The sequence below is a fragment of the Hemiscyllium ocellatum genome, chromosome 6 (genome assembly GCF_020745735.1).
Source record: "Hemiscyllium ocellatum isolate sHemOce1 chromosome 6, sHemOce1.pat.X.cur, whole genome shotgun sequence".
Taxonomy (NCBI): domain Eukaryota; kingdom Metazoa; phylum Chordata; class Chondrichthyes; order Orectolobiformes; family Hemiscylliidae; genus Hemiscyllium; species Hemiscyllium ocellatum.
In genome coordinates, this window is record NC_083406.1 from 69,712,675 (window position 1) to 69,856,853 (window position 144,179).

General features: G+C 40.6%; 2 protein-coding genes across 6 annotated transcripts; one reads left to right on the forward strand and one right to left on the reverse strand.

The window, feature by feature from the left end:
• Nucleotides 1-4,123: 4,123 nt before the first annotated feature.
• Nucleotides 4,124-92,379, forward strand: slc9a2 (solute carrier family 9 member 2). 2 transcript variants are annotated; one of them, XM_060826017.1, is made up of 12 exons: nucleotides 4,124-4,200; nucleotides 25,457-25,920; nucleotides 37,193-37,443; nucleotides 63,023-63,240; nucleotides 64,775-64,977; nucleotides 70,984-71,073; nucleotides 75,561-75,631; nucleotides 78,912-79,073; nucleotides 80,134-80,230; nucleotides 86,922-87,044; nucleotides 88,487-88,574; nucleotides 91,622-92,379. In XM_060826017.1, exons 2-12 carry the CDS (start codon nucleotides 25,573-25,575, stop codon nucleotides 91,993-91,995), a joined length of 2,025 nt encoding a protein of 674 aa, XP_060682000.1. In that variant the 5' UTR covers nucleotides 4,124-4,200; nucleotides 25,457-25,572; the 3' UTR covers nucleotides 91,996-92,379. The 2 variants fall into 2 exon arrangements, with proteins under 2 accessions (XP_060682000.1, XP_060681999.1); XM_060826016.1 differs by lacking the exon at nucleotides 4,124-4,200 and adding an exon at nucleotides 4,323-4,871.
• A 10,878-nt stretch (nucleotides 92,380-103,257) lies between these two features.
• On the reverse strand, nucleotides 103,258-136,295 carry mfsd9 (major facilitator superfamily domain containing 9). Of its 4 annotated transcripts, none has more exons than XM_060826645.1 (8): nucleotides 136,169-136,255; nucleotides 133,415-133,518; nucleotides 131,326-131,387; nucleotides 126,979-127,066; nucleotides 122,503-122,546; nucleotides 109,733-109,862; nucleotides 107,791-108,000; nucleotides 103,258-105,928 (listed from the first exon to the last, which is right to left on the reverse strand). In XM_060826645.1, the coding sequence occupies exons 2-8, from the start codon at nucleotides 133,440-133,442 to the stop codon at nucleotides 105,114-105,116; spliced, it is 1,377 nt and encodes a 458-aa protein (XP_060682628.1). In that variant the 5' UTR covers nucleotides 133,443-133,518; nucleotides 136,169-136,255; the 3' UTR covers nucleotides 103,258-105,113. The 4 variants fall into 4 exon arrangements, with proteins under 4 accessions (XP_060682628.1, XP_060682627.1, XP_060682630.1 ...); XM_060826644.1 differs by having other exon boundaries at nucleotides 131,326-131,390; XM_060826647.1 differs by lacking the exons at nucleotides 131,326-131,387; nucleotides 133,415-133,518 and having other exon boundaries at nucleotides 136,169-136,295.
• Between the last annotated feature and the right edge of the window lie 7,884 nt (nucleotides 136,296-144,179).

A 144,179-nucleotide genomic window follows, 5' to 3' on the forward strand; every position in this document is an offset into this window, starting at 1 on the left:
GTAGGTTAGGTTTATTTTTGTTAGAAAAAAGGAGTTTGAGGAGAGACCTGATTGAGGTTTACAAAATCATGAAGGGTATAGACAAAGTGGATAGAGACAAGCTTTATCCCAGGGTGAAGGTTCAATCACTAGAGGTCACACTTTAAAGGTGAAAGGTGGAAAGTTTAAGGGGGATACACACGGCAAGTACTTCACACAGAGGGTGGTGGGCATTTGGAATGCGTTGCCAGCAGAGGTGGTAGAGGCAGGCACGGTAGATTAATTTAAGATGTGTCTGGATAAATGCATGAGTGGATGGGGAGTAGAGGGATACAGATGCTTAGGAATTGACTGACAGGTTTAGACTGTAAATTTGGATCTGTTCTGGCTTGGAGGGCTGAAGGGCCTATTCCTGGGCTGTAAATTTTCCTTGTTTTTCTGTAGATAGAGTAACAGTGAGAGCCTTTTCCTCGGATGGTGAAGGCTAACACAAGGGGACATAGCTTTAAATTGAGGGGTGATACACATAGGACAGATGTCAGAGGTAGATTCTTTACTCAGAGAGTAGAAGGGGCATGGAATGGCCTGGCTGCAATAGTAATAGACTCGTCGATATTAAGGGCATTTAAATGGGCATTCATATGGATTATAACGGAATGGTGTCGGTTAAATGGGCATCAGATTAATTTCACAGGTCGGCGCAACATTGAGGGCCGAAGGGCCTGTACTGCACTGTGAAGTCTATGTTCTAATGGTTTATGTCACTGTCTCTGCGTATTATATAGCAAGATGGCACAACTAAAACAATTCAATAGTGGCAAGTGAAATAATCTACAGAGACCGGTATCCCATTGTCAAGCCAACCTTTATTTGTACACTGATACATCTCCCTCAGAGTCAACTCTCGGAGTGAATAGAACATCTGATACTCCTGTTTATATCTATCAGCTGGGGCTCCCTGATTGGACCAGATTAACAATCCCAATCAGGGAGCCCTGGCTGACAGATATAAATAGGAGTATCAGAGGTTCTGAGGGACCAGTGTCATGGTCATCCAGGTGAGGCGTCACCAGGATGACCACGTTTCAATCACTACATCTCTCCCCCTCTAAGCCCGCAATGTAGGCCTGTTCTTTTCTCTTGTAGCTTCTGCTGGAGTGTTTTCACATGGGGTCCACTTCCAACGAATCAGCCTCAGATACGGGCAGCAGTACTGGACTGTAGCTTGCCTCTTGTGCCCTGAGAATCGAGGAAGGAGTTCATTCTCTTCTTCAGGTGGTAAAGATGTCGAGGCTGTTGTGTCCATCTCAGACTCCAAGGTTTCTTTGACGCTAGACAGAGGGAGACCCCATAGCCTTTCTGGTTGCTCTGAGGGCCTGAGTATGCTTTGCTCCTGTCGCGTTTGTGAGTTTGCAGCTTTCACGTGGTCCATGTGCTTGTTCAAGAATGTTGCAGCTATCTGCACTTTGCACGTCATGCGACCTGACTTCACGTTGACCATGCCTCTTACCGCGTGGGGCCATTTCTGTGGTTTGGCCCCATACTTCATCATCTAAAGTGGGCGGCAAGGTGGCTCAGTGGCTAGTCGGTCGGTTTGTAGTAGATGTCTGTGTTGATAGGTCACTCGAGATAGAAACAGAAAGGGATTCGGTCGCCTGAGATAGAAATGGAAAGGGATTCAGTCGCCTGAGATAGAAATGAAAAGACCCCCTGTAAAAATGCCATCCCATCTGCCCCCTGTAAAAACGCCATCCCATCCTCCCACCCTGCCCCCTTTAAAAACGCCATCCCATCCTCCCATTCTGCCCCCTGTAAAAACGCCATCCCATCCTCCCACCCTGCTCCCTGTAAAAACGTCATCCCATGACATCTACTACAAACTGACTGACTCCCACAGCTACCTGGACTACACCTCCTTCCACCCTGCACCCTGTAAAAATGCCATCCCATACTCCCAATTCCTTCGTCTCCGCCGCATCTGCTCCCAGGAGGACCAGTTCCAATACCGTACAACCCAAATGGCCTCCTTCTTCAAAGACTGCAATTTCCCCCCAGATGTGATCGACGATGCCCTCCACTGCATCTCCTCCACTTCCTGCTCCTCTGCCCTTGAGCCCTGTCCCTCTAATCACCCCCAGGACAGAACCCCACTGGTCCTCACCTACCACCCCACCAACCTCCATATACATCGTGTCATCCGTCGTCATTTCCGCCACCTCCAAACGGACCCCACCACCAGAGATATATTTCCCTCCCCTCCCCTATCAGCGTTCTGAAAAGACCACTCCCTCTGTGACTCCCTCGTCAGGTCCACACCCCCCACCAACCCAACCTCCACTCCCGGCACCTTCCCCTGCAACCGCAAGAAATGCAAAACTTGCGTCCACACCTTCCCCTTACTTCCCTCCAAGTCCCCAAGGGATCCTTCCATATCCGCCACAAATTCACCTGCACCTCCACACACATCATTTACTGCATCTGCTGCACCCGATGTAGCCTCCTCTATATTGGGGAGACAGGCCGCCTACTTGCGGAACGTTTCAGGGAACACGTCTGGGATACCCGGACCAACCAACCCAACCACCCCGTGGCTCAACACTTCAACTCTCCCTCCCACTCCACCAAGGACATGCAGGTCCTTGGACTCCTCCATCGCCAGACCATAGCAACACGATGGCTGGAGGAAGAGCGCCTCATCTTCTGCCTAGGAACCCTCCAACCACAAGGGATGAACTCAGATTTCTCCAGTTTCCTCATTTCCCCTCCCCCCCACCTTGTCTCAGTCCCAACCCTCGAACTCAACACAGCCTTCCTAACCTGCAATCTTCTTCCTGACCTCTCCGCCCCCACCCCTACTCTGGTCTATCACCCTCACCTTGACCTCCTTACACCTATCGCATTTCCAACGCCCCACCCCCAAGTCCCTCCTCCCTACCCTTTATCTTAGCCTGCTGGACACACTTTCCTCATTCCTGAAGAAGGGCTCATGCCCGAAACGTCAATTCTCCTGCTCTTTGGATGCTGCCTGACCTGCTGCACTTTTCCAGCAACACATTTTCAGCTCTGATCTCCAGCATCTGCAGTCCTCACTTACTCCTTGCAGATTTCATGGCAGAAACACAATTTTCACACCTAAAATCCTTCTCAAAAGAATGAGACCTCTTCAGTTTTTATTGAAGTCCGGGCTTCTCTATAAAAACAAAAATTGGACATAAAATAGAAAATGCTGGAGTAACTGAGCACATCTGACAGCATCTATGGAGAGAGAAGAAAGATCTTTGGAATCCAAACATTAACTCACAGATAGTACTGAAGAAGTTCTACAAGGCTGGTACCATCTGTTTTTGTTTTAATTTCAGACTTTTACATTCTTTATATTAAAACAAGAACTAACTCTGGTCTCCCTGCTATAGGAAGGATGTTGTGAAACCTGAAAGGGTTCAGAAAAGATTTACAAGGATGTTGCCAGAATTGAAGGCTTTCAGCTTATAGGGAGAGGCTGAATAGGCTCGGGCTGTTTTCCCAGGAGCGTTGGAGGCTCAGGGGTGACTTAATAGAGCTTTATAAAACCATGGGGAGCATGGATAGAGTGAATAGCCAAGGTATTTTCCTGGAGCAGAAGAATCCAAAACTAGAGGGCTTAGGTTTAAGGTGGGGGGGGGGGGAAGATTTAAAGGCACCTAAGGGCAACACTTTCATGCAGAGGATGATGTGTGAATGGAATGAGGTGCCGGAGGAAGTGGTGGAGGCTGGTACAATTACAACATATAAAAGGCAACATTGGTAAGCCTGCGACATCAGAACCTCACGCCACAGTAGGAAGGTATTAATTACCATGTTACTTAAATTACTACATTACCGATGGGTACATGAATAGGAAGGGTTTGGAGGGATAGGGATCAAATGCTGGCAAATGGGACTAGATTCATTTAGGATATCTGGTTGACATGGACGAGTTGGACCAAAGCGCCTGCTTCCGTGCTGTATAGTTCCAGGATTCTAATCACATTCTCGAAGTTGCATTGTTGAAACTGGAGTACTAGCAATACCAAAACAGATAAATATCAGAATTATGAATGGGCACAGTAAACTAGTTCTTTATCAAGATTTCTGCATACTCTTACGAGCATTTACTTTCCCAGGAGCAGTTTCTGCCGCCACAAGCTGTTTGAGGAATACCTGAGGGCGAAACTGAGTCATCCAAGTTGAAACTTATTCAAGGTAATTAAGGGAGTGGTATGCAAGATCTTCCCCGGTAGAGATGCAATAACAAAGATTGTTAATTGGTTCTGCATCGCCCAGATTGAGGTTGCTGTATGTTCCAGGCAGAACTTGATTTCGCTGGTACATACAGTCTGGGACGATCAGGTATCATTGGAGCTGGGAAGTCACCGGTGAACACGTTCATTGGTCGGTGCAAGTTGTTCCACCTGTTGAACCAGTTCAGCGGATCAAAACAGCTTGTGTGAGGCCTAGAAGGTTTGATCAGACAGTGTACTGACTCTAAAGCTCAGAACCCTTGGTAAAATAATGTGCAGTAACTGGCCTGATACGATGTGATAAAGCAGTGTTTTTTTAAACAGTTACTATGGCTCTGGCCGGTGGTGGCTCCCGGGATGTCCGGGGGCTTTGCCGTTTGTCTCTACCTGGATATTTTATTTTGCTTGTTACCCTTTTAAACAATGCTGAGGCCACTTTTACAAACGAATCGACTCTCCATGGTCAGGAGGTAAAAGGTGATTATCGGCATCCAGATTCTTCCAAAAGTCACCTTTCCAGAAGTTTTACAAATCAGGAAGAACGACTCAGTGTGTTTTCTCTGGATTACTACCACGTGCAGATTCCCTTTGAGATCACCCTCTGGATCTTATTGGCGTCCTTAGCTAAAATTGGTAAGTCTGCAATATCAGAACCTGACATCAGGCGTATATTTACCGTGTGATTTAATTCAGTACATTACCTCCCTGTTACATTGTTGATTCCTTTTAATGTTAACTGAGGATCCCAATGTAAGCAGGTTAAATTGCATACTCAGTTTCCATTAGCTATCCATAAATCTACCTGTTTTGTTTTAGTTTAAATATAACTTCTCCTCAGATAAGCCAAAGTGAATTCTATTCCAGGAAATTTGCAAAGGGAAAAGTTGCATGCAAATGGAGTGAATATATTTGAAACCTTAGCATCCCAAAATTCTATAAGAAATGCTACAGCACTGTTGTATTTTCAAAAGGAGGCTTTGGATTGTTTTACCATAAAAATGCTTAATTTTGTTTTTTTAATATAACACCATGATTGCCATGGAGTCAGCTATTACGAGGGGGCATAGCTTTAAATTAAGGGGAGGTAGGTATAGGACTGATGTTAGGGGTAGATTCTTTACTCAGCGAGTCGTGAGTTCATGGAATGCCCCGCCAGTAGCAGTGGTGGACTCTCTCTCTTTATGGGCATTTAAACGGACGTTGGATAGGCATATGGAGGATAGTGGGCTAGTGTAGGTTAGGTGGGCTTGGGTCGGCACAACATCGAGGGCCAAAGGGCCTGTACTGCGCTGTGTTTTTCTGTGTTCTATGTAGAATGGATCTTTTGAAGTTCTAGATTATGGATTCAGGGAGAACACTTGTTTAACTACAAAAAATAATATATGTATGTTGGAAATCTGAAGTGATAATGTTAGCATCACCCTACAGTACAGGTGGCAACTGTTAATTTCTCAGTATAACAAAATATGAGGTTTGGAGTGTCAGTCTTAGGAATGGAAGATGTTACAGCACTTTTAGAATGCGCAGTGTATGAGGGAGGAGAGCAATCCAAAAAAAAGAGCTGGAAAATAAATATTGCAAGTGCTGAAGTGGAAAGCCAATGGTGGCTAAATGACAGAAGGACTATTCCCATGACACAAAAGATTGAGGGAAATTAAAGAAATAAATGACATTAGTTACAGGAAGGTAAATAGATGGACAGGGAATCTTAGAAAATGCAACAGGATCTGTCACGGTAATCCAGACATCGAGAGAAATCAGGAAGGCATCAGCAGTGAGGACACCAACCTGGATGCTGCCTGAACTGCTGTGCTCTTCCAGCACCATTGATCCAGAATCTGGTTTCCAGCATCTGCAGTCATTGTTTTTACCCCGCACCAACTATACTGCCAGCTCTTCCATTAACTTAGAAATTCTTCTGAAAATCAAGAGTGCGATATTGAATAGGATAAGTTTAAAAAATCACAAAACACCAGGTTATAGTCCAACAGGTTTATTTGGAAGCACTAGTTTTTGGAGGGGCACTGAGTCAGGAGTGCCCCACTACCTACCAGACGATGGAGCAGTGCTCGAAAAACTTGTACTTCCAAATAAACCTGTTGGCTTATAACCTGGTCTTGTGTGATTTTTAAAAAATTTTGTTTTAATTTTGGGCCACCGCCCGTCCAACACTGGCACCTCCACATATTGGATGGGGTGAAGTGAAGAGCCCGGATATTATTGTACTCTGATATGGATATGTAGAGGGATTGTAAACATTTATGTCAAAAAGTGATGGTTGCAGCTAGCAAACTCTGATAAACAGAGCATAAAAGATCTCTCTGTCTTCTTCACAAATCAAGACATTTTCTTTTACCAATTCCAATGTGGCGATTAGTACATTTTGTGAATGTTTATTCCATGAAATATTAACCAATATAATGGACTGATTTTAATATAAAAAATCCAAGTAAACCAAATTGAACTTTTGAATAATTTGTACAATCCTGGGCTTCCATACTTTAGAAGCTTAATTACAGGTCTTCTTGTGACAAAATCATTTAGCATCAGTTTGGACAATAAACTGAATGGTAGGTCAGCTTAAGCCAAAAAATAAAACAAATATTGCTGCAAGCACTTGGCAGGTCTGGCAGCATTTGTGGAGAAAAATCAGTTCATGTTTTGGGTCGAGAGCTCTGTTCTGAGGAAGGGTCACTGGACCTGAAAGGTTAACTCTGATTTCTGTCCACAGATACAACCAGACCTGCTGAGCTTTTCCAGCCATTTATGGTTTTGGTTCGGATTTACAGCATCTGTAGTTTTTTTCGGTTTTTATTTGGTCAGCTGAAGTCGCCCATTCAAGGCGTGATCTTGTAAGCCACACTGGGTTCACCATTCTGCTAAAGCCTGGATATTGTTCAGGATTTGCTGCATATGAATACAGACTGCTTCAGCATCCGAGAAGTTTCAAGTTGATACTGAACTCTGCAACTGCCAGCAGTTTGTGGTTCACCATAACCATAAATAGAACAGCATGGTGGGCAAAGTTGAACAGAATATTTATTGTGAATCCTCTCAGCTAATTTCATGTTAGATTCTTCCCTACCCCTGCTTCCAGGTCACCTGACCCACTTTCTTAAAGGGGCAACACAAACCCAACTGCATTCTATAAAAAAACCCCTCACTTCTGACTTAATCAATGACTTGCACTCCATCATAAGTAGCTGAAGTTGGTTGAGCCTCAGACACTATCATGAGGAACTCCTGCAATACTGCCCTGAATTAAAATCATAGACCTTGAACCATTAATCTAACATGAATTTAGCTGAGAGGATCCACAATAAATACTCCCTGTTCAACTTTACCCACCGTGGATTTCTATGCACCCCCCTTCTCCTCCTTCCCAGGGTGATGCTAGTGTTTCCCTTGTCCTCACTTTCCACCACAACTGTCTTCAGTTTCAAAGGATCAACCTCTGAAGATGCTATCACCAAACAGATCCTCCCTGCCCCAGTCAGCATTCCACAGGAGTTCTTCCTTCTGTGACCCACTGGTCCACTCCTCCATCACTCCTAATACTTCCTCACTCCCCCATTAGCACCTCCTCATGCATTCATTGAAGACTTGACACTTCCAAGGCAACTTGTTCCAAACTGTACACCACTGGGTGCCATCTCTGATGGGTGTGACCTGTCAGTGGGACAGGACATAACTGGTGACATTGTAAGGTATGATTTTTGCCAGTCTGTCACATGATTAATCTGTGGGACCCACCTTCCAAATTTTTGCATGAGCACCCAATTAGGAAGATTATACAGGGTTGACTGAATGCAATTGGTCCTTTTTGTTGCCCATCAATGTGAGGTGATCCATCTAATTTTACTTATTGTATTTATTTGTTAATTTATTTTCAACTTTTCTGTCGCACTTTGTATCATACTGAGAAGACCATTTTAGAGAGCACACTTAGCCACACTGTGCATTTCGAGTCAGATGTAGGCTAAATTGGCTCAGGATAGCTGAGTTCCTAAACAATATTCTGCTTTTCATAGATCCCTGGATTCTGTCTGCTTTGTTCAACCATGTTCTAAGTCTGCCCTGCTACCTTCAATCCATCTTCCTCTGCTCCTCCATGCCTGTTATAGTTGTACTGTTTGGTTTACATTGGCTCCTCTCATTCCTCCAGAAAAATGTAGCTGTTCACACTTTAATGTCTATAATGTCATCTTCCACATGTCCACCTGCCTGTTTGACCTTTGCACTTTCTTAATATCCTTACCAAAGTTCATAATTGTTCCAAGTTTGGTGTCATCAGCAAATTTTTTGAAATTGTGTTTTGCACATCCAAATCTAGGTCATTTCATTTAGACGAAGATGTGAAAGTGGTGAATGCACCTGGTTTGTCATTTTAAAATATAAATGCTTAAGGGCTTATGCCCAAAACGTCGAATTTCCTGTTCCTTGGATGCTGCCTGACCTGCTGTGCTTTTCCAGCAACACATTTTCAGCTCCTATCTCTCAAAATAACCCAAGCACACTGAGCAAAGGAAGGAATCATATAGGGGCCTGTACTATGGTGAGCAATAGGGCAGAATCATGTGAAAAGTTCATTGTTGGGAACAACGTGCTACATTTTTAAAACTAAATTCTGGGAATTGAGGCGAGATTCCTGCTGGATGGGAAATTGCTTATTAAGAGGGATTATTGCTTGTTTTATTGCTGCATATATGCAGTGTGGATGTGCCCTGAGCAAGTGTGGGGTATGGGACAAATATTGGAAAGTGGGACTAGATTAATTTAGGATATCTGGTTGGCAAGACAAGTTGGACCTTGGGGCCTGTTTGCGTGCTGTACATATCTCATGATTCTAAAGTGAGTACGTAGTGTTCAGGCCATGCAGAGATAATGGTGTTAAGCGTTAAGATGTGCATGTGAGGGAAGATTTGTCAGGTGATGGTGAGTATGGTAGAGTTTGGACCTCAGGAGATTGGTACAGGAGCAGAGGGGAGTGTGAGATATTGGAGAGAAGATAGTAACTTTTGCTAGCTAAATGGAGAACGTATAGTAATTCCTGCAACTAAATGGTTCTAATGTCTCCTAGTTCTGATTTTTGTAATTGGATTTATTCCAGGTTTTCCAGCCTTTCTCAGGAGGACTCGTGATGGAAAGTTTGAGCAGCAGCCTATCCCAAAGCTTTCCCAGTTTAGGAAAAAAAATCAGTTGATCTATCAATAACTGCAAATGTGTTGCTGGTCAAAGCACAGCAGGCCAGGCAGCATCTCAGGAATAGAGAATTCAACGTTTCGAGCATAAGCCCTTCATCAGGAAAACCTAATGAATTGTTCCTAGTGTTATGATTGTTCAAGAATGCACAAGATTTTTACATTTTAAGACTTTTAAACTAACATAAACTTATAATGCAAAAAGTACTTTTCACTAAATAAGTAACTAAAAATGCTTGGTATCAATATTTGTGATTAGGCCACTCTTGGCAGATACGTAGCCTTGTATATTAAATCTCAAACTCCCTCTGTCTTTTTAGAATGTTCTACTGTCCCTGCCATACTAAGGTGGGTCTTCCAAAATCATTTGAAAATCCCTTCTGTGAATTTTCGGAGTATCCCTAAAATGGCTTCCAGCATTAAGGCAGTCTCTGGTGATTTCTTGACCTTAAATGTTTACAAGTCCTATCTCTTCAAACAGAGAAGGCATTCTCATCAGCATTTTGCATGGTGGCTAATAGAGAAGATTATTTTCCTGTGATTTTTCACAGCATCAATTATTTGGGCTTTGTCCCCAAATCCGAATCCGTGCTCTATAAGAACAAATGTCCTTCTTTTGCATCAAATAATGGAAACTTGCATTTGATTTGCGCGTCAGTCTCAGTGACTACTAAATCTAATGTGCCTGTAAGTTTGCTATGTTTTAACCATCTTTTCAACTCTCTGCTACCCAGTTCTTGGCCATACTTTTTAATGCAAGGCAAAATAGAAACTCTTTAATGCATAAGTACCTCATAAATTCTGCTGTTCTCAACTCTGTGTTGGGGGCTGGCAACATGCCATTCCTGGTTAACATAATTGTTTGAAGGTAATGTGCGGTTCTTTTTACCAAGATGTCTTGAACTTAGTTATTTTAAATTAAGGTCTCATGAGTGAAGAATTTGTTAATTTGTAGTCACCTACGGAGATGTCCTCTCCAGGGTGCGAACTGCTCAAATATTACGAGATCCTGGACTTCCCAAATATATCCTGGTCCTCTTCCATGCCTGTCTGGCTGGCTTCACAGAGAGGCAGTCGTGTAGTGATAATGTCACTGGGCTAGTAATCCTGAATCCCATGCTATTGCTCTGAGGATATAGGTTCAAATCCCATCATAGGAAATGGTGAAGTTTAAATTGAATAAAAATCTGGAAAAAGATAGTAGCCAGTGGCAACCATGTAAGCCACTGTTAATTGCTGTAAAAGCCCATCTGATTCACTAAAATCCTTTAGGGAAAGAAATCTGCAATCCTTATCTGTCTGACTGACATGTGACTTGAGACCCACAGTAATATGGTTGACTCTTAACTGTGATTATGTTCTCATCCTGTGAATTGATTCAAAAGCAAGTGCCAGGTCTGGCGTTGGCTTGGTTACAGTGGTTGCTGCATGGATGATGTACTTAAACCAAGCTACCACTGGGCTCCATTCCAACTTTTTTGTTGTTCCATTAGTCTGTACCACTTAGCCTCTGGCATTCAAAGTAAGAATTTTGTCAATGGATTGGAGTTTGATTCTCAAATGCCACGCTGAAAATGTGTTGCTGGTTAAAGCACAGCAGGTCAGGCAGCATCCAAGGAACAGGAAATTCGACGTTTCGGGCTAGAGCACTTCTCAAATGCCATGACATGTCCACACACCAGTGTGCCTGCATGCTACATTCTTAGAAGCTTAACCTCTTGAAGTGCTCACAAGCTTTAAATTGGGACTATGAGGCTCTCCTTTTCATGTTGCTGTTAGGCTAAAAGTGCAAAACACATTAACTCTCCATTCACGCACTGGCTGTATCATTTTGACTTGTGGCTGGAAATACTGTTCTGAAGAGACATTTTGTACAGTATGTCTACAAAATGAGTTCTGCATTTTTATTCCCCTTTAAACTATCCTTCAATTTAATATAGTTTACACGCAGAAAACTATGAGAAATACCTCTTGGGAACATAATGATCTACTATTCAATCACAGGAGATCATTTACCTCCAGCAGACCCTGGGGTATGATGTGAACAGAGAGGGAGAATCTTAAGTTCATATGTTTTGACTTGTGACAGTGTCACATTTCATGCTTGAAATAACATTATATTTTATGTACTGTGTTAACCATTTAAGCTGTAGGGCAACATGGTGGCTCAGTGGTTAGCACTGCTGCCCCACAATGCCAGGGACCTATGTTGAAGTCCAGCCTCTAGTGACTGTCCATCTGGAATTTGCACATTCTTCTTGTGCCTGCACCGGTTTACTCCCACAGCCCAAAGATGTGCAAGTTAGATGGATTGGCCATGGGAAATTGACTGTAGTGTCCAGGGACATGCAGGCTAGGTGGGTTGCCATGGAAAATGCAGGGTTACACGGATAGGTTTGTGGGGGAAGGAGTATAGGTGGGATGGTCTTTTGGAGGCTTGGTGTGAGCTTGATGGGCTGAATAGTCTGCTTCACACTGTAGGGAATCTATGAAGTTTGCCTAGTGCTCGGAAAAAATTGAAGCCTATGGGATACAGGAGAATGTGATGAATTGTATTCTAAATTGATTCTGTGTTGACAGAGGTTTGTGTGAATGGAAAATGGTTTCCAGTGGTGTACCATAGAACTCCGTGTTGAGACTCTTGTTGTTTGTGCAATATATTAATGACTTAGACTTAAATGTCGGAGCCATGATTGGAAATTTGTAGACAATATTAAAATTGACAAAATAGTTGGTGTTGAAGAGGATGGCTCTCAAATACAGGATGGTCTGGCAGAGTGCGCAGAAAAATGACAAATAGAAATCAATCCAGAGAAGTGCGAGGTTCTGCATTTGGTGGGGAGCACATAAAGCAGGGAGGGTATTTTGAGGGGTAGAGGAAGTAAAAGATCATTGAGTTCATGTCCATGGTTCTCTGAGGCATATGGGATCAGTAATTAAATTGGTAACTAAGGCCTATGCGATACCATCCTTCAGTAGGTGCAACAACTTAGTGCTGGAACAATAAAAAACTGCTACATCTGAAGTTTTGTGTCTAGTTTTGGTAGTCAAATCAAAGGAGGGCATAATTATTCGAGAGTCAGTACAGAGAAAATTTACAAGGAGGTTACTAGGGCTTGAAACCTGCAACTATGTGGAATGATTGGATAAGCTATGTTTCCTTAAGGACATAGGCGATGGAGAGGTGACTTAATCAAAGTGTACAAAATAGTAAGAAACTTGGATAGAGTGAGCAGGGAAGACCCATTTCCCTGATCAGAGACGTCAACCACGAGAGGGTGCTGATTTTAAAATAATTGGTAGAATGGTTAGAGAGAACAAGGGGGCACCTCTTTTTTGTTCACCCATTGGATGGTGAATGTATGGAATTTACTGCCTTGTTGGTGGTAAGGTGAAAACTGTCAACTCATTTAAAAGGAATCTGAATATTCACCTGAAACTCTGTAACCTACAGGATGATATACTTGTGCTGGGAAGTGGGTTAAGAATAGATGACTAATTTGTTCAGCTGGTATAGACGCAATGGACCAAATGGCCTCTTTTATTTGTTGTGTAGTTTTTCTACAATCGTGAATCACTACATAGAAAAGACCATTTTATTTTGGAGAATTAAAGTTACAACAGAAATTGCTCAGTCACCTATTTTATTACCTTATTCTTATCAGATTTGTGTACTATGCCCTTGATCATGTTTTAACAGTGGTTTCACTTGGCATCAGTCCGTTTCACAAACCATAAGCAATTGCCATTGTTCGAATTTATATTTAGGCAAGCAACAGGAAGGAGGTTCTTTATCACTACTACTTTTGTTCTACACAATTGTCAACATTTGGTTTGGGTGTGATAGTTTTGTGCAGTTTAACTATGCAATTTAGCTCACTCCAATCATTCCAAAGGCTTGCAGCTTTGGCTCAGCTACACTTACTCTAATTAATCCCTCTTTTGTCTTTAGTCCTCTTTTTTTCACCCCCTCCTGTTTTGTATACCCCAAATCCCAGATGGTACCAGCTGTCTACTCAGTTACACCATGGCTCAGGTTGAATGTTTAGCAAAACAATGGATCTCGGCCCCCAAATCTATATCAATGACATGGATAAGGAGACTGAATGAACTGTGCAAATTGATGATACAAAGCTAGATGGTAAAGTTACTCCATTGTAGCAAAACAAAAGTTATTGAAAAATCAGCAAGTCTGGCAGCATCTGTGGAGAGAAAGCAGAGTTAATGTTTTGGTTCCAGTGACCGTTCAGAAACAAATTAAGAGGTACAGCAAGCAGATCAAAATGTAATGTCATGTTATCTTTGATAACAATGGATTTGAGATGAAACAGCAAAGAAATTTGGAGGGGTATGAGCCGGGTGTTGGCAGGTGGGACTAGATTGTGCTGGGATATCTGATCCTAGATTAGAGTGGTGCTGGAAAAGCACAGCAGTTCAGGCAGCATCTGAGGAGCAGGAAAAATCGGTGTTTCAGGCAAAAGCCCAGGTTAGGGTTTGATTCCAGCCTTGGGCAACTGTCTGTGTGGATTTGCACGTTCTCCCAGTGTCTGCGTGGGTTTCCTCCATGTGCTCCAGTTTCCTCCCACAGTCCAAAGATGTACAGGTTAGGTGGATTGGCCATGCTAAATTGCCAGTAGTGTTCAGGGATGTGTAGGCTGGGTGGATTATGGGAAATGCAGGGTTACAGGAAGAGGGTAGAGGGATGAGTCTAGGTAGAGAGTCGAGTCTGGGTGCGATGCTTTGCAGGGGGTTGGTGTGAACTTGATGGGCCAAATGGCCTGCTTCCACATAGTAGAGAGTCTATGATTCTTTTTCTTTTTCAGTGAATGTGGGTGTCCCTAGCTGGGCCAGCATTTATTGCTCATTGTCCTTGCAAAGTGCTGGTGGTGAGCTGCCTTCTTGAGCTAATGCAGTCTGTGCATGTGCACCTATAATGTTAGATAGGGAGCTCCAGGACCTTGATCCAGTGACCATGAAGGAAGGCTGATAAGTTCCAAGTCAAGACTATGTATAGCTTTGAGTGGAACTTGCAGATGGTGGTGATCCTGTGTATTTTCTGCTGTTGTGCTTCTAGACTGTAGAGTTTGTGAGTTTGAAAGATGATATTGAAGCAACCTTTGCCAATTACAGCTGTCCATGTTGTAAATGGGGCACATAGCCACCACTGTACATTGGTGATGGAGGAAGTGAATGTTCAAGGTGTGGCTGCGGTGTCAAACAAGATGGCTGCATCATCCGAGATGTCATTTTGAGTGTTGTTGGTAATTGCAGTCATCCAAGCAAACGAGGGAAATTCCATCTCATTTGACTTGTGCTTGTAGATCATGGACAGGCTTTGGATTTAGGAATGGAGTTGCTCACCACAAAATTCTAGCCTCCGATCTGCTCTGGTAGCCATGGCTTTTTATGCGAATTCAGTTCAGTTCCAGTGGTAGCTCCTGGGCTGTTGATAATGGGGGCGCCAATGATAGTAATATTGTGGTAAGATAACTTCATCAGATTGTACTCGGGCATTGTAGGGGAGAATATTTGCTGCAGGAACTTACCCCTTTAAAGGTTTAAATACCATTTACAGCATGGGAATGGGTTATTCAGTCTCTGCTGGTGGCTGTGTCTTTCCACATTTCATTCATCTTGCCCACTCAAACAAATACTTCTTTCTTTCACCTTCACTTGGCGATCTGTCCTTGAATTGCACCTATGCCCTTTGACAATTCCATGTCAGCTAGGTCCACCATCTCTGAGAAAGGCTTCTTGCCAGATTTATTTTGTTTGGATTTATTAGTGATAATCTCATTTTAAATCCTGGTTAATTTTTACATGTTTTTCTAGATTTTTGAATCGGGAGTTGACACAGGGCATGCTGACATGGGGCACACACAAACTAGATGGCCACTGAGCCATTGCATGGAAAAGTACAGCAAAGTACTGCCTAAGGTCAACAGGGTACCAGCACAATAGACACAGAACATAGATAATTAGTTTAAGGCAAGTGGGGGAGAGAATACACATCAGTAACATCTACTGCCACCACCTTCAATAGAAATGTTAACTACCTGAGACTACTTGTATATAAGTGTTAATACCTTAGATTTGCAGTTATGGTAAACAATCTTTCTTCTCAGAATGATAGCGACCAATTACTGCAGCAATGGATTTCTGCATAGCTGCTGAAACTGACATTGACTGTGTAACATTCCTCTGAAACTGAAACTGACAATGACTCTAGTGTTTTCTGTAACAAACCATGCTGCACAAACAAAGACAGTATCTGGACTATTACACCATGAAATATATGTATAAAATATTGCAACATGCTCCCAGGGTGAGAGAAGCCTTGCAGCTGCCAGATGTGCTGCCAGACGTCTAATTCGCTCTCCCCGGTGCTCCGGTTTCTTTGTACAATAAATTCTGTCATTGAATCTCGATTCTGACTCTGAGACTGGTGATTTCTCCCACAACAATCTCAGCCTTTCTTTCCTAGAGAAAAGTGTCCAGTCTTTTAGGAGTGTTGTCTCCTCTCAGTTCTGGGCTATAGTATCATAGAATTCCTTTTGTGCAGTCCATCTGGTATGTGCTGACTCTTCAAAGAGTATCCCACCCAGACCCACTCCCATAACCCTGCATTTCGCGTGGCTAATCCCTGTAACCTACACATTCCTGGACACTATGGGGAACTTTAGCATGGCCAGTCCACCTAACCTGCATGGTTTTGGACTGTGGGAGGAAGCCAGAGCATCCAGAGGAAACCTACACAGACACTGGGGCAATGTGCAAACTCCACACAAACGCCAAAGATTAGAATCAAACCTGGCTTCCTGGCACTGTGTGGCAGAAGTCCTAAATATTGAGCCATCATGCAGCCCATAAATCTGGGTGGGGAAAAATCAACAGCAGTAAAAATTGGGCTCAACTGCTGTTGAGTAAGTTTGGTTTGATGAGACCGGTATCTCTTTGTCACCTACTATCTTTCAAGTATAATGGAATCTTGATTTATTAATCTGAATGGAAATTGGCAGGAATCCAGTTTCTTCATGCTCCATTTGCATTGCAGGTTTCACATCCATACAAAGTTCTACTTTTGTATTGATATGGTATACATAGTTTAAAATGTTCGAGTTGCAAGGAGAACCTTATTCCTTGTGCTATTTCTCAGTATTAGAGGCTCTCTTTGTTCAGAGTGTGTTTATATTGGAAGTGTATAGAGTTATACAGCAGCGAAGCAGACCCTTTGGTTCAACCAATCTATGCTGACCATAATCCAAATTTAATAGTCCTATCTACCTGCACTTGGCCCAGATCCCTCCAAGCATCTCTTATTCCTGTACCTATCGAAACATCTTTCAAACATTGTAACTGTACCCTCAGCCACCACTTTCTGTGGAAGGTCATTCCACACAAGAACCACATTCATTTTATTTTTAAAAGTTGCCCCTCATGGTTTTTTAAAACAATCTTTCTCCCCTCACTTTAAAAATATGTCCCCTATCCTTGAAATTCCCCACCTGAGGGAAAAGATGCATGCCTTATCCCAAGCTTATCTCTACCCTTTGTGATTTTAAAACTTCTTTAAGGTCACTCTCAACCTTGTGCATTCCAGTGAAAAAAGTCTATATGTTCAAAATTTGCTAATAGTTGTTAGCTGCTGTCTTACTGCTAATTTGACCGGGGACAAGGCTAAATGTAAATTACTCTGCTCCGAATTTCTCTGGAAACAGTATGACACTATGATCTTTTGCTACAAATTGTGTCCTAATGTCCTGACCCACTAGCTACGTGACAAAGGAGCAGCGCTTTGAAAGCTTGTACTTCCAAGTAAACCTGTTGAACTGTAACCTGAAGTTGTGTGATTTTTCAAAAACTTTTTCCACCCCAATCCAACACCGGCACCTCCGCATCATATACAGATCATTACCATCTTCCAGGGTGAACCACGGATGTCCAATGTATATCAGGCTTGCCCATAACTGCAGCATCTCATGAATGCAATTTTAAAAACCTGGACTATATGGTGTACAGTTTTATCTAGACCAGACGTATATTGCTGGCAATTTCTTTCAGTGCCTTTTGAAATGTGTACAATATAACCTTTACAAACACACAGCACCATGCTTCAGGCAACAAATAAATTTGATGCTAGAAATCTGGGAAGAAAAGCAACACATAGAGTCATAGAGATATACAGCACTGAAACAGACCCTTCTGTCCAACCCGTCCATGCTGACCAGATATCCCAACCCAATCTAGTCCCACCTGCCAGCACCTGGTCCATATCTCTCCAAACCCTTCCTATTCATATACCCATCCAAATGCCTCTTAAATGCTGCAATTGTACCAGCCTCCACCAAATCTTCTGGCAGTTTATTCTATACATGTACCACCCTCTGCGTGAAAATGTTGCCCCTTAGGTCTCTTTTATATCTTTCCCCTCTCGCCCTAAATCTATGCCCTCTAGTTCTGGACTCCCTGACCCCAGGGAAAAGACTTTGTCTATTTATCCTATCCATGCCCCTCATAATTTTGTAAATCTCTATAAAGTCACCCCTTAGCCTCCGATGCTCCAGGAAAAACAGCCCCAACCTGTTCAGCCTCTCCCTGTAGCTCAGATCCTCCAACCCTGGCAACATCCTTGTAAATCTTTTCTGAATCCTTTCAAGTTTCACAACATCAAGGAGACCAGAGTTATGCACAATATTCCAAAAGTGGCCTAACCAATATCCTGTACAGCCGCAACATGACTCCCAACTCCTGGACTCAATACTCTGACCAATAAAGGAAAGTATACCAAACGCCGCCTTCGCTATCCTATCTACCTGCAACTCCACTTTCAAGGAGCTACAAACCTGCACTCCAAGGTCTCTTTGTTCAACAACACTCCCCAGGGCCTTACCATTAAGTGTATAAGTCCTGCTAAGATTTGCTTTCCCAAAATGCAGCACCTAGCATTTATCTGAATTAAACTCCATCTGCCACTTCTCAGCCCATTGGCCCATCTGGTCCAGATTCTGTTGTAATTTGAGGTAACCCTCTTCGCTCTCCACTACAACTCCAATTTTGGTGTCATCTGCAAACTTACTAACTGTACTTCTTATGCTTGCATCCAAATCATTTATGTAAATGACAAAAAGTAGAGGGCCCAGCATCAATACTTGTGGCACTCCACTGGTCACAGGCCTCCAGTCTGAAAAACAATCCTCCACCATCACCCTCTGTCTTCTACCTTTGGGCCAGTTCTATATCCAAATGGCTAGTTCTCCCTGTATTCAATGAGATCTAACCTTACTAATCATGGGGAAACCATGTCAAATGCCTTATTGTAGTCCATACAGATCACATCTACTGCTCTGCCCTCATCAATCTTCTTTGTTACTTCTTCAAGAAACTCAATCAAGTCTGTGAGACATGATTTCCCATGCACAAAGCCATGTTGACTATACCGAATCAGTCCTTGCCTTTCCAAATACATGTACACCCTGTCCCTCAGGATTCCCTCCAACAACTTGCCCACCACCACGGTCAGGCATTTGTTGTAATGTGTTTGACAAATTGGGGATACTGTTTGTTTCTAAAATGGAAACTTTTAAAATATGTGTTGGCTGTAACGTGATTATTCACAAATAGTGTATCTAAAGAGACAGAATACTACAAAATTAATCATATAACTTTTGTTTATTGAAGAAGATATATGATTTTCTATGAAACATCCTACAGTAGATAGAATAAAGCAAAAACTGTCAGCAACATATAGAGTGCATTGTTTCAGGGGAGAGCACTGTTTCTAAATCTAGATTTTTCTATAATGCGGGGTTGCACAAGAATTGCATTATAGAAGAACTGACTTTGTATTTGCCAATTAGAGTAGAAACTTAATCAATAAAATGCGAGCAATTAGATTTAAAAGCTTTTGGTGGGCAAGGTTAGGGGGAAATTCAGCACAAATGTAGAGTTAATGGCAAAAAGTAGGGAAAGCTCAAAGAATCAGGCAAATTGTGAAGAAGACAGAGATGGAACATGAGAAATAATAAATATTTCTTGTAAACATAGGGCTAGACAGAAATAAGATAGGAGTATCTAGAGGTTGAATAAACTGATTACCCTACCTCCATCCTCACAAATAAATGATTGTGATAAAAAGAATGTTGTATATGCTAGTTTTAATGACGGTACATTACAAAATATTTACGTACTTGGTAAATATTACACTGTTTGCTGGTAGTATTTCTGAGATTCAATTTAAAAGTTGCTTACATCTAAAGATGATCAGATAACAATAATAAAACTGATTTTCAGAACCACCACCTTTGTACAAATAATACTGTCGTATAATGTTCTCATGAGGCTTTATTTCATCAGTGGTTTCGGTTGGCCTCAGTCCATTTGCAAAACTGGGAAATCATTCTGAAGTTCTCAAGAAACTAGAAATGACTTCTGGAAATGTTGCAAAACTATATCCAAGAGTTTATTCTGAGGGTGGGTGGCAGGTTTGTGATGGTTTTTATAGGATACCTAAGGGGAGAAGAGAAACCTGATCCTCCATAAGACAGCTTTTACTGCCTCTGTGAGGTTTGCAATAGTGGCCTTGCAAATATTATAGATTTTGTTTTAGCCATCCCCCATCCTCCAAATTCCTGGCCCCTCTTAGTGCCTGCAGAACTGAGACTGAGTTTCAAAATGATACTTGCAACCCATTCTACAAAATTCGCCTATCTCCCCCGAAACCATGTGGTCATATGTTGCTGACAGTTTTTGTTTTATTCTATCTACTGTAGAATGTTTTATAGTAAATTGTATATCTACTTCAATAAACAAAAAATTATACATAATTTTGTAATATTCTGTTTCTTCAAGTACATTATTTGTGAGTGTACCAAAACTATGGCCTAAGCAAAAAAGACTCTGCTCTTTGAATATTCAAAGGGACCTTGTTACATCTACTTGTGAAAACAAGCATGATATAAGTAGGGTTTTGAGATTTTTGAAGACACTATCCTTTGTTTTCCATTAGTAGTTGGCTGGGCCCAAGCTTTGGAACAAATGTAATTGAAGCTGACTCAGGAATTAGGAGCATAAAGTGTCACTTGACATTGTTACCGTTGCTGTACTGTAAGATTTTAATGCTCATAAACATTGAATTCGTAAGATTGATTATATTTTACTAGACTTCCACAGCAACACTGAATCATCTGTATTTATTCTCATAGATAATTTCTGGTTTGCTGTGGACCACATTTACTACTAGAGCTACGCAAATCTATCTTTTAAGTAGTGGAATAATGATTTGGGGCTAAAAGTCAAACAGGACAAATCATCCCACTTGATTTCCGCTCCACCCCATCCACCAACTTAAACATTCATGTCTTCACCAAAGTACACAGTTGTAACTCTGTGTACCATCTACAAGATGCACAACAGTAATTCACCAAGGCTCCTCATTTGGCACCTTCCAAAACGGCATGGTGGTACAGTGGTTAGCACTGCTGCCTCACAGCGCCAGAGACCTGGGTTCAATTCCTGCCTCTGGAAACTGTCTGTGTAGAGTTTGCACATTCTCCCTGTGTCTGCGTGGGTTTCCTCTGGGTGCTCCGGTTTCCTCCCATAGTCCAAAGATGTGCACGTTAGGTGAATTGGCCATGGTAATTGCCTGTAGTGTTAGGTGAAGGGGTAAATGTAGGGGAAAGGGTCTCGGTGGGTTGGTGTGGACTTGTTGGGCTAAAGGGCGTGTTTCCACACTGTAAGTAATCTAATCTAAAATAAACCGGAAACTCTACCATCTATTTGGACAAGGGCAGCAGATGTAAGTGAACACCACCACCTTCACGTTCCCTTCCAAATTTCTCACCATCCTGACTTGGAACGATATTACTGATTCTTCATGGTTGTTGGAATATAATCCTGGAGCTGCCTTCCTAACAGCATTGTTGGTGTCCTAACATCCCGAGGATTGCAGTGGTTTCAGAAGGCAGCTCACCACCACCTTCTCCAGAACAATAACAACTGGGCAGTAAATACTGTCTAACCTACAATGTCTACATCACATTGAGAAATTAAAAATGAATTTAAGTATTTCTTTGCAAAATTTTGATGTCAATTGCAAAGGTTGTTGCATTTAAATGTAAATATTGTGTATCACTTTTTTGGTAATGACTCTTAGGAAATTAATGAGATTAGATTAGATTCCCTACAGTGTGGAAACAGGCCCTTTGGCCCAAGAAGTCCACACTGACCCTCCAAAGAGTAACCCACCCCTCTCTGACCAGTGCACCTAACAACTATGGACAATTCAGCATGGCGAATTCACCTGATCTGCACATCTTTGGAATATGGGAGGAAACCGGAGTACCCGGTGGAAACCCACGCAGACACTGGGGGAATGTGCAAATTCCACACAGACAATCGCCCACAGCTGGAATTGACGCTGAGACCCTGGCACTGTGAGCCACTGCGCATTAAAAATTACGCCATACTGTATCAGTTCCTGAGATGGTAAAAACAATGACTGCAGATGCTGGAAACCAGATTTTGGATTAGTGGTGCTGGAAGAGCACAGCAGTTCAGGCAGCATCCAAGGAGCAGCGAAATCGACATTTCGGGCAAAGGCTCTTCATCAGAAATAAAGACAGAGAGCCTGAAAGGTGGAGAGATAAGCTAGAGGAGGGTGGGGGTAGGGAGAAAGTAGCATAGAGTACAATGGGTGAGTGGAGGAGGGGATGAAGGCGATAGGTCAGGGAGGAGAGTGGGGTGGATAGGTGGAAAAGAAGATAGGCAGGTAGGACAAGTCATGGGGACAGTGCTGAATTGGAAGTTTGGAACTAGGGTGAGGTGGGGGAACGGGAAATGAGTAAACTGTTGAAGTCCACATTGATGCCCTGGGGTTAAAGTGTTCCGAGGCGGAAGGTGAGGTGTTCTTCCTCCAGGCGTCTGGTGAGGGAAAGGCAGTGAAGGAGGCCCAGGACCTCCATGTCCTCGGCAGAGTGGGAGGGGAAGTTGAAATGTTGGGCCACAGGGCGGTGTGGTTGATTGGTGCGGGTGTCCCGGAGATGTTCCCTAAAGCGCTCTGCGAGGAGGCGTCCAGTCTCCCCAATGTAGAGGAGACTGCATCGGGAGCAATGGATGCAATAAATGATATTAGTGGATGTGCAGGTAAAACTTTGGATGTGGAAGGTTCCTTTAGGGCCTTGGATGGAGGTGAGGGAGGAGGTGTGTGCACAGGTTTAGCAGTTCCTGTGGTAGCAGGAGAAGGTGCCAGGATGGGAGGGTGGGTTGTAGGGGGTGTGGACCTGACCAGGTAGTCATGGAGGGAATGGTCTTTGCGGAAGGCGGAAAGGGGTGGGGAGGGAAATATATTCCTGGTAGTGGGGTCTTTTTGGAGGTGGCGGAAATGTCAGCGGATGATTTGTTTTATGCGAAGGTTGGTAGGATGGAAGGTGAGTACCAGGGGTGTTCTATCCTTGTTATGGTTGGAGGGGTGGGGTTTGAGGGTGAAGGTGCGGGATGTGGATGAGATACGTTAAAGGGCATCTTTAACCACGTGGGAAGGGAAATTGCGGTCTCTAAAGAAGGAGGCCATCTGGTATGTTCTGTGGTGGAACTGGTCCTCCTGGGAGCAGATACGCCGGAGGCAGAGGAATTGGGAATATGGGATGGCTTTTTTGTAGGAGGTAGGGTGGGAAGAGGTGTAATCCAGGTAGCTGTGGGAGTCGGTGGGTTTGTAAAAAATGTCAGTGTCAAGTCGGTCATCATTAATGGAGATGGAGAGGACCAGGAAGGGGAGCGAGGTTAGATTAGATTACTTACAGTGTGGAAACAGGCCCTTCGGCCCAACAAGTCCACACCGACCCGCCGAAGCGCAACCCACCCATACCCCTACATAAACCCCTTACCTAACACTACGGGCAATTTTAGCATGGCCAATTCACCTGACCCGCACATCTTTGGACTGTGGGAGGAAACCGGAGCACCCGGAGGAAACCCACACAGACACGGGGAGAACGTGCAAACTCCACACAGTCAGTCACCTGAGGCGGGAATTGAACCCAGGTCCCTGGCGCTGTGAGGCAGCAGTGCTAACCACTGTGCCACCATGAGATAGTCCAGGTAAATTTAAGGGCAGGGTGGAATGTGTTGGTGAAGTTGATGAATTGCTCAACCTCCTCGCGGGAGCTCGAGGTGGCGCCAATGCAGTCATCAATGTAGCGGAGGAAGAGGTGGGGAGTGGTGCCGGTGTAATTACGGAAGATTGACTGTTCTATGTAGCCAACAAAGAGACAGGCTTGGCTGGGGCCCATACATGTGCCCATGGCTTCCCCTTTGGTCTGGAGGAAGTGGGAGGATTCGAAGGAGAAATTGTTAAGGGTGAGGACCAGTTCGGCCAAACAAATGAGAGTGTCGGTGGAAGGGTACTGTTGGGGACGTCGGGAGAGGAAAAAACGGAAGGCTTGGAGGCCCTGGTCATGGCGGATGGAGGTGTAGAGGGATTGGATATCCATGGTGAAGATGAGGCGTTGGATGCTGGGGAAACAGAAGTCTTGGACGAGGTGGAGGGGTGGGTGGTGTCTTGAATGTATGTGGGGAGTTCCTGGACTAGGGGGAATAGGACAGTGTCGAGGTGGGTAGAGATGATTCAGTGGGGCAGGAGCATGCTGAGACAATGGGTTGCCAGGGTGGTCAGGCTTGTGGATCTTGAAGGAGGTAGAACCGGGCAGTGTGGGGTTCCAGGACTATGAGGTTGGAAGCTGTGGGTGGGAGATCTCCTGAGGTGATGAGGTTCTGTATGGTCTGGGAGATGATGGGTTTGGTGATGGGAAGGTGGGGACATGGTCGAGGGGGCGGTAGGAACAGATGTCCTCGAGTTGGCGTTTGGCTTCAGTGGTGTAGAGGTCAGTGTGCCAGACTACTACTGCGCCACCTTCATCTGCTGGCTTGATGGTGAGGTTGGGATTGGAACAGAGGGATTGGAGGGCTGCGTGTTGTGAGGGTGAGAGGTTGGAGTGGGGGAGGGGAGTAGACAGGTTGAGGCGGTTAATGTCCAGGCGGCAGTTGGAAATGAAGAGGTCGAGGGCAGGTACTAGGCCAGTGCGGGGTGTCCAGGTGGATGCAGTGTGTTGGAGGTGGGCGAAGGGGTCCTGGGAAGGTGGGCGGGAGTCCTGATTGTGAAATTAAGCTTGGAGGCGGCGGAAGAAGTGTTCGACGTCACGGCGTGGAATAAATTCATTGATGCGTTGGCGGAGGGGGATGAAGGTGAGTCCTTTGCTGAGGACCGATTGTTCGTCCTCAGTGAGGGGAAGGTCTGGAGGGATGGTGAAAACTCGGCAGGACTGGGAGCTGGGATTTGGTGTGGGTGTGGAGCTGGGAGTGGGGGCGGACACAGTAACTGGAATGGGTGTGATGGGGAGGGGAGGAAATGAGGGTGGACTCATGAGCAGGGGTGGCCCTCAGCTGAGGTAGGGCTGACTGCAGAAAGGTTAGGTGCCAGCGCATTGCTGTAAGCGTGGAGTGGAGGATCTTTGAAGAAGTTTTCCTCCTCTCTCTACCAGAATCTCGGAGTCCCTCTCCCACTGCAACTCCCAGGTCATTTCCTCTGCCCTGAAGCTCTTCAACCATATCCTGAAACAAACTCGCTACCGCAGCCACATTTGCTTTCTCAGTGCCTGCCTCCGTAACCAACTCATTTATTAGCTTTATATGTATGATTTGTAGAAGACATTTCTGTTCTTTTGTAGTGATTTGAGGTCTTGTCACTGCCTTTTAGTGTTGTGCCAGATCCCTACATATTTGAACTAAGTGCTGATGAAAGGTTATCACTCTGAAATGCTAGCATTTTGTTTCTGTGTTCACAATTGCGGTCCAAACTGCCTCAGTATTTTTGGCATTTACTGTTTACATTTCAGATTTCAAGAATTAGTATTTTGCCTATGGCTAAAATATTGTTGGCCAGACTGTTGATTATCATGTATAACATGTGTATTCATCGTATGCTTTGTTTTTCTTAGCTAATATTTATATTCTGCCATCTTCCAGGGTTCCATCTGTATCATAAACTCGCTACAATTGTGCCAGAGAGCTGCCTGCTGATTATCATTGGGTTGTTACTTGGAGGAATCATCTTTGGAGCTAAAGAGAGATCTCCTCCTGTTATGAGCACAGATGTATTTTTCTTGTACTTACTGCCACCCATAGTGCTTGATGCTGGTTACTTTATGCCCAGCAGGCCTTTCTTTGATAATATCGGAACTATCTTGTGGTATGCAGTGGTCGGAACCCTCTGGAATATAATTGGTATTGCTGTGTCGTTATATGGAATTTGCCAGGTGCAGGCTTTTAATTTGAGTGACATCACCCTCTTCCAGACCCTGTTGTTTGGAAGCCTGATCTCTGCTGTAGACCCTGTTGCAGTTCTAGCCGTCTTTGAAGAAATCCACGTAAATGAACAACTTCATATATTGGTGTTCGGAGAGTCGTTGCTGAATGATGCTGTCACTGTGGTGAGTAGTGTTCCTTTTGTGTGTATACCTTTGAAATAAAATGGATGTGCATTTGTTTGCACCTTTCGTGGTGTTAGGAAATCACAAAGTGCTTGATATCAATGTAGTACTTCTGAAGTATGGTCCCTGTTAGAATGTAAAATTGTGGCAACCAATTTAGACACAGCAACCTCCCAGTACCTCCATGTCTCCCTCCCCACAAAAGCAGTGTGATAATGACCAGATGATCTGTTTTATGTTGTTAATAAGGTTAATATTACTCTAGATGTCAAGGATAACTCCACTGTTCTACTTCACAAATCCCATGGCAAGTGTTTTGACACTGACCTAAGGGAGACTCTGGCCTCACATGAGCTTAATATTTGCCCAGGAAATGTTATAGGATTAGAACTTACTGTAACTCACTGTAGATCATTTATTTAACTGAACACTGACTCACTAGTGGGGCCCCTCTTGACACCTTTATGGAGTTGCTCCACCACCACACCCCTCCCCCCCCAACCCAAGCACTCATCACTTCACTGCCCCCAATCATACTTTTCTCTAACACTACATTTCCTCATTCACTACAAACAGTGATTCCCTGTAATACAGTAGCAATTGCTACAACAGTAGGCTGTGTCTTGACTTGCAATGCTACTTCCGCACTGAGTGGACTTCCCACTCGCTTCCTCAGATGGACTCATTCAGGATAAGCCAGGCTTGGCTACATTTATTGCCAAAATTCCAACATATAGGTAAGTTGGTCTTTTTTTTAAAAAAAAAGACCATTTGGTTGAATCTGTTGCAATGGTAATTCAAATTTCTACACCTACATTCCTTGTTACTGTGACTTGACTCCTGTCATTTATTTTGACATGACGCACCATTATATTCTCCTCTAAGAAAATATTGAAATACATAAGTTGGAAATGGCAAGGTATCCTTGCTATCGGAAAGATATTGTTAAACCTGAGAGGGCACAGAAAATATTTACAAATATGTTGCTGGGATTGGAGGGTTTGAGCTATAGGAGAGGCTGAATAGGCTGGAGCTATTTTCCTGGAGCATCGGACATTGAGGGTTGATCTTTATAGTGGTGGCATTTATAGGGTGAATAGTCGAAGTCTTTTTCCAAGGATAGGAGAGTCCAAAGTTAGTGGGCATAGGTTTCAGTTGAGAGGGGAAAGATATGAAAGGGACCTAAGGTGTAACTTTTTCACAGAGAGTGGTGTGTGTATGGAATGAGCTGCCAGAGGAAGTGGTGGAGGCTGGTACAATTACAACACTTTAAAAGGCATATGGATGGGTATATGAATAGGAAGTATTTGGAGGGATATGGGCCAAGTGCTGGCAAATGGGACTCGACTAATTTAGGATATCTGGCTTGACAAGGACGAATTGGAGTGAAGGGTCTGTTTCCATGCTATTGGTAAGAAATTATGTTGAACATGCAGATTAAGGAAGAGGACAAAATTGTGGCAAGTGGAATTCATTGTGGAGAAATATGAATACACACATTTGGATACAATGTTTTCTTGATGATAAGTAACTAGTAAATTCTGAAGAGCAAAGAAATTTGCTAATACAGTAATCACAAAAAGAAGATAGAAAGTTGATATTTTTCTCTCCAAAACTAGAATAGAGCTGTGGAAATAAGCTTTAGCATTCAAAACATTGGTCATATGTGATCTGTCATTTTAGGTATCCTATCATGTAGTGGAGATTAATCAGAATCACACTGGGGATTCAAAGGTTAAATTGTGAGGAGAGGTTGTCCACACTTAATTTGTGTTCCTTGAGTTTAGACGTTTTGACGTAATTCTGATTGTTTGAAACTCTGAAGGAATTCTTTGACTATAGATAACAGAAACAACTTATGAATTCAAATTTCTAGGCATCCTGTTTGGCAACATCCATGCCAACAGAACTGAGATTAAATACCAAACCTTTTCTCTTTAACCTTTTGAAACTGCTGGCTGTTTCAGTCTTGAGGAAACTTTATTTTCCAGTTTGAGCCAACCAGACAATGTGAGCTTTGGAAGCAGCGTATGAAGAAAGCTGCTGTTGCTAGGTGACAGTACACAATGAGCCAAGTCCTCAGTATTCCTCAAAGTAATATGTTTTATATGTGCCAGCTTCTCAGTATCACTATTAATTTCATATTTTCACACAAAATTCCCTTTGCCTTACATTTTGTTAATTCAAAAATCATTTTTCTTTTAAAGCAAAGTTTGGGTAAATGTGTGTAGTCTAATTGTGTGACTTTGATTTACTTTTCAGTATTTTAAATTCTCGGCAATGGGAAATGAATCAGCATTTTGTGAAGCCTTTTTAATTAACAGACCAGTGTAAATGAGGTATAAATTAATTTTGTTTGTCCTCATGTCGTTTGGTCTCTTTTTCTGAAGCTCATAGTGCAGTTGCATGGAAACATACTTCTCTGTTGTGCCTTTTACCTGTTACATGAGAATCAATAATGAATTTTTTGACAATGAAATCTAGCCATGTAGCCTATCCTGCATACTAAACTGAGGCAAAGATATTATCTGCCGATCTTGAGGTTACTTGAGCAGATCTGAAACTGCCAGCAGCATTGTTTGTGCTACATTGGATTATGAGGTGATCATTTCTGGTGCTGGGTTGAAGTTGATACACTTAATCCAGTGCTAAACTGTTAGTTAGTAAAAGTCGCCATGAAGTAGTAGAGGTGAAAGCTAATTGTTACATATTTGCATTCCAATAAGCAAAGTTCAACATTACAAGAATATCAATGCTACTAAATTCCATTTGGCTTGATGTTTTTGCACATTCCTTGCATTCTTAACATTTCTCTGTGCTCCCTTTTGCATGTTATACAAAATCTTTATTTAATCACAGGACAAAAATTGTCTCTTGCCCTCAGGCAACATCAAAAATGAGTTTACCCTACTGTATAAACAGTATAGAATCATTAAAACCACATAACCAAATTTGTGATCTAACACAGAATAAAGTTCTTCAATCACCGTCTTCCTCTTCATCCTCTTTGACTCGTTCTCTTGATTTTTATTAACATACTAGACTTCCTTTCTGAATCTTGAGGATGGGATAAACTTACAAAATTCAATATTTCATTTGCTATGAATTTCCATTGTTGTGTTCTTTTGTCCACCATTTTCTTTCACTTACTTCATTCATTAGAAATGTTATTTTGGCTAATTCTCTTGCCACTTTGTGCTGATCACTTTCAGGCCTTACACAATCTCAATTTTTAACTTTCAAACAAATTTCCTCAGTAGTCCCAGACCACTGACTTCAGGCTGAAGGCATTTTTTTTGCCATAGTTTATAAGCATATAGACACCAAATTGATGAGCAAAATCTCAACTGCATTGGGTGGCTCAGTGGTTAAGACTGCTACCTTACAGTGACAGGAACCTGGACTCGATACTAGCATCCACACTGTCTGTGTGGACTTTGCACAGTCTTCCCCCGTCTGTGCGGGTTTCCTCTAGGTGCCCTGGTTTCCTCCCACAGTCCAAAGATGTGCAGGTTAGATGGATTGGCCATGCTAAGTTGCCCATAGTGTCCTGGTTAAGTGGATTAATCATGGGAAATATAGGGTCCCAGGGATGGGGTGGGTCTGGATGGGATCTGCTTTGGAGGGTCCGTGTGGACGTGATGGGCAAACTATAGGAGTTCTGTAGCAATTATCATGGGACTATTCCCTGATCCAGTGCAAATTGGTAGAAGGTAAATAAGATTAGAAATTTAATATGCGACTGAAAGACTGGTGCAGGAGAGGTAGTGTCAAGTTTGTGGGGCATGAAAAACCAGTCCTATAGAAGAAATTGAACTGCTGCTTGAACAAGCTGCAGAGCGAGGGAAGAAAAGGAGTTTAAAAATAGTAGGCAAAGATAAAAAAAATTGGGTAGATGTGGTAAATTAAAGTGTAGAGGCAAGACAAGAGAACGGTATCAAAATGGAAAAAGATAAGCTGTGCCAGGAAGGGATGGTGAGTACAAATCTACAGGTAAATCAACAGATACATTTTAGATGTTATAAAATTAATAAAAGGGGGAAAAAAACTATCTGAATTCAAATAGCACTCCAAACAAAACAGATAAACTCATGGTACAAATGGAAATGTATGATCTGATAGCCTTTACGCCAATTTGGCTACATAATGATGTAGATTAGCACTTGAATATTCATAGTCATATAACATGGAAACAGACCGTTTGGTCCAACTTGTGCAAACCAGATGTCCCAAATTAGTCCCGTTCGCTGGCATCTAGCTGATATCCCTTTATCCCTTCCTATTCATATACCCATCCAGATGCCTGTTAAATGTTGTAGTTGTACCAGCCTCCATCACTTCCTCTGACAGCTCATTCCATACACGCTGCACCCTCTAATCGAACATGTTGGCCCTTTGGTATCTTCTAACTTTCCCATCTCCCTTCAAACCTACGCCTTCTAGCTTTGGACTCCTGCACCTTGGGGAAAAAGATCTTGATTATTCACCCTATCCATGTCCCTTATCATTTTATAAAGCTCTACAAGGTCATCCCTTAGCCTCCAATGCTGCAGGGAAATAATCCCAGCCTATTCAGCCTCTCCCTATGTATGGTTCTTTTCCTGAAGTTTCACACACTAGATGCAATTCGCACACGCCAACTTCGGCAAATAGTTAAAGTTTATTAAAGCTTGAACAAGCTAGGTGACCCCCTTTGACCTTCTTTGTAGGCGTGTAAAGTTGAGTCAAAGAGGCCGTGAACAAAAAAAAAACACATTCCCTTTATGCAGGTCAGTTGGCCATGCTTACAATCTCTGTGGCCACTCCCCCATAGTCACATGCCACTCAAGACAACCCCCTGCTTCAGTCACCTATACGTGGGGTAACATTGGTATGATGCAATCATCCTCTGAGATAATGGAAATACTAATGCTCTAATCTTGGGGAATTGTTATGCAAATGATTTCCAGACTCAGTGATTCCCCAAGACAGTGCAGGTGCGACATACCTAGATTCAGGGGATGGCTAGAAAGCATTTTTGAATGGACGAGTTTGAATGATAGTTTAATTTGATAAAAGGAGGAGTATCAGCAAATGACTGTCTGTCTGACTGGAGTGGGGGTCATTCACATTCCTGAATGAATGTCGTCCCACCTGCTTCCAGAATGTTCACTCAGTGCAGTTTAACTCTTTAATATTACATTGATATCCAAAGAGAGATGGTTAAAGCGCAGCAGGTCAGGCAGCATCCAAGGAACAGGAAATTCGACGTTTCGGGCATAAGCCCTTCATCAGGCTTATGCCCGAAACGTCGAATTTCCTGTATCTTGGATGCTGCCTGACCTGCTGCGCTTTAACCAGCAACACATTTTCAGCTCTGATCTCCAGCATCTGCAGACCTCACTTTTTATCCAAAGAGAGATTCCCATTTAATCTTTTAACATTGCATCTAAAGCTTAAACCGTCCAATCCCAGTAGCATCCTTGTAGATCTTTTCTGTGCCCTGTCAAGTTTAACATCATCTTTCCTATAGCAGGGAGACCAGAAATGAATGTGGTATTGCAAAAGTGGCCTGACCCATGTCCTGTACAGCTGCAGCATGACATCCCAACTTTTATTCTCAATGCACTAACCAATAAAGGCAAGTGCACCAAACACTACCATCACTATCCTGTCAACCTTTGACTCCGCGTTCAAAGAACTGTGAAACTGCACCCCAAGGTCTCTTTGTTCAGCAACACTACTCAGGACCATACCATTACATGCATAAGTCTTGCCTTGATTTGCTTTTCGAAAATGGAGAGCCTCACATTTATCTAAATTAAACTCCACTCCTTGGCACATTGGCCCATCTGATCAAGGTCCAGTTATACTTTGAGATAACCTTCCACACTGTCCACTATACCACCAATTTTGGTGTTATCTGCAAACTTACTAACCATTCCTTATATTCATATCCAGATCATTTGTAAAAATGTGAAAAAGCAGTGGACCCAACACCGATCCTTGCAGCACATTGGTCACAGGCCTCCAGTCTGAAAAGCAACCCTCCACGACCACCCTCTGTCTCCTATCTTCCAGCCAATTTTGTATCCAAATAGCTAGCTCTCCTTAGATTCCATGTAATGTGATCTTACTAACCAGTCTACCATGTGGAACTTTGTCGAATGCCTTGCTGAAGTCCATATAGACAGCATCCACCATTCTGACTTCCTCAATCTTCCTTGTCACTTTTTCAAAAAACTCAATCAAGTTAGTGAGGCATGATTTCTCATGCACAAAGCAATGTTGACTATCTTTAATCAGTCTCTGCCTTTCTAAATGCATGTAAAATGACCCTCTGAATCCCCTCCAACAATTCACCCACCACTGATGTCTTGCTCACCGGCCTATAGTTCCTGGCTTTTCCTCACCACCTTTCTTAAATAATGGCACCATGTTAGCCAACCTCTAGTCTTTTGGCAGTTCACCTGTAGCTATCAATGATAAAAATCTCAGCAAGGGGTCCAGCAATCACTTCCCTAGCTTCCCAGAGAGTTCTGGGATACACCTGATCAAGTTTCAAGGATTTATCCACCTTTATGCACTTTAAGACCTCCAGCATCACCATCTCTGTATTATGGACACTTTTTCTAGACATCAATGTTTATTTCTCTAGCTCCCATATTTTTATCCACAGTAAATGCTGATGGGAAGTACTCATTTAGTATCTCACACACCACCTGTGATTCTGCAGCCTTGTTGATCTTTAAGGGGTACTGTTCTCTTCCCTAGTTACTCTTTTGCTCTTCGTGCATAAGACCACAAGACAGGAGTGGAAGTAAGGCCATTCGGCCCACCAAGCCCACTCTGCCTTTGATGGGCGTTTCAACTCCACTTACTCGCACTCTCCCCATATCCCTTAATTCCTTGTGAGATCAAGAATTTATCAATCTCTACCTTGAAGACCATCTAACGTCCTGGCCTCCATTGTACTCTGTGGCAATGAATTCCACAGGCCCACCATCCTCTGGTTGAAGAAGTGTCTCCTCATTTCTGTTCTAAATTGGCCCCTCTAATTCTAAGGCTGTTCCTTCTCCACCTGAAGGAACAACTTCCCAGAGTTCACCCTTTCTAAGCCATGAATTATCTTGTACGTTTCTATTAGATCTCCCCTCAACCTTCTAAACTCTAATGAATACAATCCCAGGATCCTCAGCCGTTCATCGTATGTTAGGCTTACCATTTCAGGGACCATCCGTGTGAATCTCGGCTGCACACGCTCCAGTGCCAGTATGTCCTTCCTGAGGTGTGGGGCCCAAAATGGGACACAGGATTCTAAATGGGCTGAACTAGAGTTTTATAAAATCTCAGAAGCACATCCCTGCTTTTATATTCCAACCATCTTGAGATAAATGACAACATTACATTCACTTTCTTAATCACAGACTCAACCTGCAAGTCAACCTTTAGAGAATCCTGAACTAGCACTCTCAGATCCCTTTGTACTTTGGCTTTATGAATTTTATGAAAATAGTCCATTCTTTTTTCCAAAGTACAAGACCTCGCATTTGCTCACGTTGAATTTCATCAGCCGTATCCTGGACCACTCTCCTAAACTGTCTAAATCTTTCTGCAGCCTTCCCACCACCTCAGTACTACCTAACTTTGTATCATCAGCAAACTTCACTAGAATGCCCCCAGTCCCTTCATCCAGATCAATAATGCATAAAGTGAACAGCTGCGGCCCCAACTCTGGAGGACACCACTTGTCACCAGCTGCCATTCTGAAAAAGAACCTTTTATCCCAACTCTGTCTTCTGTCAGACAGCCAATACGCAATCCATGACAGTAGCTCACCTTGAACACCATGGGCCCTCACCTTACTCAGCAGCCTCCCGTGAGGCACCTTATCAAAGGCCTTTTGGAAGAATTTGTAGAATCTCTTTGGATTCTCCTTAACCTTATTTGCTGAAGTGATCTCATGCCCCCTTTTTTTTGCCCTCTTGATCTCCCTCTTGAGTATACGCCTACTGCCCTTATACTCCTTGAGGGATTTTCTAAATTCCTGCTGTAGATACCTGACCTATGCTTCCTTAATCTTCTTGGCCAGAGCCTCAATTTCACTTGTCATCCAGCATGCCCTACACTTCTCAGCCGTGTACATCACAATAACAGGAAAATACTACCTCTGGACTTTTCATTATCTCATTCTTGAAGGCCTCACACTTTTCAGCTATTTCCTTATCTGCAACAATCCACCCCCAATCAACATTTGAAAGTTCTTGCCCAGTACTGTCAAAATTAGCCTTACTCCAATTTAGGACTTCAACTTTTAGATCAGATCTATCTTTCTTCATTTAAAACTAATAGAATTATTTAAAACTAATAGAATTAGGATCATTGACTCCAAAGTGCTCCTCCATTGACACCTCAGTCACTTGCTGTGTCCTATTTCCTTTTGCTCCTTCTACATTAGGTACATCCACACATGAATAAGAAAACTTTGTTGTATACTCTTTTTTTAAAAAGAAAACCTGTCCCTCCAATCCCTCAATGGCAGTGCCAATCTATACTTGAAAAGTTAAAATCCCCTAACATTATAACCCTATCATTCTTACAGATATCTGAGATCTCATTATAAATTTGCTTCTCAATTTCCTGCTGACTAGAGGAACGTAATCCAACCCCCCCCCCCAAAAAAAAAAACCGAGGGACAAAGACTCAGGTGAGTGACAGATTATTATTCAATTAACAAATGGTTAGTGCAGGGAGAGGGCCAAAGATCTTTCCCGAATCTGGCCTCGACATGAGAACCCAGTAATTCCCTTAATCTACAGCTCAGATCAAAAGAGAGATCAATGTCACACTCTGATTTTTACAGTGGAGTACAACATTTTTATGCATGTTCTGTAAAATCACATGCAGCTTGGTTACTGTGTCCTTCCCCCTTATTCAAGACACCTAATCAATTATGGGCATTCCTAAGGACAGCCCCAGGTTCTATGCATCCTAATAGTTCACGTTCCGAGGTTACTGGTTATACTCCTTCAGGTCCATTCCAGACTTGCCTATTTCTAAAGACTGCTTGAATCTGTTAGTTATTGTATTCCTTGCGCTATGTTTACCAAATTCTGTTATTCCTCTCATATTTTCCACTCTCCCAATTATATATGTAACAAAATACAAAAGACAGTTGGTATTAGGTAACTGCTATAAGATTTATGATGTTAATTTATTATGTTAGTTATAAGGTTTTAAGTTATACAGCTACTTCTACTGTTAGCACTTGCTAACTAATAAGTTACAAGCAATCTATTTTGTTTAGGATGCGCCAGATGTATTTTTAGAGATAGTGAACGGTTCCTTAGACTGAATAACTTTCACATCTAGGTTTAAATGCTTTTCCCCTCGTGCTTCTATTATACTTTGGTTATACGTGTATCTATATAATTATGTCAAAATCTATCTCTGATTATCTGAAGAACCTTTAGAACCTATTTCTTAGTATTCTGAATAACTTCAAAGAAACAACTGATTACTATAAAATAACTTTAGCTGTTTTCATAAGGAGTTAAGCTGACTGGTTCACGGACTGAGACTTACACTCGTTATTCTAATGGGCACTGTTCACCTAATGGGATAATATACCTTTTATTAATGAGGCTGGAATCAATCAAATGTCGTATTTTCACGAGCTTGTGTCAGTCCTTAGATATCCTCTTATCGAACAATCTCGGGTGATTGCTTGTAGGGCCTCCCATTCACCTTGGCGTAATCCTGTCCAAAGGTATCATTATGTTTCATCCTGATGGAACAGATATCTAATCCTGTCTATCTCTTGTCAGTCATTTTGTGTCTTTCAAACATGGACTGCCCTTATTGATATTTTGCAGGTTCATAATTTATCCCTTTCTTAAGGTGATTATCCCTTTCTTATTTCTCAGTTCCAAATAACTTCACTGGAAGTACTCGCAGGAATGTCCACCTGAAGTACAGCCGTAATGTTATTTCAAACCAAACATGCTACATCCCCCTCCCCTCTTGACCCCCATTTCTGTCAATCCTATAGCTTCTGTACACTGGAACAGTGAACTGCCAGTTCTGCCCTTTCCTTAGCTACCTTTCTGTAATCGCTATGGTATCCTAGTCCCATGTTCACAACCATGCCCTGAGTTCTTCTGCCTTAGCTGTCAGGCCTCTTGCTTTGAAATAAATGCAGTTTAATTAATCAGTCTTATCTCATTCTCTGCCTGCCTTGATTATTTGACTTGCTCTTCTTCTGAACTGTACCAGCCACAGACTTATCTCTTTTCTCACTATCTCCCTTTGGGTCCCACTCAAACAATCACCACTCTCCTCCTGTTTAAAGTAACGTTGTTTTTGATTTTTTTTAAGTTCCATAAACTTTGTTGGCCTTGGAGCAGAGAGAAAGTGATTTGGTGAATGAACCAGAGGGGGCGTAACTCTAATGGCTAGTTGTGTTTGGAATGTGCTAACTAACTTGGATATAGATTCAATAGTAATCTTAGGGAGTTGGATAAATATTTGAATTTCTTCAGGGCTGCATGGTGGCTCAGTGGTTAGCACTGCTGCCTCACAGGACCCGGTTCAATTCCAGACTCTGGTGACTGTGTGGAGTTTGCACATTCTCCCCATGTCTGCATGGGTTTTATGGGTTTCCTCTGGGTGTTCCGGTTTCTTCCCACAGTCCAAAAGTGTGCAGATTAGGTGATTTGGTCATGCTAAATCACCCATAGTGTTCAGAAATATGTAGCTTAGGTATGTTAGTCAGGGGTAATGTAAAGTAATAGAGTAGGGGAATGGGTCTGGGTGGGATACTCTTCAGAGGGTTGGTGTGGACTTGTTGGGCATAATGGCCTGTTTCCACACTGTAGGGATTCAATGAAAATGTTGAAATGGTAAATGGGAACAAATAGGGGAGTAGGATTAACTAGGTTGTGGTTGAAAGAGCTAGCTCTGACCCAGTGGACTGAATTGCCTCCTGAATAGCATTGTTCTGTGATTTGAAGAAACATAATTGTGGAAGATGGGGTGGAAAAGATTGAAATTATGTTGAATAATTCAAGTTAATGTACTTTGGAATGGATCATATCAGAAATCAAACAGCAAATTTATTTTTCTAGAAAAGACTGATTATATGGGCATGAGACAGTATTTCAGTATCTCTGTTGTAGGAATTCACCATAATTTGACTTTGTGAATGTGGAACGTAATTTCCTGTCCTTGAAACAATCCAGATATTCCATTTAGCTGTTTGATTTAATAATCCTTTTTCTTTTGCTCCCTTTAGGCTCTGTACCACATATTCAAGTCTTTCTGCCAGATGCGTGATATTCTAACAGTTGATATCTTTGCTGGAATTGCCCAGTTTTTCGTGGTGGGCATTGGTGGCATAATAGTTGGGATTATTTATGGATTTGTTGCAGCTTTCACCACCCGCTTTACTCAGAATGTTCGTATAATCGAGCCATTGTTTGTCTTCCTGTACAGTTACCTCTGCTACCTGACAGCAGAAATGTTCCGATTGTCTGGAATCATGGCGTGAGTATGCACAGTTTCTCTACTGAATGAAGGATCACTTTGTTTTCAAGTAATGTCCTTTTGATGAACTTTGGCCAGCAGATCAATGGATCAATGTTATTTTAGTAGCAAGGAAGTACTAGTTTCAAAGTTTTTGCTTTGTTTAAAAAAACTGTACACTCATTCATTTGATAAAATAATGAAAATGTTGTTCTGAAGCATTTTCTTTCTATTTATTTCCTCCTGGTCTCTTGCAGCAAGATGACTATATTATACACGTAGGTCACTTTTGCAATCCAGATATTTGAAGGGAATTTTTTTCCTTCTGACTTGAGGGATTGTATACTTCCTGGAAATGACTAAAGGGATCTTTTGTGCACTCAACAGAGAGGCTTCTGTTGGAGCCAGGCCTGCATCGCAAAGACACATCTGGTGTTCAGTAGCGATATGTCCTTTGGTTCAGTTGAACTGACCTATTCATTGACAACTGGCACCATTAACATAATAAAATGTCTAAAAGAGCTTCATTGGAACAATATCAAACAAAAAAAAGACAGTGAACCACATATTAAGTTAGTCAACCAAATGCTTTGTAAATCATAAATGGGGAAGGTGAGATGATGAAGCATATGGAGAAAATTCCCAACTTTGACACCCATCCAACTAAAGGCACGGTCACCAGTAGTAGAACTAATAATATTTGCGGTGCTCAGGAGGCCAGACTAACATGAATGCATGTACCTCTGAAAGTTTTAGGGTCAGAACATTGGGGTAAGCTATTTGAGGGTTTTGAAAACAAAGATGGGAATTTTAAAATCTGTTAGTTGCTGGAAAGGGATTTGATACAAAGTCGATGTATGAATAGGACTTTCAACAATAATTGAAGTCACCAGCAGAGTTTTGGACAACCACTAGTTGGGAGAACATAACTGACCAAATGCATCCTAACTCCCCATCTGTCACATTTTTATAGGTGTCTGTGTAATTTTCTGTGGAACTGAGTAACTCTGCTGCAGTACTGTAAAGAGTTTTACTCTCCAGGTTATTTGACTTGAATTTCACACTGCTCACCCTTGAAGAGTATGTCTGTGCATTAGAATGACCTGTTGGATAGCAGCTTTATAATTCCTGATGCTGTGTGTACCTTGAAGAAGCTTTTAAAGTTAAAATTAAATAACTTCAAACAGTTTTAATGTATCTGTACTGGCATTAACCGGTTGAATACGGTTATGAAACAATATGATTCCTTAGAAAATCTGCCCAGAAACCACTTAGATTTTCTTCAGTGTTGGAAGAAAAACTGGTTGGTACTGGATCCTGTTGTTCCCAGTAGCCAGGTGATAGTAGTATCGATTTCATGAAACCAATTTTGATGAAAGTAGTTTCAGTTGTTCACATATATATGATCATTAACTTAAACAGTGGGAAGAGTCTTGATTTAATCCTGCCATGCAAACAATTCTTGAATACATTTTGTGAAGACAATATGCATCCTAATGGTAGATGCTTAAAAATTTAATTGAGTAGCATTTGATTGTATGAATTGTGGTGTGGGGTGGGAACTTCAAGTTTCAAAATGGTAGGAAAGGAGAATGCATTTGGACTGTTAGGGAACACATTTGTCTGCTCACTCAGTTTGGTATTACAAGCTCTGTGTCTATCCTCAGGAGGATGTAAAACACTTGCTTCTCCCCCATCTCTTTAGAGATATTACAGAAAAACACCTTGTGAACAACGCTGTCACAACTTTGGAATTGAAATAGTCTGATCATGCTTTTTCATAGAAGCAGATTTCTGTGGAAAGAGCACTTCCATTGGGTGGGTGAAGAAACCAAAATGTAACTTAGGGGAGAAAATTTTGTGAGGAGGAAGTGAGGACTGCAGATGCTCAAGATCAGTGTCGAAAGTGGGGTGCTGGAAAAGCACAGCAGGTCAGGCAGCATCTGAGGAGCAGGAGAATCGACATTTCGGACAAAGTTCTTCATCAGGAATGTTTATGTCTGGCTTTACTACAATCAGAATTTTTAGTTAGGTTTTGGAATGTGAGTGTCAATGGTAGAGCTGACCTTTTATTACTATCACTGCCTAATGTTGAGGCTACCTACCTAGGAAAGACCTTTTTGTTCGATTTAAGTTATAGTTTTTACTGTCTTTGGAAGAAGTGCAAAAAATGTAATTATTAAATAGTATGGTTTAAAGGTGCAGTCTTAAATACAACTAGCATGTTACACTATCTGTGCTTCTGAATTTACCCATACCTTTTTACATATTGGAATATGAATATACAGACTAGGAGCAGGAGTAGATTACCCGATCCCTTGAGTATACTCTGGTGTTCAATAAGATCACAGTTGATCTGATTTTATCCACATTCTCCTTCTACCCCTGGTAGCCTTACAGGCCCTTGCTTGTCAAAAATCGATCCACCTCTGCCTTAAAAATATTCAGAGATTCTGCTTCCACAGCCTCTTCATTGAGAATTCCCATGATTCACAACCCTTAGTGTCCTTCTTCTCTGTCTCCTTATTTTTATACAGTGACTCATAGTTCTAGGTCCTCCAAAAAGAGGAAACCTTCTTTCCACCTCCGCTCTGTCAAGACCCCACCTTTGCATCCATGTTTCCAGTTGTACCTTAATCATCTAAACACTGGTGTATACAAGTCAAGCTTAATCAACCCTTCCTCCTAAGACAATCCACCCTTTGAGATATTAGGCCCATATGCCTTCTCTGAACAGTATCCAATGCGTTTGCATCCTTCATTAAACAGCAATTCTATGCACAGTAATCCAGAAGTGCTCTGTATAGCGTATAAAATTCTATTTGCTTTCCTAATTATCTGCTGTACCTGATGCTAAATTTTTGTGGTTCATGACCTGAGACAGTCTGTTCCTTCTGCACCTCAAAGCTGTCTTTTTTTTTGTTTTTCACTCCTCCTGCCGAAATGGACAATTTCACATTTGCCCACATTATACTCCATTTTCCAGATCTTTGCCCATTTACTTAACCTATCCGTATCGCTTTGTAGCTCCCTTTATATTCTTTTTTTCATAATAATGATCCTACATGTCTTCATGTAAGCCGGAAATTTGGCATAATCCCTTCAGTCTTTTCATCTGAGCATTTTGTATACTTTGTAAAAAATTTGGGGTTGCAACAATGATTCCTGTGAGATATGACTTGTTACCATTTTATATTATTCATGCGTGGGATCTTGGAATCACTAGCTGGGCCCATCCCTAGTTGCCCCTGAGCAGGTTGGGGTTGAGCTGCCTTCTTGAGCCCCTGCAGTCCAGTTCCCACTTCGCTTGCCAACCAGAAAAATGACCTGTTTATGGCTTGATTACAGGAAATAGTAGGCAGTCTTCTACTCATTTCAGTACGTTACATTCTACACCATGAGCTTTTATTCTCTGCAGTTACCTTTGATGTGGCACTGTTGTGTACCAAAGAGTGATGGGATAAATTTAAATTACTATTGTTTATCACGCCATAAGCCTGAGACTGTGAGGTATAGTTCAAATTATTCATTTTCCTTTTAATTCCCATTCCTTCCTGAGGTAGCCCTAAAGATAGTCCCAAAATCTTGATTTTTTTTTGTTGGATTCCAACTTTTGAAGTAAACCCAAAGCAAAATCCTTTGAAGATTAGAAACAAAAAGTAGGTTTATTAACAAAGCACTCAGTGAGTGGAATTGCTTTGCTACTTCATTCATGCACAAGAATTCAAAGTAACAATTTTTTTAAAAAAAGTTATTGGTTTACATGACTTGTGTTCAGTGAATCACAGTCCAATTGGGAGTCTGCCGGTTGACTGATATATTGCCAGTTCTTCTCGTGGGAACTGGGAGCTACTTAGAGGACATTTCACAGGTACAACAACCTTACCTGTGCTCAGGGAATTTAAGTTTCACAAGAAAAATCCAAGATTCTCTCTGGAAAGGAGCCTTTTGGGGGAGAAAGAGAAAGATGGAGCATAGACTGGGAACTGCTGTTCTCATGAGTTTTAAGAAAACAACCGACATAAAATTCTAGAACAGTACATTTGAAGTAATATCAGCAAAATTTGACTTCACTCATGTAATAAAGTTAGGCATTTTCAGTACTGAAAGCACAGGTTGCTAATTCAAAGCCAACAGGATAGTTTTATCTCTGCCATTACTGTGCTCTGAGGTAATGAGATCACTGTAAAAGCATTAGTGCTCATTTTAGCATCATAGGCGTTTGGTTTTCCTTGTCGAGCTGGATGGAAGTAGACCGATGGTCTCCAAGTTTGTTATGGAGACAGTGAGGTCTGCAGATACTGGAGATCAGAGTCAAGAGTGTGTTGCTGGAAAAGCACAGCAGGTCAGGCAGCATTCGAGGATCAGGAGAATCGACGTTTTGGGCAGGAGCCCTTCATCACGAATTCCTGATGAAGGACTCTGGCCTGAAACGTTGATTTCCCCGCTCCTCGAATGCTGCCTGACCTGCTGTACTTTTCCAGCACCACACACAACTCAAAGTCTGTTATGCCTGCTTCAGTTGGAATGCCTATACATTGAAGGGATGATCAGGTTGTTTCTACAGAAACCGTCATGTGATTCAATATCTGTCACTTTGAGTCCGGCAAGTTTGTCCTTTTTAAAAGAATTTGAATTTAAACCTGAAAATATAGAAGAGAATGCCATGTTCTTTGGGGATTTCTTCATGTACTCTGGCATAAAATTGCCTCTGGAAATTGAAGTATAGTACATCCATTAGTTCCCCTTTATCCACAGCATATTACCATCTCAAAGAACTCCCAATAAGTTGGTTGAACATGATTTCACTCTTACAAAACTGTTGACTCTTGGATTTACCTCAATTGCCTTCTCTAAATGTTTGCTGTAATGTTTTTATAGTAGTTTCTAACATTTTTCCCTATGGCACTCATATTTACAGAACTGTAGTTTCCTGTTGTCTGTGTCCCTTGGGGATCAGTTAGCTCAGTTGGCTGAATGGTTGTTTTGTGATGCAGAGTGATGCCAAAAGTGTGGGTTCAATTCCTGCAATGGCTAAGGTTACCACAAAGAACTCTTTTCCTCAACCTCTCCCCTCATCTGAGGCGTGGTCACCCTCGGTTTAAAGCAGCACCAGTCAGGACATAAGTTCAGTGTGAGAGGGGAAGCATTTTAAATGGGACCTAAGGGGCAACATTTTCACACACAGGGTGTTGCGTGTATGGAATGAACTGCCAGAGGACGTGGTGGAGGCTGGTACAGTTGCAACACTTAAAAAGCATCTGGATAGGTATATGAATAGAAGTGTTTAGAGGGATATGGGCCAAGTGCTGGCAAACGTGACTAGATTAGGTTAGGATATCTGGTTGACATGGACAAGTTGGATTAAAGGGTCTGTTTCCTTGCTGTACATCTCTGACTGTATCTCATGACTCTCTCTCGTGGGAGAGCAGCTCTATGGTTTGGTGAGACTGTGATGACTTTATTAGGTAAAGAAAATACACTTGTTATTTCTGTGCTAATGGAACCTTCCTGAATGTAAGGAGTTTTGGAAAATTAAAACCAACACATTATCTTACTTGCTATTTCTTTCTAGAGCTCAGGAGGATGTCCGTCATGGCCTGTGGGACTTGTTAGCATCCAGCACCAATAATTAGCTCAGTGCCATATCTCTGATTTTGTAGTGTTTTTAATGTTCCTTTATTCCTTCAACTTCTGGACTTCTAGCTATTTCTGGGATGTTACTTGTGTCATCTATAGTTACAACTGATGCAAAATACCTATGTGACTCTCTTTTTGTTCCCATTATTAACTCCCCACAAACTTTCTATATGATCAATACTCATTTTGTTAGCTGTTTCTACAGGTGTTTTAAAAAGAGACCCTGCTTTCTGATTTTAGGTTTCTAATTGGTCAGTCTTTCTTTCAGTTGACCCATGCTTACTGTTAATGTCCTTGCTAAGCAGCAATCTCTAGCTATTCTAAATAGTATCCCATCATATCTATTGTCTGTTTTAAAGCAATACAATCAAATCATCATCAAAAATCAAAGAAACTGTCTCCTTTTACAGAAAGATATCTGGAAATAGTTTTATATTATGAGTTAAACAGTGCAGAATATATTTACATTTGTCTGTGTGTATTTTGCTTAAACACTCTTCCTGGACTTTTGACAGTTTACATTCTTGATCTTGTGCCTGAAATGGAACTGCACATTTCTTTTATTCCAAAACTGCAACCGTTAATTTTTTGAAAAAAAAGTTGGCTTAATTTTTCAGAGAAGAAGAACCCCTATAGTGTGGACACAGGCCATGTGACACAACAATTGACCCATTTCCCTAACCCATTGCGCTGCATTTATTCCGTCTAATACACGTCCCTGAATGCTCTGGACAACTTAGCATAGTCAATTCGCCTATCCTGCACATCTTTAGAATGTGGGAAGAAACTGGAGCACCCGGAGGAAACCCACGCAGACACGGAGAATATGCAAACTCCACACAACAGTCACCGAGGCTGGAATTGAACCCGGGCCTGGCACATTTTCATGGTACTTCTTTTCCTTTCAGCAATTGTTTAACTCTCTGTAAAGCTTAGCATTTACATTTTTTTTTCTCTCCTTTGCCCCTTTCTTTGATTTTTCCTCTTTTTTTTCCCCAGTATCTGTACTGTCTTTTGGAATTCAGGCAGGGCTGAAACCTGTCTGCTTGTTCAAGCGCCACAAAAGTATAATTTCCCTGTTCAAGGTCGACCAGCAGGAGACTGGAAGAACACAGCAAGCCCAGCAGCATCAAGAGGTGGAGAAGTTGACGTTTCGGGTGTAACCCTTCAGGATGGGTGGGGATGGGGGGGTGGGTGTAGGGGGAGCTGCAGATAAAGGGGGAGGCAGGGCAAGATGGTGAAGTGGGGCTAGGTGAAGACAGGTCGAGGGTACGACATGGTTGGTCAGTGGGAGGAATGAATCTGGTTGGTGTCTGAAAGAAATGGAAGGGAGGGGGGAAGGCCTGTGGCAATGGAGGAGGCCAAGGATGGTCATGTTGGAAAGGGAGTGGGGAAGGAATTGAAATGAGCAGTGACTGGGAGGTCTGATTGGCCCCTGTGGGCCCGGCTGCGATGCTCAGCAAACGTTCCCTGAGCTTACGTTCAGTTTCCCCAATATAAAGAAGACCACATCAGGAGCACCTGATGCAGTAAACTCGGTTGGAGGAAAGGCAGGTGAACCTCTGTCTCACCTGGAAGTACTGTTTGGGGTCCTGGATGGAGTTGAGGGGGATGGTGTACTGGCAGGTTTGTATCTTTTCCGGTTGCGGGGGAAGGTACCTTGGGGTTCCTCGAGGGGCGGGGGGGGGGGGGGGGTGGGGGTAGCTGGTGGGAATAGGGGCGCAAACCAAGGACTGTCGAAGGGGACCGTCCTTACAGAAAGTGGAGAGGAGTGGGAGGGGAAGATGTTCTTGGTGGTTGGCTCTAGTTGGAGTTGGCGGGAGTGTTTTAAGGATGATGAATTGGATGCAGAGACTGGTGGGGTGGCAGGTGAGGACAAGGGGGGGCTCTTAAGTAGTCTCTTGTTGCTACTAACCAATATGTGATATAAAACAAATATCATTTAAAACCGAACAAGTAGGCATTGTTGTGCAAAATACAGAAGATACTGAAGTCTGGAATTAAAAACATAAAATGCTGGAAACTCTCCAGTCTGATGGCATCTGTGAGATGAAACAGTTAACATTTCAATTCTCTCTCCAATAATGCTGCCAGAACAGGTTCCCCACCCCAGCACTTTGTTTCTCTTAAATGGTAATTTATCTCAATTGCTATTTGTGGGACCTTGTTGTGACATGTTTGTTTATAAGTTTGCCTTTAACACATAGTATGTGAACTTGAAGTAACACAGATACTGTTGTTGGTCTGGTCTGGGGTACATTTTCATAGTGACCACAGGAAGTGCTGTGTGAATACACTAAAGGCGAGGACTTTTGATGTCAACTGAGGGTCCTGGGAGGGGTTTGCCCAGGATTGCTGCACTGGACCCAAACAGATTTTATTAAAAAAAATTGCGACCTTCTGTGTAAGCAAGCAAGTGTCTTGGGCAGATTTGAGGAGAGAAACCCTGAATAAACTCAACTGTAAGTGGCATGCTGTCCCATTTGCAGCCAATGCCAATCTACCTCATCCATCAGAACTTTGCCAGATCTGTGATGAAATTGGCTCACTTCTCCTTTTGAAGGAAGAACAACAAAACATAACAATTTTCAAATTCTGCTTCACTGGGACTTTTCCTAACTCTGAATCTAATGCTTGCATTTGTTTTTTTTTTCTCAGTTTTGTCATTAGCCATTTGATCAGCCTCCTCCTTTCCAATCCAATGTAACTGTGTATGTGAAGTCTGTCAGTGCATCTGCACACTTTGCAGAAATCGTTTTGTTAATTTTTCATTTCCACTTTCAATCGGTTTGCTGTGAGCTGTTCTTGAAAATGAATTGCCCAGAAAAGGAGTAAGCTGAGCAAGTTCAGTGATGTGGCTAAAGGCTCCAGGAAGTCATCCATTTACTTAAATCGTGCAGTATTTAGGGGTGATGGGAACATTTGAACTATTTTAAGCTGCAAGTTTTATTAAGATGGCCTGTTTAAATGCAGCGTGTGAATGATGTCCACGAATGTGATGCTTTGCAATTTCAGGGGGAGTATCGTACAAATTTGGTCTGATCCTGTGCATATGTGATATGCATAAAAAATGCAACTGTTGGATTTTTTGCATGGTGCTCTTTTTAGATTGCTTTCACAACTGGAATGTAGAGTCCTCCAATCTTTGTACAGAATACCTGATCTAATCAAGAAGTTCAATGCTGTTTGCTCTCGCAAACTTCCAACAGAATGGTCTGGAAGCTGCAATCAATGCAGCCAGAAGGTTTACAGTACTTATAGTAGCTGAAATCTAGCAACTTCTTTCCACAGAACAATTTGCATTCATCGTGTTTAATATTCCAACAGGCTATTACATCTAACATTGAGCTACATTTTTTGGTCCATGTGACATAAGAACACCAAGTGCACAGAATTGTACAATGATTACAGACAAATGGAGACCTCTTGGACCATTGTGGCTGTGTTGGATGTCCTAACCAGCAATCAGCGAGGGTCATTCTCCAGATTCTACCTTTATCAGATAAAATTCCAAAGCCCTATTTAAAGACCTGACTTGAACCTACCCCTGCCGCTTTCTCAGTCATTCCAGATCTTGGCCATTGCTTCCTTGGGAAAGCTTGTCCTCCTGCCACATTGCTGCTTTTGCTGTTACATTAACCTGTTATACAGTCATACAGCATAGAAACAAATCCTCTAATCTAACTTGCCCATGCTGACCAGACATCTCAATCTGACCTAGTCCTGTTTGCCAACATTTGGCCTATATCGCTCTTCAACCCATTATACTCATGTATCCATCCAGATGCCTTATACATGTTATAATTATAATTGTTCCCACCAATTCTTCTGGCAGCTCATTCCATGCATACACCATCTCTGGGTGAAAAAGTTTCTCCTCTGGTCCTTTTTAAATCTTTCTCCGCTCACCTTAAACTTACACCCTCTAGTTTTAGACTCTTCCACCTTATGAAAGAAACCTTGGCTATTCACCCTATTCTTTCCACTCATTGATTTTATACAAGTTTATAAAATATTCCTCAGCTTCTGACGCTGCAGGTTTTAAAAAAAAAAGCCTCAACCTAATTACCCTTTCCCTACAGCTCAAACCCTCCAGTCCTGGCTACATCCTTGTAAATAATTTCTGCACCCTCTCAAGTTTAACAACATCCTTCCTGTAGAAGGGTGACCAGAATTGTACGCAGTATTCGAAAAGTGGCCTCCCCAATGTACCGTATAACTGCCGCATCAAGTCCTAACTCTGATACTCAGTGCTCCAACCAACGAAGGCAAGCATGCCAAATGCTGCCTTCATGTCCTGTCTACCTGCAACTCCATTTTCAAAGAGCTATGCATCTGCACTCCTAGGTCTCTTTGTTTGGCAACACTCCCCACAGCCATACCATTAACTATACAAGTGCAGCCCTGATTTGCCTCACCAACATGCAATGCCTCCTATTTATCTAAATTCAACTCCCATCTGCCTCTCCTCAGCCCATTGGCCTATCTGATCTAGGCCCCATTGTACTCGTGAGATAATCTTCTTCAGTGTCCAAAACTTCTATATTCACATCCAAATCATTTATATAACTGATGAAAGGCAGTGGACCCAGCACCGAATCTTGGGACACACCAGTTCAAAATGCAACCCTCTACTACCACCCCTCTGTCTCCTAACTTGAAACCACTATCGTTCTACCACGTGGAACTTTGTTGAATGTCCAAATTGACAATGTCTATCACTCTGCCTTCATCAGTCTTCTTTGTCACCTCTTCAAAAAAACTAAATCATATTAATGAGACATAATTTCCCATACCCAAAGCCATGTTGACTATTCCTCATCAGTCCTTGCCTTTCCAAATGCATGTAAATCCTGTCTGTCAGAATCCCCTCCAACTTACAAAGAACAAAGCACAATAAACAGGAACAAGCTCTTTTGCTCATCATGCTTACACCGATTCCTATTTCTTAAATTAGATCTGCTTCTTATAGCCCATATGTGATTTCTATCCCTCTGTTCACCTCCAGTTAATGTGTCTATCAAGTTGGACCTTATACGTTGCTAACGTACCTGCTCCCCCATCTCCATTGGCAATGAATTCCACATACCCCCAATCTTCTCTATGAAAGATTTTCCACACATTTCTCCCCAAACTTGCCCCCCTCACCTTGAATCTGTGCTCTCTTGTAGTTGACCTTTCCATCCTCGTGGGGGAAAAAAAGCCTCTGACCATCTACCCTATCTATACCTGATCTCTGTCAGGTTACCCCTCAGCCTCCGTTTACCAGTGAAAACAATCTGAGTTTCTGCAACCTCTCCTCCCATCCTTCCATTACCATGTCCTCTGTTTAGAACATTCATGATTTTGAATATTTCTGAATCTCCCTGAGCCATTTGGTGCCTTTTCTCCAAGGAATACAGACCCACTTCTCCTCCCCTCTATGTAACTGAGTTTTCTCATCCCTGGTGCTGTACTCTGTAATCTTACCTGCAATGAAAAGTCTTGATATTTTTCTTTGAAGATTGGTGCATACAACTGAGTGCAATACTCCATTTGAAGCTAAAAATTATGTTTGATATTGGCTTAATATAACCTCCTTTGCTTCGGTATTCGATGCCCTTTTACTGTGTACAAACTGAAGGTAATGTGTACAAGTGATCCCCTTTCTGGGTTTCCCATCTTCCATAGATGGCAATGTAACATGAAAATGCTATTTTAAAATCCTCTCTGCCCACCACACACACCTGATCCATGTTGATCCCTCTGCTCCCCAAAACCTTCAAAGATCCTTTCTTTTTAGCCCCTCCCTGATTGAGGGCTGAAAATTGTTTCAAACTGCATTCAATGTCGTCAAGAAGACTTTGTTTCTGAGTTGGCCTCTTTTATATTTTCCCCTATTACATAACTTTTTGGCAGAGACTTTTAATTGCTTTGGTTTTGCTGCTTATGGACCTTGATCTCCAACTTTGTTTGTCTTGTTTATAAAATAAAAGAAACAATCTTTTGGAACCAATTTGAATTCCCTGCTTTTATCTGCTTGTCTGTGAAGCACTTCTAGAAAGCTTCTCTTGCATATCGGAGAGACCCTTTAATACTCCAGTATTTGCCCATCATTTTGTTGCCTTCTATTCTGCCTGTTTTAAACCACTATTTAAGATGAATATTATTTTTATCAATTAAAATATTGGTCCACTGATATTGTATAGACGTTAGTTTATGGGAAAATTTTCATTTAAAATGTTGGTGCTACATAAGCAAATAATTGATTTTGTTAACTCGGCCGCTTGTCGTAGAGTCATAGAGATGTACAGCATGGAAACAGACCCTTCAGTCCAACCCGTCCATGCCGATCAGATATCCCAACCCAATCTAGTCCCACCTGCCAGCACCCGGCCCATATCCCTCCAAACCCTTCCTATTCATATACCCATCCAAATGCCTCTTAAATGTTGCAATTGTACCAGCTTCCACCACATCCACTCGTAACTCATTCCATACAAGTACCATCCTCTGCGTGAAAAAGTTGCCCCTTAGGTTTCTTTTATATCTTTCCCATCTCAACCTAAACCTATGCCCTCTAGTTCTGGACTCCCCGATCCCAGGGGATTATTGACCACTAGCCAATAGTGATGCAAATTGTAGGTCAATTGGATTTCCTGTTAGATACTGAGTTGCGGTTTTGGAGGAAAAACCCTTCTTGAAGGACTGTTTTCTAAAAGGTCCCCCTGCCTTTTATTAAATTTCTCAGAAATGAAACTTGCAGAATTTCAGCCTGTGCTTGATTCTGACATCAGGCTTAAAAACAAAAACCACAAACCGTTTCCTGAACAATTTAATTTACGTTGCAGAAAGGGTGGAAGAGCGGTTGACAGGGCGTGTTACTAAAGAATCTTTGCTGCTGAGGTGAATGGGAACAGCACGCATATGAAAACGTATAGTAAAGCAGGTTTTCTCCTCTTCGTTATCTGTGTCTTAAAGGGAAGCTCTGAACAGTCAGCTTCCCACCACTGGATAATGTTGTGGTTTCCACAAACACACCATTTTATGCCTCAAACATGTGATCATGAGAAAGTAACCTTAAGTGATTGCAATGCTGCTCATGTTGAAATAGGTGAGATGAGACCGCATTTGGGGTACTGTGTATTGTACAGGTCACCAGTACTTATGAAAGCACTTACAGAAAAACTTCGTTAGGCCAGTAATTGGAATGAGATGAAAGTCAGGACTGCAGATCAGAGTCAAGGTTAGAGTGGTGCTGGAAAAGCACAGCAGGTCAGGCAGCATCTGAGGAGCAGGAAAATCGACGTTTCGGGCAAAAAACCCTTTATTCCGATTAAAGGGCTTTTGCCTGAAACGTCAACTTTTCACAGAGGGTGGTGTGCTTGGAATGTGTTGCTAGCAGAGGTGGTAGAGGCAGGCACGGTAGATTCATTTAAGATGCGTCTGGACAGATGCATGAGTAGGGGGGGAGCAGAGGGATACAAATGCTTAGGAATTGACCGACAGGTTTAGACAATACATTTGGATCGGCTCAGGCTTGGAGGGCCGAAGGGCCTGTTCCTGGGCTGTAAATGTTTTGTTGTTTCTTTCTTAAACAGAAATTGGTGTTGCTTGTGTGAAGGATGATGAAAGTTCGTCTTTTCTAGAATAATGAAATGTGGGGACTGCTTATAAAGGCAATATTCAATGGCTATCCCTTACTATGCCTGAAAAGGTGATGGACAGCTGCCATATTGAACCGCTGCAGTCTGTGGATGTAAACTCTCCTGCTGTTGGGAAGTTCCAGGATTTCAACCCTGCAATAATGAAGTATTGATATATTTTCAGATTAGTCTGGGAAGTATTGGGAAGGAACTGTGTGCTTGGTGCTTTCATGCACCTGGTGCCCTTGTTCTTCCAGGTGTCAGAGTTACATATTTGTAAGATGGTGTTGATAAAACCTGGTAGAGACTACAGCCATGGAGCATTGATGTTGGAGGAAGTGAATGTTGATGGTGGGGATGGGATGCCGATGAAGGAGGATACTTTATTTTGCATATTGTCACTCTTCTTGAGTGTTGGAGCTGCGCTAATCCAGACAAGTGAAGAATATTTGATCACAATCCTGATTTGTGCCCAATCATTGGTGGACAGAGTTAGAGTTGGACAGCACAGAAACAGACCTTTTGGTCCATCTCGTCCATGCCGACCAGATACCCTCAATTAAGCTAGTCCCATTTGCCAGGATTTGGCCCCTATGCCTCTAAACCCCTTATATGAATATAGCTATTAGAGAAAATGTGACCTATTCTTGGGAAATAAGGCAGGGCAGGTGACTGAGGTGGCAGTGCAGGAGTGCTTTGGGACGAATGACCGTAATGCTATTAATTTTAGAATAGTGACTGAAAAGGATAGACTGGATCTAAAGTGTTAAACTTCTAAATTGGAGGTAGGTCAATTTTGATAGTATTAGGCATGAACTTTCAAAAGTTGATTGAGGGCAAATGCTTGCAGCTAAAGGGACAGCTGGAAAACGGGAAGCTTTCAACAATGAGATAGTGAGAGTCCAGAGACTATATTCCTGTTAGGAGAAAGGCAAGACTGGTAGGGACTGCAGGATGACTAGAGAAATTGAGACTTTAGTTAAGAACAAAAAGGAAGCATATGTGACAGCAGAGATTGAGTGAATCCCTAGAGGATTCCTACGGCGGCACGGTGGCACAGTGGTTAGCACTGCTGTCTCACAGCGCCTGTAGACCCGGGTTCAATTCCCGACTCAGGCGACTGACTGTGTGGAGTTTGCACGTTCTCCCCGTGTCTGCGTGGGTTTCCTCCGGGTGCTCCGGTTTCCTCCCACAGTCCAAAGATGTGCGGGTTAGGTGAATTGGCCAGGATAAATTGCCCATAGTGTTAGGTAAGTGGTAAATGTAGGGGTATGGGTGGGTTGCGCTTCGGCGGGTCGGTGTGGACTTGTTGGGCCGAAGGGCCTGTTTCCACACTGTAAGTCTAATCTAATCTAAAAAAAAAGGAGTATAAAGGCAGTAGGAGTGTACTTAAGAGGGAAATCAGGAGAGCAAAAAGAGGACAGGAGATAGCTTTGGCAAATAGGTTAAGGAAAATCAAAAGGATTCTGCAAATACATTGAGGATAAAAGGGTAACTAGGGAGAGAATAGAGCCTCTTAAAGATCAGCAAGGCTACCTATGTGTATAACTACAGGAGATGTCGGAAATACTAAACAAGTATTTTGCATAAATGCTTACTGTGGAGAAGGATTATGGAAGATAGAGAATGAGGGGAATTAATTAGCGACATGTTGGAAAAATATCCATATTCCAGAGATGGTGATGCTGTGCATCTTAAAAAGCATAAAAGTGAATAAATCCCAGAACCTGATCAGGTGTACCCTAGAATGCTGGAAAGCAAGGGAAATGATTGCTTAGCCCCTTGCTAAGGTATTTGTATCATCGATAGCCATGGATGAGGTGCCGGAGGACTGTAGGGTGGCTAACGTGGTGCCACTATTTAAGAAAGGTGGTTAGGACAAGCCAGAGAACTATAGACCAACGAGTCTGACATCACTGGTAGACAAGTTGTTGAAGGGAATCATAGGATTTACATGTATTTGAAAAGGCAAGGATTGATCAGGGATAGTCAACATCATTTTGTCCGTGGGAAATTTCTCACAAACTTGAGCTTTTTTTGTTTGAAGAAATAGCAAAGAGGATTGATGAGGGAAGAGCAGTGGACTTGATCTGTATGGACTTCAGTAAGGTGTTCAACAAAGTTCCTCCTGGTGGACTGGTTTGCAAGGTTAGCTCACATAGAATAGAGGGAGAACTAGCTATTTAGATAGAGCCGGCTTGACAGTAGAAGACAGAGGGTGGTGGTGGAGGGTAACTTTTCAGACTTGGAGACCGGTGACCAGTGGTGTGCCACAAGGGTCGGTGCTGGGTCTACTGCTTTTTGTCATTTTATATAAATGATTTGGATATGACTATTGGAGATGTGGTTAGTAAGTTTGCAGATGGCATGAACACTTGAAATGTGGTGGACAGCAAAGAAGGGTACCTCAGAGTATAGTGGGGTCTTGGTCAGATGGGACTATTGGCCAAGGAAGATGGAATTCTGTTTAGATGAATGTGAAGTGCTGCATTTTGGAAAGACAAATCAGGGCAGGACTTAAATACTTTATGATAAGCTCCTAGAGAATGTTGCAGAACAAAGAGACCTTGGAGTGCAGGTTCATAGTTCCTTGAAAGTGGAGTTGCGGGTAGATAGGATAGTGAAGAAGACATTCGGTATGCTTGCCTTTATTGGTCAGTGCATTGAGTATAGGAGTTGGGAGGTCATGTGTGGATGTATAGGATATTATCTAGGTCACTTTTGGAATACTGCATACAATTCTGGTCTCCCTGCTATAGGAAGGATGTTGTGAAACCTGAAAGGGTTCAGGAAAAAATTACAAGGATGTTGCCAGGGTTGAAGGGTTTGAGCTAGAAAGAGAGGTTGAATAGACTAGGGCTGTTTTTCCTGGACTATTGGAGACTGAAGGGTGACCTTTATAGAGGTTCATAAAATCATTAGAGGGATGGATAGGGTAAATAGACATGCTCTTTTCCCTGGGGTGGGGGTGCCCAGAACTAGAGAGCGTAGGTTTAAGGTGAGCAGGGAAACGGGAAAACTTTTCGTGCAGAGGGATGTGCGTGTATGGAATGAGCCGCCGGATGCAGTGGTGGAGGCTGATACAATTACAACATTTTGAAAGACGTTTGGATGGGTAAATGAATAGGATGGGTTGAGAGGGATAATAGTCAAATGGGCTGGCAAATGGGACCAGATTAACTTAGGATATCCGATTGGCATGGACAAGTTGGACCAATGGGTCTGTTTCTGTGCTGCACCTCGCTATGACTTTATGCATGAACCCATCCAGATGTCTTTTAAATGTGGGAATTGTGCCAGCCTCCACCACTTTATCTGACAGCTCATTCTATGTATGCAACACCTTCTGCATGAAAAAGTTATCCCTCAGGTCCTTGTCTCTTTCCCGTCTCACCTTCAACCCATGCCCTCTAGTTTTGAACTCCCATACCCTGGGAAAAAGATGTTGGCTATTCACCCTATCCAAGCTCCTCATGATTTTATAAACCTCCTATGAAGTCGCTCCTCAACTTGGGTCACTCCAGGGAAAACAGCCCCAGCCTTTTCAGCCTCTCCCTGTAGCTCAAGTTTCCAACCCCAGCAACATCCTTGAAAATTGTTTCTGCCTCTTTTCAAGTTCAGCAACATCTCTCTAAAAGCAGGGAATCCAGAATTGAATGCAATATTGCAAAAGGGTCCTCACCAATGACCTATACAGCCGCAGCATGACCTCCCAGCTCTTATACTTAATGCAGTGACCAAAAATGGTACCAAACACCAGTTTCACGATCCTGTCAACCTACCATTCCACCTTCAAGGAACTATGAACCTGCATCCTAAGGTCTCTTTGTTTGGCAACACTCCAAGGATGCGACCATTAAATGTATAAGTCCTGCCCTGATTTGCCTTGCCAAAATCCACAGCTCACATTTATCTAACCAAATCCATCTGTCAATCCTCAGCCCATCTGATTAAGGTCTCCTTCTACTTTGCCATAACCTTCTGCACTGTCCGCTATCCCACTAACTTTGGTGTCATCTGCAAACTTACTAACTAATCCTCCGACATTCACATCCACATCACTTATATAAATGACAAAAAGCAAGGAACCTAACACCGATCCTTGTGGCACATCGCTGGTCACAGGTCTCCAGTCTGGGAAAAAAACTCTCCCACACCATCCTCTGTCTCCTACCTTCAACACAATTTTGTGATCTAATCTTGCTAACAAGTTTACCATGGCTTAGGGGAGTTGAGAGCTGATGCGCTTGCCATAGAACATCCCTTCCTTTATTGTTTTCTTGTCGTCAGAGTATTTCTGTGTTGGGTCCAGCGAAGTTTCTGGCTTGGGTAACCGCTACTGTGTTCATTTTGGTCAACTGTGGGAAAAACAGGGCGGTAGAGAGAAACCAGGGAATTATAGACCAGCAAGCCTAACATTGGTAATGGAGAAAATTCTCAAGTCCATTATCAAGGACTTTATATCGGAGTATTTAGAAATCAGTGGCAGAATCAGACAGAGTCAGCATGAATTTATGAAGGGGCGATCATACTTGACAAATCTGTTGGAATTCTATATGAGGATGTAACGAGTAGAGTTGACAAGAGGGAGCCGATCGATGTGATCTGTTTGGACTTTCAGACAGCGTTTGACAAAGTCCCGCATAAAAGATTATTGTGCGAGATTAAAGTTCATGAGATTGGGGGAAGTGTATTGAGGTGGATAGAAAACTGGTTGGCAGAGAGGAAACAAAGATCCTTTTCAAATTGGTAGACAGTAAATAGTGGGAGTACCATAGGGATTGCGCTTGGACCCTAGCTTTTCACAATATAAATTGATAATTTGAATGAGGGAACTAAACGTAACATCTCAAAGTTTGCAGATGGTACTAAGTTGGGAGGGTAAACTGTGACAAGGATGCAGAGATGCTTCAGCATGAGCTGGGCAGTTTGGGTGAGTGGGTAAATCATTGTCTGATGCAGTATAATTTGGATAAATGTGAGGTCATTAACTTTGGAAGCACAAACAAAAATACAGGTTACTACCTGAATGGCTGTAAATTGGGAGAGGGGAATATGCAGTGGGACCTGGTATCCTTGTGCAGCAGTTGCTGAAAGTGAGCATGCAGGTACAGCATGCAGAAAGAAGGCAAACAGTATATTGGTCTTCATTGCGAGAGGTTTCCAGTAGCAGGGATATGTTGCTGCAGTTAAACAGAGCCTTGATGAGGTCACACTTAGAATATTGTGTGCAGTTTTGGTCTCCTTTTCTGAGGAAGGACACTCTTGCTCTCGAGGGAGTGCAGTGAAGGTTTACCAGGATGATTCTGGGGATGGTGGGATTGACTTAGGAGGATAGATTGACTAGGTTAGGATTGTTTTCACTGGAGTTCAGGTGAATGAGGGGTGATCTCAGAGACTTATAAAATTCTATCGGGACGAGGCAGGGTAGATGCTGGGAGGATGTTCCCGATTGTGGGGGTGTCCCAAACCAGGGGTCACAGTCTGAGGATTCAGGGTGGACCATTTAGGATAGAGATGAGGAGACATTTCTTCACCCAGCGAATGGTGAGACTGTGGAATTCATTACCACAGGAAGTAGTTGATGTCAAAACATTGAATGTATTCGAGGGGCAGCTAGATATAGCACATAGGCCAAATGGGATCAAAGGTTATGGGGAGAAAGCAGGATTAGACTATTGAGTTAGACAATCAGCTATGATCATGATGAATGGTGGAGCAGGCTCGAAGGGCCAAATGGTCTCTCCTAGCTCCTATCTTCAGTATTTCTATGTAACTGTTTCTCACTATCATGTGGACTTAACAAACATATTGAAGACAGGCATCTGTGCTTTCAAAATTGAGAGAGATCCGGGCCGAACAGATATGAGAATAATCTTTATTTTTCCCCTTGTTGGATGTATCTAAGGCAAGAGGGCATATATTTAACATGATTTTTGTTTTGTTTGCCAATGGTGACACAAGAAAGCTTTTTTATGCAGCAGGTCATTAGGATCTGGAGTGTTCTGCTTGCGAATGTGGCATAGACCAATTAAATAGAGGCTTTAGATTGCTTTCTGCGAAGGAAGAATGTACAGGGAACTGCTGTATCTGCGAAATCAGCTTCTGCAGTTTCAGTAGGAAATATTACATGAAACATTCCCGAACCAGGAACCGGGGGCTGCCGGGGAGGTGGTAACATTCCCATTTGAATGAGTGGCTTCACTACTATCTGTGGTTTCAGACTTCTGCGGCAGGTCCTGGAACATATCCCCCGGAGGTACAGGGCAGTGGGGGACTACTGTAGGAGGCTACTGGGAGAAGGTGGGCCAGTGGCAGTAGGTCAATTGTTTTTTTGTGTTTTGAGGGTATGGGGCACTTAAGATTTCTGAATTCTTAATTTATAACAATGAGATGTTGAGTTGTGCCTGATCCAACTATGTATTCATAGTCAGTATTTATGAATCAAGTAGAATTTAATAGAGAGTGATTGCTGTCGATATTAAAGTAGTGTTTGACTGAGCAGGGCATCAATGATCCTCAGTAATCAAAGTCAACAGCAATCAGGTGTTCCCCTGCAGTGGCTTGAATCAGACTAAGCATAAAGGAAGATAATAATGGTTGTTGGAGGTCAATCATTTCAGAACCTGGTCTTCACTGTAGGAGTTCCTCACTTTACATTTTTATATCCAGGAGTGTTGTTGCATACAACTGATTTGTTTCTTTTCTCCACCACTGAACCACCCATACTATTTTTTTTCATCTATTAACCACCAGCACGCATTCTCCAATTGATTAGTTCCTCAGTTTACTTTTTATTTAACCTACTTTTACAATTAATCTGTTCAGAGATGTTATTATTGCACATCTCTGGAGCAGGTAGGACTTGAACCTGGGCCTCTAGGTCCAGGGTAGGTGCACTGCCAGTGTGTGTGCCACAACAGCCCTGGTTACTCCGTTCATTGTCCTAGGTTCTGTCACTTGCAGCTACTTAGTCAAAGACCTTCCCGTCTGATAATGTGCACTGATGTTTGCAAAGTGTTCAGGTAATTAAGTAGTTCATGCCACATGTAGCAATACCTGAACAAGATTTAGATTTGGGTTGATGGATATTATTGGCAACATAGTGCACAACAATGACGATCCTAACTTGAGATTCAGTAACATTGCCATTGCTGAATCCATTACTATCAACATCCTGGGGAGATGGGGCTGTTGGGGAGGGGTGGAGTTGCATTGACCAGAAATTCTGTGACAAGAAACTCACCGGCTGACTCCCCAGACCCATCCGTTCTCCCAAGTATACAAGTCTGGTATGTGATGGAATGCCTTCTGTTTTGTGTAGTTAAGTCCAGCTTCAACTGTGCTGTCTTGACATCATCCAGGAAAAAGCAGCACATGTAAATGCTGCATCATTGGTCACCTTTACACACAGTACAGTATCAGTACAGTAAACTGCCGTGTGACAGCAGTTTGTACATTCACATGGTTCAGTTTGTCCAGGCTACTTCCAACAGCAACTTCCAACTTTGCAGCTATTGAATCTAGACAAAACAAAATTAAAAATCACACAACATCAGGTTATAGTCGAACAGGTTTAATTGGAAGCACACTAGCTTTCGGAGCGACGCTCCTTCATCAGGTGATAGTGGAGGGCTCGATTGTAACACAGAATTTATAGCAAAAAGTTACAGTGTGATGTAACTGAAATTATACATTGAAAAATTGATTGTCTGTTAAGCCTTTCATCTGTTAGAATACAGCGATAGTTTCACTTCTTTCATGTGTAACTATCACTGTATTCTAACAGATGGAAGGCTTAACAGACAATCAATTTTTCAATGTATAATTTCAGTTACATCACACTGTAAATTTTTGCTATCAATTCTGTGTTACGATCGAGCCCTCCACTATCACCTGATGAAGGAGCGTCCCTCCGAAAGCTAGTGTGCTTCCAATTAAACCTGTTCAACTATAACCTGGTGTTGTGATTTTTAACTTTGTAAACCCCAGTCCAACACCGGCATCTCCAAATCTAGACAAAACAAGTGAGTGTAAAACATGTGGGTGGCACAATAGTTCTGTGGTTAGCACTGCTGCCTCACAGTGCCAGGGACCCAGGTGCAATTCCAGCCTCAAGTGACTGGGTGGAGTTTGCACATCCTCCCCTGTTTGTGCAGGTTTCCTCTGAGTGCTCTGGTTTCCTCCCACAGTCCAACGATGAGCAGGTTAGGTGGATTGGCCATGCTAAATTGCCCAGAGTGTGTAGGGACGTGCAAGCTGGGTGGGTTATTCATGGGAAATGCAGAATTACAGGAATAGGGTAGAGGGATGGGTCTGGGTGGGATACTATCTGGAGGGGTAGTGTGAACTCAATGGGCTGAATGGCCTGCTTCTTTGATTTGAATATAGCCTCTTGCAAGTTCCACTGTAGTCTCATTAGTAGAAAGTGAGGGCTGGAGATCAGAGTTGAGAGTGTGGTGCTGGAAAAGCACGGCAGGTCAGGCAGCGTCCGAGGAGCAGGAGAATCGATGTTTCATACAGAAGCCCTTTATTTGAAGCTTCTCGGATGCTTACTGACCTGCTGTGCTTTTCCAGCACCACACTTTCTACTGTCGTCTCATACTATCCTGACTTAGAAATCTATTGCTATTCCTTCATTGTCACTGGGTCAAAATCCTGGAATTCTCTCAACCGTACTGTAATGAACTGGTTCCAAGAAGGCAGGTCATCATCATCATCCTCTCGGAGACAATTGTGGTGGAAAACAAATGCTTTGCATTGTTGCCCATATCCAGGAATTTTTTTTGACAGTGTTTGACATGTTAAGATGCATAGCCTTTTTCCCTATCCAGTGCCCTTATTCCATTCCTTAACATTACTAGGAGTGAATGTCGTTGCCCGAACTTTGTATTCATATTGTTCTGGAGCTCAGAAGGAAGCTGAGCTGGGTCATTCACTTAGCATTTCTGGTATGGAAGCAGGGTCAGGAATGTCTTTTGCACTGATGGGCTGAGCATCCCTATCATTGAGGAAAGAAAAATTCATGCAGCAACCACCACTTTATCCTATTGTTTAGTTGTCCACATGATTAATAACTAGATGTGTTAGAATCTGCTGTAGAATGTTGCTTCTGCTGTTTAAAAAAACAGGTAATCTTGTGGTAGCTTCATCAAGTTTGTACCTCATTCTTAGCTATGCCTGCACTGAAAATTGTAATGTTTGTTGATAAAGAAAATACTCTGTAATACATTTATTAGTTTAAGTATTTTTCAGTGGAAATTGTTTTGCATTATTAGTAGCAAAACAACACATTAACGATCTTTTGTTCCTCACGTACCCATTTGAAAGATAAAGATGCTATGAGATCCATGGGTGTTAAAAACTGCTAACATACACCTTTTTCTCTGCAGCAACTTAGCTTATAATTCAGAGCAAGAGTGTAGAACAAGAAAGGTATGTGGTTGTTAGACTTGCTGCTCCCACAGAGGATGCAAAATCTGTCCATTGTGGAGAATTTTTAAAAAAAACATTTCTACATATTGGCTTACCACATGTAAACCATCCAAAAGTTCTGTAGGAGTTTGATACTTTACTAAGTCATATTCAGCTAAATCTACCCAAATATGGTCAGTCTTGGGTAAGAGAACTTTAAATGACATTTTGTCTGCGGCACAGCAACAACCATTGTGCCAGGAAACATTTTTTTTGTAAGCAAGGACATTTTCCTGTTTCACATGACTTATAGTTTTCTGTGATTGACACAGGTGGGCCTGTGTGTCCAAAGGAGACAATTTTGTAAAATTTTATCCACAGGTGCATCATCCACCTGTGGGGGACCAGCTATTTAATGCGTGAAAGCTCCTTTTGAATGAACCATATTCTAAACGGAACGTGTCTGTCCAGTGAATTCCAGCTCTTTGTACTGAGGTTCTTTTAATATTGACAATTGTTATACATTTTGCAGCTGACTAATATATTTGACAAATTGCAAATCTTGGATATCTGAAACAAGAATAGTACATGGCAGTCAGTAAATTAAGTGCATCTCCATTATGAAAAATTCTTCTCTGAGCAATAATCTGAAAAACAATGTTAAAAGTATCAGTGAGAGACTTGGGTTTACACAATGCCTGTTCATGTCCTCTTGGCATCCCAAAATGTTTTACACCAAATCATTTCTTTTTTTCATCACAATTATAATATAAACATAGTAGCCACTTCCTGCACAGCAGAGTTCCATAGACAATGTAATAATGGCCCGACAAATTGTCTTTTTATGTTAGGCAAAGGATAAATATTGATCCAAACACAACAGACATCTTCACTTTCCTTCTACAAATGTCCATTGAATTCTGAAGGTAGATTAGTTCTTGGTTTAACATCTTCTCTGAAGGACTGTACATTAGGATCAACCTAGATTTCAGATTTAGCGCTGGTTTGGAAGTGGGTTTAAGGGGAGGAGAAATTATTCAAGTCGGCACACTTAAAATGTTCGAGAATGCAACTTTAAAATTGTGTTGCCTCTAAAAGACCCATAAAATTCTTAAAGTAAAAAATAAAGGCCATGTTCACTGTATATTTGTTTACTTAAAAACCTTGCTTTGAATCTTCCATGGTCAGATACCAAACCAGCTTTGTTTTCTTGGTCTCATTTCCAGTTAACAAGAAAATGCTGTATTTATCTCATGCTGTAATAAAATGCCCACAGAATTTCATTGGAAGATTTGACATCTCGATACTTGAAAAGTTACAGCACGTGATCGGAAAGCTTGGCCAGACATCTTCACTTATGTGGAAGCAGAGAGTACGAGAGGTTGAGAGGGAAAATTCCAGGGTTTCGTTTCTTGCTAAATTAGCTGACAATGATGAAATGATTAAAGTCTTGGAATAATCAAGAGCAGAGTTGATGGAGTGCAAATATATGGGACATGGGAAGGAGTGGTGTCATGAAGGGATTTCAAAATGTGGCTGAGAATTGTGTGGTATTGCGTGGCAATGTAGGACCAAACAGATGGGTAAATGGAACTTAGTTTGTGCTGGTAAATTGGCAGGATAACTTAAGGGAGAATAGAACAAGGGCAACTTTTCAGAGGCTGGCACCCCTCACCATTCACCCTTTTATTTATAAATCAGTTGACAATAGAACCGCCTCTCACTGCCTCTGGCATTCAGCCCTCAATATCCTTGACATTCATTCTTTTATGATAACCAGGGCTGCCTGACTGAACCACATTTACAGCCTCAATTATAGAATTCATATTCTCCGCAGTCATCTGGTTAAAATTACTACATTTGCCAAACTGTTTTCAAGTAAAACCAGTGTGCATATTTTTTAAAAAAAGATAAATCATGACAAAATATAACATTTATGTAGCCATTAGGTTTTGTTTTAAGTGATTTATATAGGATATCTGGTTGGCATAGATGAGTTGGATCGAAGGGTCTGTTTCTGTGCTGTACATCTCTATGATTCTGACTCCACATGACCATTTTCTTAATTGCATTCATAGTTTTATCGAACTCTTGATACTTGAAAGGCTGTTAGGAGGAAAAGGTAAACTACTTCAGAATAATTAAAATTAGGCTGACTATCTTATCAACTGGTGTAAAAGCAGGCAATTCTTGAATTGTGGAGAGAAAAAAAAGGAAAGTAATCATGTGTGGCACAACTATAACTTCCAGAAATAATTTGGGGACTCTTGCTATGGTTACGTCATGACACCAATGTCATGAAATGACTGGACATCATAACTGAGATGAAAACCGGGTCAAAATCTGCAAAGGTGGTACAGATGAAACAAAATTAAAGGGAAAGATATGTTGTATTAAATTTTAAATTCAAACTATTAATTTAAAACATATGCCTCATCTGAAAATTGGAATTGATTTTAAAAGTCAAACCAAGTCCATAGAAAATCTTTCCAATTCCATTTCTTCTGCAGCACCTTAGGCTGCAATAAGCCAGCTCAGCACGAAGTAAGTAAGCAAAGTCTCTGTTGTCCTACCAGACCATAGGTCTGTGTTCGCATTAGAGAGTGTGGTGGTTTAATCTGAGGGGCACCACACCAAGTAACTTGCAAGGTGGAGCAGGAGAGTCCTTCGAGGTAAGCTCAACATATGCAGGAACTGAGTCTACATTGTTGATATCACTCTATAGAAAGAAATCTTAAATTGTACATGGAGTAATGCAACATGAAAATTGTGATTTGTATCTGTCAAATTACTGGGGCTGAGAAAGTCTGTCATTAAATGGGAAGGGGATAGGTCGTCATCGTCTTAGAAGAAGCTATCTCTAGAGTTGATGTCTGTGTGATATTATTTGAAAACGAATTAATAAAATCCTTCCTCTTCAGATTGATAGCCTGCTCAATGAGCATGAAGTACTATGTGGAAGAAAATATTTCGATGAAATCTAGCACCACGATCAAGTATTTCATGAAGATGTGGAGTAGTGTCAGTGAAACTCTTATATTCATCTTCCTTGGTGTATCAACAATTACAAATACCCACGAATGGAATTGGGCATTTGTTTGCTTCACTCTATTGTTCTGTTTGATTTGGCGAGCACTAGGTAAACAATTGTTCATTTTCTAAACCTTTAGATTGTCAATCTCTGTGCAGGAGTTTTTACTTTTTCGCTTTACACACAGACATGAGAATATTTGAGTTTGAGTATAGGAAGAACAGGTATGATTGTGAAAGAATGTGGTTATTTAATGTAAATCAATGCAAGGAAAACTGTGCGTACTTATAAATATTTTATATTGAGTCAGAATGTTTGGCATGGAAAAAGACCCTTTTTAGTCCAATTTGTCCATGTCAGCCAGGTATCCTAAATAAATCTAGTCCCATTTGCCAGCATTTGGTCCATATCGCTCTGAACTTTTCCTATTCATACACCCTTCTGGATGCCTTTTAAATGTTGTAATTCTGCTGGTCTCAACCACTTCCTTTGGTAGCTCATTCCATACATAAGCCATTCTCTGCATGAAAAAGTTGTCCCTTAAGTCCCTTTTGAATCTTTCCCCTTATGCTAAACCTATGCCCTCTAGTTTTGGACTACCCCACCCTAGGGAAGAGACTTTGTCTATTTATCCTATCCATTCCCCTCATGACTTTATGAACCTCTATAAGGTCACCCCTCATCCTCCGACACTCCAAGGAAAACAGCCCCAGCCTATTCAGCCTCTCTCTGAGCTCAAACCCTCCAACCCTGGCAACATCCTTGTAAATCTTTTTTGAACCCTTTCATGTTTCACAATATCCTTCCCTATGGCAGGGAGACAGAATTGCATGCAGTATTCCAAAAGTGGTCTAACCAACATCCTGTACAGCTGCAACATGATCTTCGCTGTTTATTTATTTTCCTTAGACGAACTCCTATGTCCAGAGTTAGTTGAAACCAAACAGCAGAGGCAGTCAGCAATGAAGGTTCACTGCTGGATCAGACAGCTGTGCAGGTTTACTTCTCTGCTTGTTTCAATTGCCACGTCATCACTGCTTTGCCTCTTTTCTTCCATTTTAAAGTGCTGTTGTTTTGATTTTATTTTCCCAAAATTCCAGAACAATGCAACAGCATATAAAAGAGTAGTTACTGCCCCTAGAATTTGAAGAAATCAGCCCCCACCACACTGAAAATACCTCAGAAAAGGAGCACCTCTTACAGCCCCGATTTTGGCCCATCCTCCTTCGTGGGACATTGTTTAGTTTTGCAGTGTTCAGTGCACTGAGGTGATTGCATTTGGAGTCAAATGCAAGGATGTTCTCACCTTTGTTAGATTTACATATATGTATTCTTTTTGATTTTGCCCAAATTCCATTCACTATATAACAAAGCTGGTCTCTCAGCTGTCTTGTGGATGCAATGTGAATAACATCAATTAATTTTGGTCTTGTATAGGCCAGAGCAATCTGCAATTTCATTGTGTTCAGCTCTTTATAAAAACATTGAGCAAACCATGTTTGGGAAGGGACAATACAAATAACAATGGGCTTGTATGCCAGTGATTTGCATGTAGTTTCAAAGAAGACCATTAGTGAGCGATATCACCCTTTGACACTTGTACATGGTTGCCAATTTTTAACCAATTCCTTTTTAATTTCAGGTGTTATTGTGCTAACGCAGATCATTAACAGATTTCGGAAATTGATTATCACCCGCAAGGATCAATTTATCATTGCCTATGGAGGGCTGCGTGGGGCAATATGCTTCTCGCTTGTGTTCCTGCTTCCTTCTCATATCTTTCCTCGAAAGCATTTGTTCATCACATCAACCATTGTGGTCATATTCTTCACCGTGTTTATTCAGGTTCAAACTATCTGCTTATATGTCTTGGTTGTTGAAATATCTGTTACAAAACTTTGTTCTCCACTTGAAATTAGAACTTAGTTACCAATATGCTTATTAATGCAATAACAACTTTATTACAAGTCTTTAATGTGCAATAATTGACCAGCTTCAAAATACTGAGTTTATTTAAATTGCATACTTTTTGCAAAGTGTATTCATCAAGACTCTACTAGTTAGAGATTTGAATTTTCCTTGAATGTAGAGAGGGCTGGAGAAGTACTTCAAGTTCTCAATTGGACATAAAATTGATTATTCTATTATGATTTGACTTTCATAAACCATTTTGGCCAACTCTTATTGTAGTTGTTTTAGACAGTCTGATGTCTAAATGTTATTTATTTTTTCAAGTGCATTGTTTGGTGAAATCTTTCATTCCAGTTAGTAACAAACATAAGTATCTCCCCAAGTAACAAAAAATATAATTTGTGACCTTGATCAAAGGAAAACCATTCCTTGTTATTCTTTTTGAGCAGTCTGCAGGCTTTGACAGAGTTGACTGCACTGTCTTCCAATGCCTCGCCAATATAATTCAGCAGTATGGTACTACTCTAACCTAGTTCCATTATATGTCTACCTGTAACTATAGAATACTGCCAATGGATTTTTTCTTTCTACTCCTGTTAACTGGTATTCCCCAGGATTCTAAGTGGGATTCATCCGCCTTCTCAATTACATGCTATGTCCCTGACTCCTCTGTCATAAGGAGGACAGCCCCTGCTGCTTCAATAACAGTTATTTTTCACTAATGTCATTTTAGGAAATGAGATATTCCTCCTTACCCATTCTGATCCACATGTGACCTCCAACTCTTAGCGACAAGGCTGATGCTTAACTGCCCTCTGAAATGACTTAAGAAGCCACTCAGTTGTACCAAACTGCTAATAAAGCCAAAGAGAGGACTGAAACCAGGCAGCTGACCTAAGCACTGGAAATGACAACAGCAAACCCAACCCTGTCAATCCTGTAAAGTCCTCCTTATGAACATGCATTTCATTAAATAGTGAAGGAACAGCCTGATGTAGTCATACTGTCCAAATTGTGCCTTACAGACATCACCATAACGTGAAGAAATCATTGCTGGACTTGGTACATTAATTGCGTTGCCCTCTTCTCAGATACTGCTAGACCTGCTGAGTTTCTCAACATTCTCTGTGTTTGTTTTGGATTTTTAGCATCTGCAGTATTTTGCCTTTATATCACCATTACCATCCTGCTCCACTGGCTGGGCAGACCCACCCGTGGTGGGGATGCAGTGATACACAGTTGGTAGAGAGTTAGACCAACTGGAGGAAGCATCGTGTGTACTTTGAGTGGGGAACTTTTGTGCTTATCACCAGGAGTGACTCAGTAGTGTTGCAACTGACAAAGCAGGCATGTCTTAAAGAACATAGCTGTTAAACAGGGTCTGTAGCAAGTGGTCAGGGAGCCAACAAAAGGGAAACATCATCTTGCCTTCGACCTCAACAATCTACTATTCCAGATGCATCTGCCCATGATGGTATTGGTAGAAGGACTGACTGGGCCCCTCACCAAGCTATTCCAGTACAGTTACAACACTGACATCGATCTGACAACATGGAAGGCAGCCCATTTATGTTATGTCCACAATAAGAGGGGGATTGACCAGGTTAGAATTGTCCTAACCCCATATTCTTGATCAACAGCAAATGTTGCAAGAAGTAGTCAACAGTACTGTCATGGAGCATTTGCAAAGGAGTAACTTGCTCACTGATGCTCAGTTCAAGCTCTACTGGGGCAACTCAACTCTTGGACTCATTACAGCCTTAGTACAAATGTGGACTTAAAAACAAAACTGAACCCAAGAAGGGAGTGAGAATGACTCCACTTGAATCAACTGGAAGAAAGTGGGGACAGCAGATGTTTGTGATCAGAGTCGAGAGTGTGGTGCTGCACAAGCACAGCAGATCAGGCAGCATCCGAAGAGTAGGAGAATCGACATTTCGGGCATAAGCCCTTCATCAGAGCCCTTCCTGCTTCGGTTGTCCTGCACCTCGGATGCTGCCTGACCTGCTGTGCTTTTCCAGCACCATAATCGTGACTCCCCTTAATCAAGGCACCATTAGGCAGAGTACGACATTCAAGGAGCCCTGTGTAATACTGGTGTCAATGGGAATGAGTTGGGAAATCTTTAGAGTCATACGTAATACAAAGGAAGATGGTTGCTGGAAGTCAGTCATCTCAGCACCATGACATCTCCTCATGAGTTTCTCAGAGTAGTTACCTAGGCCCAACAATCTTCAGCTGCTTCATCAGAAACCTTTTCTTCCATTATTCAGTCAGAATGGGGATGCATAATTATATGTGAAAAATATTCAAACCATTCATGATTCCATAGATACTGATACAGTTCGTGTCGATATGCAGCTGGACCTGGACAATATCTGGCTTAGGTTGAGAGGTGGCAAGTAACATTTGTGTCACATGTGTTGTGGCAATTACTATCTCGGAGATATTCTGATTATTTTTCCTTTGCACTCAATGCCATTACCATTGCTTAATTTCCCACTATCAACATCCTGGAGATTGATCAGAAACTGATCTGGACCTACAATATAAATGCTGTGATTACAAGAGCAGGTCAAATTCTAAGAATGCTGCAGTGAGTGACTGTCCCTTTGCTCTCCCCATGCCTGTCTACCATCTGCAAGGCTCAAGTCAGGAGTCCAGTGCAATATTTTCCACTTGCTTGATGGCTGCAATAACACTCAAAAGCTTAAAACCATCCAGAATAAAGCAGCCTGCGTGATTGGCACATCATCTACCACCTTCAACATTCACTCTGTTTTCCCATCTGTGCACAGTGGTAGCAGTATGAGCCATTTACAAGATGCACTGCAATGACTCACTAAGGTTCCTTTAACAGTATCTTCCATACATGTGACCTCTACAACCTATAACGATAAGGGCAACAGGCACATGAGAACACTACCTGCAAGTTCCTCTCCAACATCATCTTGACTTGGAATATATTGCTGTTCTGTCTTTGTCAGGTCAAAATTCTGGAACTGCTTTACAAAAAACAGTAGGCATTCTACACCTCAAACGCGTTGCTGGTCAAAGCATAGCAGGCCAGGCAGCATCTCAGGAATAGAGAATTCGACGTTTCGAGCATAAGCCCTTCATCAGGGCTTATGCTCGAAACGTCGAATTCTCTATTCCTGAGATGCTGCCTGGCCTGCTGTGCTTTGACCAGCAACACATTTGCAGCTGTGATCTCCAGCATCTGCAGACCTCATTTTTTATTCTACACCTCAAAGATTGCAGCAATTCAAGAAGTGACTTCCCATCATTTTTCCCCAGTGCAATTAGGAATGGGTAATAAATGCTGGCCAAGTCACCAACACCCATATTCCATGAACAACTATTAAAATACCTCATCCCTGTTACCATTCTAGTGAATCTCATGTACATCCTCTCAAGTGCTTTTGACCGTGTAAAATTGTGATGCACAAAAAAACAATATTCCAGTTGTTTTCTACATGATTGCTAGTTTATGCTAAATCTGTGGTGGTGGATTTCAACTAGAAATTCAGCTGTAACTGCCCATTTATGGCTCTTGGAGACCACAGATCAATTCATCACCTAGACGAGTCACAGGGTCATAAAGATGTTTAGCACAGAAACAGACCCTTCGGTCCAACTCGTCCATGCTGACCAGATAACCTAAATTAATCTAGCCCGGTTTGCCAGCAATTGGCCCATATCCCTCTGGAATCTTTCTATTCATTTGCATAGGGTAAAAAGTGAGGTCTGCAGATGCTGGAGATCAGAGCTGAAAATGTGTTTCCTGATGAAGGGCTCTGGCCCGAAACGTCGAATTTCCTGTTCCTTGGATGCTGCCTGACCTGCTGTGCTTTAACCAGCAACACATTTTCAGCTATTCATTTGCATATTCAGATGCCTTTTAAACATTGTCATTGTACCAGCCTCCATAACTTCCATTGGCAGCTCATTCCAGACATAGACCACCCTCTGTGTGAAAACATTGATCCTTAGGTCCCTTTTAAATCTTTTTCCCCTCTCACCCTAAATCTATGCCTTCTAGTTCTGGACTCCCCCCAGCCTACCCCCTCCATCCCAGGACAATACCTTGTCTATTTACCCTATTCATGCCTCTTATGCTTTTATGAACTTCTATAAGGTCACCCCTCAGCCTCTGCCACTCCACAAAAGAAATATTTGTCCTGTTCAACCTGCTATCCATTCGCCACTTTCGTACCTGCTTGGTGACTTTCAACACAGCTTCCCCCTTTACCCACATATTTTGCACATGCTGACATTAACTGACGCAGTGGAAAGTACTGAAATGTTAATGACCTTTCTACTTCTTTTAAAGTGTTAATATTGGTCAAGATGAGATAACTGCAAAAATTAAAAATATGTAGACTACCTGTCAATTTTGAAAAGGTTGTGTGGCGAGGTAGCTGTGGGGATAAAATAAGCAAATGTTTGAAATATAAGAGCTAATTTTAGTTGTCCTCAGAAAAATATAAAACCAGCGCACCAAATTGTCATTTTATCTACAAAAACACGAGGTTTTTTTTAATCTACAGGACTGCCTGTGTGGCATTTGCAAATTCTCACCATGTGTCTGCATGGGATTCCTCTGGGTGCTCTGGTTTCCACCCATAGTCCAAAGATGTGCAGACTTGGTGGATTAGCCATGGGAAATGCAGGGTTACAGAGATAGGGTGGGGTGATGGGTCTAAATAGGGTGCTCTTTGGAGAGACGGTTCTTGATGGACTGAATGGTCTGCTTCCACGCTATCAGGATCCTATGATTCTATGAAGTAAAATATACAAGGTAGATAAACTAGAATATCATAGGGCTGACCACTAGAAACTCATTGGGCTCATATTGACTATAGCATTTGGATGAATACAAGCTGATCAGAAAAGGACAGAATTTGTAAAGGGTAAGTCATGTCTAAGGATCTAGTCAAACCCCTTTGACATGGCAGAGAAAGGAGTCTCTAAAGATGTTGCTTATTGACTTCCTGAAGGCATTCAGCTAGGTTTCACATAAGACACTGTTAAACAAATTGACAATGATTGAAATTGGATACAACTAATGGCTTGCATAGGGAATTGGATGGAAGATAGGATACAGAATCATGTTGATGGGTATGTATTTGAATTGGCAGGATGTGTCTCCCAAGGAACACTCAAAGCCTTCATGTTTTTGCTGGTTTTATCAATGGCATAATGAAGTAATAGACAGAAGTGAATCTACAGTTGCTGATAATACTAAGCTGAGTAAATTGTCTAGTAGAGAGCAATGGGACAGTACCAAATTATGTTTGCGGGTAAAACTGACAGATGAGGGTTAATGTAGGAAAAGTGAGATCATCGTGGGTTTAAAGATGTTTCTGAGCATTTTCTAAATGTTGTGGTATTAGGAATTGTTGCTGAGCAGAGAAATTTCTGGCTGTAAACACAGAAGCTGCTTAAAGCAGGTACAAAAAGTAATTTAAAAGGTTAATGTAATGTTGGCCTTTATTTTAAAACTAGACCAGAATTCTACTGAGTGAAAGTTACTTTAAAAATGTAGAGCTGTGCTTAACTCTAACTTGAGGACTGGAGGGCAACATTGAGGACTGGGCAACGCATCACAGGAGATATTAACCTTGAAGACTACAGCTCAGATTCATTGTTTTAGGTTTGATAAGATTTTAATGTTAAATAATGAGTTTGCGTAATTTAGGACTTTTATTTCCATAAGAACAAGGAACAGAAGTAGATCATTCAGCTCCCCAAGCCTAACTCACTGTTCTATCACGTCAAGGCTGAACTGCCCCAGACTGTAACTCCTCTTTTGTGCCATCTCCTCAGACTTCTTAATATTCCAAAAATCAATCCACCTGCTTTATATTTTGACCTGAAATCCTAAATATGTGTGTGCCTCTATTTGTTGAACGTAAATGTCCACTGTTGATCTTTTAGGGAATGACTATTCGCCCATTGGTTAATTTTCTGGATGTCAAAAAGACAAATAAAAAACAGCCAACTGTCAGTGAAGAGATTCACATTCGGGTAAGTGTCCCAATTATGTTGTTCGACTTTGTAACAATCTTGCATTTAAGTAACTGTTATGGGTTAGAATCTATAGTGTTTGAGTCGAATTAGTGCTGGCACTGAACAAGTAACACAAAGAGAGTTGAGCAGCTGATCAATGTGGCGATGAGACTTGGATGTTGTCAGCATACATGTGGAAACTGAATCTGCTTACAAATAACAGATGAAAGAGGTAAACCCTTGATGAATATCAGTTGTTGCTACTATTTGGGAAGAGAAATTATTGTGGAAACAGGGAAAAGAGAAGTGCTAGAGAAATTAACTTCCTTGACCTCTCTTCGGCCTCCAATATTGTTCAACATATCACCTTCCCACAGTGTTTCTGTACCAGTGTCTACTTCCTTAATGCAGGACCTGTATTATTTAACGCTTGTGTATGACTTTTTTTTAACATGAACATATTCACTTGTACTATCACTGGGAATTCATCCTGGATTTTTCCTCTTCATTTACCTAATACCTTTTTGTGATGCTATCAATTAACATGAGAATATCTCTTGCAATCTCTTGGTTGCTTGCCACACAAATCTGGATCCCTCTTGGCTTCCTCAAATGTTCTACGCATGACTGATGCCAGTCTCTGCCCTCTTCCATTGTGGAATCTTACTGTTTGAAAACTTACTTCATTTGATTTGGAACTCAATGTTCTCCACAAAATGTTGTCTCCATCACAAAAATCATCTTTCAAGTATTTGAAACAAAATAAATTAACAGTACACATACACGTTAATAGGAGTGATCAACTATTGTGGAGACACGGATACTGGGAGTTCAAAGCTGGGCACGCAATATTCAAAGCTTGAGACTATTTGAATGGAAAAGTAGAAGGAAAGGGTGGCAAGGATGGAATAAATGCGATAGCAAGAAATTATCTTAGATTGGAAGATGTAGAATACATATGAGTGAAGTTAGTATTAACAAGGGGAAGAAAATACTGGAAGGAGATTTGCGGTATATTGCGTAGAAAAGAGAATAAAACAGGAGATGATGAGGCCATGTAAACAAACCAGAACATTAATTATGGATGATTTTAATCTTCATGTAGATTGGGAATGTCAGATTGGCAGAGGTAAAGAGGTCTGAGGAAGTATTCATAGAATGTTTTCAGGTTAGTTTCCCAGAACAGTATGCTGTGGATCCAACCAAGTTATTAGTTCTAGTAAAATGTAAACAAGTTGATTTCAAAAGGATTTTAGAGTAAAAGATTCCCTAGGAACCAGCGGTAGACATGGTAGAATTTAATATTCAATTTGAAATGAAGAAACTTCAGTCAGATACAACTGTGTTAAATTTGAATAAGGGTAGTTATAAAGCAACAAAGACCGAGGGGGTTGGAACTGAATTTGAAAGGAATTTAACAGCAAAGATGGTTTAAGAACTATCTCAGATGTTGAAGAGAACAGTTTGACTCTCAAAAAAGACATACCCCAAATGAAAAAGCAACATTCTAGGATGGGCAAAGCCAGTTAGGGAAATTAAGGTTAGCATCAAATTGAAGGAAAAGAAAATATCCACTAGTCCTTACAAATTGTAATCCAGAGGGTTGGGAAAGTGTGAAAAACCAGCAAAGATAACCAAACAATAATAAAGGGCGAGAAGCTGAACTTTAAAGGTAAATTTGTAAGTAATATGAAGATAGCAAGAGCGTCCTTATTTATATGAAAATGAAACGAGGCAAAAGTGAACAAAAGCCTTTTAGTAAATAAGGTTGGGGAAATAATAATGAGAATGAGGAAATGACAGATGAGTTAATAAATACTTTTTATCATTCTTAATAGTAGATAGCATTAACAGTATTACAGAAATACTAAATAATCAAGAGCAAAAAGAGGAAAGGAAACATGCAATAATTATCACTGGGAAAATAGAAATAGAGGAACTAATGGGGCTTGAGACCAATAAATACCCTGGTCCTGTTGCATTACATTCTAGAATATTAAATGAAGTGGCGAGATAGTATCTGCACTGTTAGTAATCTTTCGAAGTTCCTTCGATTCTGGACAAATCCCAGAGGATTGGAAAATCTAACACCATTTATTTGAAAAGGGAACAACACAAAAACAGGTATCTATGGGCCAAGTAGCTTAATGTCTGTTAATGGGAAAATATTAGAAAATAATGTAATATCAGAACATTTAAAAATAACTACATGTTCAGGAACAGCCAGCATGGCCTCATGAAGGGGTAGTCTTGTCTGACAAAATTAGTAGAATTCCTTGAGATGGTTACAAGTAACGATGGATAATTAAGAAGCAGTGGATCTAACATATCTGGATTTTCACAGGTGGGTAATAAGGTCTGCACATTAAGCTACTGACTAAGATAAGAGTCCCTGGTTTTGGAAGTAGTATTTTAATATACATAGAGGATTGAGAATTGGGATAAGGGAAGCATTTTAGGATGGCAACCTGCAACTAGTTGTGGGCTACAGGAATCAGCCTTGGGGCTGCCATTATTTGCAATATAATAATGACTTGGACGAGGAAAGTAAATCTGCAATCACTGAGTTTGGTGATGACACAAAACAGATGGGAAGGTAAGTGGTAAGGCCACAAAACGCTGCAGTGGAAATGCAGACCGATTGAGAGTGGGCAAAAACTTAGTAGATGGAATGTAATTTGGGGAAATATGAAGTTGTACACTTTGGCAGGAAGAATAGAGGAGCAAAATATGTTTCTAAATGGAGAATTTGCTGTAGCTTTCTGCACTTGGAGGGATCTAGGGGAGTTGTAGAGTCATAGAGCTGTACAGCATGAAAACAGACCCTTCGGTCCAACTTGTCCATGCCGAAGAGAGATCCTAAATTTAATCTAGTCCTATTGCCAGCATTTTGCCCATATTCCTCTAAACCCTTCCTGTACATGTACCCACTCAGACACCTTTTAAATGTTGTAATTGTACCAGCTTACAGCACCACTCTGTGTGGACATGTTGTCCCTTTAGTCCCTTTTAAATGTTTTCCCTCTAACCTTAAATCTATACCGTCCAGATTTGGACTCCCCAACTCTGGAGAAAAGACCTTGTCTACTCATCCTATCCACGCCCCTCATGATTTTATAAACTTCTATAAAGTCACCCCTCAGCCTCCAACAATCCAAAGAAAATGGCCCCAACCTATTCAGCCTCTCCAACCCTGCAACATCCTTGTCAATCTTTTCTGAACCCTTTGAAGTTTCACAACATTCTTTCCTATAGCAGGGAGACCAGAACTGAATACAATATTCCAAAAGTGACCTAACCAATGCAATATGAGCTCCCAACTCCTATACTCAATAGTCTGACCAATAAAGGAAAGTATACCGAACACCTTCTTCACTACCCTATCTACCTGTGACTCTACTTTCAAGGAACTAAGAACATGTACACCAAGATCTCTTTGTCGTCCATGAATTCCAAAAACTATCATCCAATCAGCAGGGAATTGAAAAGGCAAGTAGAATATTGGCATTTATTTGAAAGGAAATTGAGTATAAGGATAGGGAAATCTTACTAAAATTATATAAGGCACTGGTTAGACCACAGCTGGAACTTGTGAACAGGTTTGTCTCCTTGTTTAGCAATGATATACCACCATCTGAGGCAGTCCCAAGAAGGTTCATTAGGTTGATCCTGGAAATGAAGAGACTGTCTTATGAAGAGAGGTTGAATAGATTGTGTGTGTGCACACTGGAGTTTAGAAGAATACCATTACCTTATTAAAATATATAAGATTCTTTGGGGACTTGAAGGGTAAATGCAGAAAAGTTGTTTCCCTTGTGGTAGACTCTAGGACTAGAATCTTTGAGTAAGAGCTCGCGCATTTAAAACAAAGATGATGAAGAATTTCTTCTCCTAAAAGGTGGAGAATCTCTGGAATTCTTCCCTGCAGAGGGCTGCAAAGGCTGAGCCTTTAAGTATATTCAAGGCTGAAATAGATTATTAATCAGTAAGGAAATCGTGAATTATGGGCCAAAGGCAGGAAAATAAATTTGAGGATTATCAGATTAGCGATGATGTCATTGAGTGGTGGAACAAGCTCAATGGGCTGAATAGCCTACTTCTGTTTCTATATCTTCTTCTCTTATGACCTTGTTTCTATTACATGACCCTAATTTCCCACACCATCTGCTGCTGACATCCTCATTTCTTTCACTGTCTTGAAACCTGATAACATTTTCCAGCTTTCTCAAAATCCATTCTATTCTCCACGGACTCCTGAAATATTATACTGAAGTTTGAAATTTGGTGAAATCTAAAGAAAGTATTTCATTGAGAAATGAAAACCTGTTTCAGACCAATATTGCTGCCATTGATTACATACCAAGTGGAACGTCTCATCTTTCAGAAGTTTCATGATATCAGACCTGGTCATCTCAGCATAGAAAACTGATCACTTTTGACATTGAAATTCTTGGTGGAAAATCTAAAAGCAGAAAATACATCTAAAATGTCTTTTTTGTGTCTAGTTTTTTGACCATCTGTTGGCTGGGGTTGAGGATATCTGTGGACAGTGGAGCCACTACTACTGGAGAGACAAGTATGAATTTGTTTCGCATCTAAGTTTTAGTAATAAATTTAAATGTCTCTGATTAGTTACTCATTGGGCAACCTGGAAGCCTAATCAGTTAGTTTGGTAACAAAATAAATGTAAGTTTTTGTAAGACTGACGTTGATTAATTGTTGGCCAGTGTGTGTTACCAAATCCAAATTATAAACATAATATGTTTGTGCCTCTGGTGATGTCCATGAGTCATGATGTACCTTATCCCATCTTCCAATCCCTTGGATGTCAAGTCAACTGATTTGACCCATGGTGTATATTTTCCTCCACCCAATAGTCAGGTAGACCACACAAACTCCGGTATGCATAACCATTTTTTTTTGTATGTACAGGAAAGTTAAATGTATAATGATTGATGCTATCTATGCCTTGTAACTTGTGATTCAATGCCAGCTCTGTTCACTTACAACCACTTTCCAACAGACATCAAAGTTTGTGCAAACTGCACAAAAAGATTCCCTAATTATCATAAAATGTGGAATTAATATTTGGCATAGTTCATTTAAAAACATAGATACACTTGGAGTTTTCCCATGTACAAGGTGGTCCAGCACCTTTCTTTTCGCTGTCTTCAATAATTAGAGAATGTGATGGCTTGAGCAAGCCATGTTTCTTCACTCAGACATTTAATATCATGGTTGTCAAATTAGAGTTCAGTTAACCACCAGTGCAGGAATAACTTACCCTCTAAACTCAGACTAACTGTGATTGTGAGGAAGGAGCCATCTCATTTGTTTTTGTTTTAAAGAAAAAGCCATTTATTCTTGAAATGCTATTTTTCTTTTGTTAGCAAAAACCCAACTAAGTGTAGGTGCTTTGGTACCTCTATTCTTATGAACACAGGGTGCTATGCCATATTGTTGTTGGCTAGAAGTTAATAATTAACATTGGAGTTAGATAAATGATACGGGTTCTTCAGTGAACTTTGTTCTGTACCTTATCTTAGAGCCTTAAAGGGATTTTGTGGCTGGATGAAAAGCGAACATTTTCAACTGGTTTTCAAGTTTGATACATCAATTTTTAAAAGTCATCAAATAGAAAGATTATTTTACTTCTCATTTGAGGTAATCACTTCAGATGAATAACTGAATCTCAAAAGTTAAATTCACCGTTTTCACAGCTTTGCTTTTCAATTCTTTTGATGGTCTACAGAACTTGAATATTAAAACTGAATCCCTCAAGGAGTTATTAATGAATTTATCATCTAGTTTTAGAACTGACCATTTCAGCTCTGAGCCTTAAAAGGATTTGCATTGCTACTCTTTTCATGGGATGTAGGCATTGCTGGCAAACCAGTGTCTGATGTCCATCCCTAATTGTGCTCTAGAAGATGGTGATGAGTCATTGGATTGACCTGCTGTAATCCATCTGGTGCAGCAATGCCCTCCGTATTGTTAGAAAGGGAGTTCCAATTTTGACCCAGTGACAGAGAAAGAAAGGAAATATAATTGTGAATCAGAATGATGTGATTCAAAGGTGAATTTGCAGGTGATGTTCCTTCCGTGACAAGGGATGACTATAGGTGTCTTAATGAGGGATTTTTCTGAAGTCAAAATTGAAGATTCCATAAACCAGTATAACCTGTAATATTGATTATTGTAGCCAGCTTTGAAACAGGTTTATGAATGTTTGAATTACCAAAGGAAAGAAAAATGAAATGAATGTTTCCAAAGTGACTATCAGATCTACCTATTTTTTAACTACAGACAGGGAATCTTTCAAATTAGACTCATGTTAAAATTCTTGCACAGTATGGGTCTGACAGTATAGTATTACAATGTCTCATTTGAGGCATTTCACATGATATCAAGAAATGATTGGAGGCATTGGGTATTGCAAAGGTTATGGACTCTGACAACATTCTGGGGCAATAGTACTGAAGACTTGTGCTCCAGAACTTGCCACACCCTTAGCTAAGCTTTTCCAGTACAGCTACAACACTGGCAACTACCTTACAATGTGGAAAATTGTCTAGCAATGTCCTATTCACACAAAAAAAAAGACAAATCTGACCCTGTCTACTTTTGATCATGAGTAAAATGATGGAAGGGGTTTGCAGCATTGTTGGGAATAGGATTAAAGTTTTCTTTATGCTGCTTGTGCCATAAACCTCCTAAATTATCATTTTAATTTAAGTATATGTATTCTTTGGGATTTTTTTCCTTTGTATAATAGACTTGTGTTCTTCAGTTAAAAGGACATTGGCAGCCTCAGGTAAATGTGTACAGTGTCTGACCGTAATGGCAACCAAACTGTAAAAATAAAACTTAATTGCTACCAAGCCAGCTTTCACTGTGGAAATTGATTTGTCCAGTGTTAGTGTCAACTGCAATCATCAAACAGAGTCTCTTGGCAGATTGGATTTCCATTGGATTTAACAGGATGTGACGTCTTTATATAAAGAAATGAATGAAATATTACTGCTAACTTTACTCTTTAATTTCTTGCTTAACTAACTTTTACTCTATGCTTCTTCCTGCCTCTCCCAAAGAAAGACAAAGACAGATTAACTCACTGACTCTTTTCCTTAGACTACGGAAACAGTTTAAGACTGCTTTTCTGTTCTGGCTAGAAGGTTTCTTTCCTGCCCCCACCTGGGGAGGTCTAGGAACTAACAGATAGCCCTTCTACTGGAATGACTTCTGTACCTCTGCATTTATCCTGTTTGTGGCCCCTGACCAACTGTTTGTAGATGATTAAAACACAACCTAGTAAATAATCAACAATTAATTCCCCACGTGCTGATCAAATCATTCTGCTTAGGTCGTGTTCTTTCTTAGAAATGATGATTGAACTCATTGTTCAAAAATTATTTCCTAATTTTTTTTAAACAAAAGTCACCTTTATAGAACTAAACCCAAAATTTTACTTACTTTTGCTTTAAATAGCAAATCCCCAAATAATGAAAATATGTTATAAACCTTTATCACAATACCTAAGTTCTTAAACAGAGCTGTGCAGGAGAAACCAATGATTGTGTGAAAAAAGCTGTGTAGTCTTTAGAATATTTTGTGCAGAAACATTCTACTCTGAAAGCTCCACTGCCCTGTTTTGTGCATTTTCTTTTACAAATTCACTCTGAAAGAAATGTAGTTTGGTGAATAGGGCAATTCTGTGGTAACAAAGAAGACAATGAGGGGAGATTTTTCTGACGTAGATCTATTATACAAATATGTCCAACTGATTCCTTCTAGGATATACTGCAGTTCGTTATTCTTCAACTTCTGCACTAAAAAAGCTCTGGCTTTATTTTCAGGGCCAAGAAATTCAATCGTAACTATTTGTCAAAGCTTTTGATCAGAGATAAAGGGCCAACGTCTGGTATTGTTGCTCTTTATAAGAAGCTGGAATTGAAACAGGCGATTGAATTGGCTGAATCTGGACAACTCAGTAAAGTGTCATCATCTGCTTCCCTGCTGTAAGTAAAATGTTGCTTTCATGTTGGTTAATAAGTTGCATCAAAATTTCCTAAACAGGTACAGGGGAATTAGAAATAGACATTGTCTTGAACATTTTGGATTTGATGTGGTCATGGCTCAAGCTGTGTGCAAATTCAGTGAATGAATAGCAGTGGTACTGGAGAATGCACATTAAAAGCACTACATTGTTTTAAAACGGATATCTAATGAATAGATACATGGTTGATCAGTTCTAAGTTTGAATGTTAGGAGTTTTGAGTCTTAGGGTGGAAGTATTAAAGTCCTCAATTTCAGAATTTTTATTTTTCATTACATTCACATTCCCTTTATTTTCACTTGCACTCCTTGTCTACATCTCTGAAACCCACATCTAAACCTTTGTTAATTCTAGACTTGATTATTCTGATTAGATTTCTATGTTATCTATCTGTCAAGTTGGGGTTTGCTGAAACATCGATGACTATGTTTGATTCACCCCAAGATCCATTTACATATCTTGTCCTGAGGACCTGGTCAAGCAAGCTTTATCATTTTTTTAAATGATCTGTTTGCAATTCACTTCATCTTCTTCCAATCTCCTTCAGCCTACCAAGTTTCCTAGGTCCCTACACAGCTCATCAGTTTCATTAATTTCTGGCTTCTTAAACATTTTTGACTTTATTCATATCGATGGCAATGGTGCTTTTAGCTACCATGATCTTAAGCTTTAGATTTCCCTCCTTGTACCTGAGGCTGTAAGACATAGGTGCAGAAGGAAGCCATTTGACCCATTGAGTCAGTCCTGCCATTCAACAAGACCATGGCTGATCTGATGCTTAACTTCACTTTCTTGCCTTTTCCTATAACCTGATACCTCTGTTTTGTTTTTGAATTTCATCAGAATGCTTCTTAAAAGCTTATGTTTCATCAAAGCAGTGGTCATCCAGCCTAATAGCTCCATGTGTACGTTGGTGTCACGTTTTCCTCCATAACTCCCTGTAAAGTCTTTACATTTCAAACACTGTATAAATGCAAGTTATTTTTGTTTGGTTTTAATATGTCTTTTTTTTTAATTTGCAGAAATAAGAAACCACAAAAAGTAAACAATGTCACCCCTGATGAGCTGAAGAAAATCAAAGATATCTTGGCTAAAAATTTATATCAGATAAGACAGAGGGTAAGATGGACAAATTCCAGTGGCTTACTGAATGTTACATGAAATGTCTTTAAAATTCAGATCCAACAATAAATCTCATGCTCTCCCACTGAGATATTATCAGAGACCTGTGGCAAAAACTTTATTTTTAACTGCTGAGGGTTGTTAAAATGTGGGGATTTTGTCAGTGTTCTTGTTTTATTGGGAAGCGTAATTAGATATTTAAGTCAGCGTTACCCTGCTACATCCAAAAATCTATGTTCTTTCTGTATTCCACAATACTAATGAGACAACAATTATTTAAATTATTTCCATGATCTTTCTCACTGAATACAACACAATTTTGCAGTAAAACTACCACATTTTCATTACATTTGGACAATGCTGGACATTATTGTATTGATTCCCCACTGATGTCTGAAGGAAGCGAGACATTTTCTTCTTGACTTCCTGCTTTCCTTGTGCAGATGGTATTTTCTTGACTGCTGGGGAAAAAAAATCTAGAATTTTACTTGCTATGAAGTAAAATTATCTCCAAGTAAGGCTGCTAAGTGACTAAATGACTTGGAGAAGGTATGGTTCCTGTGTTTTTACTGCTCCAGTCCTTTTAGTTTGAGAATAGTCTAAAGTAAAATTTAACTTATTCCAGGACATCCTCAAAACAGTTTTGGCCTTCATATTACAATTCAATCATAATATCAACAGATACCAGAAAACCTATCAATTTAAGAATGTATTTGGATTTGACATAAGACACAATTTATGTCCCAGTGACGTTTTAATTTCTGGTCGGGTAAAATCAATGCTTTGCTATTTCAGAGAATGTGTTTTATTTCAGTGTATTGTATTCATTAAACAAAGCCTCCCTTTCATCAAACCCCCACCCACACCCTTGAAATTCACTTCTGCAATCAAGCCTCTTACCTTTCAAAGATTCCAGCACTGTAGTTCTTTACTTTCAACCTCTTGCGTATTAAGCCCAGTATTTGAGTTTTGTAGGAGAGACTTTCCAGGGCAAATTTGATATGCAGTTCACTCGAGAAAGAAATCTAAAGATAATATCTAATAACCCAGATAATGAGAATTCGCAACATGATTGCACACACAACCTGTGCAAAGGAACAACGTTATTGATTATTAAGGCAATTTAAACAAAAACAAGTTTTAATCGTCCCAATACAAATGCTAGCAGTTCAAACCATCTTACATATGCTGGGAATTTTCAAAACCCTGGCATGTTACTTGTTTAGGATTATGCTTGAGGTGCTAGGCATGACTGATAATTGATTTCAATCTCTTCCATGTAGCTAGAATAAAATGAGTGGTGTGTCAAGGATGGAGAAAATAAAATATCGGGGAGGAGTGAGGAGAGGAAATGAAAAGGAGACAGATAGAATTAGGAAGAAGAACAAAATAGAGGAATGGGTATCCGAATGACTACTCTAAGTAAGCTGTTCACAGTCAGAACGGAGAGATTGAGGGAGTATATAGTTCAAGGCAGTGTGGGAATTTGGTCCAGAAGGATCTATTATAGGTTACTTGCAGATTGAAGGTTTAAAAAAAAGTATTTACAGGTTACAAATGAAAAGACCAGTAGGAAATTTTTAGAAGTCAAATTAAGAACTAAGTTATTAAAATAGAGATATAGGGCCAGGTGATGTACTGTATCTGCATGTGGGAGCTGTTGGACTCCATTGTGGTTCATTGTGACCACATCTGTGGCAAGTGTTGGTAGCTTGAAGAACTCTGAACCAGAGTTGATGAACTGGAGTCTGAGCTTTGAAAACTATAATACATCAGGGTGTGGGGAGAGTTACCTGGACACTATGTAGCAGGAAGCTGTCACACCTCTCAGAATAACTACCTCAAATTCGGTCAGGGAGCACTGCTCCAAGAGACAATTAGAAGAATCTAGGAGGTTGTGCTGAAGGATCCTCAGCCCTTGAACTTGTCCAATAGGTTTGAGATTCTTGCTCTCTATGTGGATGAGAGTTGGGGTTGTAGGGAGAATGAGCAAACTGAACATAGCACTTTGGTACAGGAAGCCATTCGAGAGAGGGCAGAAAAAGAAAAATGTAGTTGTAATTGGAGATAGTTTAGTCAGGGGGAACAGAAACCATTCTCTGTGAATAGAATTGTGTGTCTCAAAAGCTGTGTTGCCAGCTCGGGTTCAGGATATCTCATCTGGGCTGCAGAGGAACTTGGAGTGGGAGGGTAAGGATCCAGTTCACGTAGGTACCAACAATATAGGTTAGAAAGAGGAAAAGGGTTCTGCTCAGAGAATGAGTGGCTGGGGGCTACATTTTAAAAAGCAGACCAAGAAGATGATGATCTCTGGACTACCCTCCCCATGAGCAAATAGACAGAAGGTCGACAAGATTAATGAGGGCAGCGCATGACTCAAAGATTGGTGCGGGAGAAACCGGTTTGAAATCATGAAACATTTTCATCAGTATATGGGAAGCAGGGAGCTGCTCGAGTGAATGGATTCTGCCTGAATCATGCTGGGACCAGAATCCCAGTGAATTGCATTACCGGGCCTGTGGATAGGACTTTAAATTGTGTGTTGGTGGGGGGGACGGGAAGGGTCAGGATTCAGTTGCATGGAAAATTTAGGAAAATGGGAGGCAGGAGGGCTTAGCAGAGGTTATTAAAGATTCCAGAGCAAGTAATAGGACATAGAGTATGGAAAGGCTCAGGGATCTAACTTCAGGCACAGCCAATAAGGGGACACCTATGATGATGTTGTACTTTAAAAGCATGCAGTATAGGAAACAAGGGAAAGAAAACTTGTAACGAGGCAACCGTAGCTGACTAAGGAAGTCAAAGTCAGCATAAAAGCTTAAAAAAAAGCATTCAGTGAGGTGAACGTTAGTCATGTACATAAATGATTTGAATGTGAGCATAAGAGTTACAGTTGGTAAGTTTGCAGATGACACCAAAATTGGAGGTGTAATGGACAGCGAAGAGGGTTTCCTCAGATTACAACAGGATCTGAATCAGATGGGCCAATGGGCTGAGAAGTGGCAGATGGAGTTTAATTCAGATAAATGTGAGGTGCTGCATTTTGGGAAAGCAAATCTTAGCAGGACTTATACACTTAATGGTAAGGTCCTAGGGAGTGTTGCTGAACAAAGAGACCATGGAGTGTAGGTTCATAGCTCCTTGAAAGTGGAGTCGCAGGTAGATAGGATAGTGAAGAAGGCGTTTGGAATGCTTTCCTTTATTGGTCAGAGTATTGAGTACAGGAGTTGGGAGGTCATGTTGCGGCTGTACAGAACATTGGTTAGGCCACTGTTGGAATATTGCGTGCAATTCTGGTCTCCTTCCTATCGGAAAGATGTTGTGAAACTTGAAAGGGTTCAGAAAAGATTTACAAAGATGTTGCCAGGGTTGGAGAATCTGAGCTACAGGAGAGGCTGACCAGGTTGGGGCTGTTTTCCCTGGAGCGCCGGAGGCTGAGGGGTGACCTTATGGAGGTTTACAAAATTATGAAGGGCATGGATAGGATAAATCGGCAAAGTCTTTTCCCTGGGGTCAGGGGGTCCAGAACTAGAGGCCATAGGTTTAGGATGAGAGGGGAAAGATATAAAAGAGACCTAAGGGGCAACTGTTTCATGCAGAGGGTGGTACGTGTATGGAATGAGCTGCCAGAGGATGTGGTGGAGGCTGGTACAATTGCAACATTTAAAAGGCATTTGGATGGGTATATGAATAGGAAGGATTTGGAGGGCTATGGGCCGGGTGCTGGTAGGTGGGACTAGATTGTGTTGGGATATCTGATCAGCATGGACGGGTTGTTTCCATGTTGTACATCTCTGACTCTATGACTCTAATAGTGGAGAAGAACTATAAAAGGGGGAGAAAATGAATTATGAAGGTAAGCTACCTAGTAATAGAAAAGAACATTTAAGGAGTTTTAAGTTACATAAAGGATAAGAGAAAGGCAAGAGTGGACATTGGACTGTTGGAAAATGAGGGTGGAGAAGTAGTAATAGGGAACAAAGAAATGATGGAGGAACTAAATAGGAGTCTTCACAATGGAAGACACCAATAACATATCAGAACTTCGAGAGTCAGGGGCCAGACATGAGTCTCATGGTCATTACTAAGGAGAAGATGCTGGGAAAGCTACAAGGTCTGAAGGTGGATGAATCACCCAAACCAGATGGACTGCACCCAAAGGTTCTGAAGGAGATAGTGAAGGCATTGGTGGTGATCTTTCAAGAATCACTGGAGTCGGAGAGGATCCCAGAGGAGTAGAAAATGGCTAACATAACATTCCTGTTTAAGAGAAGAAGGAGAAGGCAGAAAATTATGGGCCAGTCATTTGGAAGGTCGTAAAGTACATTATTAAGGATGAGATTGCAGCGCATGGAAGCGCATGGTACGTTGGGTGTCTCAGCATGGCTTCATCGGGGGAGATCACGCCTGACAAATCTGTTTAGAATGCTTTGTGATAATAAGCAAGTTACACAAATGAAGCCAGTGGATGTGATCTATTTTGTTTTCCAGAAGGCCTTTGACAAGGTGCCACACATGGACGCTAAATAAGACAAGAACCCATGATGTTAGGGGCAAGATACTGGCACATATAGAGGACTGGCTGACTGGCAGAAGGCAGAGTGGTGACAAGGGGTCTTTTTCAGAACATTGGTTAGGCAGATGGTGACTAATGGAGTTTTACAGGGGTCAGTGTTGGGACCACAATTGTTCAAGTTATACATTAACAAATTTGATGAAGGAACTGAGGGCATTGTTGCTAAGTTTGTAGGTGACACAAAGATAGGTGAGGGACAGGTAGTGTTCACGAAGCAAGGAGATTGCAGAAGGACTTGGACAGGCCAAGAGAGTAAACAAGGAAGTGGCAGATTGAATACAGTGTGGGAAAGCATGAGGTGTTACGCACTTGGGTGGGAAGAATAGAGGTGTAGACTATTTTCCAAGTAAGGAAAGGCTACAGAAATCTGAAGCACAAAGGGCCTTGGGAGTCCTAGTTCAGGATTCTCCTAAGGTTAACATGCAGATTCAGTTAGCAATTACGAAGGTAAATGCAATTTTAGCATTCATTTCAAAAGGGCCAGAATACCAGAACTTGTTATATGAAGAATGGATGAGAACTCTGGGTCTGTACTCAATGGAGTTTTGAAGGATGGGGAGGGGATTTTGTTGCAACTTACAGAATACTGAGAGGCCTGAATAGAGTGGATGTGAACAAGATGTTTCCACTTGTAGGAGAGACAAGCACCAAAGTGCACAGGCTTGGAGTGGAGGCATGACCCTTTGGAGGAGGAATTTCTCCAGCCAGAGGTGATGAATATATGGAACCCATTGGCGCAGAAGGCTGTGGAATCCAACTTATTGAGTGTACTTAAGACAGAGACAGGTTCTTAATGATTGGTAAGGAAATTAAGTGTTGTGAAGAAAAAGGGGGAGAAAGAAGTTGAGAAACACATAAACCACGATCAAATCGTGGAACAGACTCAATAGGCCGAATGGCCTCATTCTCTTCCCATATCTTATGATCTAATACTTTTATTTTTGGCTGAAACTTGTTAGTCCACCGAGTGGAATATGTAGCTGACTTTTACCTATGGAAACTGTGGCTCAGCTGTGTTAATTCCATTAGATAAATTAAGCTGCATGTATCATTATTACAGTCAAATGTAGGGGGTGGGGAATAAATTCCTCCTCTTTCATTCCTGAGATTGTAATGACACATTTTGAATTTTTAAAAAGATGTGCTTTTTCCAATTTGGTTATATATTTAATCGTGCACAGACCTATGATGAAACTGTATCTCTTCAGTTAGCAGGAAGTGAGCTTGTTATTGTCTCTCACTCATTTAAAAGTATAAACAGTGTTAAAAGGTTAAATCTATCTGAATCCTGAGTGTGAGAGAAAGAGAAACACTAGCATGCAAGAAAATTGAACACTTTTTAGGAAGAGTTGGATGAAAGTTGAAGTCAATAAGTAAAAATAATTATATGTTCTAATGTTGGTCTTGAAGCTCTAATGAGTTTGCAGCCAAGCTGGATATCTTCTGGAGATGGTTACTTTTAGCTGACAATTAGTTATTTTCCAGGGTGGTGGTATTGTATTTGAAATTTATTTTATATGTAGGTATGGTGGCTTCTGCAGCCATTTTAAAACTACATCCTGACTCATTTAAAGGTGTTTACTTCCAAGTAATTCCCTGGTATTAATCCTTGATGGAATTAAAACTTAATAGCCTGTGTATTATAATTTCAAGATACTGTAGGTGATAGAGATTTAAACCCTATTAAATCATTGAAAGATTAGCACTTCTTTTCAATAGATCAAATGCACATCTTGAAAAGAGACAATTCGTGGAAAAAATGCTGAGCATTTTTTAAAAATATAGCTAAATATGAATTATGTGTATCAGCTTGAAACGCCTCACAATGTTGAATTTTACAGTGTGTTCTTCTAGCTGAAAATATAAGTTTCTCCTACAATGCATGAAAATTGGTATATTTTCTGTAAAAAAAAATGTAATCTTGTATCACCATTTCCTGAATGCAGCTCATGAAAGATTACAGCAGTGCTGAAAGGATGGAGTATGGTGAGCATGCTGCTGCCCTATCATCCACTGCTCCCTGTACTTGAAACATTTTAGACAAACACTTCTTCTAGTATTTGCGTTGATGAATATTTGAGTTTATATACTATTAAAATTGTTTAATCACAGACACCATCATACAACAGGCACAGTCTGCCAAGAGACACCAATGAGAATCAGGTTAAAGAAATCCTAATACGACGACACGGGAGTCTACGGGAAAGTATGCGGAAAACAACAAGAGCCAAACAGGTAATTCCCGAAACTTTCCACAGCTTTGTTCATTATCCTTGCACTGCATGTAGAACGTGAATGTACTAGATTGAACTGTCTGGTAGGATTGGTATTATTTCAGAAACTGTATGATACTAGTACTAGTTTTGGCATGTGGTAGTCTAAATATTGAGCAGTTTAACAAAGTAAGCACAATGTATGGTTTTGGAATCTATACATTTATAATCTTTTGGTAGAGGAAAAGAGTATTCAAGTGAACATAGGCAATTTATCCAAGTGCTAATGACAATCTATATGGGGAGAAATGAGGGGATATTAGCAGGAAGTATGTAGGAGGCAAGATTAAAAACATTTCTTGCTCTCACTTTTGAAAAAAAGAACATTATTCATCTGATTCAACCTCAAATTCAGTATAGGGGAGATTTATTTGCTGTAACGTTTACAAGGGATAGCCCCTGCTATGTGACTTTGCTCTTAGGGTTTTGGCTTAACAAATAAACTTCAGGATGGATGTTTTAAAATTAAAATTTAAATTTGAAGTTTGTTGGTTCCCCTTGCTCTGCCAGCAGATACAATTGGAGATGAGTGAAAGGAGAAAATTCCAGTTTCAACCTTCCTTCTTTCTCTCAACACCGTTAAGATGGCAGCTGAGAAGCAGTGTTGAGTTTGAGCTCCTGAGCTTGTTAGCTTCCATCTGTTTTTTTTTGTTTATTCTTTCTTTTTGCTTTTACCATTTCTTTCTTTCTCTTTTTATTTAAAGTATTTTGCTTTGGTGAGGCATTAGTGACAGTTCCTGCCCAAGCAAGTTCCATGAGCCAGTTGAGGCACAAGTAGTTACAGAATGGGCAGCAGCAAGCACACTTCTCCTCCCGACACTCCAGGCTGTGGCTTAGCTGGGTGCCTGCATGGAGATAAGACTTCAATAGGACTTTCATATCTGGACTTGTTTTCATTTCTTTTGGCTTTGTTTTCTTTATTTCTGCGTTGTTTTTATTCCAGTTTTGTCATGGCGATGGTGCCAGTTATGTCAATGGAGGTGAGTTGGCATGGAAGAGTGGCACCTTTTTTGTTCCGGGGGGCCACATGGTGAAAGGGACTCGTATCTGGCCGTCAGGCCTACGGCTTGTGACTCAGCACTTAACAAGGACTGTAAAGCTGGACACTTCCTTTATTTCTTCATTTTTCTGCCTTTATGTTCGATGTTTTGGCTTATTTTTCTGTATTTTGAGAAGGTGCTGGAGAGTGGCGACACTATACAACCCTTCACTCTATTTTCTAACAAGATACATATGACAATGAATAAACCAAATCAAACCATACAGTGAATGCTGATTATTTTTTGAAGTAACACCAGAGTTTGTTTCTTTTCTTTTACAAAATCAAATTGTTTGGCAAGTATGAACTTGTGCTGTGAGGCTGCCTGGTTGTGGACATTCACATGTTCCTTTCTTTGCCCACAGTCGGGTGCTGTAAAGAATAGTCCATTTTCACAGCCTCAAAATGCCAGGACTACTACTCGGCCCAGAAAAAGAAACGTTGCTTTCACAGGTAATATTTGCTGCATTACAATAAGCTATTTTCAGCGTTGTGATACTTTGTAATAGAGAAACCAGCATCTGCAGTGACAGCGTAGAGATGGTAGAGAAGTAGAGTTTGTTGTCACTGGAAGTTAAAGGATAACTAATTACAATTGGAGAAAAAACCCTATTTTTCTTCAAGCATCCATACCTACAAGCAGTATTTGCCATCAGGTATATGCTAATGTCCAAGGTTTTCTGCACTCACAGGACTGATGTCTAAATTTAATAAAGTCATTTTTCTGTGGATGAACATACTATGTGGCAGTCTTTGAAAAAAACTAGAATTTTAGTCAAGCAAAGGGACAAGCAGTTTATGATATGGTACCACTTTGGTTTCCATCATCTGCCCCTTACCTCAGAAAAACAATATGTTAAAAGGTCAGAAATTCTTTTGATAAATTTACACTTTCTCAAGGGCAATTAAGGTTGGATAAGAATTTTGGACTTGGCAGTGACATTCACATTCCCATGAAAGAATTTAAAATCGGGAAATGAGGTTTTGAAATGAATGAAAGAGTTTTATAATCAATACCAAACTTGATTCACAGATGAGATGTGAAAGGGAAAAATAATGCTGAGCAAAATGAAGACTCTGTCAGTTTTGAGGTCTTGAGAATGAATGAGTCTTTTTCTTGCAGCATTTGTACCAAAAGGGATGCCTTGTTAACACCGATTGAGATACATTTGTATGACCTGATGGACAACCTCATGGGTGGATATTGACCAAAAGCTGGGTGCTGAAGGTTGAATTAATAGTAATTGTTACAAGGTTCTGTTTACACAGTTACTCATTCAAGTTGTGGGAGAAGCCACTGCAGTCAACCTGGAGCCAGGGAGATTCAATTAGTAACAAGTAGCTGATTGGTCTGTAGAGTGTTGACCAATTGTCAATGACCAAAGGCAATATTTGCCAGGGAGCGAGAAAAAGATGGTGAGGTGGTCGATTAAGGGTGGCATTGATTCAGTACTGAGATCTTACCTTCACTTGAAAAATCATGATATACAATCATTTGGGTACAGATGAGAAAAAGCAAAGGTCACTTGTAGAAGTTATTTACAGGCCCCTTAACAGTATTTATACTATAAAATGCAGTTAAAAGCAAATTGAGCATGTTAGAAATATATTGTAGTAATAATAATGGGTGACTTTAATCTACATGATGATTGAGAGAATTGAATTGGCAGAGACCGCCTGGAAAATTAATTTGTAGCATTCTGGGACAATTTCTTAGAGCAGCACATTCTAGAGTCAACTGAGGAGTAGTTAGTTCTGGACCTTGTAATGTGCAGTGAGTAGGATTCTTCAAGAAGTTCCTGGCAGAAGAGCCTCTAAGTGAAGGTGATCACAATATGATTGAACTGATGTTCACTCTGAAAACAAGTGTGAGTGCATGACTAGTGTTTGAAAACTAAGTAAAATTAACTATGATGCTATGAAGGCTGAGCTAAATAAGGTGAAATGGAAAGCTAGCTTAAAAGGTAGGTCAGTCTAGTTCCTGTGGCAGACATCTGAGGGCACACTGAATAAATCTCAGTAAAGATTTATCCCAGTGAGAAGGTTGCACCATCTGTAGCTCAATAATTAAGGACAGTATTAAATTGAAAGAAATACTGTAAAAATCTGCAAAGATTAATGGTAGGTGAGAAGATTCGGCAAATTTGAAGAACCAGCCAAGAATAACTAAAATGACAGTAAAGAAGCAGAAAAAAAGAGTATGTGAGCAAATTAGCTCATGATATAAAAATGGTAAGAATTTCTACATTTATTTGAATTAAAAAAGAGTAACAGAAACTACTAAAGCTCCTTTGAGTGAGTCAGGGGAATTAATAATGCAAAACAAAGAAAGAGAAATTGCCTGAAGTTATCAAGTACACAAGAGAGCAAGCGTCTCTGTGAAGGTTATGCACAAGCAACAATAGAATTCAGAGACTTTCATACAAAAACTGTTACATAGACGGTCAAATAGCACCTAAATAGTTAATACTGTTAAAACAATCAACTCAGTACCTGAGTGTGCACAAGCATCAAGGGCATGATCAGAACTCTGTCAAGTTACTGCAAACTTTTACCAATCCGAGCACCTACTATTGTGCTCAGCTATCACATGATACTGATGAGGTTAGGCCACATACCTTTACACATGCACGCACTCAACTGGTGACTTATAAAAATCATGAGAGCCCTTGTGGCTGCTCTGTCTTGCTTCTCTCAATTGAATTTTGGATTTTCCCCTTCAAAGGTGGTTTGGTGGTCCCTGTCTGCTGTGATTCTGGTTTCTTATCAGGATTTGCTTTCCTTAATCTTCCTTCAGTTGCTTGCAGGAGGAATTGTTCACAGTCTCTGGCTTATTCATTAAAAGCCACTGATCGCAGCACCTGATTGGAAATAAATTTCCTCAGGCTTGTTATGGCTATTTTCCTGTAGAAGAAAGAACAGCTTGTTCTTTTTTGGTGGTTCAGTGCTTTCTGACCAAATGTTCACAACCGCAAGCTGCTCAGTTACCTGAGAGCCAATCTTAGCTGCTGGCAGGCAGAAGGCCTTGATCATTGACACCCGGTCACCATTCCCCACACTAATCTTGCCAATCCAAATCTCCCTTCGCATACATGCCCTGATCCATCTTGACTGTTGTAACCTCTTCCCATTACTTGAACAAGTATCAGGTCAAAAACCTGCACCTTACGATTAGTGTCATGGAACTTGCTTTTTAAAAGTGCAGCAATCTTATACACAATCCTTGGTTTATATAACAATCCTCTACCCATTTCAGTGCACAATCATAAATACACAATTTGAAAAAAATCTATGTTTAAACAGTAAATATTGGATAGGCCAATTATTTATTATGCAAAATCCAGACTATTATATGATTCATTGTAGTTTCTTAAATGCACTCTCCAAATACAATTTTTTAAATAAAGAATACTTCAGTCTAAATTCACTCTATTCTAATAACATAATTTTTAAAATCAGTTTTTAAATGATTGAGAAAATATCTTTTTTTTTATCTTCAGTGGGAGAAGACAGCAATTTAGAAACTGATTCCTTGCAGTTGGATAACCTTTCGCAATCCAAATTGAGACCATCACCTCGTCATCAAGAGGCATGTAGAATGGAGTGGAAGAATGAAGTCCACAGGGAGAATGATAGAAGTCAAAAGCCTAATTCTTTTGGTTATGATGATGGCGGAGTAGGCAGCGGAAATGATAGTAGAAGAAGACCTGCACTCAAGCCAAGGACAACATCTGATAATCTGGACCTTCCTTATAATGAACACAGAAGAAGTAGGCAAAGATTTGTGGAATTTTCACCAGATAACTGGAGAGCTGAAAGTACATGTGAGGAAGACACTGAAGTTAATGATCCTTTGATAAGAAAACCAAAGTGATTTCACAGAAAGGTGACATATGTACATCCTGTTCACCCAGACCTCCAGAAATCAAATCAGTTATTTGCATTAAGTAATTTAACATTAATTAAAAGAAATTCATGGAGTCTTTCAGAATTAAGTGGCCATGGACGTTTGCTCCTAAATTAATCCAAATTACTTTTTTTTATTTTGTCAAGACCGCCTCAGTCTTTGTGTACTTGTTGACACTACTAATTATTCAAATAGCGTAGGATGCTTTGCAAGCACCAATAAAAATGTGGTCTGGGCATGTCTTCACCCATTTGGTGAGTTTTACTTTGTCGAACTGGTCCTTGTTAATGATTTTAATTTTCAAATGAAATGTTGCTTTTTCACAAATAAAGAAATAAAGATTTGAATTTATATAGCATTGCTTATGATCTCTGGGCATTCAAAAGTGCTTTACAGCCAACAAGGTATTTTTAAACTAGTTACTATAGCTATGTCGGAAATACTGCAGCCATTTTGCCCAAAGCAAGGTCCTATAATGAGCAAAGTGATGATGACTATGCTATTTTTATTCATGCTAATTGAATAACAAATATCAGACAGGATATTGTGACAGCAACTACTTAGAGGGACAAAGGTTTTGGCACATTTTTAACATCTGTGAGAAAGCAGGGCTATAAATCAATGTTTCAACAAGAAGACACCATCTCCAGCAGTGCACCAATCTCTGTGCTGCACTGAAGAGGTAGCCTGGATTTTTGGTACATGGGTTTTTAAGTGGGATATAAATCCATGGTCTTTGATTTGGAGAGAAGTACTTCTGGTTGAATCAATGTTGACTATGAAGTTGTTGGTTTGAGGAAATGAAGGATAATTTGGTCTCTTTTTAATACAAACACACTAATTAATTATCCATCTGGAATCCTCCAGCAATATTATGACCATTGTCTTCTCACATACTTTGTGTATCTCAACTTTGCTCAACTAGGATGCGTTCCTCAATTTAAATTCCTTCCAGCATCCTATTCAGTACTTTACAATCCCATTGCAAAGAAGTGTGCTAGGCTCTGAATGCACACCACAGCATTAATCCCTTAAATCAAGTTGCATCCAAACTGTATCATTTGGACTTGGTGAGAGAAGATCTTTGGATCTTCAAGAAGTAACAGCTAACACTGAGGTCTCCCTCACAGACTTTGTTACAAAAACTACCAAGCCAAATGTAACTTGTACGTAATGTCATTCTGACCAACCGTTATCTTGCTGAAGGTAACAGGCTGTTCTCAGTCTACCAAGTTGCTTTCCTCCACTGTGCGAGATCAGCCAGATGCTGTGCATCAGCCAGGAAGAGGATGGTGGCATCAAATCATTGAGAGTAAATCACCATAAGCTTCCTTTTTAATTCGGTTAATTATTAAGAAATCTCTCGATCAAATACTGAAACATTTATTTAAAATTTATTGTGTGAAGCATCCAAAGTAAGATCCCTCAAGTAAGCAAGTTAAGCAGCACAACTTAATTCATCTATTACCTGATTAAAGGTGGAATTTAGCTACAATTCCAACCAACAGTGTCTATCCGTCTTTGTCCAGGCTTTGATCCTTGAGAAGTGTTTTTCGAAGTTCTGCTGATGAAATTTCTGATGTTGAATTCTTAGTTTTTTTTGTCCTTCAGGTCCATAGTTATTGGTGATTTAGATTCTTTCATCCAAAATATTGATTACATTTCTGGCCACTGAGTCTGCAGCTTGCTTCCTTATCAGAAGTAACTCTTCTGTTCCTTGTTACATTTACCCTTAACTGTCTGTTTGAAGACCCAACTTATTTTGAATTAACTTCTTAAATTCTTCTACAGGGCAGTCACTTGTCCTAGTGACATAAATCATCAACAAGGTGTCAAATAGTTTTGTTTATGTATCCTTACCACCTCCTTTGCTTCCCAGGCATGGCTAATTGTTTTCAATCCCCTACGTAATAGCTTATTCCAGACAGGAGCTATTGCTGATCCCTTTTTGTGTAGCAGTTTATTCTTTCAATCCACACACAGTTATTAAAGTTCTGATGTATATAAAATCACAAAATCTACAAGATGGAATTTCCAACTAGATGAAGGCTATTGAGAATCCATCGTGCATCATAGTGTTAGCAGTGGACGTCATTTCATCGTACAACTAACAGTGGCAGTTGCTCATGCAGACTGACAGCAACTGAAAGAGATGAATTTTCAAGATCATTGCAAGACTCCACAAGGCCAAATCTAGTTGTTGGTAAAAAGCATTTCAAAACTGGTAGGACACATGCAGAAGCAAGTATGAGCTACAGACTTAATACGATCTGAGCAACATTTGGACAGTTATAAATTGTATTAGGTGTAGATGATCTCAGACAATCTGACAGCAAATGGCTATTGAAGTTTCCATGTGTGAAGTTGAAATCCCGAGTGGATATGCACATGATTTTGTCCCATCAATTTACAGGCCCGATATACAATTCCTTTATTGTGCACCACTTTGATTAAATGGAAGCAGGGAACAAAGAGACTGACAGGTTGTGTATTTACAGTATTTTCCTGGATGAGTCCCACTGTCTACAGTTTAAGTAAATGTTTCTTTGTAATAGATTGCCTATGTTTAAGAAAACATTTACTTTTCTTTTACAACCTAATTAGTCTCCCAACTTCCTCTAGCTGTTAGATCTAGTTTGCTCAGGCTTTCAAACCACCCCATTGTCACTATAATTCTGGCCTTATGACATTTGCAGTCTGTGACCTCCGATTGTTTTGCTTTGTTTTCCAACTGTCGCTGTAGGTGAGGTCCACCTGCTATATCAACTCAAAGTAATTTGAGCTCCACTTATTTTGCTTAATTCTAGCTTTACAACATTGGAAATGCACATTTTGTTTTTGAGAAGTTTTCTGTTACCCACCAGGGATTTCAGTTTTTACTCATGGAACCTCCAATGGCCATTCACTGTCAGGCTGAACCTTCTGGGATTATGTAATACAATCTGCAACTGTCCAAATATTGCTCATATTGTATGAAGTCTGTAGCTCAAACTTCTTTCTGAGTATGTCCTACCAGGTTTGAAATGCTTTTTACCATCAACAAGATTTGGCCTTGTGTGGGAAGGTGGTTAGTTTCTGGTATTATTGCTTGATTATAAATCCATAGACCCAGGTAACACCCATTCTGGTCCTAAATCTGGAACTAAGACTCCTGTTGATTGTCAGAAGGACATATCTGGTTCACTAACCTTTACGGAAGAAAACTGCTGAACTTACATGCTCTGGCCAATATGTGACTCCATATCCATGACAATATGGATGACTCTTAACTGCCCGCTGAAATGGCCTAGCAAGCCTTTCAGTTACATCAACTGCTAGAAAGGCAAAAGGGAGTGAGCATCTGTTTATTATCTTAGGCACTGAACTGACACAGCCAAAACCTGAACACTGCAAAGCCGGCTCAGTAGCATCTGGGGGCTAGTGAATTCTGGAATTCCTCCAATGTTATTGTGGGTCCAGCTGCAACTCATGGACTGTCGTGGTTCAAGGAGACAGCTCACCACCATCACCTGAGGCAGCTAGGAAAGGCAAGAACTGCTGGCCCAAACTGCGATGCCCAGATCCCAGAACTGAATAAAACAATTGATGTTGAAATTAAGCTTTAAGAGACAAAAGCAGTTTGCTAATATTTCCTATTTATAGGAGTATTTGTTTCATGTTGCAGGTTGATTGCTAGTCTTGGCTGTCATATTTGATATGTAATTATCTAAAACAAAAAAAACAAAGTTTGAATTGTCAGTTCTGTGAATACAATTGTTATTAATTACCAGAGTAAATTAAAGCTGCAAACTACATTTTAATTATTAGTTATCTGACTTTGCAATATCAACGTGAATGTATTTCATAAAAATAAATTCATTTTAAAGCAGTTTCCTCCTTTAACTAGTTTTTCAGCACTGGAACTTCTCAGAGTAATTCTGAAACTTTTTTTTGTTTTCCAGCCTGTACTATTTAACCAGGAATGTAGATAACATTAAATCAACCTGCACAGATGTGTCATGACCCCTCTGGAGCAGGTGAGACATGAACCCAAGCCTTCTGGTTCAGAGCTAGGAATACTACCACTGTGTCACAAGCCCTTTCATAGAATCTATACACCTATGCAGCTGGTAAGCTTTGTGACTTTGAGGCAATTGCTCTTGGGAGAACCGTTAATTTTATTAGTTTAGTAAATGAAAGCCTAGAAAGATCCAGCAATTTCTGTTGAGTAGTGACCATCCACTCAGCAACCTAACTCACTAACAAGCAGGAAATGCAATTTTTAATCCCTTTTTAATAACTATTTGATGAAAAATACTTTTCTGGAAATAATTCAACCATCAACTTTTTTGGGCACCTTACCATGCCCCTGCAGCAACTCAGACTTAACCTGGGCCTTCTAGCCCTGGGGTAGGGACAAAACCACTGCACCCTTATCCCCTTTGAAATTCAGATTGAAATAGAGAAGAAATGACACGAGCCACAAAACTGGTGCTTTTGTAAATCCAATGACATGCAGTTCAAAATGGTTGTGCACAATCAGACACTTAATGGAAGCATTCTTCATGAATATCCCCTTCCTTAAATATGGTAAAACCCTATGTGAGTGTAAAAGACTCAGTGTAAAAGTGGTGAGTTTCTTCAGCCAAAAGTAGCATGTTAAACAAAATTACACATACTGGTGATCTCCAACAAACAAAATTGCTAATGAAACCCAGCAGGTCTGGCAGTACCTTAACTGTTGCTAACTGCTCCTACAATCTCTACATCAGGACAGGATGAAAAGTACCTGCGTCTGTTCAACAGAGGACAGGCCTGGATCTCTTTTCTAATCAACCTATTCAGAAATATTATTACACATCTCTGAAGCGGGGGTACTTGATCCCAGGCCAAATGGCTCAGAGTGGAGGCATTGAAAGAAATAGCAAGACATCTAGATATAAATTGTCCCATTAGGCAGCTGCAGTATGGGTTCATGAAAGGCAGGTGATGTTTGACTAATAACTGGAATTCAAAGAAGACATTAGGAGCACGGTGGACAACAGGGACCCAGTAGATGTGTATCTAGATTTCCAAAAGACATTCGACAAGGTACCACACAAAAGGCTGCTGCATAAGATAAAGATGCATGGTGTTACAGGTAATATGTTAGCATGGATAACAGGAAGCAAAGAGTGGGGATAAATGAGTGCTTTTTTGGTTAGTGATCAGTGACTAGTGGTGTGCCTCAGGGATCAGTTGGAACTGCAATTATTCACAATTTACATAAATGATTTGGAGATGGGCACCATGTGTAGTGCATCTATGTTTGCAGATAACACTAACATAAGTGATAGAGCAAAGTGTGCAGAGGACTGTGAAACTTTGCAGAGGGACACAGATACTTCAAGTGAGTGGGCAACGGTTGGAAGATAGAGTACAATGTTAATGAATGTGAAATCATCCATTTTGGTAGGACTAACAGTAAAAAGGTCTATCATTTGAATGGTAAAACATTACAGGATGTTGCTGTGCAGAGGGACCTGGGTATCCTTGCATTTGAATCACATAAGGTTGGTCTGCAGGTGTAACAGGTAATTAGGAAGGCAAATGGAACTTTGTCCTTCATTGCTAAAGGGATTGAGTTTCAAAGCAGGAAGGTTATGGTGCAGCTGTATAGCGTGCTGGTGAGGCCACACCTGGAGTACTGGGTGCAATTTGCTCTCCTTATTTGAGAAAGGATGTACGGGTACTAAAGGGGGTGCAGAGGAGGTTCACTAGGTTGATTCTGGAGTTGAGGGGTGTTGGCTTAAGAGGAGAGACTGAGTCGACTGAGATTATATTCATTGGACGTTAGAAGAATGAGGGGGGAATCTAATAAAATATATAAAATTATGAAGGGAATAGATAAAAGTACAGAGGATGTTTCCACTGGTGGGTGAAACTAGGACAAGAGGGCAAAGCCTCAAAATTAGGGGGAACAGATTTAGGACTGAATTAAGAAGGAACTTCTTCACCCAGAGGGTTGTGAATCTGTGGAATTCCTTGCCCAATGAAGTGGTTGAGGCTTTCTTATTGAATGTACTTAAAGCTAAGGTCGATAATTTTTTGAACAGTAAGGAAATTAAGGGTTATGGTGAAAGGGCAGGTAAGTGGAGTTGAGACAACAAAAGATCAGCCATGATCTTACAGAACGGTGGAACAGGCACAAAGGGTTAGATAGCCTACTCCTGTACCTCGTTCTTACGTTTCTATGTACTACTGTGCCGCAAGAGCTCCCTAGGGCAATGGCATAGCCGTAATGCTGAAAACCTGCACATCTAAACTCACTAGTATGATACTGACGGTTATGGAATGACATGGAAAATTGCATGTGTGTCAGGTCAAATTTAATGCAGCCAATTACCATGCCATTAGCCTGCTTAAGTTAGCAATGGAATCAAAGGTATAATCAATAGTGCAAGTAACAGTTACTTATTAATACCAGGCTGCCTCATGCCTATTTAAAATTTAATTACAAGCATCTGGCATCTGACCTCATCGCAACCTTGGTCCAGAAATGGACACCAGGTGGATAGAGAGGAGCAATCAAAAGTGGACAAGGAAAGGGTTAGTCACGATAGAAGTGTGGTACTGGAGAGGGGTAGCCAGATTAAATAGTTTCAATATAAGGCAGAAGTTGATTGTAAACAGCCCTAACAAGTAAAGCAATAAGAAAATTCTGCAGTGAATGAAATCTGGTTTTGTACAGGGGGATGTAGCTACAATTATCATAGACTGACCATTGTATCACCAGATTCCTTATAATTGCACCCTTGAGGTATCTATTTCCAGCTGTTTTATTTTTAGCATCTTTTCCCATGCCATATCCTCATTGGGAATATTCACCACAACTATACAATATTTGACTCTTTAACTCCTTTGGAAATACCGTGGCTGAGTCAATACCCTGACTTATGAGGCACAAATGTTAGCTACAAATGTCTGTCAAGAGTGCCAGTAATCATATCTCTTAAAACAATGTCCAACCACTTCCAGATGTTACACCATCACGGATACCCATCATTAATATCCTACTTTCACTATCAACTAGAAGCTTAACTGGACTAGTTGTAACAATATCATATAGAGAATGATAAGCCACCACCGTAAGGAAGTGGTGACATTTTCTGGACCTCCTCTCCTGACCTCTCACCCTTGTAGTATTTGCATGGCTCAACTTCATTGAGGTGATGGACCTCCCATAAACTACCTGGCTGGTTTCAGCCACAACATATCTCAGAGAACTTGACACAATTCACAATAATGTGAACAGATTGATTAATGCTCTAATGAACCAATTTGATTTCTTCTTGTCCTGCCACACTATGTACTAACGATATATAATGCAGCAATTCATCAAACCTTAGGCAGTAAACCACTGAGACTTTCAACTGCATCCCAAAAAATTAGTTAATTCAGATAGAAGTTTTATTAACCTCAATGCACATATCAATAACTTACAAGATACTTAAAGATAAAATTGAAAACCAAGTTTTACAAAAAAAATTACTCGATAATATGTAAACAACTGCCAAGCCAAATTCAAATAACCAGTACTTTCACATTCCTTTTGTAAACACTACTGTATAATGTTCTGACAGGAATTGAGCAACATTACCCAGTTAGCTCAGGTGGCTGAATGGCTGGTGAGTGATGCCAATAGCACGGGTTCAATTCCTGCACTGGCTGAGGTTACCACGAAGGACTCTTGATTTCAACTCTCCTCTTACCCGAGTGTGGTGATGCTTACGTTAGATCACGACCAGTTGTCTCTCTTTAACAAGAGAGCAGCCTCTGGTCTGGTAGACTATGGCAACTTTACCCCTTAAAAGGATGAGATATACAAATAGTTTGGGCAAATTTTGTAAAAATAAAATTAAATTTAGTGCCAATTTGCTTTTTCCCCCAGGGCAGTACAATTCTATAAAGATTCAGTGATTGGAAGTTTAAGTAAGGACATAACAATAGGAGCAGGAGTAAATCTTCTGGCCGCTGTAGCCTTTACTTTCATTCAGTAAGATCAGGGCTGATCATTTGCTTCAAGTTCAGTTTCCCTTGCACTATCAATACGTCTTGATTTCTGAGACACCACAAAGCTTTCTATTCTACCTTGAATATACTCAACAATTGGAGCATCTGCAATCTTCTATGGTAGACAATTCCAAAAATTCACATTTCTTCTCATCCCAATCCTAAAGAAATGAACTCTTCTTAGTCCATGACTATATTCAAGATCAGGAGAAAGTGAGGACTGCAGATGTTGGAGATAGACCCGTGAGTATGGTGCTGGAAAAGCACAGCAAGTCAGGCAGCATCCTAGGAGCAGGAGAATCGAAGTTTCGGGCATAAGCCCTTCATCAGGAATGGAGGCTTGTGGGCCAGGGGCTAAGGGGAGGCCACAAGCCTCATTCCTGATGAAGGGCTTATGCCCGAAATGTCGATTCCCCTACTCCTCAGATGCTGCCTGACCTGCTGTGCTTTTCCAGCACCACACTCTCAACTATGTTCAAAATTACCAGGTAAGTGAAAACAACTGGCTTCCAAACATTTCAGAAGCTTGCATGTTTCACTGAGATCATCTCTCAAAACTTCGAAGTCCACAGCCCAATTTATCTTGTCTATCATTAAAGGGCAATCATTTCACATCAGAAATCAATCAATGAACCTTTACTCTCCCATTTCCAAAGGAATTATATGCTTTATAAGTACAGAGACCTAAGCTGCACACAGTACTTCTTCAGTTGTCACCAAAGCTGTGCACCAATTGTAACAAGACTTTCTCACTTTTGTACTTGGATCCCTTTGCTAAAACGCCATTTACTTACCCAATTGCTTGCTGCCCCCTGTATGTTAACATTATTTTCCTGGTGCAAGTACACCCAAGTTTCTCTTAACATCAACAGTTGACACCTTTTTAAAAAAAAATCTACTCTTATTAACAAATTGAATGATCTCAACTGATCCACTTTATACTTCATTTATCACCTTGTTGGCTCTGAATATCCTCAGAATGCTAATATTTGAATAGGTCTATTTTTCTGCTTTAGGGAATGCAATGAAAATTGTGGAAAATTTCCAGTGTAACCTTTGGTTATGTAACAAAGTGGCTATTTTGAAAATTTCTTAACTCTTCAAAAAGAAACTAAATCAAAAACAAACATGATACTTTATAATTAAAGGAAACAATGTTTTTCATCCATTAAAGATGTGATAGATATCTTAAAATACAAAATAAATGCCTTGGGATTTATATAATGCTTTTCGCAACCATAGCAAAATACTATGGTTTCCATTAGATAGGGTGAGGAAGAACGGTCCTGAATCTACCTCAGCCAGAACAGGGATTGAACCATGTTGCTGATATTAATTTGAGCCACGTGATTCCTGTCATATCAACTGAGCTAACCAGCAACAGCCCTCCCCCAGTGTAAGGAATGTAGAAACAATGTACATTTATACATTTAATGGTAGGGCCTTGAGTATTGTTGTAGAACAAAGGGACCTAGGAGTTCAGGTACATATGAAGTTTGCGTCACAAATATACAGGGTGGTTAAGAAGGCATGCTTGCCTTTATTGCTCAGTCCTTTGAGCATAGGAGTGAGGAAGTCATGGTGAGGTTGTACAGGACATTTGTGAGGCCTGTTCTGGAGTACCTCATCCAGTTCTGGTCACCCAGTTATAAGAAGGATATTGTTAAACTTGAGAGGGTTCAGGGGAGGATGTTGCTGGGTATGGAAGGTTTGAGTTATAAAGAAAGGCTAGATAGGCTCAGACTTCTTTCACTGGAGTGTAGGAGGTTGAGAGAAGATTTTATATAAGTTTATAAAATATTGAGGGGCGTAGACAGTGAATGGGAGTTGTCTTTTCCTTAGGATGGTGGGTTTCAAGACGAAGAAGCACAATTTTAAGGAGGAGAGGAGAGAGATTTAAAAATGACATGAGGGACAAATATTTTACACAAAGGATGTTTTGTGTGTGAAATGAACTTCCTGAGGAAGTGGTGGATGTGGGTACAAAGACGTTTGGCTATGCACATGAATAGGAAAGATTTGGAGGGACATGGGTTAGGAGCAGGCAGGTTGGATTAGTTTAGTTTGGGAGTATGTTTGGCATGGATTGGATGGGCAGAAGGGTTTGTTCCCGTGCTTTGTGATGCTATGACTCTATAATACTGCAGGAAAGAAAGGGTTGCTCGAGGTAGAAGGTTTCACCAGCTTCCTCATTTCCCCTCCCCCCACCTTACCTCAGTTCCAACCTTCCAGCTCAGCACTGTCCTCATGACCTGTCCAACCTGCCAATCGCCCTTCCACCTATCCGCTCCACCTTCCCCTCTGACCTATCACCTCCATTCCCACCCCCATTCACCTATTGTACTCTTTGCTACCCTCTCCCTAGCATTACCCCCCCCCACCCCCCACCCCATTTATCTCTCCACCCTGGAGGCTTCCTGCCTCTATTCCTGATGAAGGGCTTTTGCCCAAAATGTCGAATTTCCTGCTCCTTGGATACTGCCTGACCTGCTGTTCATTTTCCAGCACCACTCTGATCTAAACCGAGGTAGAAGGATGGGCTAGGGTGAGGTAAGTAATAAGGTGTGAGACCAATGGGGAGAAGGTTTCTGGTCATGACAGGACAAAGAAACAAAATTCTGATGAACTGTTGAAAATAAATCTTCTCAGTTATGGTTTGTCAGAGATGGATTAACAGTCGAAAAAAAACACTAAAAGGAGGTGTGAAGGGCAGTGGAGAGTGAGTGGTAAAAGCTCGTTGAAATGAGCAGTTTAGGTGTGAGCAAGCAGAAGTTCAGATCTCAGGAAGTGTAGGGTGAGAGGGTGGATGGCTGGCTGGGTGAGTAGTAATACCTTAGGCCCAATGTTAGCAGGGCTGAGGAATTATATAACAGCAAGGCCAGAATTGGTATGGTAAACAGTTAAATGAGATGTCTTGTGGTTGAAGAGATAGTGTGGACAGACAGTGAAAATTAAGAGATATAGAGCAAGATTTGCAAAATGGATGATACTTTGGAATATGCTGCCAGAAGAGCCACCTTATTTATGCAATAGTGATTACTCTTCGCAAAAGGTCTAACCCAATGAGTAACAAGTGCTTTGGGATGTGACAACATATAGATGAGGATTTATTCTTCAGTTCGGAAAGATGGTGTTGACACAATAAATAGATTTCTCATACTTACTTTACAAAATAAAACTAACACAGTCGTTGCCATTTTATAAATACAGTAAGTACAGACAATACATAAAATTCAAATATATCAGAAGGTAATAAATATTCATTGTGCAAATTTCTGTCTTTTAAAGGCAATGCCCCTTGCTGAGATATAGTTTAGTGGACAGTGGGTGATTATCAGAAGCTCTTTGAATGTCTTTATCAGTCATCCACATGCATCCACTGTCGAATAAAAGTGATATAAAGCACACACTGCTGGCTTGGTTATTAGGTAACCAGAATCAGACAATCATAGAATCCCTAAAGTGTGGAAACAGGCCATTTGGCCCAACAAGTCCACACCGACCCATTTCCCTACCCTATTACTCCATATTTACCTCTGACTAATGCATCTAACCTACACATCCCTGAACACTATGGGCAATTTAGCATGGCCAATTCACCTAACCTGCACATCTTTAGATTGTGGGAGGTAACTGGAGCACCCGAAGGAAACCTACGCAGACAAAATATCCTTTTGAATATGGTCCCCAGACACCTCTGGGAGAAGAAGTCAAGTGTCCTTTAGGAGAGGGTAAATATCCTTTGGATAATTAATAGATAAACACACTGGAATTGTCAAGCTAATTGGTGCTGTGAAGGGTGTTCTCAAGGAAGTTGTCAAGAGATTTAAATTTTCCCCTTAAATATTTGAAAAATCTGTCTGAAGTGAAGTGAAATAGCAAACGCTATCCGTTGACATAAACCAGACGATCTTCATTAGATTAGTGCTGTATGACTGATTTCAAAACCAATCATTATCACAATGGTATGCCAGCTGGTTCACAGTTTGACAGTTCTATGAGCTTACAAAGATTATGATCTGAGATTTTATAAAACACAAATGCTTATTTTCATAAGGGTTAAAGGGAGTTAAATGTAGTAAAAGTTATTATTGAAATTGAGAAGTTTTTTTAAAGCTCAATGGATGCTCAAGAATATTATTTATTTTCACTACCTGCCCATAGTTAACACTGGGTGAATTGGCAAGCAGTGTAACACCAGGGGGGTGTTTGGCAATAGGTTGACATAGGAACGAGAAAGGGCGACAGGAGTAAGTGGAACCAAGGTGGTGGCATAATTTAGCATGGACAGGGCTTGTAAAGTGAAGGATTGTGGGCTGGAGGGTTTTTTGCTTTAATCTTTTTTTTCAAAACACCTGGGACAAAGTGCTGGAGTACCGAAACAGGCTTTTTGCATAGCGCACCCCCATACCTCGCATTACATGTCTGTCTTTGCACTGTGTCTGGGGGAATCTCCCCTCCCCTGAGTGACTCAGAAAACTTACGCGGTGTGCAACTTAGCTATTAAGACCATGACATTAATGGTTTGATTCCCAGCTCTCTGTTGAGTTTTCTGATGGGTTAAGCCAATAGTTTAGACACTAAAACAAGCTTCAGAACTTGCAGTTTTCAGAGGGTAAAATCAGCAAGCATCCCCACTCCTGATCAAATTAAAGTGGGACTTGGCAATAGGAAGGAGAGTGGTGGAGAATTTGTGGCCAAGATTAGGTCAGGTTGAAGAAGAGTCAGGTTGGACTTGAGACTCTGTTTTTCTGTCCACAGATGCTGCCAGACCTGTTGAGTTTCTCCAGCACTTTGTTTTTAATTGCGATAATCCGTTCTCACCATCATGGTAACACTGCTTGCTGACGTCCACTATCAAATCTCTTGCCCGAGAGGTAGCAGAGACACCAGCATCAATGGAAGTAGAATGCACCAAAAAGTAAATGTTTTATACCAAGGAAAACAAGGAATAAAAAACATCATCCAATTTTATAAAGTAAACAAAATATTACATCTTTTTGACAGTTTTTTTCAAAAAGATCACATTACTTCATGATATGTTCTTCAATCCCTTAATGTAACTTCACTTTAGCCTCTGTGGGTTTATTGAGTTTTGAATGTATCGATGCCATAAGGAGGATGGCCATTAAAGCTAAGGCAGCACCAAGTCTTGGTGGACCGCACACACTGAATTCCTGAACAATCCCAGAAAACAATGGGGCAAGTATTCGTGCAATAGCAGTTACTGATTGTCCAGCTCCTATCATCGTCCCTCTAGCCTGTTGCCTGCCTTGGCTCAGTTCCATGTCAGTGATGCACACACGGCCAATAGTGGTTGAAAACCCTAAAACGGTTGAGCACAGTACAACTACCTGTATGGAAGCTGCAACAGAGTACATCACCATCATGCAGCATGTGAGGATGCCTGAATGTAACAGCAATAAGATCATTTTGCGATGATAGAATCTGATGACAGAGCCAGCTATCAAACCTGATAGGGCTCCAATTATTCCACCGTAGCTGATGAGATATCCTATCAGTCTGGGTGGCACGTTAAATCTTTCTTCAACAGCAAGAAAAAAATTGCTGTAATACAGAAGATTAGCTAGAGCCATAAGAAATCTTATCAGGAAAACATCCCACAGGTTAGAATGAATTAATCTTTTTATATTTTCTCCCACCAACATACACTGATTCCAGACAGAATTTGATGCTTTGTGTCTTGTTACTCCATTGGTTGTTGTAACCATTGGTTCAGTAGTGCTATTTTTAACTTTTTCCTTTTGTGAAGTAGTATACTTGGTCTCACAATTCACTTCTGTTGTTAAGTGCAGTTCTTTCGTTGGAGTATACAGCCATGCTTTGTACGGTAACCTCCAGACAACGCCTACAATAATAAAACATCATTTAAAAAAAAGTCTACACCACACAATGCAATACAATCTCTGATAATGGTATTTAACTACAATGTATATGTCTATATTATTCCCTAAGTACCTCACGGTGACAGGGACCATAGTACAAGCTGGTGAACAAGGAGTAAACATTATGGGAAGGTCAGGTCAAGGCAAGATCAAGGCAGGTAACAACTCTGAGATTCCAAGAATGAAGTCTGATAACCAATTAGGCGAGAAGGTGGAAGGCTCAAACCAAGCAGTCAACAAGGGTTTGGCAGCTCCAAGCTTACCCTGAGTCAAACATTGATGAAGTCAAAGCAAGCTATTATGGGAGGGGTTTCAGCCTGTCAATAGTTGCTTTGAGAATGTTCTGGATCCTGACTTTGAGTAGGTTGAGTGAAACACTGGTTCGAAGTCAATGTAGAAGCTGGATTAATAGAGCTGAGCCTTATAATAAAAGAGGATTTATCGTTTCAAATCTGATATTGTTCAGCTACTAGAAAACTGACACCAATATATCCTGCTTGTATTGATATTATTATAGGAAATGTACCATATTTAAATGAATTGGATGATAGAAAACAGATTACAGCTAAGCAGGAATACCTCAGATTACAACAGGATCTGGACCAGATGGGCCAATGGGCTGAGATGTGGCAGATGGAGTTTAATTCAGATAAACGTCAGGTGCTGCATTTTGGGAAAGCAAATCTTAGCAGGACTTATACACTTAATGGTAAGGTCCTAGGGACTGTTGCTGAACAAAGAGACCTTGGAGTCCAGGTTCATAGCTCCTTGAAAGTGGAGTCGCAGATAGATAGGATAGTGAAGAAGGCGTTTGGTATGCTTTCCTTTATTGGTCAGAGTATTGAGTACAGGAGTTGGGAGGTCATGTTACGGCTGTACAGGACATTGGTGAGGCCACTGTTGGAATATTGTGTGCAATTCTGGTCTCCCCTTCCTATCGGAAAGATGTTGTGAAACTTGAAAGGGTTCAGAAAAGATTTACAATGATGTTGCCAAAGTTGGAGGATTTGAGCTACAGGGAGAGGCTGAACAGAATAGGGCTGTTTTCCCTGGAGCATTGGAGGCTGAGGGGTGACCTTATAGAGGTTTACAAAATTATGAGGGGCATGGATAGGATAAATAGGCAAAGTCTTTTTCCTGGGATCGGGGAGTCCAGAACTGGAGGGCATAGGTTGAGGGGGAGAGGGGAAAGTTATAAAAGAGACCGAAGGGGCAACTTTTTCATGCAGAGGGTGGTACGTGTATGGAATGAGCTGCCAGAGGATGTGGTGGAGGTTGGTACAATTAAAACATTTAAAAGGCATTTGGATGGGTATATGAATAGGAAGGGTTTGGAGGGATATGTGCCAGGTGCTGGCAGGTGAGACTAGATTGGGTTGGGATATCTGGTCGGCATGGATGGGTTGGAACGAAGGGTCTGTTTCAGTGCTGTACATCTCTATGACTCTAAGAAGCTTTAGTGGGGTGGTAGGAGCTACTCTTCATTGAGGTTTGAAAGTCTTTAAGGGTATTAGGAGAAAAGGGATATATCCTTCTTTCTGACATTTGTAATTAGATTATTCTAATAGTTCTCATCAAGTGTAAAATAGGTTGACTCTTTTGTTTTAACAAACTTTGATGTTCTTTTTGTAAAAAAAAATACATTGAAAGCCTCTTGTGAATATGTCCAGTGACTGACCTTTATGTTAAATACAAAGAAAAAAAAAACTTTGTCAAGCCAGTTTTCACTCTGGACCAGGGTGGTCCAGTATTACCATCAGCTGTGTTCATAATATTTAATTACACATACTCATGAACATACCAATATTCTGTAGAGGAGACACACCTGCATTTACAAAGAAAATGAAGCAGCAAATGAAGGAAGTGGTGTAGAAGCCTCCATCCAGCTCAACAAGATATCCACTAAGTACAGGGCCCAGAATGAAGCCCACACTAGAAGCTGCACTAAACCTTCCCATCACATTGGGGCGTTCATGTTCAGGAATCAGGTCTGACAGAAGAGCTTTCAGGATAGATTGAGTATGTTTAAAAATACCTGAAAGTACAGAATAAATAAATCAATTAAAGAGATTAAGGAGATATTAATGCACGGACAGAATTGCACTTGCTAATTTCAATTAGGAACGCTAGCAGCTGTGATTTGCCTCGAACACATTACCTGAGATCCAGCAGCAGTGCTGAGTGGAGTGTGACTTGGGAACACAAACAAAATAACACCACACACGATAATGCATAGGACTCAGTGAATACTCTTGTAATTATTAATCACTTTCATTACTTCTTTCATGCATTTTGAACACAAAGCAAAATTAAATACAGATACCTCAAGCTGAAGAAAGAAGGACAACAAATAACTGTATCTAGGTTATTACATATTAGCTTTTACATGTTTAACAGACACAGTGGTTCTGATAAGGTCAGACATCATCATCAACTCAGTTTTCTGATCAAGATTCCAGATCAAGAGGGCATTGTGATGTAAGGGGTGTGATTTATATATACTAATTTAATTTATTTCAGAGTTTGGATTTTGAACAAGTGGCATATGGGCTTTGGTCTGTGTGCATGAAGGGATTTAATGATTGACTTGTCAGCCTTCCTAGAGTCACATTTTTAAAAGTGTCAGAGAGCAGGTGACTGGGATTCCTCCTGGACGGATAATGAGACTTTCTTGTTTTGTGAGAATTTTATGATCTGACAGAGCAAATACTGAAAAGCATTACCTTGCTTTTGGTTTAGAAATGGTTAGCTCAGTTGTCTGGATGGCTGTTTGTGACGCAGAGTGATGCCAATGGCACAGGTTCAATTTTTGCACCAGCTGAGGTTGCCAATAAAGGTCCCACTTCTAAATCTCACCTCTCATCTGTGGCGTAGTGAACCTCAGGTTAAATAATTATCTATTTGTCATCTTTCTCCTCTGGCATTGTGACAACTTTACCTGTTTTCAATCAATTCCATTGACTCAATATGACATCATGCTGTTCCAACAAAGCTAACAATACTGGTAGCTATCTGACAAAGTGGAAAGTCATCAGCTATGTCTTGTCCCACAAATCAAAAAACAGGGCAAACCAAATCAATTATTTGCATTTAGCACAAGTCAGGGGCTTGGCAAGTATCTCACCTTTTTCTCTGAGAGTATTAGGAAATCCAAATGTTAATAAAATGGTAAAAACAATGGAAGTGCAAAGATATGTCAGGGTCCACGAACACACACCATTAAAATGTAGAAGTACAAAAACAATGATAAAACCAAATGGAATCCTATCCTTTATAAATATCCAGGGGAAAAAAAAGGAGGAAGTTTTGCTATAGCTATATAAATCACTTGTCAGACCACATATAGAGTCCTGTGTATAGCTCCGGGTATCATAGCTTGCTGTGGGCAAATTAGCTTAAATTATAACAGTGACTATACTTCAAAAATATTCATTGGCAATTAAGCTTCAGAATTTTTATCCCAAATTTTCACCTTGTAAACAAGACTATCTAACTTCAACTCACTGGTTGCAGATGAACAAAATTGACATCAACAGAAAAATCACAAGCAATGTTTAAAACAGATGTACAATGTCTAATTGAAACCAAGTCGCATCTTTACCACGAGGCACCACAAATATGACATTAAAAAGATTAAAATCTTTCCAGAAACAGGCAGTTCAAAAACACTTTTCACCTCACCCACAAGGTAGTGAGACTCACATACAGCTTATCAAGTCAAAAGTATTTTCAAACCTTTCAAAAGACTATTCAGGTTACATGCTTACCAGTGGCAATCCTTGCCAGTATTAGCAATGGGATGCTACTAGAGATGCCAAGTAGACCGTAGCTAAATCCACTAAGTATGAGTGTAATTAATAATACATTCCATCTTCCGATAACATCGCTCCAAGAACCCTAGATTAAAAAAAATTAACTTTGTAATTTTAATTATGATCTTATACTTTAACCATGATGATATCTGGACTTTGTATGTGGCTTTACACAGTCAAGAATCCTACTCCCGTTGCAAAAATCACCACGTGGCTATTTCACTAATAAGAGTTCATGCACACAAATGCCAGTCAGTGACATATCCCTAAGACAGAATCTAATCATCTTCCACTACCAACGCATAATGGCAGCACTGTATAACATCCACACGATGCATTACAACAATTCACCAATACTCCTTAAACAGCACCTTTCAAACCTGTGGCGTCTGCCACCTAGAAGGACACAGCGCAGCAAATGAATGGGAAACACCACCATACACCCTGGCTTGAAATTGTATCACCGTTCATTCACTGTCATTGGATCAAAGTTCTGGAAATCCATTCCTAACAACACAGCGAATGCATTGGTTCTAGAATGAAGGTCACCTCCACCTTCTCAAGAGTAATCGGGATAGGCACTAGGATGTTGCCTAGCCAGTGATGCCCAGACACCATGAGTCGATAAATTAAGAAAAGAGTTCTTCCTGTCATCATGGATGGCAGCATTTAATTGGGGCATTAAATAGAAACATCTAAATTATTGTTCTTCAAATTTCGTAGCTGACAATGGTATCCGAAATACTTCTTTCAGCAATTTGGCTTCACTTCTCGAATACAATTATAAAGATTATTGTTCCATTTGACAGAAGACAATGGTAGGCCAAATCTAGATAATTGGAGCCCTCTGCTGGTTCATGGAGGGTTTACATTATCTGAATGCGGCATAGCTGTGCTTTAAAAACACTGAAATGGAAAAATAAACAAGATAAATATCTTCAAAAATTATTTATCAAAAACAGCAATTGGCAATTCTATCATAATTTTAGCATCAGTAGAAACGTTTTGCCTGGTTGTAAGCAATGCGGTTGACTCTTAACTGCCCTCTGGACAATTTTGAATCGGCAATAAATGCTGGCCGAGGCAGCGATGCCTTCATCCCTTGAATGAATAAAGTTGCAGCTCTATTTTGTTTGCCAATTTAGTTTTAAAAATATAAAAAGCCATGTCAATGATTAATTCCATCGCATATAGAGCAAGCATTAGATTGTACATTAGGTTGCACACAACACTGTCTGCGTGGGTTTCCTCCGGGTGCTCCGGTTTCCTCCCACAGTCCAAAGATGTGCGGGTCAGGTGAATTGGCTGTGCTAAATTGCCCGTAGTGTTAGGTAAGGGGTAAATGTAGGGGTATGGGTGGGTTGCGCTTCGGCGGGTCGGTGTGGACTTGTTGGGCCGAAGGGCCTGTTTCCACACTGTAAGTCTAATCTAATCTAAAACACAGACACAGATTACAGCACTTTTTAAACAAAAGATACAAAATTGGTGTCTGCCATTTATGCCTCTATATACAGTGAGATAATTTAAAGTTTCAATCAAAATAAAATTAAGCTAAACCTGCACTAAACAATGGTTCAGCCTCAACTTAAGTTCGCATTCAGTTCTGAGTACCACACCTTGGGAAGGGTGTGAAGGGAATAGAAAAAAGTACAATAAAAGTTCATGAGAGCAGTCTAAAAAATGAGAAACTTCCATTATACTTAATGAAGTTGGAAGTGTTCTCTTTGGTGAATAAAGGGTAACAGGAAATATGATGGAGGTATTCAAATTCATGAGGAGTCTAAGCACAGTAGTTAGGCAGACACTGTTCTCACTAAGGAGCAGAGGGCAGCACAGTCAGGACAGCAAGTGAAACCTCATGGCAAGCTCCTGAGAGATACACAGGGAAAACCTTGGAAAACAGACACCATCTAGTGACTAGCAAAGGAGGTACGCAGAAAGAAAATTCAGTTCAAGGTGGATTCAACCTTGCCACTTCCAAAACCGTTTGAAAACATTGCGTAACATAAGTAAAACAAAAATGATAAAGTTGGAGAAAGTCATTTATGTATCATTGAAATAGCAAAAAAATCAAAAGATTAAGTCAGTATATTGTTGCATGCAATGGTAGCATTGTGGGCAAGATAAGGAGACCTACGGGAGCCTAAACGGTGTTTTTGATCGTTTTGTTTGTAAACAGGAGTAGGCTAATGTCTAGGGAAGACATTAACTACTTCATTATGATCTCTACTATTTGGCAGTAATTACAATTACAGAATGCTAAAAGACAACTTGATCAGGGACAATATAGTGGTCAGAGTTTTTGGTGAAACTCTCTTGGACTTCCTATACTCTAAGAAGGCTTAATGTCAGTTGTTGAGACAGGCTGAGATCCACAAGTCTTAAAAATCATTGAATCCTTTGGACTCCAAATAGTTTGGAAGAAGTGTTTTAGTCTATTCAGTACACTGGCTGCAAAAATGAAAATGTGCCTCAATAGCACCCAGGGAAGCATCAAGAGAGCATGCCAGATATCAGCTTGTCATGTTGCCACTACAGTTGGAAAAAAGTTCCAGCAGCTCAAAGAACTTACTGCCTATATCACAGGCTGTCATGCTCGTGGAAAAGTCAACAATTTTAAATCAATAGGTCACTCCAAGGAACTTTTATCCTCAAAAGCAGAGGCAAAAGCCACCAAAGGTCATCATCCAAGAAATCAAAGAACCAGTAAATGAAGAAATTATCTTCCTTGGAGAAACTAAGGAAAAACATAGTAGATACTACAGCATTAATATAGAGATCAATGAATACACTAGTAATTTCAAAGCAGCAGTACATTCTGTACACCAGGATGAGAAAGAATGGCTTAATCAAATTAGACTGTAACCTTCATTAATTCAGCTAAAGTTCCAAATGAGATAAGATTAAAGGCCTGAAAGCAGCAAATATTTTGGGGTTTGGTGCAGGGGCTTTGAAATACTATATGTAATCCAGAACCAAGAACATTCACCATTAAGCATAAAGGCTTGAATGGATCTGAAACTTATTTACAAAATTAGAATTAGAATCAGATTTATCATCATGTGTACTCAAGGACAGGAATACAGGAGTACAATGAAAAGTTACCATTCTCCAGATTTAGAAATGCTGGTGTTGGACTGGGATGTATAAAATTAAAAATCACACAACACTGGGCGGCACGGTGGCACAGTGGTTAGCACTGCTGCCTCACAGTGCCAGGGACCTGGGTTCAATTCCCGCCTCAGGCGACTGACTGTGTGGAGTTTGCACATTCTCCCTGTGTCTGCGTGGGTTTCCTCCCACAGTCCAAAGATGTGCGGGTCAGGTGAATTGGCCATGCTAAATTGCCCGTAGTGTAAGGTAAGGGGTATGTGTAGGGGTATGGGTGGGTTGCGCTTCGGTGGGTCGGTGTGGACTTGTTGGGCCGAAGGGCCTGTTTCCACACTGTAAGTAATCTAATCTAAACCAGGTTATAGTCCAACAGGTTTATTTGCAAGCACTAGCTTTCAGAACGCATCAAGTAGTTGTCACAACCACCCGATGAAGGAGCAGCACTCAGAAAGCTAGTGCTTCCAAATAAACCTGCTGGACTATAACCTGATGTTGTATGATTCTTAATTTTGCACCATTCTCCAGTGCCATCTTGGATACAAAATACCAGAATTTAAGAAAAACAACAAAAGCTTCTGGCATGCTCTCTTGATGCTTCCCTGCGTGCTATTGAGGCACACTTTCATTTTTGCAGCCAGTGTACTGAATAGACGAAAACACTTCTTCCAAAGTATTTGGAGTCCAAAGGATTCAATGCTTTTTAAGACTTGTGGATCTCAGCCTGTCTCAACAACTGACATTAAGCCTTCTTAGAGTATAGGAAGTCCAAGAGAGTTTCACCAAAAACTCTGACCACTATGTTGTCCATGATCAAGTTGTCTTTTAGCATTCTATAATTGTAATTACTGCCAAATAGTAGAAAAATTAAAGACAAAATTGAAGAAAGAAACTAAAACAGTGTCTTGATTCAAATTTCCAAAATTGTTTAAAAGCTTGGGCAGACTGAAAATACTACACCACACTGTCACAGTGAATACAAAATCCGTTTTTTTTTTGTTTACACCCGGGGAATCCCAACACCTTATCCTGGCAATGGTCAGAACTCAGAAAAATAGAGGCAACGCTGCATTAAAAGGTTACTTTGCCCATGACCAGACCTACCAGTGGTCCAAAGTAATTGCATCCATCTTCAACTGTAAATACTGAATGAACAATTCATCCTGGCCTCAACCTGAGGTCCCTGGCATCAAGGATGCCCTACTTAAACCAATGCGATTCATTCCATGTGATATCGGGAAATAGCTGAGGTGCAGTAAGTGGTATTCACTAGGAGCACTCTATCCCCATGATCCATCTGATGCCCTGAGATTTCAACTCCTTTCTGACTATATACTTATTAGAAGGAAATCATAGAGTCATAGAATGCCAAAGTGTGGAAGCAGGCCATTCAGCCAATCAAGTCTATACTGATTTTCCGACAAGCAACCCACCTAGACCCACCCCCCTACCCTATCCCTGTAACTCTGCATTTACCATGGCTAATCCACCTAGCCTAGGCATTCCTGGACACTATGGGCAACCAAGCATGGCCAATCCACCTAACCTGCATGTCTTTGCACTGTGGAAGGAAACCCAGAAGAAACACATGCAGACAGGGTCGCAAACACCACACAGACAGTCGCCTCAGGGTGGAATCAAATCCAGTTCCATGACACTATTAGGCAGCAGTGCTAATCACTGAGCTACCGTGCCACTTCATGGCTCAATAAAAGACAAAACATGACCAAAGAGTCAGCATAGTGCTCAAAACTTTACAACATATAGACTTATCTTCCATGGTACATCAACACCAGTAAAAACAGTAATCAGGATATCATAGGGGATTTGGGGTGTGGGGGAATGTGGAGGAGTGGAAGATGTAGGGGGAGAGCCCCTTGACAAGACTGCTCACAGCTGCTTTTATCCCCATGGTGTTCTGTCTGCAGTTCTGCCCAGAACTTTATGTTGAGAGTTTACTAGTCGGCAACTAAACACATCTGAATCACCACTTCCACCTTGCCTGCAGTGAACCAGAAGGAAGACTGGAAAACCCTTGCCAGGCTCCATTCACAAGCCTCAGCAGAGGTTAACTAATTAAAAATTGCAAATACGTGGTAACAAGACTGAATGAACACCTCTGCAAGAGGATTCACAGTAGGGTTAAAATCAACGAGGTAAAAACAATGACTGCAGATGCTGGAAACCAGATTCTGGATTGTGTGGTGCTGGAAGAGCATAGCAGTTCAGGCAGCATCCAACGAGCAGCAAAATCGACGTTTCAGGCAAAAGCCCTTCATCAGGAATAAAGGCAGTGAGCTGGAAGCATGGAGAGATAAGCTAGAGGAGGGTGGGGTGGGGAGAGAGTAGCATAGAGGACAATGGGTGAGTGGGGAAGGAGGTGAAGGTGATAGGTCAGGAAGGAGAGGGTGGAGTGGATAGGTGGAAAAGGAGCTAGGCAGGTCGGACAAGTCATGGGGACAGTGCTGAGCTGGAAGTGTGAAACTAGGATCAGGTGGGGGAAGGGGAAATGAGGAAACTGTTAAAGTCCACATTGATGCCCTGGGGTTGAAGTGTTCCAAGGTGGAAGGAGACGTTCTTCTTCCAGGCGTCTGGTGGTGAGGGAGCGGCGGTGAAGGAGGCCCAGGATCTCCATGTCCTCGGCAGAGTGGGAGGGGGAGTTGAAATGTTGGGCCATGGGGCGGTGTGGTTGATTGGTTACCTGAATGAACACCCCCTTCGCTCCACCCTCATCCCCACCATGTTACTCTGGGAAAATGGCCTATCAGAGGCTTCAAGCCTGTCAATGTTTACTCTCTGATGGGCTGAGGATCAATCAAATTCTGATTTTGAATTGATTTATGAATATCACAAGTACTGAGATACAGTGAAGTGTGCTGTTGGTATGCTATTCAAGCAGATCATACCTTACATAAGCATATCAGAATAACAGAACAGACTGCAGAGTACAGTGTTACAGCTACAGAGAAGTTGCAGAGATAAATCAACTTTAATATTCGAGAAGTCTGTTCAAAGTCTGATAACAGCAGGAAGAAGCTGTTCTGGAATTTGATGGTATGTATTTGCAACTTTTCTATCTTCTGCCTGATGGAGGAGGGTGGCGGGATCTTTCATTGCATTGGCTCCTTTTCCAAAGCAGTGAGAAGCATAGAATAGGTCAATAGGTAGAAGCCTGGTTTGCACGATGAATTTGGGTTGTGTTCACCACTCTCCATAATTTCTTGTGGTCTTACACACAGCAGTTCCATACCAAGTTGTGATGCATCCGGACAATGGTGCATCTATAAAAATCGGTAAGTGTCTTTTTGGTAATGCCAAATTTCCTTAGCCTTCTAGGGAAGTAGAGGCGTTGGTGTGTTTTTTAACTTGAGTGATAACATGGATGGACCAGGACAGACTGTTAGTGATCGTTACTCCTAAAAACTTGACGCTCTTGACCATCTCCACATCAGCTCCATTGATACAGAGACTTTCCCTCCACTCCACTTCCTGAAGTCAATAATCAGATCCTTTGTTTTGCTGACATTGATGGAGAGATTGTTACCTTTACACCATGCGACCAAAACGCTCTATCCCTTTCCTGTCTTTGTTTAAGGTCTAGCGTACTATGGTGGTATCGTCAGCAAACTTGTAACTTTTCTACTCTTTAGTCCACTGGCTTGGATTTTTCAGTAGGAACTCTTAATTCTGAAAAGGTTAAGGCTAAGATTCATCCAATCTGAAGGACTGGAGTGGTTTACAAACGATAGTGAGAGATGAAGCAATAGTCAGGGGATCAGACAGGCATTTCTGTGGCAGTAACAATGACTCCAAGATGGTATGTTACTGCCCTGTTTCCAGGGTAAAAAATGTCACAAAGCATCTGCAGGACATTCTCAGAGAAAGGTGATCAACCAGAGGTTGTAGTCCACATAATTGAGCCATTGCTGGGTTTTTAAAATTTTTATTCGTTTATCAATTTAGTTTGGAGCTGTGAACTTGGATTGGTGAGCTGACAATAAGCTTTGGACTTTGGGAAACAGCTTGGGCTAAAAGGAAAACAACAGACCAAACAAGTTTTGGCTTGTTTGTGAGGCCAGGCCTGGAAGTTAATTGCAGGCTGATTCTTGATTAAAAGGGTTCCAACAGACATGGGAAGAGCAATGCATTTCAACAGAAAGCATAAGTTGGCTATTAACAAGGCCAATATCTGGGAATTGGTTTCAACAAGTCTGGGAGAGACTATACATTCAAACAGATGGTAGATATTAAATGGTAATTGTGGCTACGGGAAAAGACAGTCAGTCTAGCAGGGAGAGGGGCAGAGTTGGAGTTTGTTTGGAACTGAGGACAAGAGTTTGACCGCTGATAACATAGCATGAAGATTTTAAAAGCTCCCTGCCTAAGCTCCCTTACCACTTTTTGGAAGCTCAGGGGGTGAAAACTTAGTTAGAAATATACCTTTATATATCTTTAGAAGTATACACTAAGTTTACCTGTGCGAAAGGAAAAGGTAACCTGATTGGCATCTGAAAAAAAGGAGTCCACATCACGAATTTCAGTAATCTGGCCATTTCAATTATTTTCTTTTATTTATCATGAACTGGGTTTGCTCATCTGTCTGTCTTTTATGTGAGTGAGGACTGAAAACAAATGTTCCTGATTTAACACATAGATATTAATTAGTTTACTGTTTTGTTTAATTTTTTTCTCAGCTAAAGGTATTATGTAATTTAATATATTGTTAATTTTTGTGTAATATTCAAAACTGGAGTCTGGAATTAATTATTTGCAAAGTCTGAGATTGGTTATTCAAAAGTCTGGTTAGGAACCACTGGAGTAACTATTGAGGGTCTTCAAAAGTTTTAATTATATTGTGTTGCAAATACAGACGTAGAAGGGCTGATTTGATTTGGGTGTCTGTCGCCATATTGTAACATAATCGTGGGCTCAAGTCCTGGATCTTGACAAGGTAGGTCTGAAATTGGACTTTGGTACTTGGACTGGGTAATCAGATATGAGGCTTGTACTCAGATTTAAAAATAATCTTTTAAAGGTTTTTGAACTTGTCAGATGTTTCCCTGGTACAAATACAGGGTAGACTAAAGCTAAATTAGCAGATTTTAGCCAGCATATTGGAAATAAAGTTGCTAGAGCAAACTAAGAAGGCAAACATTATAGATTTAGAAATGAAATAGTTGAATTTAGTGGAAATAAAGAGGACAAGTAGTACAGGGAGTACATTGGATGCATTGGTGAACCTGGAGTTCTCTGAATTTAGAAGATTAGGGCGTGATCTGATCGAAGTTTTCAAGATATTATCAGGAAAAGACGGGGTAGTTAAAAATAAACTATTTCCACTGTTAGGGATTCTAGAACTGAGGGGCATTGTCTAAGAATTAGGGTCAAACTGTTCAAGACATATGTTAAGAAGCATTTCTAGACACAAAAGGTGGTAGATATTGGGAACACTCTTCCACAAACAACAACAGATGCAGGATCAGTTGTTAGTTTTCAATCTGTGATTGATACTTTCTTGTTTGGCAAAGTATTAATGGATATGGGCCAAAGGCAGGTAGATGGAGCTAGATCACAGATGATCTGCTATGATCTCCTTGAATAGTCAAACAGCTTTGAGGACTGAATATCCTACTTCTGATCCTAAGAGTTGCAGTTCAGGCAAATGGGAATGACACAATTGGATATGGAATTCCAAAAGACAGAAAAAGTGGTGGAGAGGGAATGAGAATTTAAATTAAAATCCCTGCAACTTCTCTAAGATAAGCCAGAGGTTTCGGGAAAACCTGAAATACGATAATTCAAGTCATAATCCACAGTTCAGACAGCAAATGCTTAGAGTTGTACAAATTTTGCCAAATTTAAAGAGAAAGCTGTGGAAGCATTTTTCATGTCATTTGAGAAGATAGCAACACAAATGAGGTGGCTAGAAGCAGATCAGAACATGTCCACGCAAAATAAATTAACTGGTAAAGCACAAAAGATTGATGCATCCCTGTCAAAGGAATATTCGAGTGATTATCATGAGATGAACAGGGCTATTCTATGAGTTGATTCTAGAAGCATGCAGGCAAAGGTTGATCGTTTTCACGAATTATGATCCACCGAGATTTGTGGAACGCATTAAAGATAAGACTCCACGGTGGCTCAGACGGAGTTTAGATTTGCAGCAATTTAACATAAAAATTGTACGTGTCTAGGAAAGAAAATATAGTTGCCGATGCCATATCGCAAACAAAAAAGTTCAATAGTGATTAAAAATCAGATCGGAGGAAATATAAACCGCTGAGATTTCTGTATTTTGTTTTTATTTAAGTGTAACTAAGCTTATGACGAAATGCACTTTTTGTTCATGTTTAAACCAAGGCTGTAATGATGGCAGGAGCTGAGTGGTCCTGGCACAACGTAAACTAGGCATCGTGAGCAGGCTATTGCTGAGCAAGTGAAGCTTGATAGCATTGTTGATTACACCTCCCATCACTTTACTGATAAGCAAGAGAAGGTTGATAAGGCAGTAATTGACCGTTAGATTTGTCCTGCTTTCTTGTGAATAGGACATATCGTGGCAGTTTTCAACATTTGTTAGGTATTGGAACAGCTTGGCGAGTGGTTTGTTAAGTTCTGGAGCATGTCTTCAGTATCTTTGTGGGAATGTTGTGTGACCCCATGCCCTTTGTAACATATAGTGCCTCCAGACTTTTCTTCATATCATATGCAATGAACAGAATTGCTGGATACAGGTATCTATGAAACTGGGGACAATTGGATGAGACTTAGATTTTTAGAATGCTTTTGACAAGGACCCCTATATGAGGTTGTTTAGCAAATTTAAGTGAAATAGGAGGTGTGGATTAATGTTCGACTAACAGACAGAAAACAAGAGTAAGAATAAAAGAATTATTGTCGCATATGGCAGGTTGTGTCTAGTGGTATATTGAGAGGATCAATATTTCGGCTGCAGCTCTCCATAACACATATCAATGATTTGCAACCAAATGTTCCATTTTCAAGTTTGCACATGGCACAAAACTAGGTGGAAATGCCTCATGCAAAGATGATACAGAGTGGCTTCAAGGGGATCTGACAGACAATAACGGGTGTGGGCACGAAGATGGCAGATGGAATGTGTGGGAAAACGTGAGGTTTTCCACTATGGAAGTGAGAACAGATGTGCAGGATACTTGTTAAATGCTAAGAGAATTTTTTTAAAATGTAGATGTATGAAGTGACATGGATGCTTTCCCACCAATGTCACTGAAAGTTAACATGCAGGTGCAGCAGGCAATTATACCAAAGGTATGTTGGCCTTCATCACTAGAGGATTTGAGAACACAACTACCAAACTCTTACTTCAATTCTATAGGAACCTGGTTAGACTGCATTTAGAGTACAGTAAGTAGTCCTGGTTTCCTTACGTCAGAAAAAATATTGCCAAGTATAATGAACATTGACCAGACTTATTCCTGGAATAGTTGAAGAGACCTATTTAGAGGCTTTAGGGTAAGTGGGTCTGCATTCTCTAGAATTTTGAAAAATGAGAGACGATCTCATTGAAACATTTAAAATGCTCAAAGGGATAGATAGGGTAAATGCCATAATTTTTTTTTACCCCTGTATGGAAAGTCTAGGATAATTTAAAATAAGTGGTGCCATTTATGCTGAAAATGTGTTGCTGGTTAAAGCACAGCAGGTCAGGCAGCATCCAAGGAATAGGAAATTCGACGTTTCGAGCATAAGCCCTTCATCAGGATGAAGGGCTTATGCCCGAAACATCGAATTTCCTATTCCTTGGATGCTGCCAGACCTGCTGTGCTTTAACCAGCAACACATTTTCAGCTGTGATCTCCAGCATCTGCAGACCTCATTTTTTTACCCGAAAGCCATTTATGACCAAGATGAGGAGAAATTCATGTTTACTCAGTTGTGAATCTTTGGAGTTCTCTCTCTTTGGTAGCTGTGGAAGATCAGTCATTGAATATGTTTAGAGATTGACAACTCTAAACACCAGTGGCAAAGGCATATAACAAAGTGAGAGAAGGAATTGAAGTAGATGTTTAACTATGATCATATTAAATGGTTGGGTAGTTCAACAGACTGAATGGCCTATTGCTGCTCCTATACTTCTTTTTATAGAATAGTGCAAGATTAATTCCATCAAGCGCCTGGCATCTTGAAAGCAATTCTTCACCGAATTTACAGTTACTTTAGCTGGAAGCATTGCATCAGTTTTATTCTCATTCCCAATTGGAAATCAATTCTATTCTATTTAAAGATACATGTCACATTGAACCAAATGATTTATTTCAGCAGGACAAATTTCAAACATTGCTTTAAACAGCTGCTCGCTGACACACCATGAAGAGATGGAACATGTGGTGTTATAGATTCCTGACGAATTAATATGTTCATTACAAGCATTTCTTCCTGAAGGAATTCAAAGGCTGCAGTTTTGCTCTGGTAAACACAGTTGCTGTTACGAGAAACTCAAAGAAGAATCTAACTCCATGAATTATTGGATAAAAATATGCTAACTGTAATATGTGTGAAATATACCAAAACAAATTCCCTTCTCCCTTATTGTGACAAGATTGAGATGCCAGCACTAACATGTGAATAATTGGTGTACCAATTGTTGTTGCTAGATGTCAACAGTCCAAGCTATGATTTGATTCTCATTTGCTTGAAACAAATAATATATTATGATCAGTAACATCATTATCAAATATTAAGAAAAGTGACAATTACAACACAGGCTTCAATGCATTTCTATGGTATCTTGAGAAGCTCATAGAAAGCTTATATTATTGGGTTCATTCATTGGTATGCTGAGCCATGTTTCGTTACTTGTGAATAAAAATGTTCAAAATCAAAAATAAATTAGTGATGAGAATGCTGCTTCATAATTCAACGCAGGGGTTGTTCAAAACACACTTCCAAACTGAGGTTGCGGCATGGTATAGTGCAACACTGAGCAGTACTATGCCAAGGTCACACCATGGACTGTGCCAGGCTATCTGGCAACAACCAGGAAAGCATTCAACTTGCAACAACAGGTTTATAGTAAAAAGTGAGTTCTGCAGATGCTGGAGATCAGAGCTGAAAATGTGTTGCTGGTTAAAGCGCAGCAGGTCAGGCAGCATCCAAGGAACAGGAAATTCGACGTTTCAGGCATAAGCCCTTCATTCCTGATGAAGGGCTTATGCCCGAAACATCGAATTTCCTGTTCCTTGGATGCTGCCTGACCTGCTGCGCTTTAACCAGCAACACATTTTCAGCACAACAGGTTTATATTCAGCCAAGGTTTCCTTTTAACTCTCACCGGTCATCTCTACACATCTAGGTTGGCCCATGATTGAACTGAGGATGAACACTGAAATAGGCTGCTGATACTTCCACATAAATATGTAATTATTTTTGCTGAGACATTAAGGGCTTTCAAAACCATTCACAACCTTATGAGAAGGGAGATCGGCGATAGTAAGAAGACATTGACTTAATGAATAATAAAATCACTTTTGCAGGGAAAGTTTTGTTTGACTGAGAAATTAAAAAAGGCAATGTTGCTCAAATTCTCTAAAATGCTCAAAACTATTTTAAAATAACTGAGATGTGATACTTACAATTACAGTACTGGAAAAGAGTTGCAGCAGTCCATATACAGAACCTGTAATAAAAATGCACCCACTTAGGTTTAAAGCAATCTTGGCCCGTTGACAGCTATTATCAAACCCTAACGACTGTGAGTTAGGAAAGTGGGAACTGGGGATAAGGGCACTGGGAAGTTGAGGTCCTGTTGTAGCTAGAAGTGGGACCTGACACTATCTTTTTGAAATGATTTCCCAATCAATTTAAGGGGTTGGAATGGAGTAATTGTAATGAGGTCAGCCAGCTAGACCTCATAGAATGTGAGCTCCCTGATTGGGGTGGTTAATCTGGCCCAATCAGGGAGTCCTGGCTGATAGATATAAACAGGTGTGTCAAAGGTTCTGTTTACTCTGAGAGCTGGCGCTGAAGAGGCTACACCAGAGTCAGGGTTTCCACATGGAAATAAAGGGTGACTTGCTGGTGGGATACTGGCCTCTGTGGAGTTATTTCAGAAAGATTAGGAGCACATGGAAGTCAGAACATTTATGATTAGATGGGGGTCACAGGGATCAGATATTGGTCAGATCATGGAACACTGGGATTGGTGGGGGAGTTGACTTTGATTTGGAACACAGGGAAATTTTGAGGATAGCTTCAAGGCCTGAAGGAGGCACTCCTGCTCCTCTTGACCTATGTGCACTTACCTGTAGGGTTATCACTGGACTGTTAATGCAGAGACGCAGGTAATGTTTTGGGGAGTTGACTTCAAATCCCACCATGGCAGATGGTGGAATTTGAGTTCAATAAAACTTTGGAATTCAGAGTCTAATGATGACTATGAATCCACTGCTGATCGTCAGATGAGTCCAACTGGTTCACTAATTTCCTTTCGGGAAGGGGAGCGTCGAAGGCTGAGGAATGACCTTAGCGAGGCTTAGAAAATCATGAGGGGCACGGATAGGATAAACAGACAAAGGCGTTTACCTGGGGTGGGGGAATCCAGAACTAGAGGGCATAGGTTTAGTGTGAGAGGGGACAGATATAAAAGGGACCTAAGAGGCAACCTTTTCACGCAGAAGGTGGTGCGTCTATGGAATGAGCTGCCAGAGGAAGTGGTGGAGGCTGTTAAATAGATTACAGCATGTAAAAGGCATCTGGATGGGTATATGAATAGGAACGGTTGAGAGGGATATGGGCAGGTGCTGGCAAATGGGACTAGATTAGGTTGGGATAACTGGTCGGCATGGATGAGTTGGACCGAAGGGTCTGTTTCTGTGCTGAACATCTCTATGACTCCTAACTGCCGTTCTCATCTGGACTGGACTCTATCTGACTCAAGACCTACAGCAATGTAGTTGACTCTTAGCTGCCCACCAGACAACTAGGGAAGGGCCATGATGCCCTCATCTTGTGAATGAATTAAACAAAATATATTCGTAGACCATAAGGTGTAGGAGCAGCGCAAAATTAAACCATTCGATCAGCCATTCAATTTTTCTTGCATCCATTAAGCTACTGCTGAGTCCTATATAACCCTGGTTAAAAATTATTTAATTTAGAAGGTCAGCTAAATTATAGCTATTTTTATCAATCTGTTACACATGTATCTGGGGCAGATGGGTCTTGAAGCTGGATCTTCAGGCCTACAGGTAGAGACAGTACCACTTTACCATGAGACCCTCACTCAATGGAATTTCAGATATTTTCTAATCAACCTGCTCAGATAGTGCACTGTATACCTTTGGAACAGTTGGGACTTGAAGGTGGGGACACTGCTAGTGTGCAATTGGAGCCCTTCAATGAAATTCTACTTAGATATCTTCTAAGGAAATTAATTGCTGCAATTCTACCTGCGCTAATTAAGTTCCACTTCGGCAATTAGACCACTTGCAGGCATTCAAATATAAGAGTTGCAAACATCCATTATTTTAACTGTCATATTTGGGTTTAAACTACAGCCCCTTTTTTTTCCCCACAAAAATCACTGTCATTAACAGTAGCTTAAAAGCAATCAATATCATGATTATATCTTACATATAAACAAGCTAGTCAGACTAAAATTAGTCATCGGAAAAGTCATAGATGCTCTTTAATTTTAGTAGAAATTAGGACCAAATACTCTCTGCACATTCTAGTTCTCCAGGTGAACACCCATCAATGACCGGTCGAAATGTACAAAGGTTGCACGTTAAAAATTTCTACAGAAAGGACAGTCCTAAGAAAATAAACAATTTTCCATGCAGTCACCTCAGACCTGATTTTAACTTACTCAGAACACATCTATTTATTCAGAATTAAAAATCAGGCCCAATGACTCCTAGAAAAAAAGTTTAACCAAAATTTATATTTAAAACTGAAATAAAAGCCTCACCAGCACGGGATTAACAAATGTTTAGGAAAAATGAAGCTGAATTTCAGATACTTGAAATTTTATCTCACTGAGGACAAGAAATTGGAGTTATCAACAGGAAATAAGTGCTAAAAATTCCCAACATAAAGCTGCTGTCATTGCTACAGAATGTTAAATCACCAAGTCAAAAGTAGATTTCAAATATAGCTGACCAACCTTGATTCCAAGAATTGTGCAAGAGCTCTAAAATCAAAGTAACAAAAATATTACCTGAACTTAAGACTATTACAACCATCTGATTAGAATGCAATAAGTAAGTTACTAGCTGGAATCTACTCTCTCTGCAAACACCTAAACATACAAATAAGATACTCAAAATAGTTCAGTGAATAAAGCAGATTTCAAAGCCAGTTGATCTGTTCACTTATATTTCCAATAAATTTTCTTTGCAAAATAAAAACTGAATGAACTGCAAATGCTGTAAATCAGAAACAAAAACAGAAGTTGCTACAAAAATTCAGCAGGTCTGACAGCACCTGTGAAGAGAAATCAAAGTTAACCTTTCAAGTCTGGTGACCCTTCCTTGGAACTCATGGTAGCAAGGAAAATGTTGGTTTTTATGCAGAAGATAGGGTGAGGGACTAAACAATAGGGATAGAGCCCAAAGAGAAAGAAGAACAGTTGGACAGACAAAGGAGTCAATAACAATCTGGTTGGGAGGGTGTATAGCTGTTAATGGAGACTGTTAGTGCCTAACAATAAGTAGGGTGTAATGGCAGACTATGTGATAACAAAGTCTGGTGTGTGGCGTGAAGGGCGAAGACATGGAGAGTTCAGGCCCTAAAATTATTCAACTCGATATTGAGTCCGGAGGTGCAGGGTTCCCAAGTGCAAAATGAAGTGCTGTTCTTCCAGCTTACACTGAGCTTTACTGGACATTGCAACAAACCTGAGACAGAGATGTTGGCCAGGAAACATGGCAATGTGTTGAATTGGCATGCAACTGGATGCTCAGGGTCGTTTTTGTGGGCAGAAAGTAATTGTTCTGTGAAGTGGTCACCCAGTCTACACTTCATTTCCCCGAAGCAGAGGAGAGCACATTAAGTGCAGCGGATGCGAGATTGTGAGAAGTGCAGATAAAGTACTGCTTCACCTGGAAGGTATGTTTGGGTCCTTGGATAATGAGGTGGGAGGAAATAAATAGGCAGGTGTTACATATTCAACAGTTGCGGGAGAAGGTGCCGCAGGGGCACGCAGGAGTGAAGGAAGAGTGGACCAGGGTGTCCCGGAGGGAATGGTCCCTATGGAAGGTGGCCAAGGGAGGAGAGGGGAATATGTGTCTGGTGGTGAAGAGAAATCAAAGTTAACGTTTTGGGTCCAATGACCCTTCTTCAGAACTGATGGCAACTAAGAAAATGTCACCACCAGACACATATTCTCCTTTCCTCTCTCTCTCTCTCTTTGGGCTCTATCCCCACCTATCATTTACTCCTACATTCCGCAACCCCCCACCAGCACCACCCCACCATCCCATCTTCTGCATATAAACTGACAACTTCTGTTTTTTTCAAATTTTCTTCATATTCATTTCTGAGTTCAGGAATTCTATTGTTTCTTAGTTGATCATAGTTCCCTTCTACCTCACCAAAGTACCTGCTTAAGCTTCAAAAGTGAGTGCACTTTAAGGGTGTCACAACTAAGCTCAGTGCTGAACTGATAAGTGATCTACTCAAAAATACAAAGTCACTGAAAAGCAGGAAGAGCCATGGCTAATCTCAGGACTGTTGAAGTAATTAGTGTCCTCTTTATTAATCCAGGGATAATCAGTTTATGCAGCATAACAAGACCTGGCCCAGATTCGCTGGGTTTAAGGGTCTTTTTCTGTTCTGTAGTATAAAATCGCCATCGTCCCCTTGGACCATTGAGCTGCCCTCTCATTAGTGTGGTGGTGGCTTCGTCTGAGGGTCATCACACCTCAAGCAAGGGATGAGATTGAGAAAGATTCCTTCTAGTAGCCTCAGCCTATGCGGGGACCCACTCTGTATTACAAACCAGCTGTCCAGCCAACTGAGCAAACTGACCCCTAAAATTCAACTTAATAATTATCAACTGAATACTTTACATATGTATGCCCTGATGGGATTGAATAGAAAATACCAACCTACTAGTCCTGCTATTGTTGAGCTTCCTCCAAGAAGTTTGATGTGTCGACTTAACAATGGAACTACCATACTTACAGCAAACAAGTCCTAAGAAATACAAACAAAATTCATAACATTAGTATGTGGTATCTTGATAAAGACAAATACAGACACAGTCAAGGCAGATTGTAAAGAATTCAGCATCACGTTAACCAGTTATTAAGCATTGTGGCCAAGGTGGTGAATGGGATTTGGTTTTGAGCCATTCACAAAAATCTTCTTTCAGACAAAAAATGTTGAAAACCAGGAAGCCAAAGAAAGTGTGCCAATAAAGGAATCAAATGGAATTCCTTACATACTGCAACTGTGTGTGCCCAAGTCTCACCAGAAACGACAGTTATACATTTATTGGATCAACCTGCATCTTAGTCTGTTCCAACAGAAACACATCCAGTTATCCCTTGAATCTATTTAGAGTGGGGAATGTGAACACTGGGCAGCAAGTGAGTTCAATTGTGAAAGAGGACGTTAACATGGTTTTAATTGTGGAATATTTGGCAGATTTTGTGTAATCCTGTTTTTAGAGTTGGGATCTTCTAGGAGAAAGTGAGGACTGTAGATGCTGGAGATCAGTGCTGAAAATGTGTTGCTGGAAAAGCGCAGCAGGTCAGGCAGCATTCAAGGAGCAGGAGAGTCGACATTTCAGGCCTGAAGAAGGGCTCGTGCCCGAAACGTCGATTCTCCTGCTCCTTGGATGCTTAGAGTTGGGATGCCAATTTAAAAATGTTAAAAATCACACAATGCCAGGGTATGGTTCTTCAGACTTCTGTGGAAGCACAAACTTTCAGAGTGCTGCACCTTCATCAGGTAGTTGTGAAGCAGGACCATAAAACCAAATTAAATGCTCATTGTTTCACAGTGGTCATATGTCCAAATTTAATTGTGCAACTGCGAGTCCCTCAGGCTTTCTGTGACTTCCCATGGTCAGAATGACATAAAATGAATTTTAAATTCTATCAGCTGATTTACCAGCTCGAGCTTTCATGAACTGACAGTATTTTGGCCCCCTTTAAAACCCGAACTTAAAATGTCCACAGGAATCACCTGACCAAAGCCGGTTGGCAATGTTTCATGAACTCAAAGTGAATTAGAATAAAGACAGTCTGAACTGCTCACATTACCGACTGGAATGTCAGATATTCCCTTAGAGCCGTATAGTTCAGTTACGGTTTGGTTAGGGCACTGCAAGGGACATATCAGAATTTCCCAGTTGGCTTCACAGAGATCAGGTAGACTATTGATAAATGTTTGTGAGATTTGACAAGTAAGCCAAATTCATCTGTGATGATACAGTCAGAATAAACACGCACTCAGTCAGGATGACACACCGCATGAATTCAGGTCATCAAACTGGACATACGTAGCAACTCCAAATGAATTATGAACATTTATCAAATATAAGGGCTTCCACATCAACTAGTGTGTAATGACAAGGAAAAGGTTAATACAGGAATACAGCAGATTTCCAGGGATTTCAACCTCAGGCAACACAAGCTTTCTGACCTCTTCAGACTGGCTAGCAGCTTCAAAGGGAGGCTGTGAAGAATGAAAGGATACCCCTTCAGAATTTTAAATTTAGTATTTGCTAGCCATTTTAACCTAGCCTTGAACTCAGTGGCTTGCTAGTCCATTTCAGTGGATAGTTAAGAGTCAACCACATTGTTGTGGGACTCATGTTACAGGTAGGCCAAACCAGATTTAGCGCAGGCGAGGTTAGCAGATTTACTTCCCGAAATATTTTAGTGAATCAAAGAATTTTTATTGGCAATTTAGATTAGTTTCATCATCAACATTACTGAGATCTTGCTTTCGAAATTTCCAGATGTTATCAACTGATATTAATTTCAACAAGTACCAAAATGGGATTTGTACCTAGACTCACAGAGTGTTGACTGGGTCTCCAAATTATTAGTCCATTAACATTACCACAACACCACTGTTCCCCTAATCACACCCATGAGGACTAATGTGGTCCCAAATCATTACAACACTTGCCATATAACAACTAAATATACCATTGAACAGGGGATGGGCTCACATCTTCACATGCTAGTACAGATCTGAAAATGACCTTCAAAACTCATTATTACTGGCCTCTAAAATGACTGTGGCATGTTGCTCTCTACTCAACACTGCATTAGTGTGGACTGAAGCTGAAGAAAAAACAAGGCATTGAGTACATATCAACTATGAATAAATCCAAGAGAGAGGTAAAAGAGGAAAAGGAGGAGAAGGATAGCAACTCCATTACAGCACTGGTTGCACTCATGTCAGCTTGGATGGCCAAATATGCCCTTATTCTGTATCTTTCACTTAGCTACAGTACTGAACCTGTATACAAACTACATCCACTGCCCATTTTCACTACTACCACTGCACCATTCTACTCAATAATGTTCTACCAAAGAATGGAAACTTAACAAATTGATTTTTTTCTAACACCTATACTATTGGGCAACTACAAAAATTTACAGCTCATTTTCCTACCTCTCCTACATAATGGCTTCAGCAGTGGTAGTCTCAGGCTGCGCAGATCTCTGCACTGGCCGTTGAGAAGCTTATGTTTTGTTCCAGTTGTACCAATGTAGAATAAGATTTAGCCATTACGATTGGTGGGAATATGTTTCAGATGGAGTAAATGATGGTAATGGGCAAAGAATAGGGTTACTGATTGGACTCCCAGATTTTACATCTAATATCATCACGATGTAATTCCTGGACTAGCTTGTCATCAGTTGGCAAACCATTTCACACAGACCATTAAAGCAGAGTAATGCTTTTGAATGCCCAAAGGCAATAATTTATGATTGCTTACTCCAAACCAAATCTCTAATTCCTCTAAATGCCATCTTTCAATTGGGACTTTAAATGTTAGAATTGAGACTGCAGTACATGGATCAGCAGTACTTCAGCTGCCGTGCATTCAATACCAAACCTAGGAGGAAAATCATAAGAGGGTGCCTGGATTAAAATGCCAGACAAATGCGCTGGAATTATGGTATTGAACACCACACCCAATACATCGTGAAATTAAGATTAGGGACATAAAGTCAAACTGCATTCCTTGATAACATGATATTTTTATCCTTTGATGAATGAATTGTAACTTTCAACTTGTTTGAACATCTTGCCCACTTTTGTACTTTTGTTACAGTGAAGAAAGTGTGAACAAATTATATAACTTCATAAATTAACAGAAGCAGTAAACAATAGCAGTGACTCATTTCATGCATTATTTTTGAACTTATTGGGTAAAATATGATAGACTATTACCTTTCAGGAGTTGGTAGCCTGCAGTGTGCATGGTAAAATCAATACATACATTGTATAGGTAGCTCAGGTGTACCTGAGACAGATTATTTAAAGTGTATATGATACAAGTAGTTTACGTAGGCTTCCCTATTGCAAATACCAATGTAAAATATCCTGTAGCTACAGTTAACAACAAAATGCCACTGTCGTTACTTGATACCAGTAGATTCTTGCTACAAATCTATGCAGTTGGCTTTCCAAAGTAGGCTGTGTGAACTCTTTGATCCCGAATTGATACCTAGCCATTAATGGGGCTGTAAGCAGAGGTCCTGGTAAAGTCAATTTGAGTAACACTAATGGATTTATTAAATGTTAGGAATTAAAAGGAATAAAAACAAATAGGAAGAAAAGGTTGTACACAAAGTAAAATGCTGTTAATGATAAAAAGACAAAACAGAAAATAGTAAATGCTCAGCATGTCAGGCACCATGGGTGGAAGTGCCAATTTTGATTCAATAGCAACATTCACATTTTAGTTAGAAACCAGAGAATGTAATTTATGCTGACACTTTTGCATAGTACTCAGTGAGTTCCACAATGTCAGAAGAGTCGTCTTTCAGATTAGACCTTAAAGGATCTATAGTTAAATGGATATAAAATATCCTACGGTTTTGTTCAAAGAAAAGCAGAAAGTTCCTGCAGTTTCTAGAACAACATGAAGCATTCAACATCACAAAAACTGACAATTTTGTTAATTAGTTGATTGTTGATTTTGAAAACTTGCCATTTGCAAATTATCTACTTCATTTTTCTACATGACAACGGCAATTATATTTCAAAACTTATTTAATTCGCTGCGCATCATTCAGCTTTTCACAACTTAAAGATATCTATAAGAAATTAGTATCAACAATATTTTAAATAAAATTACTTTTGTCCTTAAGTTTCAATTTAAATACTAAAGCCTAGAGGTGAAAGACTGCTAAAGCAAATAAGAATATTACTCGGTAGACTTTGAATTGCCCGCAATGAACAGAATTGCAAAAATAAGATACCTTCAGTGTGAACACATCTCCTTCGATTTTTAACGCATTGGGGTTGGGGCTGTCCAAGTAATCTGCTTTGGAGAAGTACAGCCATGATTATAACAAGTTAATGATAACCACTTCCTCAGAGTGTGGCAGTGACTTGAATGTAACATTCGTTCATCAGAGAGTTCAGCAGCTCAAAGGTGGTTGAAATAGTCAAAGCCAGTTGTGAATGGTGCTAATGAGGCTAAAGCAGGGGGACTTTCCTTTGCTGCCTCAAAATTTTTTTTCTGACATGACAGGCCAGTCTAGCCCTCCCACTCAATGCCACCAAACAGCAATCAGTGCCCATCTACAAACCGTATTCGTCAAGCTCTGCCACAAACCTGCAATGTTTCGTGATTACTGGGAAGTGTTCACTTGGCCTACTCCCTTTGGCAGGCAGCTGACTAGCCTCTTGATCTGGCCAGCTGTCCTGCAAGAGACATAGTCATAATGTTGCAGCAGTACAAGAGGACATTTGACCATCAAGACCATGTGGCATGCTGAAAAGGAAATGGAGTAAGAAATGATAAAACCTTTGATGTAAATCTTGAAAAGACTCCTGTTTTCTGGCACGTACAGGGTTCCCATTCCCCTACCCTGCAAATATGCATGTCTACTCTTTTCTCACAAATAGCGGAGACTGGTTTGTCTCAATACAACATTCTTGGAAGATGTCACTCGCTAACATTCAGATGCACTTTTCCAATTCAAACTAGAAGCTTTTATCAGTTTGTCATATTAACTCTAAACATGTGTACTTTCTCATAGTATTAGAACAATAGGAAATCAGAATGGGGTTTCAGACTGTGGAAAGGATTGATGCCAAGAGCCACAGGCTCAGCACAGCTAGAATTATAAGTGGAATGAGAACATGACCACAAGTGGGAAGAATTATAAGATGGAAAAAGATATAAAGCGGAAAAGAAACAGTTAAGCTTAACTGTTTCTGTGGCCCCAGTTTATATATCATGGTAAGACCATAAGACTTGGGAGCAGAAGTAGGCCATTCAGCCCATTGGATCCGCTTTCCCATTAAATGACATCATGGATGATCGAATAATCTTCAACTCCACTACCCTGCCTTTTTCCAGTGACCCCTTGATTCCCTTAATAGTTAAGAATTTCTTTATCTCAGCTTGAGCAGTGGCACCCCAGCCTCAAGAGCCCTCTGTGGTAAAGAATTCCACAGATTCACCAAACTCTGAGAGAAGAAATTCCTCATATATGTCTTAAATGGATGAGCCTATATTTTGAAATTGAGCCCTCTGCTACTAGACTCTCTCACAAGGGGAAATAACTCTTCCGTGTCTACCATGTCAAGTCCCGTAAGAATCTTCTATGTTTCAATAAGGTCAACTTTTATTCTTTTAAATTCCAATGAATACAGACCCAAAACATTGGGTATTTCCTCATAAAGCAGCCCCTCCCTACCCAGGATCAACTTCATGAAGCTAACAATAAGCTCACGTGGCCTACTCCTGCTCCACTTCTTATGTAACCTTCAAAAAACAATTAACTATTCACTGTATGTTAAATTCTGACCGCCCAGTTACAGGGATGCAATATTTGTTCAGATATTAAAAACGTAAAATAAAGAGGTGCAGAATTCAATGGCGCAGGATTCTGCTGGAAGAAAAATGCAGTTGGTGTCAAGAATGCCAAGCATTCTACCAGCGAGGTAGCAATGGATGAAAGTGAATGGGAGTTGGAAAAGGAAATGCAAGAGCCTCCACTGCAAAAAATTATCTGATCTTGATCACAGGAACAGAGAAACAGGAATGCCAGCCTGTTTGTTCACAAGATTTTACACTAAGGCATTAGTAAATAGCAGTTCAGAATGTCATGAAGGTCATAGAGTCATAGAGATGTACAGCATGGAAACAGATCCTTCAGTCCAATCCGTCCATGCTGACCAAATATCCCAACCCAATCTAGTCCTTCCGCCAGCACCATATCCCTCCAAAACTATTCATATAAATAGTTTTCAAGTGTGAGAAGTTACTATAGTGGTTCAAATAATTAAAATATTTTTAATTAATGCAATTTAAAAGTTAATGTAAATCTTGTTCACCTTTGAAGCAGTTAACCACGATCATCATCTCATGCAATTAGTGGGATTCCAATGAGTGCTCATGATGTCTAAGGTAAATCTGCACCCAGACAATTCTGCTGCAACTAGAGTAGGATAAATCAAAGTCTGATTGATTGACTGATTTATTGTCACATGTACCGAGATACAGTGAAAAGTATTCTTTTGCGCGCTACACAAGCAGATCATACCATACAAAGTACATCAGGGTAGCAGTAAGTGTGCAGAATACAGTGTTACAGCAACAGAGAAGGTGCAGAGAGAGAGACCAGTATTAACATTCAAAAGTCTGACAACAATGGGGAAGAAGCTGTTCTTGAATATATTTATACACATATTCAAATTTTTATATCTCCTGCCTGATGGAAGAGGATGGAACAGGCTATAACCAGAATGGGAGAGATGTTTGATTATGTTGGTTGCTTTCCTGAGGCTGTGGAAACTGTAAATGAAGTCAGTGGGTGGAAGATTTGTATGATGGATTGGGCTGTGTTCACAAATCTCTGGAGCTTACTGGGTCTTGGGAACAGCGGTTCCCAATCAAGCTGTGATGCATCCAAATCAAATGCTTTCCATGGTGCATCTGTAAATATTGTTAAGAGTCCTTGGGGACATGTCGAATTTCTTTAGCATCCTGAAACTATAGTGCTTTCTTAACAACTGTGTTAGTGTGGGTGGACCAGGGCAGATTGTTGGTGATCATCACTCCCGGGAACTTAACGCTCTCAACTAACTCCACCTCAGCATTAGTATTGACAGGAGCGTGCCCTCCACTTCCTAAAGAGAATGACCAACTCCTTGAATTTTGAACAAGTTACAGGATCTGGATTTCTTTTCCTTTGTTTTCTTCTTCTGCCTCTGATACATGCTTGCTTTTGCAGAACTCTGCATCAGTTCCTATTCAGTGACCCTAATCAAGCTTCTTCCAGGACTTGATGTGAACATCAAATTCCCAAGTGAAGCCTTCATAATACCCTATTGAAGATTTATTTTGGTCATTGAGTGTTGGACAGTCAGGCTACACAACCATGTAAATAGAATGCAACACAGCAGGCCTATGGACCTTATCAGAATTATTAAAACCCAGTTGGAACAGAGTCCAAGTCATACTGGGACTGTGATCACAAACGCCGATGAGTGGCAGATGGAGTTAATCTAAATAAATGTGAGGTATGACATTTTGGCAGAGCAAAACAGGGCAGGACGTATATACTTAAGTGGGGAGTTTTGTTGAACAAAGAGTCCTTGGAGTGCAGGTTCATAGTTCCTTAAAAATAGAATTGCAGGTAGACTGGGTAGTGAAGAAAGTGTTTAGTATGGTTGCCTTTATTGGTCAGTGGTTTGAGTATAGGAGTTGGGAGGTCAGGTGTGACTTGACAGTGTATTGGTTAGGCCACTTTTGAAATACTGCATTCAGTTCTGGTTTCCCTGCTATAAAAAGGACGCCGTGAAACTTGAAAGGGTTCAGAAAAGATTTATAAGGACGCTGCCAGGGTTGGAGGTTTTGTGCTGAGGTTTAAGGTGAGAGGTAAAAGATTTAAAAGAGATCTAAGAGGCAACATTTTCACGCAAAGAGTGGTCCGTGTATGGAATGAACTGCCAAAGAAGGTGGTGGAGGCTGGTACAACATTTAAAAGGCATCTGGATGGGTGTATGAATAGGAAGGGTTTAAGAGGGATATGGGCCACATGCTGGAAAATGGGACTAGATTAATTTAGCTTATCTGGTCAGCATGGACAAGTTGGACTGAAAGGTCTGTTTCCATGCTGTAAGTTTCAATGACTCAAAATGTTAACATTTCTCTGTCCACAGCTGCTTGGTAAGACCTACTAAGCTTTCCTAGCACTTTCTGTATGGTTCCAAATCCTGCACATCCAATGGTGATTTAACACCTTATGAAACTGCAACTTTAAATGATGAAATATGACTTTTTAAATTTTCAGAATCCTACTTGTCAATTCATCTAAATGTTCAGCCAGACCAGAGCGGTAACAAGTTTTGCCAGTTTTATTTACTCACTTCCTAGTTTGTTCATTGTTTTTCACAAAAAGGTGGGTACAACTTAAAAGTTTCTCATCTTGTTACATGAGATCATAACCAAGTTAAAAAAATCACACACCAGGTTATAGTCCATCAAATCACCTGATGAAGGAGCGACGCTCCGAAAGCTAGTGTGCTTCCAATTAAACCTGTTGGACTATAACCTGGTGTGTGATTTTTAACTTTGTACACCCCAGTCCAACACCGTCATCTCCAAATCGAGATCATAACCGGAACAGATGAGCAGAGTATTAAAAATATTTCAACATCACGAGATGCCCTTCGAGTTTTTAAAATCAACCTTCATCATTCATTAAGTTTGGGGGTCGAGAGAAAGAAAGGCTGCACCAGGATGTATTTTACCAGGATCCCTACCACAATGTGGTTATGTCTGTGCTTTTAAAAAACAAATCGGCCAGCATCTGAAAAGATAAAATCGTTTAAGCGCAAGATCGTGGGGATTTACTAACACAAACTGAATGCAATCAGCAGTGCAGAGAATGTACTGGTGAAGCAAATGGAAGATACTGCTCGATGTGTACATTGGGGTGAGGGGAGAGGTAGAGTCAATATTTAAACACCTACTTCCCGTTTGCAGCTTGGAACAGGCTCACACAGCGCTGCAATATGCTACTTCCTCAACCCAGCAGCGCCACAGGGGAGTCAGTCACATGACCACCTCCCAATGTAACTTACCAGGAATCCCACTAGATACAGGGAGAGCACGAGAGGCGGGCGACCCGGAGCACGCGGCCCGCGCGAGCCATCAAAGCCCATTGTCCGGCTGGGGAAAGTGCGTGTAGCGATGGCACCCAGCGTTTGCCCATTCACAGCAAAGCGATACGCGCTTGCGCAAAACACACACACACAGTCCTGTACTGCAAATCCCTGTTGTGGGGTTCTGCAGTATGAATCACATTGACCTATGAGCTCACTCGACTTTGCAAACGTCCTAATACGCCAGTTCAAGCATTTCATAGATTTTATGTGAATACGTTTCACAATAATCGAGCTTGAATTTTAAAGCAAGACATTCTCAGAAGAGTATGGAAAATAATCTGGCGCTTCTTGGCTGCACTATTCCTCTTGGCTTACAACTTTTCTCGGGCTGTCAATTTTGCCAAACAGAAAGCAGCGTGGAACATCACCCCTCTTGGTCTAAAGCAGGTCACATGGAAATTTACGTGGGAATTCTCACACAAACATAAATGCCCATTTTACAGTATGCATTAGTTGGAATGATTTCAAGTACTAGGACTAAGCAACAGCGCTAATAGCTAGGGGAGGAGTGAGCGAGTGAATGACAGTGACATGGATAGACGTGGCAGGTAAAATTCAACCCAGGGACGTATGAAGTGATTAATTTTTGGCAGGAAAATCAGAAAGACAATACAACAGAAAGGATACAGTTCTGAAGAGGTTCCAGGAGCAGAAGGCCCTACTTGTTCATGTGCTTGAGTCATTGAAGGTGGCAGAACAAGTTGTGGGCATGGTTAATAAAGTATAAAGTATCCTGGGTTTCATAAATAGTGACACAAATCACAAGAGCAGGGAGGCTATGATAATAAGACTGGTTTCGCGTCAACTGAAGTATTGTGACCAAAACTGGACATCACACTTTAGGAATAGTGTGAAGGCATTGCAGAAAGCACAGAGGGTTCTAAGGATGGTTCCAGAGATGAGTTCTAAACAAGAGAGAATGAAAGAATAGAGAACTTGCCATTATTTTAGAGAGCAAAAGAAAACTCAAAAAGGCAATTTGGTAACACAGTTAACTGAGAGCCCAAAAGTGTCAGCATTAACTTAATGCAGAAGGTAATATTGACCTGTGTTCTGAAGCACATCCCACTTGTTTGCCAGTGGTACCAAGTAACAAACTCCAAGGCCCAAATTTCCATTTAAAATATCACAATGCTTTACTGCACTAAAAGCAACTTATTAATGAATTATTGTAGTTACATAAATTAAACTATTCTCCTGCATGTATAAGTGATATTACTCATCTGTTCTAGTGCAGGGGTACTTCACAAAGTCTCAACATTTGACAGTCTTCCGGAGAGTTGGTTCCAATTTCTATCTCTCTCTCTCTCTGTGAGTTCTCCTAGCTTGAATGATAGTAAGCTTTCTTTTATTCTCCTTTCTTCCCAGCCACTGGAATTTGAATTATCGGTCATATTGTACAGTTGTTGTACAATATTTATTTGTTTATTCATTTCCTGGGCCCGTCCTGTAGTCTGTTATTCTATTTTATAGAATAGGACACAATGACACCACTTCCTGGTGGGACATCTCAGGCTCCTAGTAAGTTTTTGTTTGTGGTATTGTTACATCACGATACTCCAGGAAATGCCATATCTTACCGTTTGTTTCCAGTCAGACCATTGGCCTTCAGGAATGTGATCAGCAGTCTGTAATAATGAGATTAGCTGCTTACTGGGTTATCACAATAACAGTGGCACCATGAATGCCAGGTAATGATTATCTCAAATGAGAGATAATCTACCTACCAACCTTTAACTTTCAATGGCATTATCATCACTAAATTCCCCCACTATTAACATCCTGGATATTACCATTGACCAGAAACTCAACCAGGCTCACTATATGTAGTGGTGATTTGGAGGTGCCGGTGTTGGACTGGGGTGTACAAAGTTAAAAATCACACAACACCAGGTTATAGTCCAACAGGTTTAATTGGAAGCACACTAGTTTTCGGAGCGCCGCTCCTTCATCAGGCGATCAGGCAATCCACTGATGAAGGAGTGGCGCTCCAAAAGCCAGTGTGCTTCCAATTAAACCTGTTAGACTATAACCTGGTGTTGTGTGATTTTTTTAACTATATGCAGTGGCTACACGAACCAGACAGATACTAAAAATCTTGCAGCAAGTAACTCACCTGCTGACTCCTCAAAGCCTTTCCACTGTCTACAAGGCACAAGTCAGGATGGAATAATCCCCACTTGCGTGGATAAGTGCAGCTCCAACAGCACTCAAAAAACGTGGCACCATCCATGACAAAGTAGCCTGCTAAATTGGCACCTCATCAACTCCCTCCTCATCACCAATGCTCACTAGCAGCAGTGTATACTATCTACAGCACACACTGCAGAAATTCACCTTAGATGCACCTTCCAAAACCATGACCACCTCCAATCAGAAGGACAAGGGCAGCAGATACGTAGGAACACCAGCACTTGAATGTTCCCCTCTGGTGATTCACCACCCTGACATGGAAATATATCATCATTAGTCAATGCCACTGGGTGAAAATTCTGAAAGTCCCTCCCCAAGGGCATTGTGGGTCCATCTGCAGCATTTGGACTGCAATGCTTGAAGGGCAACTGGGGATGGACAATCAATACTGGCTCAGCTAGCGATGCCCACATCCTATAAGCCAATTAAAGAACTAATAGGGTAACACAGCACCAGAATTAACAAAGGGGAGAAAAATAACCGCTGATCGAACAGGGCAGAGGTGAATGCAGTTGGAGAGAGGTAGGAACATACCAGCTTAAATTTAAACAGGCTCTGCTGGAATAAGAATGACATATTAAGACGAGAATTTATTTTTATTTTGCAGAGGGCTGTGAGGACATAGAACATCCTTTCAGAAACATTGAATGAAACAGATTCTTCAATGAAGGAGAAAAGCAAAGATACATTATTTTAAAAATTACAGGGATATAGGAAAGAAACAAAGGAATGAGTGAAAATGGAGAGTTCCATTAGAGAGCTGGCAATAGAATAGACCTCATACTGTGCTTCAAACGTGTATCATTATTGCATGTTAAGATAAAAGATTTGAAAAGAGTGGCGCTGGAAAAGCACAACAGATCAGGCAGCATCTGAGGAGCAGGAGAGTCAACGTTTTGGGTATTCGCCCTTCATCAGGAGGGCTTATGCCTGAAATGTCGACTCTCCTGCTCCTCAGATGCTGCCTGACCTGCTTTGCTTTTCCAGAGTCTTTTTGACTCTGACTCTCCAGCATCTCTAGTCTTCACTTTCTCTGAAGACAAATGATTGCCAGGTTGAATGGAAGGGACGGATTGTGAGGATACGTGACAGGAAACTTGACAGTGTAAATACATTAAGTATTGACTGGGATACAACATGAACTAAAGTTTTACGAATTAAAAAACAGAAAGCCTAACTGTAATAGTGAAAAAATATTGTCATAAAAAGGAATGACAAAGCCATCAGATGGCAATAAAACAATGTTGGAGAAGGAACAAAGGATCAATTCCCAATTGATCAAAATGGGAAAATAATACAATACTACACATTAACATTGAGTTTGCATATGAATGCAAAAGATTTCAAAACAAGTTTAACAGAGAAACATTGATAACAATGAAAGAATTTAATACAGAGACATGAACAGATGTGAATTAAGTTTGAACAAAAGTAGGAACTTATTGTTACAATGTTTTCAGGAAAAATGAGGAATTTAGGCAAGAGTAGTATTAAATGTGCTAATAATTAAATATGTGTCATTCTCTGAACACATAGTTCATCTTTCTTGGCTTTGTCTTCCAAACAAAGTATAACCTTCAAGATAATTAACATTGCCCACAGCAAATGCAAGAGTTACAGCATCTGTCCATTACTTTTCTCCTACACCGATGTTATAAACTGAAAGCACTATTTCAATATACATTACTTCAGTCTAATTTAGTGTATCCTCTACAGTTGGGAACTAAGATAACCACTTGTCCACATTTCATGAACAAACATATTTTAAAAACCTGCAAACATAAGTCCTGATTAGCATCATTTTTTTTGGAGTAGTAAATGTGGGCTGTATGCATCTATATCCCCTGAATGTATGGAGAGAGCTGCTGACAGACAGCAGCAAGTTTTCAAAGACTCTGGAATTGGATGCAAGGGTGCATCGATTCTCGGATGCAGCCATTAGAATTCCTGGTGGTGGGAGTTTAGAGAGGGAGGTATGTCCCACACCCATAGAGGAGAAAGGTCTCCACGACACTCGCCTATCCCTCTCTCCTGCAGTAGCTAGTGCTTGTTCTGCGTGACCTAGTGTCTTCCTTCCATTCCTTTTGCAGACCAAGAGAGATTTTCAATAAGATGCACACGACCAATCCTTATATCTCCTAAAAGGTGTTCGATTTTATAAAATGGTGGACTGAGAGTAGTGTGGATCTCGCAGCAACTTCTGAGATTCAGGCTTATTTCTAGATTTACATCAAAATTTCTTGCAGTTAAGAAATATTTGGAGGGAGATAGACCAAACACAGGTAGCTAGCACTAGATTAGTTTGGAATGATGGTCGGCATGGACTGGTTGGTCCAAAAGATCTGTTTCCATGCTGTATGACTCCATGACTCTGTACAGTAGCATAACACTTACTGTTTTCAAAAGGATTCTTAGAGATTGTCCAAAATATATTTTAATAGAGTATTGGTGAAGATTTGACAAAATGTCCCAGACATTCTTGTGATATATGTTAAAGATTTTGTTTAAAACTCCACCAGAAAAAGAATAGTACAAGGTGGCAGGCTATTATATTGTGCTCAAAATCCTCTGTAACAACTTGTTTACTCTCAATCAACTGAACACTGCTATGTTACGAGCATTAGGTAGAGTGCTAGACATCAAAATTTCCAGTTCATTTATATGCACTTACAGGCAATTTAAATGGCAATTAGTCATTTAATGATCTAATGGTTAGTCTTCATGGTGGAAGTTTCAATTCATTTACCAGGAAGGTATATTTTGTTAAATGCAAACTAAACCAGCAGTTTAGTTCAAGACTCTATTTTGATGATCTCAAGGATCATGTTGGCATTTGAAGTATCCATCAACATTCAGCTCCATCATCTTTCTAGTAGGTTCCATGGAGGCAGGTTCTCTGACCTGACAGGATCATGCTAATAGGTTTACTAATGTCCTTTATGGAAGGAAATCTTGTCATCCTTACCTGGTCTGGCATACATGTGACTCCAGACCCACAGCAATATGGCCAACTCTTAAAAGTCCTCTGGGCAATTAGGGATGGGCAATAAATGCAAGGGATTCCACATCCTGTGAGTGAATAAATTGAAAATACTTGAAATAATTGAAAAAATACTCAATTAGTCTCTCAAACATAAATGTTGCATTGTGGGTAAGCTATGAAACCATCTGACTTTCATTTCTGTCCAAATAAGTGAAAATTAATGTTGAATGATTTATGTAATGAACAGATGATTCACAACAACAGTTAATGCCAAGTAACAAACTGGAATTTTAATCCATAGCTTCATTTTTGTGTTTTGGGTTTCCTCTCAATTTTATTTAATTATTCCTATGGCATGTGATTTAGATTGCGTGATGTTATGTAATGAACAGCATCTGGTGTGGTCTGCTGCATGGTGACTTGAATGTTGATAAAAAGTCTCAGTAATAGTAAAAATAACCATCTCGGTGCTGAGAAACTACTTTTTATAACTAAGAACTGACCCTATTCATTGACAGTATTGTATGTGTAGAGCTAGGTTTGAGGAAAAAAATGAAAACAAATTGCATTTACAAAAATCACAAAATGTAGTGGCAGCTCAGGCATAGATTTGGATTTCATGTAACGCTACCATAGCTGCTACTATTTTGTCTGCAACAGCTTTTATCCATTGGGAATCTGGATATTTCTAAAAGGCTAGGAGGACCATGTGACACCCTTTGCTTGTTAACATTAGGATTGGTAAATATCTCACCAGTCCAGAATGCCTCTGATCAGGTCCTTTCTGTATTTTGGATTTTTCTGGATTATAGAATGACATTTGAAGGCCTAACTGCAAGTAACTGGGCAGAAAAAATCTCATAGCAATAAACATTTAACAGAACCTTACATACTGATAAACAATATAATGCATTGAGATCCTTGTAGAGATGGATAACTTTGAAAAAAGATGAACTTTCCAAACAATTACCAAAAATAATCAAAAGCTAAGGTTTCACAGTTTAAGACTTTTACTGCAAAAGGCAAATCAAAATTAACATAAATCAATCATTAGTTAACAGACAATTAAGAATACAATTTAAAGAGGAAATTTCAGATTAATTAATACAACCCTGATACATCTTTGAACCCTTTTCTCTGTGCTTCAGACTTCTGGAAGGTGTGTGGTATTATAATAACAAAGCTGATATTACTCTCTGTTCTCCAACAAGTTCACTTCTCCTTACAGAGGTTGCAACTTCCAGTCTATTTTAAAAAGCATGCCACTCAGTTTTAATTTTCTAGATCTGGCTTTTACCAGCAAGAGTCAAAAAGTGTGACACTGGAAAAGCGCAGCAGGTCAGTTAGCATCCAAAGAGCGGGAGAGTCGACATTTCGGGCATAAGTCCTTCATCAGGAATAGCTTATGCCCAAAACATCGACTCTGCTGCTTCTCAGATGCTGCCTGGCTTGCTGTGCTTTTCCAGCACCACAGTATTCGACTCTGACTCTCCAACATCCACCGTCTTTACTTTCTCTCAGTCGCTGTTTTACCAACAAGGCCTACCTCGGCAACAGCAAAATCCTTCAACCTCTAGAAATCCCACATGTTCTGTACCCTTTGTTTCAAACAAAAGATAAATTCTAACAAACAAATTGCTTCTCCATATCCACTTTGTTTGGATAACGGCCTACATTTGCAAAACTGTTTAACAATAGATGTGATTCTGCAATTGGATAACATTTGCTGGATATTTGGACAAACTGAGAGGAATTGGACAAACATTGACAACCAATGTAGGATTGTAATAAAACAACAACTACAGATGCTGGAAATCTGAAAACAAAACCACAGGAATTGTTGGAGAAAGTCAACGGGTCTGTTCGCATCTGTGGAGAGAAAGCAGAGGTAATGTTTCAAGTTCACATGGTGTTCTGAAGAAGAATCATTGGACTTGAAATGTTAACTCTGCTTTCTATCCACTGATGCTGCCAAACCTGTTGAGTTTCTCAAGGAATTTCAGTTTTTGTTACCTATTTAGGAATATCAGTCAAACCTGCAGTGTGACGCACTTGGATGTACTGTATTGATATTTGAATATACAGGGCCCTGTCCTTAACAGACAGGAAAAATACATACACAAGTTGTGAGAAAGTGAGGCCTGCAGATGCTGTAGATTAGCGTCAAAAAGTGTGATGCTGGAAAAGCACAACAAGTCAGGCAGCATCCAAGGAGCAGGAGAGTTGATGTTTCAGGCATAAGCCCTTGCCCATGTATACACATTGTGTATGTTTCAGTTCCATAAATTACATGACAACCATTTATTTTCAAGGTGATGCCCTGACTAATCAGAGTTAACTTACCTGGTTTAAAATTTGAATAAAGCCTGGCTGTCAACTGTCAATCACCATCAATAGGAGCATTCTCCATGACAATGCTTTTATCAATTAGACTCCACTTATCAACCATTCAACACTATCTCTCCATGCGGTATGACTACTGGGTTTTCCTGCTGAATTGTTGCTCTTGCGAATTGTCCTGATGAGTGTAAGACAAAAAACTTCAATAAAGTATGTCTTTTTCAGTGTTACTTGGCGAATAACAAGGTGATGAGCAACTGTAACAGTTACATTTATCGACCTTTGTCTTGTAACTGAAAATTACCAGAAATTGTAACTGTAATTGCAATTTGTTAAATTGATTTGCTCTGTTTTTCCCTTCAAGAAACCACATTATTGCACATTTTCAGTCACGATGCTTAAACACTTTAG

What these genes read in the sequence shown, in the direction of transcription:
- slc9a2 (XM_060826016.1), top strand. Translation starts at nt 4,568, where the DNA reads ATGGCTCTGGCCGGTGGTGGCTCCCGGGATGTCCGGGGGCTTTGCCGT. An exon ending in TGAATGATGCTGTCACTGTG is followed by an intron (nt 25,921 to 37,192) that starts GTGAGTAGTGTT and finishes TGCTCCCTTTAG; the next exon opens with GCTCTGTACCACATATTCAA. An exon ending in TATATCAGATAAGACAGAGG is followed by an intron (nt 80,231 to 86,921) that starts GTAAGATGGACA and finishes GTTTAATCACAG; the next exon opens with ACACCATCATACAACAGGCA.
- mfsd9 (XM_060826644.1), bottom strand. Translation starts at nt 133,442, where the DNA reads ATGATGATCGTGGTTAACTGCTTCAAAG. An exon ending in AACAATAGCAGGACTAGTAG is followed by an intron (nt 122,547 to 126,978) that starts GTTGGTATTTTC and finishes TTTTTATTACAG; the next exon opens with GTTCTGTATATGGACTGCTG. An exon ending in CATTTTCTTTGTAAATGCAG is followed by an intron (nt 105,929 to 107,790) that starts GTGTGTCTCCTC and finishes TTATTATTGTAG; the next exon opens with GCGTTGTCTGGAGGTTACCG.